This window comes from Tachyglossus aculeatus, chromosome 22, assembly GCF_015852505.1.
Source record: "Tachyglossus aculeatus isolate mTacAcu1 chromosome 22, mTacAcu1.pri, whole genome shotgun sequence".
NCBI lineage: Eukaryota > Metazoa > Chordata > Mammalia > Monotremata > Tachyglossidae > Tachyglossus > Tachyglossus aculeatus.
The window spans coordinates 33,869,612-33,990,528 of NC_052087.1; the positions used below are offsets into that span (position 1 = coordinate 33,869,612).

A 120,917-nucleotide genomic window follows, 5' to 3' on the forward strand; every position below is an offset into this window, starting at 1 on the left:
GCCAGGGGGAGGATGTGGGCCGGGGGTCGACGGTGGGACATGCGAGAACGAGGCACAGTGAGGAGGTTAGTGGCAGAGGGCTGGGCTGGAGAAGGAGAGAAGGGAGGTGAGGTAGGAGGGGGCGAGGGGATGGACAGCCTTGAAGCCCAGGGTGAGGAGTTTTTGCTTGATGTGTAGGTTGACTGGCAGCCACTGGAGATTTTTGAGGAGAGGAGTAACATGCCCAGAGCGTTTCTGCACAGAGATGATCCGGGCAGCAGTGTTAAGTATCGACTGAAGTGAGGAGAGACAGGAGGATGGGAGATCAGAGAGGAGGCCGATGCAGTAATCCAGCTGGGATAGGATGAGAGATTGAACCAGCAGGGTAGCGGTTTGGATGGAGAGGAAAGGGCGGATCTTGGCGATGTTGCGGAGCTGAGGCCGGCAGGTTTTGGTGACGGCTTGGATATGAGGGGCGAATGAGAGAGCGGAGTTGAGGATGACACCAAGGTTGCGGGCTTGTGAGACGGGAATGATGGTAGTGCCGTCAACAGTGATGGGAAAGTCAGGGGGAGGGCAAGGTTTGGGAGGGAAGATAGTATTAAAAGCAGCCGAGAGAATGAGAATGATCAAGATGGAACACGACCTTTGGTGACTGTAGAGAGAGACAGTCTCTTTGGAGCAAGGGGTCCACAGCCTGACTGTAGCGGGAGAGGAAAAGAGGTGATGGGTGGGGAGGAAATGGAGGCAGCCGATGGATAGGAGCCGGGTTTGAAAGGAGAACAGGGAGATGGGGCGATAACTGGAAAGGGCGGTGGGGTCAGAGGAGGGCCTTTTACGTAGTGGGGAGGCTTCGGCGTGTTTGAAGGCAGAGAGAACGAGCCATCAGATTGAAAGGTTGAAAATAATGTGGGGAGAGAGGTGGGTAGGAGCAAACCATTTTAGGTGAGAGGGAAGAGGACTTCACTTCTCTAACACCTAACTCATCTATCTCGTCAAGGTTTCCCTTGCCCACGTGGCTCAGTGGAAAGAGCCCGGGCTTTGGAGTCAGAGGTCATGGGTTCAAATCCTGGCTCCGTCAACTGTCAGCTGTGTGACTTTGGGCAAGTCACTTAACTTCTCTGTGCCTCAGTTTCCTCATCTGTAAAATGAAGATTAAGACTGTGAGCCCCCCATGGGACAACCTGATCACTTTGTAACCTCCCCAGCACTTAGAACAGTGCTTTGCACATAGCAAGCGCTTAATAAATGCCATTATTATTATTATTATTATTATTATTAAAATTCTGGAGAGCAAGATCCTCCAACACCCTCATGGGACCCCCTCAAGGGCCAAACAATCTAGTGGAGAAGACAGGCATTAAAATAAATTACAGATAGGGAAAGCAGTAGAATCTCACAGAGAGCGCTCTTTTAAACGGTTAACATGGGAAACTAAGGGGCAAACACCCTCAATACAGGAGTGAAAGTAAAAAAAAGTCCTTTTTTTTCCAGAATGGCAAGCAGGCCATTTGCCAGGAGGGAAGAAAGAGGGAGGGCAATAAGGGGTGAAGAACAGGCATTTCTGGGGAGTTGGGAAGTGGCGGCCATTGAGAGATAGGTGGGATTGGGAGTGGGGCCGGGTGTTGTCTGAAACTTAGTTAGACCATAGCTGTATGTCCATCGGTTTCTCAGGTGCCCAGCTCTGCCACTTGTCATCTGTGTGACTTTTGGCACGCCATTTAGCGACTCTGGGCCTCAGGTACCTCATCTGTAAAATGGGGATTAAGACTGTGAGCCCCACAGGGGACAACCTGATCACCTTGTATTCCCCCCATTGCTTAGAACAGTGTTTTGCATATAGTAAATGCTTAAGAAATGCCATCATTATTATTAGCATTGTTTGGGGGACATTTTAATACAGGCATTATTTGTGGGGCAATTTCTCTGGATGCCAGGTGGAAGAGGTATAGGAACTGGAAATGAAAGGTGGCTGTTGGAGTGAAATTTTTCCAATTTCTTAGAGATTGAGTCCTTTCTAAAAGGCAAGGGACCCAAACTGCTTTTAATATTCAGGTCTGGGTGGACTGTGGTTTCTTCTAGAGGTAAAATTCTTTTGGCTTTTTTGTCTTTTAGGTAGTCTTGCTTCTGGACTAAAGTTGAAGGCAACAGGTGCTACCCAGAATCTCTTTGCCTGTGCGTTCCACCCGGAGAAGGTGTTCTTGCACTAAACTCTCTGAAATCGGCCTTTTATCAAGCTGACAATCCACCCCGAAACCATCACGAGCCCCAGGAAATGATGACGACGATGGTGAAGGAGACGGAATCCAAGGAAATATCTCACCAAGAAACGAAGACACCAAAAGTGGAAGAATTCTGTCAGGTATGTGAATTCTTGTGGCTTATGAAGTTCTGCCGTGGAAGTTGACTTGTTTTAGTCCTTTTTGCATTATGTACAGATGGGGATTCGTGCCTTGCCTTACTGTTCCGTTTGGTTATCAGATGAAAGACAAGACCATATTGCCCATATCAGCTGTTTTCTGGGGAGGAAGACCAAATTACAATTCCTTGCAGTTGGTACTTAGAAGCCCTTTGCCGACTTTCTCAATCTAAATCTGTGATTTGTAAGCTCCTTGAGGTCAAGGATTGTGCTTTCTAACTCTGTTGAGCACTTCCAAACGCTAAGTACAGTGCTTTGCACACATATAGAGTAATTGAAAAGTCAAGAGTCTCCAATAACTTTCCTAATGACAATGAACTAATTACCAAGCCCTCTCATATAACGCCCCTGCCACCTCGCTATTTTGGAAGATCTTTATTGTCACTGGCTTTTTGTTTATTGAGCATCCAACCTCAAAAGTCTCTTTGGTCTGCCAAAGAGACGCACCAACTGGAATCCCACCACAAGCTCTGTTGTGAGATGGGTATAATGCTGGCCTATTCTGATCTATTATCATTATTATTATTATTATTATTATTATCATTACATTTGTTAAGTGCTTACTATATGCCAAGCACTGTTTTAAGCACTGAGATAGATACAAGTTCATTTATTCATTCAATCGTATTTACTGAGTGCTTACTGTGTGCAGAGCACTGTACTAAGCGCTTGGGAAGTACAAGTTGGCAACATATAGAGACGGTCCCTACCCAACAACGGGCTCACAGTCTAGCAGGGGGAGACAGACAACAAAACAAAACATGTGGACAGGTGTCAAGTCATCAGAATAAATAGAAGTAAAGCTAGATGCACATCATTAACAAAATAAATGGAATAGTAAGTATGTACAAGTAAAATAGAGTAATAAAATTGTACAAACATATATACAGGTGCTGTGGGGAGGGGAAGCAGGTAGGGTGGGGGGATGGGGAGGGGGAGGGGAAAGGGGGGGCTCAGTCTGGGAAGGCCTCCTGGAGGAGGTGAGCTCTTCGTAGGGATTTGAAGGGAGGAAGAGAGCTATCCAACCTGAAGTTAATCAGGTTGGATACAGTTCCTGTCCCCCATGAGGCTCACAGTCTCAGTAGGAAGCATATGAATCCCTATTATTATTATTATGGTATTTGTTAAGCACTTTTTGTCATTAGGATGTTACCAAGATATATTTGTTAATGCACAAGATCAGTTTTTCCCAGAGAAAAAAATGCCTCTTACTAGTATGTTCAAACAGGGGCTCTGAAAATGCTATTTGCCAGGTCTTCTTTAAAGGCAACTCAAAGGTGTATGTACCCCCAAGGAACTAGAGAGACGCCACCCTATTACTCATCCCTGCTGATATTACGAGATGGAATTGGGGAGGGGGACCCAATCTGAACTCATTTTTCAAGCTTTGGCTGAGACAAAAAAGAAAAAAGTAGACCTTCTGTCCTCTGCAGCCTTAAGCATTCCTTGAGACTATGAGATGCATTTTACTTTACGCATTTCTGTGCTCCAGAGGTCTCTGAGATGGGGGAACAGGATCCGTTTTGACAAAATAATCTCACCAACCTTGTGAATTTCACTGTAGTGGGATTTCACCCTAAATTTTCTCATCCTATTGATGATTTTCTTCAGCGTTTGTCTCGTCCTCACAGTAAAGCTAGCGCATGTCAGTTAACCAGAAAATATGTCTGAATTAAATCATGAGCTGGGGACTCAAATGCTCCGGATTCTTTTTTGGTTGCTTCCATTTGATTTAGGTGATTTGTTTCTCAGTTTCTTTATCCGTAAATTGAGGATATACGCTTGCATTATTAGCTGAGTGTTCCCTAATAAAAGTTCTTAAAGTTCTTGGAGAACTGCAAGCATTTGATCATACATCATCCTGGCCTCATGTCCTTACGATCAGTCCTTGAAATCCCGATACATTTGGAAAACCATGTCTTATGCCAAAACGTTATAAGTCGGAACCAATTTTCTCAGTGGAAAAATGTTATAGACATGGGATTGTTTCCTCTAACAAGCTCAGATATCCCTTTCTCACCAAAGTTTCCCAGATTTGTGTGCTGAATTATCAATCAATTAATCATGCTTAGTAGTAAGTGTGCAGAGCACTGTACTAAGCAATTGGTACAGCTCAGTAGTAAGCAGTATAACAATGTAACAGACACATTCCCTGCCTGTAATGAGCTTATAGTCTAGAGGGGGAGACAGACATTCATATAATTAAATTATGGATATGTACATTAGTGCTGTGCGGACTGAGGGGCTTGGGGGTGAATAAATAATAATAATAATAATGGTATTTCTTAAGCGCTTACTATGTGCCAGGCACTGTTCTAAGTACCAAGGTAATCAAGTTGTCCCACGTGGGGCTCACAGTCTTAATCCCCATTTTACAGATGAGGTAACTGAGGCACAGAGAAGTTAAATGACTTACCCAAAGACAAGTGGTGGAGACAGGATTAGAACCCACGACTTCTGACTCCCAAACCCGTGCTCTTTCCACTAAGCCACGCTGCTTCCATGCTGAAAGGGAGCAAACCAGGGTGCAGAAGAAGGGAGTGGGAGTAAAAGAAATGAGGGCTTAGGGAACAATAATAATAATGATAATTTTGGTATTTGTTAAGCACTTACTGTATGCCAATCAATCGTATTTATTGAGCGCTTACTGTGTGCAGAGCACTGTACTAAGCACTTGGGAAGTACAAGTTGGCAAGCACTGTTCTAAGCACTGGGGGAGATACAAGGTAATCAGGTTGTCCCACATGGGGCTCACAGTCTTAATCCCCATTTTCCAGATGAGATAATGAAGCACAGAGAAGTTAAGTGACTTGCCCAAAGTCACACAGCTGATAAGGGGTGGAGCCGGGATTAGAACCCGTGACCTCTGACTGCCAAGCCCACGCTCGCTCTTTCTTCTGAGCCACACTGCTTTTCTCTAAGAGGGAAGGCCTCTTGGAGGAGGTGTGTATCCTGTATATATGTATATATATATATATATATATATATATATATATGTACATATGTTTGTACATATTTATTACTCTATTTATTTTACTTGTACATATTTATTCTATTTATTTTATTTTGTTAGTATGTTTGGTTTTGTTCTCTGTCTCCCCCTTTTAGACTGTGAGCCCACTGTTGGGTAGGGACTGTCTCTGTATGTTGCCAATTTGTACTTCCCAAGCGCTGAGTACAGTGCTCTGCACATAGTAAGCGCTCAATAAATACGATTGATGATGATGATGATGTGCCTTCAGTAAGGCATTAAAGATGGGGAGAGTAATTGTCTTTTGGAAATGGAGAGGGCATTTCAGGCCAGAGGCAGGAAACGGGCCAGAGGTTTCAGGGGGGTCGCATAACTAATTACAGATGAGCTACTTTGAGTCCGCTGACTGAGTCAATGGGACAGCTGACGCCTTTGATTTATTCAGAAGTAAAACAAGAGAGGGCAACCCTCCTTGGTGACCCTCCCGAAATATGGGGGGGGGAGGGCGGGGAGGGCAGGGACGACCCCTGTCCTGGTTAGTCAGGCCTGGCCCAGTGCGGGCAGAGAGAGGAGACTACGGCCGGGGAGCTAACACAGCTGTCCAACAAGTGTGTGCTGGGCTTTTTCTTTCAAAATTCAAAAAGCAGCACCATCATCATCATCATCATCAATCGTATTTATTGAGCGCTTCCTGTGTGCAGAGCACTGTACTAAGCGCTTGGGAAGTACAAGTTGGCAACGTATAGAGACAGTCCCTACCCAACAGTGGGCTCACAGTCTAGAAGGGGGAGACAGAGAACAAAACCAAACATACTAACAAAATAAAATAGACTAGATATGTACAAGTAAAATAAATAAATAGAGTAATAAATATGTACTAACATATATACATACATACACGTGCCTCCCACCTCTCCCACCATTATAATGATTATAATGGTGGGAGGGGTGGGTATTATCATTACCATTATTACTAACTATAATAAGAACTACAAATTTGCACTAAACTTTATAGGATGATGAATACAATCTGATCTGAGATCACCTTCATCACACCAGAGAAACTGTGGATAATGTTCCATTTGTGAATGCGTTTCAAAGGAATCTAGGGCTAAATTAATGATATAATTCCTGGTTTCCCCACAATATCAGGGCCTCTTCTTTTGGAATCTTTTTATATTAAAAATGAGTGCACTACAAAACAAACAAGTCTTTCACCGCTCAGTCAATTTTGTGAAGGACACCATTTTCACTTAATGTTATGGGTATTTCAATAGCAATGGCTTTTGTGTGATGAAGGTGATCTCAGATCAGATTGTATTCATCGTCCTATAACGTTTAGTGCGAATTTGTAGTTATTATTATAGTTAGTAATAATGGTAATGATAATAAGAAGAAGAATCATGTATTTGTTGAGCGCTTTCTATGTGCCAAACAATATACTAAGTGCTGGGGTAGATATGAGGTCAGACACAGTCCATGCTCACAGTTTAAGGGGGAAGGGGAGGTATTTCATCCCCATTTTACTGAGAAAGAAACTGGAGACTGAGTGGAGTGAACTTCTCAAGGTCATTCATTCACTCAGTCGTATTTATTGAGCGCTTCTTGTGTGCAGAGCACTGTACTAAGCGTTTGGAAAGTACAATTCAGCAACAAATAGGTCACACTCCTTCTCTAAGCCGGTTCTCTACCTTCACACGAGACAAAAAGGTGATGTTCCATTAGTAATGTTCTTGTTCTTTATGCCATTAAAATTTGTAGGTGATTGCCAAGAAGGAGAGCAATGCCAACAGTCAATGCCAAATTTTTCATGAGCTGGGCAACCCCGAGATCCAGGAAGCCTGTACATCTGAAAAAAATCTCCAAGAGCAAAGTGTCGCCAGGAAGCGAAGATTTACCGTTAGCTTGAAACTCAGTTCTAAGAAGTCGAGCCTGAGGATGCATGAAGTGGAAGGTGACATGGAGGAGACCATCTATTCTGTCCTAAAGGGCCTCAAGGCAGCCAAGGTGGAGATAGAGAAGCGGTCGGGCAGGGATATCCTTGTGCGTGGGGTGACTGGGATCAAAGGCTATGTTAATTTGGGCATGCCCCTCAAATGCCTGCCTAAAAAGTCTCACTTGGAAGTGACATTTCTCCAATGGAAAGGGAGTCAGGAAGAGGATGGCCAGAGCTACCGCCTATATGATACCCCAGCCACCGAATGTATCCTATTTCATATTCACACCATTGGGCGGAAGCAGCGGAAGATTGTTTACCGACAAGAACTTCACCAAGAAGGGGGCCAACTGTGCGTTTATGCCTTGAAAGGAGAGAGCATCAGAGATGCCCTGTGCAAAGACGGCCGATTTCATTCCCATCTGAAGGAGAGACAATGGAAGTTAGTAGAGAACGGCGAGTTAGTTGTGGAAAACACGCTTAGTGTCGACCAATTAAAGGACAGGCATTTTGAGGTTGAGCTGGAAAGGGCCAGAGGTGTCAGGGCATCAAATCCTCCAGAAAACCGCGAGGGAAGAAGGCTGCACAGGTTGGAAAAGGCCGTCTTGGAACTCTATCCCAATCTAGAGAATGAAAGTAAGGAAATCGATGCGCACTTTGAGCAGGAGCTGAAGGAAGAAGGAAGGAAGGCCAAAGAGCAGTTTAATTTGCATAAGAAGAACTTCGACAAAGTGATCCAGGACTCCACCGAAGTCAGAGTTCATAAGCTTCTTGCTAAGTTTAGTTCTTCCGTGGGGTACATCTCCTGGAATAACAATGGAGTCAGGGGCTCTGGCACCTGCTTCGTCTTAAGGGACAGGTTCATCCTCACCTGTCGGCATGTTGTCGATAGTATCGTGGGCCCCGGGGTCGAGAAGGATCAGTGGGCAGAGATAATCAGCGAGTGCACAGAGGTGACCTTCACTTTCGAAGGGTCCCGCATGAACAAAGAGGATCTGCTCGGGGTTGAACCTTGGTTTGAAGTCTCCAGCGTAGACCTTGATTATGCCGTCCTGCAACTGAAGGACAGTGAGAGGACCTTTCCTCCCGGCCTGCTTGACCAGATTTCTGCCCTACCATTTAATGGTTTGATTTATATCATCGGTCACCCAGAAGGGAATATCAAGTCAACTGACAGGTGTACCATCGTCCCTAAGAATCAGCGGGAGAGGGAGATACACAAACGGGTCAGCGCCAACGTAGGCCACAACTTCGAGAACTGCTCTGATGTCATTGGCCAAGCCAATTGCCTCCACACCTTCAGCCCGAGAAGTTTTAACGAGGATGTGGTTCACAATTCTGACCAATGCACCTACGACACGACCTTCTTCGGGGGTTCTTCGGGCTCACCGGTGTTCGATGCCAAAGGAAATCTGGTTGCCATGCACGCGGCCGGCTACCTGTACACCTTCCGCAGGCAGGTCCACAGCATCATCGAGATTGGCTATTCTATGAACTCCATCATCTTGGATATCAAGGAGAAGCACCACAGCTGGTTTTACTCTGAAGTTTTAAGATCTCAGGATGTAGAAATGCCGAGCGACAATGAATCGGAATAAGATACCGGCGTCTGGCCAACCTCTTAAGAGATTTGGGAAGCTTTGAATTGTTCCTCTTCAATGCTTCAATGCCAACTAGGAGACTCATCCGAGGATCATATCTCCCCCTCGTTCAGAGGTTCGATCGATCTGATTCTCTCCGGATGCTGTTTTTGATTTTCTCCGGATGCTGTTAACTGTGGATTCTGTGTTATAGAGACACACTCTCTCTCTCTCTGTCTCTCTGTCTCTCTGTCTCTCTCTCTCTCTCCCCCTCTCGTTTTCTTTTGATCCTGGTTAAAGCACCAGGCTAAGCATTGGAATAGCAATAAGATGACCAGATGGGACACAGTCCCAGACCCCTGCTGGGCTTACAGTCTAAGACGAGGGGAGAGCCGGTGTCCTGTCCCCATTTTACAGATGGGAAAACTGAGGCCCAGCAAGGTTATTAATAATAATAATAATAATAATAATGGTATTTGTTAAGCGCTTACTATGTGCAAAGCACTGTTCTAAGCGCTGGGGGGATACAAGGTGATCAGGTTGTCCCACGTGGGGCTCACAATCAATCCCCATTTTACAGATGAGGGAACTGAGGCACAGAGAAGTTAAGTGATTTGCCCAAAGTCACACAGCTATGTGCCAGGCACTGAACTAAGTGCTGGGGTAGATACAAGATCATCCGGTTGGACACAGTCCGTGTCCCATGTGGGGCTCACAGTCTTAATCCCCATTTTACAGGGGAGGTAACAAGTGAAGTGAAGCAACTTGCCAGCAGATAAGTGGAGGAGCTGGGATTAGAAGGTGTGGATCAATTGGATTGACTGGAAGTCGTTTGAATAGAAGGGAATGTTTCCCGAGTCCAAGGGATAGGAAGCGACAATTAAGAACCCTGTTGCTTGGTGAACTTCCACACCCCTGTAGCTCCCGGGGCCTGGGGAGGATGGGGGGAGCCTGGTGGCCAGCGCCTCCCTTCCCACTTCTCACCAAGCCCTTCGAGAAGGGGGAAGAGAGGGCCAGAGGGCTGAGCCATGAGACTACGTAGCCCGGCCACTCTGCAAGCTTCTGCTTATTCCCGTGGGTGGAGGAAACTTCGAAGCCAAGATGCCCGATTGCCTGTTGTAATGTGAGCCTTCCGCACGAACTATCCAGGGGGTCTGAAGGCCAGGATTCGGCCCAGGTGAGCAGGGTTTCAAAGCCAGTGTAAGAATTTTCTGCACTTTTATAAATGAGTATTAGATTGTAAGCTCCTGGGGGGCATGGATTGTAACCCATATTTCCAGCTGTTCCCAAAACGAAGGATGCTACGGACAGAGGCAGCGCCCCATAAATTCTGTTGATGACAAGAATGAGCAACAAGCAAGCAGACTGGGCCTCTCTTTCCTATCATCATCATCATCAATCGTATTTATTGAGCGCTTACTGTGTGCAGAGCACTGTACTAAGCGCTTGGGAAGTACAAATTGGCAACATATAGAGACAGTCCCTGCCCAACAGTGGGCTCACCAGTCCTCTAGACTGGAAGTCTCATGTGGGCAGGGAACATATGGATCGTGAATTGTCTTCTGCCAAGTGCTTAGTACAATGCTTTGCACATAGTAGGCGCTCCTTAAATACCCTTGATGGATTGATTTCCTGAGCCCCCTGAGCCTTTTAAACACTTCAGATTTGTTACAGAGGTTGAGTCCGCTCCATTTTGATTTTTTTTTTCATCCTTGTGCCTCAGGGACTCTAATACCTTTTGAAATGATAATCCAAGTGTTAGATTTTTTAGAAACTCGGGCAAAAGAGAAAAAATCATTTTGTAAGCGTTTGGACCTTTTATGCCTTCGTGATTCAAGCCTTAAAATATTTTTGTGCTTGCTGCTGAGGATCAGAAGTCATTTCTGCACTTTTATCACGCTCCCTGAAATACTGCTTGGCTCTTCGATGATGATAATATTGGCACTTATTTAGCGCTTACAGTGTGCCAAGCTCTTGGGCAGCTATCGAATTGGACACAGTCCCTGTTCTACATGGGGCTCACAATCTCTCTTTTCCCCATTTTTCAGATGTGGAAACTGAGGCCCAGAGAGATTAAGTGACTTTTGTCCAAAGTCAGCCAGCAGGTCAGTGGCAGAGCTGATGGTAGAACCGGGTCTTCTAACTCCCAAAGTTCTCTGCTTTGTCCTCTAGGCCACACTGCCTTACATGTATTCAAGTTTTTGCTTTAATAATAATGATGGCATTTATTAAGCACTTAATATGTGCAAAGCACTATGCTAAGCACTGGAGAGGTTACAAGGTGATCAAGGGGGTCCTTTGCTTTTCCCAAAGAGCTTCGGAAATGAGCCGCACCATTTTGGACTGTGAGTTAGGTGGATTATCTAAATCCCTGGCTTCTGTGTTTTTCAGTGATTCCCCACTCTCCTTGTTTCACATTACTATGAGTAATTAAGAGTTGGCAGTCGATGAATAGGGTGCCAAGTGTTTGATTGATCGTTTGTGGCTTTTGCTTTCATTTTTTAAACTTAGATTCCCCACGTCTCGTGCCCACTGGTTGTGTCTCGAAGCCCCCGCTGTAGCATACGCCTTTAAGATAAACTCAGGGATTTAGAGGGTGATCCCCTCCAGACTGTGAGCTCATTGTGGGCAGGGAATGTCACTTTTTTATCGCATTGCACTTTCCCAAGCGCTTAATACAATGCTCTAAGAAATAAGTGCCTAATAAATACAACTGAATGAGTGATCCTGGAAGACTTTGGAAAATTTTGGCCAAGAGCCTCTCGCTCCGCTGTGAAAGCATCTGTGGTTTGACTTCAGTCCTAGGAAGACTTGTCAAACTATCAAACGATATCTCGTCTGTCTTATCTTTTCAACACGAACGTGCCAGGTCAAGCAGTCGGTGGTTAATCCTGAGCAGGTACCGTAGGCAACACTACCATCCTCCCTGTCTCATAAGCCTATAACTTTGGCATCGTCCTCGACTCACCTCTCTCCTCCAACCCACCAATTCACTCTGTCACCGAAACCTTCACAACGACTCCAGAGTCTGGCCTTCCTTCTCCTTCCAAACCGCTGCCACGCTGATCTGAGCGCTTATCAATCAGTCGTATTTATTGAGCGCTTACTGTGTGCAGAGCACTGTACTAAGCGCTTGGGAAGTACAAGTTGGCAACATATAGAGACGGTCCCTACCCGACAGTGGGCTTATCTTATCCTGCCTCGACTACTGTATCAGGCTCCTCACCGACCTCCTTGCCTCCTGTCTCTCCCTTCCCCAGTTTCCTGGATCATTTTTCTAAAAAAAAAAAATATTTAGTCCGCATCTCCCTACTCCTCAGAAACCTCCAATTGTTGCTCATACATTTCCACATCAAACCAAAATTTACCACTGGCTTTAAGGTGCTCTATCAGCTCTATCCCTCCAAATTTACTTTGCTACTCTCCTACTTTGTCCCAGCCAACACTTCTCTCCTCTATTGCCAGACTACTCGCTGTACCTTCATCTGTACCCCTACATGTCAAAAAATCCACCAGTCTCCCCATCTACAAAGCCCTCTGAAAATCCCATCTCCTTCAAGAGGACTTTTCTGACCAGCCCTCCCTTCTGTGTCACGCTTGCACCCCGAAAGCAGTTTAATACTTCCTAGCACTTATTTTTCTATCCTTTTTCTCTGCCATTTCCCATTACCCGTAACTCATTTTAATGTCTGTCTGCCCCTCTAGACTGTAAGCTCTTTGCAAGCCGGGATTATGTCTACCGATCCTTTTATGTATCCTTTTATACCAAGCACTTAGTACAGTCCTCTAGACTGCAAGCTCTGTTGTGCTCTCCCAAGCACTTGGTACGGTGTTCTGCACATAGTAAGTGCTCGGTAAATACCATCAGTGGATTGATTTTCTACAGTGATAGGAAAATCAGGGAGAAGACAGGGTTTTGGTGGAAAGATGAGGAGTTCTGTTAAGGACATTTTAAGATAGAGGGGTCATCCAAGAAGAGATGTCATGCGGAGGAGAGAAGTCAGGGCTGGAGAGGTAGATTTGGGATTCAGGGATGGTAGTTGAAGCCACGGGAGCCGTAAGTAGACGGATCGATTGAGATCTGGAGTGAGATCCGGCCCATCAGGAACAGAAAATAAAGCAGCATTTTCCAGCATTGGATTACTAAACGTATTAGACCTGCTTTCTTATTTCACTAGGCTTTGTTATGCATTCATCAATCTAACAGTTTAAAAATTGTAACCTTTACTAGTTTCATTTACTCAGTTTTGTATAAATAAAGCATATGCAAATCCTTTCATTGTCAGACTTTTTTGTTCTACATTGAAAAAAATCTCTGTAACCTCTAGAGGTTATTGGGGCGGGGCTTCAGAACTTGATTTGGCACAAATAATAATTATTATTATGGCTTTGTTAAATGCTTACTATGTGGCAAGCACCGTTCTAAGCGCTGGGGGAGATACAAGGTAATCAGGTTGTCCCACGTCGGGGGGTCACAGTCTTAATCCCCGTTTTCCAGATGAGGTAACTGAGGCTCAGAGAAGTTAAGGGGTTTGCACAGCAAACACGTGGCGGAGCGGAATTAGAACCCACAACCTCTGACTCCCAAGCCCGGGGTCTTGCCGCTAAGTGACGTTGCTTCTTCAAAGTTTGCACCGTGCCACTTGTTGGCTTTCTACACGGGAACTTTCATGGAGGGAGCTCTGGTATACTCTGGGAATCTAGGAATTGCTGTTTTGGATTTTTCTACGGATATCTAGGAGCTCTCTCAAATGGGCGGTCATGGAATTTTTGCCTACATTTTTGCTGGGATATTTACTATGTGCCAAGCACTGTGCTAAGCCCTGGGAGAGATGAACGATCAGATTTGGATTAGAGAAGCAGCATGGTTTAAGTGGAAAGAGCAAGGGCTTGGGAGTCAGAGGACTTGGGTTCTAATCCCGGCTCTGCCACTTGTCTGCTGTGTGACCCTGGGCAAGCCACTTAATTTCTCTGTGCCTCAGTTACCTCATCTGGAAAAAGAGGATTAAGACTGTGAGCCCCATATGAGACAACCTGATTACCTTGGATCTACCCCAGCGCTTAGAACAGTGCTTGGCACATGGTAAGCACTTAACAAATGCCGTAATTATTATTATTATTATTATTATTCTCTGTGCCTCAGTTACCTCATCTGTAAAATGGGGATTAAGACTGTGAGCCCCATATGGGACAACCTGATTACCTTCGATCTACCCCAGCACTTAGAACAGTACTTGGCACATAGTAAGCGCTTAACAAATGCTGTAATTATTATTATTCTCTGTGCCTCAGTTACCTCATCTGTAAAATGAGGACTAAGACTGTGAGCCCCATATGGGACAATCTGATTACCTTGGATCTACCCCAGTGCTTAGAACAGTGCTTGGCACATAGTAAGCACTTAACAAATCCTATTATTATTATTATTATTATTATTATTATTATTATTATTATTATTATTATTATTATTCTCTGTGCCTCAGTTGCCTCATCAGTAAAATGGGAATTAACACTGTGAGCCCCACATGGGACAACCTGGTTACCTTGTATCTACCCCAGCGCTTAGAACAGTGCTTGGCACATAGTAAGCACTTAACAAATGCCATAATTATTATTATTATTATTCTCTGTGCCTCAGTTACCTCATCTGTAAAATGGGGATTAAGACTGTGAGCCCCACATGGGACAACCTGATTACCTTGTATCTACCCCAGTGCTTAGAACAGTGCTTGGCACATAGTAAGCACTTAACAAATACTATTATCATACAGTCCCTGTCCCACATAGGGTTTACAATTTAAAGGGGAAGTAGAGAAGCAGCGTGGCTCTGGAAAGACGTTGGAGTCAGAGGTCATGGGTTCAAGTCCCGGCTCCGCCAACTGTCAGCTGTGTGACTTTGGGTAAGTCACTTAACTTCTCTGTGCCTCAGTTACCTCATCTTTAAAATGGGGATGAAGACTGTGAGCCTCCCATGGGACAACCTGATCACCTTGTATCCTCCCCAGCACTTAGAACAGTGCTTTGCACAGAGTAAGCGCTTAATAAATGCCATTATTATTATTATTATGTATTTCATCCCCATTTTACAGATAAGGAAACTGAGGCACAAAAAAATTCAGTGACTTGCCCTGGAGTCAGCAGGTGGGTCAATGTGGGTTCAGGGGATCAAGCTAACTTCCAGACGATGTCGTATAGGAGCAGCATGGCCCAAAGGATAGAGCGCGGGCCTAGGACTCAGAAGGACCTGGGCTCGAATCCCAGCCCACCCTATGTCTGCTGTGTGACCTTTGGCAAGTCATCATCATCATCATCAATCGTATTTATTGAGCGCTTACTATGTGCAGAGCACTGTACTAAGCGCTTGGGAAGTACAAATTGGCAACATATAGAGAGAGTCCCTACCCAACAGTGGGCTCACAGTCTAAAAGGGGGAGACAGAGAACAAAACCAAACATACTAACAGTTACCTCATTTGTAAAAATGAGAAGCAGAAGCAGCATGGCTCAGTGGAAAGAGCACAGGGCTTGAGAGTCAGGGGTCATGGGTTCCAATCCCGGCTCCGCCACTTGTGAGCTGTGTGACTTTGGACAAGTCACTTCACTTCTCTGGGCCTCAGCAACCGCATCTGTAAAATGGGGATGAAGACCGTGAGCCCCATGTGGGACAACCTGATTACTTTGTATCCCCCCCCAACTCTTAGAACAGTGCTTGGCACATCAATCAATCAATCAATCGTATTTATTGAGCGCTTACTGTGTGCAGAGCACTGGACTAAGCGCTTGGGAAGTACAAGTTGGCAACATATAGAGACAGTCCCTACATAAGTGCTTAAGAGAATAATAATAATGATGGCATTTATTAAGCGCTTACTATGTGCAAAGCACTGTTCTAAGCGCTGGGGAGGTTACAAGGTGATCAGGTTGTCCCACGGGTTGTCAATCCGTCTACTTATGCTCCCATGGCTCAACTACCATCCCTGAATCCCAAATCTACCTCTCCAGCCCTGACTTCTCTCCTCTGCCCGACATCTCTTCTTGGATGACCCCTCTGTATTAAAATGCCTTTAACAGAACTCCTCATCTTTCCACCAAAACCCGTCTTAATCCCCATTTTACAGATGAGGGAACTGAGGCCCAGAGAAGTGAAGTGACTTGCCCAAAGTCACCCAGCTGACAATTGGCGGAGTGGAGATTTGAACCCATGACCTCTGACTCCAAAGCCCGGGCTCTTTCCACTGAGCCACGCTGCTTCCCCGTGCTCGGTGGAAAGAGCCCGGGCTTGGGAGTCAGAGGTCATGGGTTCTAATCCCGGCTCCCCCACATGTCTGCTGTGTGACCTTGGCCAAGTCACCTAACTTCTCTGAGCCTCAGTTACCTCGTCTGTAAAATGGGGATGAAGACTGTGAGCCCCACGGGGAGCAACGTGATCACCTTGTGAGCCCACTGTTGGGTAGGGACTGTCTCTAGATGTTGCCAACTTGTACTTCCCAAGCGCTTAGTACAGTGCTCTGCACACAGTAAGCACTCAATAAATACGATTGATTGTATCCCCCCCAGCGCTTAGAACAGTGCTTTGCGCATAATAAGTGCTTAACAATTGCCATCATTATTATTAACAAATATCATTATTATAATTAAAAAGGTCATTAAGACAGTGAGCCCCATGTGGGGTCATGGACTGGGTCTAACCCGATTATCTTTCATCCACCCCAGCACTAAGTACAGGACAGGGCACATAGTAAGCATTTAACTCATTCATTCATTCATTCATTCATTCAATCGTATTTGTTGAGCGCTTGCTGTGTGCAGAGCGCTGTGCTGGGCGCTTGGGAAGTTCAAGTTGGCGGCATGTAGGGACGGTCCCTGCCCAACAGCGGGCTCACAGTCTAGACGCCCCTGGCCCTACTACTACTGGGGAAGTAGTAGTAGTGGCTTCACTACTATGAGAAGCAGCATGGCTCAGTGGAAAGAGCCCCCTGCTTCCTCTCCCACTCCTCCCCATCCCCTCCGCCTTACCTCCTTCCCCTCCCCACAGCACCTGTATATATGTATGTATGTTTATACGGATTTATTATTCTATTTATTTTATTTGTACATATTTTCCCCCTCCTCCCCCTCTCCATCCTCCCGCCTTACCTCCTTCCCCTCCCCACAGCACCTGTATATATGTATATGTTTGTACATATTTATTGTTCTATTTATTTATTTTACTTGTACATATTTATTCTATTTATTTCATTTTGTTAATACGTTTTGTTTTGTTGTCTGTTTTCCCCTTCTAGACTGTGAGCCCGCTGTTGGGTAGGGGCCGTCTCTAGATGTTGCCAACTTGGACTTCCCAAGCGCTTAGTACAGCGCTCTGCACACAGTAAGCGCTCAATAAATACGATTGATTGATTGACAACATGATCACCTTGTATCCCCCCAGTGCTTAGAACAGTGCTTTGCACATCATAAGTGCTTAACAATTGCCATCATTATTATTAACAAATATCATTATTATTATTAAAAAGGTCATTAAGGCAGTGAGCCCCATGTGGGGTCATGGACTGGGTCTAACCCGATTAGCTTGCATCCACCCCAGCACTTAGTACTGAGAAGCAGTGGGGTTTCAGTGGAAAGAGCATGGACTTTGGAGCCAGAGGTCATGGGTTCGAATCCTAGCTCTGCCACTTGTCAGCTGTGTGACTTTGGGGCAGTCACTTCACTTCTCTGGGCCCCAGTTACCTCATCTATAAAATGGGGATGAAGATTGTGAGCCCCACGTGGGACAACCTGATCACCTTGTATCCCCCCAGCGCTTAGAACAGTGCCTTGCACATAGTAAGCTTTTAGACTGTGAGCCCACTGTTGGGTAGGGACTGTCTGTATATGTTGCCAATTTGTACTTCCCAAGCGCTTAGTACAGTGCTCTGCACATACTAAGCGCTCAATAAATACGATTGACGATGATGATGATGATGAGTAAGCGCTTAATAAATGCCATTATTATCATCATCATCAATCCTATTTATTGAGCGCTTACTGTGTGCAAAGCACTGTACTAAGCGCTTGGGAAGTACAAGTTGGCAACATATACAGACAGTCCCTAACCAACAGTGGGCTCACAGTCTAAAAGAGACATTATTATTATTACAGGATCTGGCACATAGTAAGCATTTAACAAATACCATTAAACACACACACGCACACACAACCACCACTCCCCCCTTCCCCATACTGCCTGTGCAACACCATGAAACATAATTAATGACATTGTATGGAAAGGGAGAGGCTGGTATTTTTCTCCCTGCCTCAGGGCAGCCAAATACCTAAAGCCGGCCTCGCCCACACCAAACTTGTAGTTCCCCCAGAGGTTCAGGGTCCCTGGGCTGGATCTGGGCTTGGGGCCCAGTTATTATCCATGTCCCGCCCCTAATTTCCAGTTCCACTAGAATTTCCTGGGCAGGTATTCCCATATTTTTGAAGTAGGGCAAAACTTACTCCGACGGCTGACGCCAGGCTGGGAGCCCAGCTTGTAATTCCGTGTGCTCGGAGATGACCGACTCCTCGTGCGCAGTGTCCATCAGGATTTGAATGCCTTCTCGGTAAACTTGCCCCAAGCGCTCAGTTCAGAGCTCCGCGTATAGCAGGCAGCCGATACATGCCGTCGATTGTTCATTCGTTTATTCATTCAATCGTATTTATCGAGCTCTGTGTGCAGAGCACTGTACTCAGCGCTTGGGATGTACTATAGAGGCGGTCCCTACCCAACAACGGGCTCACGGGCTTTGCACATAGCGCTCGATAAATACGATTGATTGATCGATTGGCTAGTTGCAGAGCACCGCGTTAATGTCATGTCTGTAGCCATTTTAGACTGTGAGCCCACTGTTGGGTAGGGACTGTCTCTATATGTTGCCAATTTGTACTTCCCAAGTGCTTAGTACAGTGCTCTACACATAGTAAGCGCTCAATAAATACAGTTGATGATGATTTCCTCATAGCTTTTAAATCCTAAAATCCTCTGCAAATCTGCCCAAGAAACCCCTCCTCCGCGCACCATTTTTTCCAGCCCTGCCCCATCTCAGATCATCCTTACTAGCTGATCTGTAACTACTCAGAGTTTGTTTTGGAGTAATCTCCTTTTCTCCCCCATCCTCTTGCTCTGCTTCTCCCTCCACTCCCAAGCTCTGCCCCACCCAACCATAACCCTAAACTCAGCCAAAGTTCTCTCTCACCTGACCATCCAGGGACTTGTCTGTACATGAATAATAATGATTGTGGTATTTGTTTGACGCTTACTATGCGCCAGACACTGCACATGAGCTATTCTGGAGCTGTTGCACATTTCAAACCCAAGCAAATTTCACTTACTGAGGTAGGAAAGACTGTCGATTTGGGTTTGGATATGTTGGGAGGACAAGACTCCTCTCCTTTCTTTGATCCTGGGTTTTGCCTTGTTCTTTTCTTCTTCTTTCCCATCAGATCCCAACTCTTATTCCTTCTCTTCCCTTTTCTTTTTCTTATCTTTCTTCTCCCTTCCTCCCACTCCCCCATCATCCTTCTCTTCTTCTGCCTCTTCCTTATTCTCTTTTCTGGTGCTTCTCTTCCTCTTGCTCGATAAATCCCGGTTGGTTGATTGATTTATTGATTGAGTGACACCTCCCTCCCCTTCTTACTCTTCTCTTTCTCCCTCCCTTTATCTCTTTATTTTGGATTCCTTTCTCCTTCCCTGCCTTCTTCCCTTCTACATCTCCACTTTTCTCCTCCTTCTAAACTGAGGGCCAGAGAGGGAAGTAGCCAAATCAAGATGAGGGAGTGTTTGGAAGCTGCCACTAACTACCTCCTGGAAAGAACACAGAACTGGGAGTCAGGGGATTTGGGTTCCAATCCTGGCTCTACTGCTTGTCTGCTGGATGACCTTGGGCAAGTCACTTCACTTCTCTGTGCCTCAGTTCCCTCATCTGTAGAATGGGGATTACGACTGTGAGCCCCACGTGGGGCAGGGACTGTCCAACCCGATTAGCTTGTCTCTAACCGTGTTTAGTACAGTGCCCGGTGCATAGTAAGCACTTAAATACTATAAAAAGAAACTAAAAAAAACTTAAATATTCTAGACCTCAGTTTCCTCATCTATAAAAATGGGGCTAAAATACCTATTCAATCTCCCCCTTAGCCTGTGAGTCCCATGTGGGACGGGGAGATTATGTCTGATCTGCTTGAACTGTATCTACCCCAGTGCTTAGTACAGCACATAGTAAGTGCTTAACAAATAATAATAGTAATTCCCCCAACTTGTACTTCCCAAGAGCTTAGTACAGTGCTCTGCACACAGTAAGCGCTCAATAAATACGATTGATTGATTGAATAGTAATTGTGGTATTTAGCAAGCACTTACCATGTGCCAAGCACTGTGCTAAGTGCTGGAGTTGATACAAGATAACCAGGTCCCCCATGGGGCTCACGGTCTAAATAGGAGAGACGGCAGGCAATGAATCCCCATTTTGCGGATGAAAGAACTGAGACACAGAGAAGTTAAGTGGCTTGCCCAAGGTCACACAGCTGGTAAGTATTGGAGACGGAATTAGAACACGGATCCTTGGACTCCCAAGCCCTTGCTCTTTCCACTGGGCCATGCTGCTTCAAAATATCATCATCACCACTTATCCCTGGAGCCTCTAATCAAATCTATGCGATAACTATGGCCTTCCCAGGCAAAGATGATGCTCCTGGGGGTGATTGCTATCTGTGTATACTAGTGTGGTTGAAGAGAACCACGTGCAACCAATAGTACCGTCTACACTGAACGGATTTTGCTGCCGAAACGTCTACTACCAGTCCTTGGTGCCGTTTTCAACCGCCCCTTAGGCGCTAGGTCTTTCAGAAGTCTTAAATATAGCATCCTGGGATGTTGGCAGCCCCCTTCACTGCGCTGCCACTTCGCCTAGATGGACTTTCTCCAGGGCCCCTGTAGGCATCAGTAGGGTGGGAGGACTGGGCTCTAGACTGGAAGCTCCTTGTGGGCAAGGAACCTGTCTACCAACTCTGCCTACTCCCAAGCGCTCAATTAATACCATTAATAATAATAATAATGATACACTGCGCTGCCACTTTGCCTAGACTGACTTTCTCCAGGGCCCCTCAAGGCATCAGTAGGGTGGGAGGACTGGGCTCTAGACTGGAAGCTCCTTGTGGGTAAGGAACCTGTCTACCAACTCTGCCTACTCCCAAGCACTCAATTAATACCATTAATAATAATAATAATAATAATGATACACTGCGCTGCCACTTTGCCTAGACTGACTTTCTCCAGGGCTCCTGAAGGCATCAGTAGGGTGGGAGGACTGGGCTCTAGACTGGAAGCTCCTTGTGGGCAAGGAACCTGTCTACCAACTCTGCCTACTCCCAAGCGCTCAATTAATACCATTAATAATAATAATAATTATAGCATTTATTAAGCACTTACTATGTGCAAAGCACTGTTCTAAGCGCTGGGGAGGTTACAAGGCGATCAGGTTGTCCCACGAGGGGCTTACAGTCTTCATCCCCATTTTCCAGATGAGGGAACTGAGGCCCAGAGAAGTGAAGTGACTTGCCCAAAGTCACCCAGCTGACAATTGGAGGAGCCATGATTTGAACCCATGACCTCTGACTCCGAAGCCCGGGCTCTTTCCACTGAGCCACGCTGCGGAGCCCCCTCCTTCCAAACTGAGCCCCCTCCTTCCTCTCCCCCTCCCCATCCCCCCGCCTTACCTCCTTCCCCTCCCCACAGCACCTGTATATATATATATATAAATATATGTTTGTAAGGATTTATTACTTTATTTTACTTGTACATACTTATTCTATTCATTTTATTTTGTTAATATGTTTTGTTTTGTTATCTGTCTCCCCCTTCTAGACTGTGAGCCCGCTGTTGGGTAGGGACCGTCTCTAGATGTTGCCAGCTTGGACTTTCCAAGCGCTTAGTACAGTGCTCTGCACACAGTAAGCGCTCAATAAATACGATTGAATGAATGAACTATGATTATTACTTCCCTGGATCTCTGTGACCTCATCTGTAAAATAGGGATTGAGACTGTGAGCCCCACGTGGGACGGGGGACTGCGTCCAACCCAATTTGCTTGCATCCACCCCAGTGCTTAGCACAGTGCCCGGCACCAGGTAAGCACTTAACAAATGTCACAATTATTATGATTACCGCGAGGCTTAGTGGATAGAGCCCGGGCTTGGGAGTCAGAGGTCATGGGTTCTAATCCCGGCTCTGCCACTTCTCAGCTGGATGATTTTGGGCAAGTCACTTCTCTGGGCCTCAGTTCCCTCATCTGTAAAATGGGGATAAAAAGTATGAGCCCCACGTGGAACAACCTGATGACCTTGTATCTCCCCCAGCGCTTAGAACAGTGCTTGGCACATAGTGAGCACTTAACAAATACCATCATCATCATTATTATTAAAAGGGGAAGGCGGATGAAGACTGTGAGCCCCAAGTGGGACAACCTGATGACCTCGGATCTCCCCCAGCGCTTAGTACAGTGCTTGGCACATAGTAAGCGCTTAACAAATACCATCATCATCATTATTATTATTAAAAGGGGGAGGGGGATGAAGACTGTGAGCCCCACGTGGGACAACCTGATGACCTCAGATCTCCCCCAGCATTAGCACAGTGCTTGGCACACAGTAAGAGCTTAACAAATACCATCATTATTATTATTATTACTCTATTTCTTTTACTTGTACATATCTATTCTGTTTATTTTATTTTGTTAATATGTTTTGTTTTCTGTCTCCCCCTTCTAGACTGTGAGCCCGCTGTTGGGTAGGGACCGTCTCTATGTGTTGCCAACTTGTACTTCCCAAGCGCTTAGTCCAGTGCTCTGCACAAAGTAAGCGCTCAATAAATACGATTGATTGATTGATTATTATTATTATTATTAAAAGGGGGAGGGGGATGAAGACTGTGAGCCCCATGTGGGACAACCCGATGAACTTGTATCTCCCCCAGTGCTTAGAACAGTGCTTGGCACATAGTAAGCACTTAACATATACCATTATTATTATTATTTTTTTATTAAAAGGGGGAGGGGGATGAAGACTCTGAGCCCCCACGTGGGACATCCTGATGACCTTGCATCTCCCCCAGCGCTTACAAAAGTGCTTGGCACATAGTAAGCACTTCACAAATGCCATCATCATTATTATTATTAATAAAAGAGAGAAGGGGATCATCATCATCATCACCAATCGTATTTATTGAGCGCTTACTATGTGCAGAGCACTGTACTAAGCGCTTGGGAAGTTCAAATTGGCAACATATAGAGACAGTCCCTACCCAACAGTGGGCTCACAGTCTAAAAGGGGGAGACAGAGAACAAAACCAAACATACTAACAAAATAAAATAAATAGAATAGATATGTACAAATAAAATAAATAAATAAATAAATAGAGTAATAAATATGTACAAACATCTATACATATATACAGGTGCTGTGGGGAAGGGAAGGAGGTAAGATGGGGGGGATGGAGAGGGGGACGAGGGGGAGAGGAAGGAAGGGGCTCAGTCTGGGAAGGCCTCCTGGAGGAGGTGAGCTCTCAGCAGGGCCTTGAGAAGAATGGATGGATGAAGAGGGATGAGGGATGAGGGAAGAGGGATGAAGACTGTGAGCCCCATGTGGGACATCCTGATGACCTCGTATCTATCCCAGCGCTTAGAACAGTGCCTGGCACATAGTAAGCGCTTAACAAGCACCGTCATTCTTCTTCTTATTATTACTATTACTGTTATGATTACTCCCCCTTCTAGACTGTGAGCCCGTTGTGGGGTAGGGACCGTCTCTCTATGTTGCCGACTTGTACTTCCCAAGCGCTTAGTTCAGTGCTCTGCACACAGTAAGCGCTCAATAAGTACGATTCAATGAATGGTACTTCCCAAGCACTTTGTGCAGAGCACTGGAGCACACAGTAAGCTTTCAATAAGTACGACTGACTGACTGAATGAATGAATGGTACTTCCCAAGCGCTTAGTCCAGTGCTCTGCACATGGTAATTGCTCAATAAATATGAATAAATGACTTAATTACTATTATGACTAATATTATTACTATCAGTGTGGCTCAGTGGAAAGGGCACAGGCTTGGGAGTCAGAGGTCAAGGGTTCTAATCCCAGCTCCGCCACATGTCTGCTTTGTGACCTTGGGCAAGTCACTTAACTTCTCTGAGCCTCAGTTACCTCATCTGTAGAATGGGGATGAAGACTGTTAGCCCCTCATGGGACAAATTGATCACCTTGTATCTCCCCAGCGCTTAGAACAGTGCATCACACATAGTAAGTGCTTAACAAATACCATCATTATTATTATTACGATTGAATGAATGAATGAATGGTATGTTGCAAGCGCTGAGTCCAGTGCTCTGAACACAGTAAGCGCTCAATAAGTACAGTTGAATGAATGAATGAATGGTAATAATAATAATAATAATGACATTCATTAAGCGCTTACCATGTGCAAAGCACTGTTCTAAGCACTGGGGAGGTTACAAGGTGATCAGGTTGTTCCACAGGGGGCTCACAGTCTTAATCCCCATTTTCCATATGAGGGAACCGAGGCCCTGAGAAGTGAAGTGACTTGCCCAAAGTCACACAGCTGACAATTGGCGGAGCTGGGATTTGAACCCATGACCTCTGACTCCAGAGCCCGGGCTCTTTCCACTGAGCCACGCTGTTTCTAAGCGCTTAGTCCAGTGCTCTGCACACTGAATGAATGAATGGTACTTTCCAAGTGCTTAGTCCAGTGCTCTGCACTCAGTAAGCACGATTGAATGAATGAATGAATGGTACTTCCCAAGCGCTTAGTCCAGTGCTCTGCACACAGTAAGCGCTCAGTAAGTACGATTGAATGAATGATGGTACTTTCCAATCGCTTCGTCCAGTGCTGTGCACACTGAATGAATGAATGGTACGGTACTTTCCAAGCACTTAGTCCAGTGCTCTGCACTCAGTAAGCACGATTGAACGAATGAATGAATGAATGGTACTTCCCAAGCGCTTAGTCCAGTGCTCTGCACACAGTAAGCGCTCAATAAGTACGACTGATCGAATGAATGAATGAATGGCACTTTCCAAGCGCTTAGTCCAGTGCTCTGCACTCAGTAAGCACGATTGAACGAATGAATGAATGAATGGTACTTCCCATGCGTTTAGTCCAGTGCTCTGCACACAGTAAGCGCTCAATAAGTACGATTGAATGAATGAATGAATGGTACTTTCCAAGCGCTTAGTCCAGTGCTCTGCACACAGTAATTGCTCGATAAGTATCACTGATTGAATGAATGAATGGTACGGTACTTTCCAAGCGCTTAGTCCAGTGTTCTGCACACTGAATGAGTGAATGAATGCATGGTACGTCCCAAGCGCTTAGTGCAGTGCTCTATACAGAGTAAGCACTCAATAAATATGATTGAATGAATGAGTGAATGACTCTTATGACTCCTATTATGACAATTATTACTAATGCAGGAAGCAGCGTGGCTCAGTGGAAAGAGCCTGGGGTTTGGAGTCAGAGGTCATGCGTTCGAATCCCGGCTTCACCACATGTCTGCTGTGTGACTTTGGGCAAGTCACTTCGCTTCTCTGAGCCCCAGTTCCCTCATCTGTAAAATGGGGGTGAAGACTGTGAGCCCCCCGGATCACCTTGTAACCTCCCCAGTGCTTAGAACTGTGCTTCGCACATAGTAAGCGCTTAACAAATGCCATCATTAGTAGCGAAGCAGTGTGGCTCAGTGGAAAGACCATGGGCTTTGGAGTCAGAGGTCATGGGTTCAAATCCTGGCTCCTCCACTTGTCAGCTGTGTGACTTTGGGCAAGTCACTTCACCTCTCTGAGCCTCAGTTCCCTCATCTGTAAAATGAGGGTGAAGACTGTGAGCCCCCCGGATCACCTTGTAACCTCCCCAGCGCTTAGAACAGTGCTTGGCACATAGTAAGTGCTTAACAAATGCCATCATTATTAGAGAAGCAGCGTGGCTCAGTGGAAAGAGCATGGGCTTTGGAGTCAGAGGTCATGGGTTCTAATCCTGGCTCTGCCACTTGTCAGCTGTGTGACCTTGGGCAAGTCACTTCACCTCTCTGAACCTCAGTTCCCTTATCTGTAAAATGAGGGTGAAGACTGTGAGCCCCCCGTGGGACAACCGGATCACCTTGTAACCCTCCCAGCGCTTAGAACAGTGCTTGGCACATAGTAAGCGCTTAACAACTTCTAGACTGTGAGCCCACTGTTGGGTAGGGACCGTCTCCATATGTTGACAATTTGTACTTTCCAAGCGCTTAGTACAGTGCTCTGCACACAGTAAGCGCTCAATAAATACGATTGACTGATTGATTGATTAACAAATGGCATCATCATCATTATTATTAGTAATAATAATGATGTCCCATCCCAAGAAGCAGCGTGGCTCAGTGGAAAGAGCCCGGGCTTTGGAGTCAGAGGTCATGGGTTCGAATCCCGGCTCCGCCACATGTCTGCTGTGTGACCTTGGTTAAGTCACTTAACTTCTCTGAGCCTCAGTTACCTCATCTGTAAAATGGGGATTAAGACTGTGAGCCCCAGGTGGGACAACCTGATCACTTTGTACCCCCCCAAGCGCTTAGAACAGTGCTTTAGAGAAGCAGCATGGCTCCGTGGAAAGAGCCCGGGCTTTGGAGTCAGAGGTCATGGGTTCAAATCCCAGCTCTGCTACTTGTCAGCTGTGTGACTTTGGGCAAGTCACTTCACCTCTCTGAGCCTCAGTTCCCTCATCTGTCAAATGGGGGTGAAGACTGTGAGTCCCCCGTGGGACAACCGGATCACCTTGTAACCTCCCCAGCGCTTAGAACAGTGCTTGGCACATAGTAAGCGCTTAACTTAACTTCTAGACTGTGAGCCCACTATTCGGTGGGGACCGTCTCCATATGTTGCCAACTTGTACTTCCCAAGCGCTTAGTACAGTGTTCTGCACAATACGATTGATTGATTGATTGATTATCATTCTTAATGCGGTTGCGGCCTGAGGCGTGGCGCTGTGGCCAGCAGGGGGCGCCGGAGGGGCCCGGCGGAGCATGACGTCATACACGAGCCGGACCCGGGGGGCGGGGCGCCTTGTATGCTCTGCCCGGCCGTGCGTGTGCATGCAAGTGCTTGCATGTGCTTGCGTGTGCATGCATGTGCATGCGTGTGCATGAGCGCGTGCACATGTGCAGGGCCGTGTGAGCTCCCCGGCGGCATTAGAGGGAGGAGGCCGGGCTCCCCTCCCTGGGGCCCGGACCCCCGACGGCAGCCCAGAGGACCATGAGGCCCCCTCAACCTCCAGCCTGCTGCAACACGGCCGGGGAGCACGGCTGATCCTCCTCCTGCAGGTCCTGAACCTGCAACCGCTCCTGCCGCAGGCCCTGGAGCTGCAACCCACCCTACTGCGGGTCCTGGAGCTGCAACCCGCCCTGCTGCAGGTCCAGGAGCTGCAACCCGCCCTGCTGCAGGTCCTGGAGCTGCAACCCGCCCTGCTGCAGGTCCTGGAGCTGCAACCCGCCCTGCTGCAGGTCCTGGAGCTGCAACCCGCCCTGCTGCCGCTCCTGGAGCTGCAACCCGCCCTGCTGCTGCTGTTGCTACAGGTCCTGCTGCTGGTCCTGGAGTTGCAATCGCTTCTGCTGCTGCAGCCCGTCCTGCTGCTCCGGCTGCAGGTCCTGGAGCTGCAACCGGTTCTGCTGCAGCCGGTCCTGAAGCTGCAACCGGTCCTGCCGCGCCTGTTGCAGGTACCGGAGCTGCCACCGGTTCTTCTGCTTCTGGAGCTGCAGCCGGGCCTGCTGCTGAGGCTGCTACAGGTCCCGGGGCTGCAGCCGGTTCTGCTGTTGCTGCTGCAACCGATCCTCCTGCTCCCGTTGCGGGTCCTGGAGCTGCAGTGGGGCCTGCTGCTGCTGCTGCTGCAGGTCCGGGAGCTGCAACCGGTGCTGCAGCCGGTCCTGCCGCTGCATCGGGAGCCCGTCGAGGCCACGGTCCCAAATCGGAGCATGCCACTGCAAGCCGGACTGAGGGGGAAGACGCCCCTCGCACCCTCCAGCACCACTCAGCCAGTCACTGGTATTTATTCAGCGCTTACTGTGTGCAGAGCACTGTGCTAAGCGCTTAGCACCAGGGCCAGGAGGAGCGGCAACTGGTGTACTGGCCCTCCAGGCCGCCCCGTGCCCCCTTGGTGGCGGATGATGATGATGAAGGTATTTTTTAATAATAATAATAATAATTAGGGTATTAGTTAAGCACTTACTATGTGCCAAGCACTGTTCTAAGCGCTGGGGGGAGTACAAGATGATGATGGTATTTTTTAATAATAATAACAATTATGGTATTTGTTAAGCGCTTACTATGTGCCAAGCACTGTTCTAAGCGCTGGGGGAAATACAAGATGATGATGGTATTTTTTAATAATAATAACAATTATGGTATTAGTTAAGCGCTTGCTATGTGCCAAGCACTGTTCTAAGCGCTGGGGGGAATACAAGATGATGATGGTATTTTTTAATAATAATAACAATTATGGTACTAGTTAAGCGTTTACTATGTGCCAAGCCCTGTTCTAAGCGCTGGGGGAATACAAGATGATGATGGTATTTTTTAATAATAATAACAATTATGGTATTAGTTAAGCGTTTACTATGTGCCAAACACTGTTCTAAGCGTTGGGGGGAATGCAAGGTGATGATGGTATTTTTTAATAATAATAACAATTATGGTATTTGTTAAGCGCTTACTATGTGCCAAGCACTGTTCTAAGCGCTGGGGGGAATACAAGGTGATGATGGTATTTTTTAATAATAATAATAACAATTACGGTATTAGTTAAGCGCTTACTATGTGAAAGCACTGTTCTAAGTGCTGGGGGGGATACAAGGTGATCAGGTTGTCCCACGTGGGGCTCCCAGTCTTCATCCCCATTTGACAGTTGAGGTCACTGAGGCCCAGAGAAGTGAAGTGACTTGCCCAAAGTCACACGGCTGACAAGGGGCGGAGCCGGGATTAAAACCTACCACCTCTGACTCCCAAGCCCGGCCTGTTTCCACTGAGCCACGCTGTTAAGCGCTTACTACGTGTGAAGCACTGCTCTAGGGGATACAAGGTGATCAGGTTGTCCCACGTGGGGCTCACAGTCTTCACCCCCTTTTTCCAGGTGAGGGAACTGAGGCCCAGAGAAGCAAAGTGACTTGCCCAAAGCCACCCAACTGACAAGCGGCGGAGCCGGGATTTGAACCCACGACCTCTGACTCCCAAGCCCGGGCCCTGTCCGCTGAGCCACGATGAGCGAGGGTCGGGGGCGGAGAACCCAGGAGTCCGGCGTGGCCATGGTGCTGGGCTGTGCGGCGGTGGTGTGGGAGTGGCTGAACGAGCACGGACGTTGGAGGCCCTACAGCCCCGCTGTTAGCCATCGCATCGAGGCCGCCCTCCGTGCCGGGCCCCGGGCCGGGGGCTCTGTCGTCCTGGGACATGTGGACAGCAGACTCGCCCCCTACATCGTCGACCTCCACTCCATGCACCAGTTTCGCCAGGACACAGGTGAGCCATGACGAGCCGACAACTGGCTGCCACGCATCCGCCCATTCACCCCATCCTACTTGTCATCCTCTCCTTCTCATCGTCTTCTCATTTTCTCCTTCTCTCATCCTCTCATCCTCTCCTTCTCATCCTCTCCTTCTCATCGTCATCTTCTCGTTTTCTCCTTCTCATCCTCTCATCCTCTCCTTCTCATCCTCTCCTTCTCATCCTCTACTTTTCATCGTCTCCTTCTCATCGTCATCTTCTCGTTTTCTCCTTCTCATCCTCTCATCCTCTCCTTCTCATCCTCTCCTCATCTTCCTCTCATCCTCTCCTTCTCATCATCTTTCTCTCATCCTCTCCTTCTCATCACCTTCCTCTCATCCTCTCCTCATCCTCTCCTTCTCATCATCTTCCTCTCATCCTCTCTTCATCCTCTCCTTCTCATCATCTTCTTCTCATCCTCTCTTCATCCTCTCCTTCTCATCCTCTCCTTCTCATCCTCTTCTTCTCATCCTCTCCTTCTCATCCTCTCCTTCTCATCCTCCTCTTCTCATCCTCTCCTTCTCATCCTCTCCTTCTCATCCTCTTCTTCTCATCCTCTCCTTCTCATCCTCTCCTTCTCATCCTCTTCTTCTCATCCTCTCCTTCTCATCCTCTTCTTCTCATCTTCTCATCCACTCCTCATCCTCTCCTCATTCTCTCCTAATCCTCTCCTTCTCATCTTATCCTCTCCCTCTTATCCTCTCCTTCTCACTCATTTATTCCATCATATTTATTGAGCGCTTACTGTGTGCAGAACACTGTACTAGGAATAATGATGGCATTTGTTAAGCACTTACTATGTACCAAGCACTGTGCCAAGCGCTGGGGGGGATACATAGTCATCAGGTTGTCCCATGTGGGCCTCACAGTCTTAACCCCCATTTTCCAGATGAGGGAACTGAGGCACAGAGAAGCAAAGTGACTGGCCCAAATCACACAGCAGACAAATGGTGGAGCCGGGATTAGAACCCATGACCACCGACTGCCAAGCCTGGGCTTTTGACACTGAGCCACGCTGCTTCTCTGCTAAGCACTTGGGAAGTCACCTAGCCCACCAGTGACCCGTGACCCACGTCCTACCTCTGCCCTCCTCAAATCCACCAAACAAGCACACTCCCCCCCTTCAAAGCCCTACTGAAACTCACCTCCTCCAGGAGGCCTTCCCATCCTAAACCCCCCTTTTCCTCTGCTCCCCCTCCCCTCCCCATCTCCCCCACTCCCTCCCTCTGCCCTACCCCCTTCCCCTTCCCACAGCACTTGTGTATATTTGTACATACTTACTATTCTGTTTATTTTATTAATGATGTGTATATATCTATAATTCTATTTATCTACTGATGCTGTTGATGCCCATGTACTTGTTTTGTTGGCCCTCTCCCCCCTCTAGATTGTGAGCCCCTTGTTGGGTAAGGATTATCTCGATCTGTTGCCGAATTGTACTTTCCAAGCACTTAGTACAGTGCTCTGCACACAGTGCTCAATAAATACGATTGAATGAATGAATATTGTGGGTGGAGCACTGTGCTAAGCGCTTGGAAATTACAGTACAGCAATAATGAGAGACAATCCTGGCCCATAACAGGCTTACAGTCTAGAGCGGTGGAGACAGACATCAAAACAAGTAAACAGGCATCAATATAATTATAGATTTATTTATATAAACAAGAGTCCTGTCCCTGGCTCCACCATGCTCAGTTTCAACCCACCTCTTACCCTCTGGGCACCCAAAGCCTCTTGCCCTGCCCCTCTTTCCACCCTGGACTCCCTCCTTCCCTCCCCCACCCCGGTGACCTTGTCCCAACACCCCCCCACCCCTTTCCTCATTTTCCTCATCTGTAAAGTGGGTATGAATATCTGCCTTTCATTCATTCAGTCATATTTATCGAGCTTTTAGTATGTGCAGAATACTGTACTAAGCGCTTGGGAAAGCAGTGTGGCTCAATGGAAAGAGCATGGGCTTTGGAGTCAGAGGTCATGGGTTCAGATCCCAGCTCCACCACTTGTCAGCTGTGTGACTTTGGGCAAGGCACTTCACTTCTCGGTGCCCCAGTTACCTCATCTGTAAAATGGGGAATAATCAATCAATCAATCAATCATATTTATTGAGTGCTTACTGTGTGCAGAGCACTGTACTAAGCGCTGGGGAAGTACAAGTTGGCAACAAGTAAGGCTGTGAGCCCCCCGTGGGACAACCTGATCACCTTGTATCCTCCCCAGTGCTTAGAACAGTGCTTTGCACATAGGAAGCGCTTAATAAGTGCTATCATCATTATTATTATTATTAAAGCTGCCTTCCCACCCCCTTTCCTCATTTTCCTCATCTGTAAAGTGGGTATGAATACCTGCCTTTCATTCAGTCGTATTTATCTAGTGCTTACTGTGTGCAGAGTACACACGGTTTTCTCCTTCTCATCCTCTCCTTCTCATCCTCTCCTTCTCATCCTCTCCTTCTCATCGTCTTCTTCTCGTTTTCTCCTTCTCATCATCTCATCCTCTCCTTCTCATCCTCTCCTTCTCATCGTCTTCTTCTCGTTTTCTCCTTCTCATCCTCTCATCCTCCTTCTCATCCTCTCCTTCTCATCCTCTCATACGAAGCGCTTGGCTTCTCGCCCCGCGTGAGTTGGGTCCCACCCGCTCATCTCGTATCTACTCCAGCGCTTAGCATACTGCTTGGTACTAATCAGCACCCGGCTAGTAGTACAGGTTTTGTTCTTATTAAGGCTCTACAGGCCGGGCAGGTTGCGGTCGCTGGAGGTGGGGAGGGGGCGAAAGCCAGGAGAGGAGAAGGAGGGCTTCCCCACAGCCGTCTCCTGCTCTGCGGGAAGGACCAGGCATCCATCCGGAGGGTGTGGGGGAGTTTGCTAAATTAGACAGGATGACGGGCAGATGAAATACTATGTCTGCTGTGGGATTCCCTGCCTGGGCAGAGCCAGGGAGAGAGAGCGCTGAAGCAACAGGCCGCACCAGATGGAAGGAGAGAGAAAGGGAGGGAGCGAGGGGTGAGTGGGGCCGGGAGAAATGCTGAGGAATGGCAGACCAGGGAAGCACCTTCAGACTGCCTGTGGCCCTGGCATGACAGGACCTAAGGGGTGGCAGATCCCTCAGGAGGAAAGCATCGGCGCTTAGAATGGTGCTTCGCACATAGTAAGCACTTAACAAATGCCATTTTTATTATTATTATTATCACAAAGCAGCCTTCTTCCCCAGCGACCCCCTCTCCCCTTCCTCCACAAGCCCCCAAGTGGAGAGCCTTATGGCCTTTGACCTCGAGAGAGCACGACTCCCATCTTAGCGTGAAAATGGGATTTTTCGCCAAGCATAAGGTCCTGCTTATTTCCAGCCCTCGTCAGTCCTCCCCCTCCAGACAGTAAGCTCCTCGTGGGTGGGGAAGGTGTCTACCAACTCTGCTGCCGAGCGCTCGGTACAGTGGTCTGCCCACAAGAAGCGCTCAATAAGTACCACGGATTGATTGATTCGGGACCGGGCTAAAGGTTTAGAGGGCAGAAGATGGGCTTGGCAGAGTTGAGGAGGGATGAAGGACTCCTGGGGAATCATGCTGGGGCGGAAGAAAAGATGGGGAGTCCATCGTTGGGACTGTGGGTGGCTGTCAGCTTGATCCTGGGGTTCCAGCGCTGGTCAGGGCCTTTCAAAAGCCGGACACTCAGAGGTTTGAAATGGATCGCTGGGCTGAGGGAGCCGTCCCACGACTCCCGAGCGGTCTTTTCTATGGGGGAATTTGGGCTGAGGCTTTGGCCCGAGTAGAAGTGGGCATACCAGCTGTGGTGGGGGCTGGGGGAAAGGAGGAGGAGGAGGCAAGAGTCCTGGTGAGAGAGAAAAAACAGCTGTTGGCTGACAGCATAAGAGCCGCTCACATTGAAAGCCCCTAGATCCTTTTTTTGCTAATTAGAACTGTCTGGAAAGGGGGATTTAGTCCAACAGCCCCATGTTACCCTAAGTGCCTTGCAGACATGGAAACAGTGTTTCACTGTTTTTGACTGGGGTTTCTGGGTCCAGGATCCAAGAATACTAAGGATTCATATGGCCCTCAGGAGGGGACAGACAATAGGGGAAGGAGGGAGAGGGACTGGAAGAGGGAGGGAATCTCTAGAAGGAATGTGGAGGGTGAGGGGAAAGGGTGAAATCTGGCTGAGAGGGAGAGAAAGGAAGGAATTTTGCAATTTGGAGAGAAGCTGGAATAGGGAGATGAAAGAGAGAGAATTTCTGTGTGTATGCACGCACACAGATTGGGGAAAGAATCCAAGAGGAGGAGCTGACGCCAAGGAGACCTGCAGACATGGAAACCGTCTGACAGGGAATTCCAGTCTTGCTCCAAATAACTAGGAGGATTTGTATATCAAAATAAACGATCAGTCTCCTAAACAGACACATGACATGAAAAGCTCCCCCTGCCCCCTCCTCTCTCCTCCCCTCACTCTGATTTGAGGTAAAGAATGCCTGGTCTGGTTTCATTTCCCAGAGATGGGATTTGGCTTCAAAAAAGAAGGAACCTCACAGAAGAAAACTGGAATTGGAGAAGAGTCTCCCTTCCCCACTATAGGGGCCACTCATTTAGCACTTAACCACCCCACCCTGGACTCTGGAAGTCGAAGACCAAGTAATAGCCCGGTTTTATCGTTTCATTTCCCACTCTCCCCACTACCCCAACCCAAGCAGGGACTGGAGGCCCACAACAAAAAGTCTTGGAGCTGTAGTTTGTTCTCCCCTCTCCCTTTTCTCTCCCACCCTTTTGTTCTTCATCAATACAGGGACATTTATCGGCAGGGGGGAGCTTTGTCAGCTTAGAAGATCCCCCCTCACCACCCCCTCGCCCCCGGCATCCTGCCTTGGTCTTCCCACTGCACACCATCACCACGGTGATGGCCGTGATGTCACAGACACTGTCTGCCTCTCTTTGCCCCTCTTGTTGTGAGACCGCCTCAGGTCTGAGCTCATTTCAGATTCTAAACTTGTCCTTCTTTGGCATTTTGGGCAAGAGAATTACAAAGGAGGGAAGGGAACAGTAAAGAGGGAGGATGACAGCTGGCCTTTGTTTTTGTTTTTTTAAAAATTTTTCCAATATCCTCTGCCAGCTCCTTTTTCGCCACCTTTGCCGTCAAATGATCTGGACTGCTTTCACCTATGGCTGAGGTTGAGAAATAAGGGAGGGTACAGGTGTCTGGAGGAAAGGTAGGGGTCATCTTAATCAGTGAATTGTATTTGTTGAGCTCTTACTGTGTGCAGAGCACTGTATTAAGCACTTGGGAGAGTACAATATAATAATGATGGCATTTGTTAAGCGCTTACTATGTGCCAAGCTTAATGTGTGCAAAGCACTGTAGTAAGCGCTTGGGTGAGTACAGTATAACAATAAACAGACATATTCTCTGTCCACCCTGAGCTTACTTTGTATTTCCCCTTCTGTTCCTCGGTTTGTGGCTCTTGGCCTCATGGGGCCCAGTTCCTGGGGTCTCTGAAATCCATTCATTGAATCGTGCGTGGGGCTGGAGGTCACCCAGATGACACCCACAAAGGAGGGTCTTCATCTTTCCCAGGGAACACTCCCCAGCCTTTCTGGAAGTTCGGAAGTTCTCCTAACGTCCAATTTCAGTCCTTCCTATGTGCACATCTGTGTGTGCATACAAACACACACACACACAGGTGCACCTGTGTCCCCATAAAACATTGTCTCCCAGCCCTGGCCAGACACAATAGACCCCGAATGGAGGAAGGGGACACCCTCTGGTCTTTCCTGCCAGGGATTGGCTTACTCCGGACTCTTTTTAGAAGGAAGGTGGCAAGGAATAGTTCCTGGCCTACTTCTTCTGCCTCTTCCATCCCCCCTGCGAGGAACCGGCTGATGAATGGGGGATTGTTCTGCTTTTTGCCCAGTGGCTCCGAATGTTGTTGTTTTGGGTCATTAAGGGACTCTGAGATGGAGGGGGTTATGACCCTGTCAGGGTCCTGAATAGCCATTGTTTCTTTTCTTCCTCTCTTGAATGGGAGGCTGGGGGTGGGACTTGGGGGGTGGGGGTGGGGGGTGCCTGTTTTGGTGTCTCCTCTCTGGGAAAAGTGGGAGGAGGGGTGGAGGTCGGAGGGAGAGGGGAGGCCTTCTTTTCCAGATTGATGGATAGAGCCAGAGTGGACAGGTGCTGAAATTCCAGCAGCCTTGAGGCCCAGGATCCAGAGATCATAGAGCATCGATCATAGAGAAGCAGCGTGGCTCAGTGGAAAGAGCCCGGGCTTTGGAGTCAGAGGTCATGGGTTCGAATTCTGGCTCTGCCAATTGTCAGCTGTGTGACTTTGAGCAAGTCACTTAACTTCTCTGTGCCTCAGTTCCCTCATCTGTCAAATGGGGGTGAAGACTGTGAGCCCCCTGTGGGACAACCTGATCACCTTGTAACCTCCCCAGCGCTTAGAACAGTGCTTTGCACACAGTAAACGCTTATGATTATTATAGAGCTGTCACCTTGATTCCGAACCACCTCCTTATCCAGCCCCCAACCCTTCCCCTCCCGATTGAATGATCTCAGACCGGGAGAGAGTGGGTTTGGATTGGGGGAAAGTGGAGGTCAAAGTCCTTTAAAGGTTCAGCTCCTCGTGGTCATGGAATGTGTCACCTGCTTGTTTGAACTTATCTATTTATATTCATGTCTGTCTCTCCCTCTAGACCGTAAGCTCGCTGTGGGTGGGGAATATGTCCGTTTATTGTTCTGTTGTAATAATAATAAATAATGATGGTATTTGTTAGGCGTTTACCATGTGCTAAGCACTGTTCTAAGCGCTGGAGTAGATTCAGGGTCTTCAGTCCCCATTTTACAGACGAGGTAACTGAGACACAGAGAAGTTAAGTGATTTGCCCAAAGTCACACACAGCTGATAAGTGGAGGAGCTGGAATTAGAACTCATGACCTCTGACTCCCAAGCCAGGGCTCTTTCCACTAAACCACGCTGCTTCTCTACTCTCCCAAGTGCTTAGTACCGTGCTTTGCACACAGTAAGTGCTCAGTAAATACAATTGACTGATTTCTCAAGCCCTTAGTACGTTGTCACCAGTGGGCCATGCCACTTGCCTTTGTGCAGGTCCTACTCTATCCCTGAGTTTACCTCTTTGAAAAATAATGATAATAATCTACCCCTCTCTACTCCCTCCCAGCGGGGCTGGGAACATGAAGGAGATTGGATCCGCGATGGGCTTTGAGGTCCTCGGTATAAAGACACCAAGGTAAATCTAAATTACGGTTATCGTGGTTAGTAATGACACGGTGAGTGGCTTATTTGAGGGGGTATGGTATAATACGAGCGTCTCTGGAACGGTCTCCAAACCCAGGTCTCTGCCCCGATCCCTCCGAACCTCTGTTCTCTGCCCAGATGATAATGATAATAATAATAATGATGGTGTTTGTTAAACGCTTACTCTATGCCAGGCACTGTACTAAACAAGTCGCTGTCTCAGTCCCCATTTTACAGAGGAAGGAACTGAGGCCCAGTGAAGTGACACAGCAGACACGTGGCGGAGCCGCGATTAGAACCCATGACCTTCTGACCCTCAGGCCCGTGCTCTGTCCACTGTGCCATGCTGCTTCTCGGGCAGACGTGCGGGCAGAAGGGGTTCTGGATGTTTCGGTCCCGGGGTGACCCCCGACGCTCTTCCCTTTTGCCCCCACAGGCACTCTCCGCCCGGTCCGCCGCAGCTACTACGATCCGGCTTCGGCCCCAGGGAAGGGGGTGGTGTGGGAGTGGGAGAATGATAGCGGCTCGTGGACCCCCTACGACATGGAGGTGGGCATCACCATCCAGCACGCCTACGAGAAGCAGCACCCCTGGATCGACCTCACCTCCATCGGCTTCTGCTACGTCATCGATTTCGGCACCATGGGCCAGATCAACCGGCAGACCCAGCGCAAACGCCGGATCCGCCGCCGCCTGGACCTCGTCTACCCGCTGGTCGCCGGCACCTTACCCAAGTCCCAGTCCTGGCCAGCCAGCCCCGGGTTGGCCAGCCCTCCTCCCCCGCCTCCTTGCTCCTGTCCGCAGTGCGTGCTGGTCATGAGCGTCAAGGCCGCAGCGGTGGCCGGGCCGGCCGGGGGGCCGGGGCTGTCCCTTCAGGCTCGGAAGACCGTTCCCCCCTCCGGCGGCACCAAGCCACCCCCTCTGCCCAGCGGCGGGGCCAAGGTGTCTGACGGGGTGGGCAACGTGCGGGCGCCCGCCAAGTCGTTGACGTCGCAGGTGAGCCGGAGGCAAGCGGCCAGCACGCCGGCCCTGACGTCCTCGGCCTCTCCAGCCAGCCCCACGGGGGCCAACGGCAAGACCGGGAGGGTGGCCCTGGGCACCCTAAACCGCGCCAACCTGCAGCGCCTCGCGATTGCCCAGTCCAGGGTCCTGATTGCCTCTGGGTAGGTGCCGTGGGGCCCTTGCCGTGGCAGGCGGGGCCCTCTCTTTGGTGGGGTCAGCTGAGACTTTCAGGTCGGGGGGGACGGGGCATCATTAAGGGAGAAACACCCCATCTCCCCCCATCGTCAGTGGGCACCTCACCACTGAGGCTAAGCGGAGGAAAGAAGTACGGTGGCCACTGTCACCAAGTCGCGTCCCTGGGAGTGGGAAGAAGGGGAAGTTCCAGCCCTGCAGCTAACCCCCACCCAGATGGTCAGTAGCCCAGCCACACCGAATTACCCGGAAGAGTAACTAGAGATTGGATCTTCTCCTTTGAGAGCCACATTAGATGATGTTTTAATAATAATAATGATAGCATTTTTAAGCGCACACTGTGTGCAAAGCAGTAAGCGCTGGGGAGGACACAGGGTGATCAGGTTGTCCCATGTGGGGCTCACAGTCTTAATCCCCAGTTTACAGATGACGTAACCAAGGCACAGAGAAGTTGTGACTTGCCCAAAGTCACATAGCTGACAAGCGGTGGAGCTGGGATTTGAACCCATGACCTCTGACTGCCAAGCCCGTGCTCTTTCCACTGAGCCATGTTGCTTCTCAGATTCACCTTGGCCTCTGTTCCCTAGGTCCTTTAATAATAGATTTGCAAAGGGCTTTGATTTTTACCAAGTGCCTTAACGTTACCTATCTTGTTTAGTTCTCCCAGCATCCCTCTGTGGAGGGGAGAAGAGGGTAGTGTACCCATTTTACAGGAGAGGAAATTGAGGCCCAGAGAGATCGTAACTTGCCCAAAGGCACAGAGTGGTCTGGTGACCAATCTGGGACTAGAACTCGGGCCTCCTGACACCATGTCCATCCCCTCAGTCACAGATGCCTCTCTCCACGTATACTTGTTCCCTGCCAGCCCTTGCCCTGAGAAATCGTGAATGTGCCTGTTGTTTGATGGTATTTGTTAAGCATTTACTATGTGCCAAGCACTGTTCTAAGCACTGGGGTGGATACAAGGTCATCAGGTTGTCCCACATGGGGCTCACAGTCTTAATCCCCATTTTACAGATAAGGTAACCAGGGCATAAAGAAGTGAAGTGACTTGCTCAAGGTCACAGAGCTGATAAGTGGCAGAGCTGGGATTAGAACCCGCGACCCCTGACTCCCAAGCCCGTGATCTTTCCACCAAGCCATGCTGCTTCTGAGGGACCCTGGATGCCCCACGATTCAGGATAGTTTTAGGATAAGATCAGGCACCCCTTCAAATGCCAGGTGCCCGGGGACAGCCGTGCCTCTAGAGTAATTGAAGATTTGGTTTGGGCTGGGGCAGAAAAACCGGTAATAATAGTTATGGTATTTGCTAAGTGCTTACTATGTGCCAAGCGCTGTTCTAATCACTGGAGGTCCCAAGGGCGGGAGGCCCCAAGCCTGGGCAGTGGGCTAGTCAGTCCCCTGCTCCCCACCCCATTTCTACCACACCACTTTTTCTACCACACCACTCTCCCGACGTCTGTCCGTGCAAACTTCTTTTAAAGTCCAAAGCCAATTCATGCTGCGGCTCCCCACTTCTCCTCTGCTTCCCCCGCCTGCCTCCAGCAAATGCCAGGGGACTCTTACCCTAAACTGGGGGAAGGGCACTGCAAAGCCCCTTTGAATTTCAATGAGGCTTTATCTCTGCCCCTCCTCTTTAGACACCAATAGAAATGGGGACGGGGTAAATCAAAAGGGCTATTGAAGGTGGATTTTTTTTTCCTTCATACTGTGGCCCTGACAGGCGAGGCCCCTCCCTACTTCTCTCTATCTCCTAGGCCTTTCCCTTTTCACCCCTTTCCCCCCACCCTCACGGTCTTCTCCCCGGCTCTTTCTTGGCCATTTAATTAGCGTGTTTTTCCCCCTTTGTCTGGATTTGCCATCGGCCTTCTGTCGCTGTTGAGGCCCTCCTCTCCCCCCAACCGCCCATGACCTCTCCAGGCAACTTTCCCATGGAAACCAGGGGACTAGGGTGGGAGGGAGCAGTGGGATGAAGGGAAGGTTTTGGGGGGAACAAAAGACCCTGTGAATAATTCAGACACACAAGTGGGGGGGCTTCTGAAGGGGGAGGGACTGTTAGGGGGTACAGGAATCCACCCCCATGTCTGTCCCTTATGGAGCGGCAGCATCTCTGTCTCCAGCCAGGCCTCGGTTACCCTAGTGACGGACCATTGTCCAACTCTGAGGATTCCTGAGTTGGTGTGGGGATCTCCGTGAAATGCTCCCCTTCTTCTTCCCCCACAACCTCTTGCTGTGCTTTCTACTGAGGGGATTTTGTCCCCTCCCAGTCCTCTCCTTTCCTCCACCCTGTGAATCTAGCGTTGGATCTGCTAGAGCGAGATCAAACTTCATTCTCCCCCTGGAGTGGGGAATGGTCAAATGGGAAATGGGGCATTCTGCTTGGCCTACAAGGTAATAGGCCTGAAAGTGTGGCTTGGTAAGAAATGGCGCATCATTGGTTGTCTTGCTGCCACACCACGGTAATCCCTGCAGAGGCCCCTAATAATAATAATAGTAGTATTTGTTAAGTGCTTACCATGTGTCAAGCACTGTTCTAAGCACCGGGTGGACTCTGAACTCTAGATGGGGCCTTAGGTGGCAATCCCAACCTTCAGCCTTTTTTTTTTTTTGATGGTATCTGTTCAGCGCTTATTATGTTCCAGGTACTTTGCTAAGCTCCGGGGTAGATACAGGGTGATCAGGTTGGATACAGTCCTTGTCCCTCATGGAGCTCATAGTCTTGATCCACCATTTTATAGATGAGATAACTGAGGCACAGAAGAAGTGAAGTGACTTGCCCAAGGTCACGCAGCACACGTGTGGCAGAGCCGGGATTAGAACCCACGACCTCTGACTCCGAGGCCTGTGCTTCTTCCACTAGGTCATTCCCCTGGTACATTCCACCTTCACTGAAGGGAAGAAACAACAAGGCCTAATGGAAAGAGCACAGGCCTGGGAATCAGAAGACCTGGGGTCTATTCCTGGCTGTGCTGCTTGCCTGCTGTGTGACCTTGGGCAAGTCACTGAACTTCTCTGGGCCTCACTTGCCTCATCTGTAACATGGGAAATAAGACTGGGAACCCCACAGGGGCCACGGGCTGTATCCAACCTGATTATAGTGTATCGTGTATATATAGGTCAAGGGTTCAAATCCCAGTTCCGCCACTTAGGTGTTTGATTTTGGGCAAGTCACTTCACTTCTCTGGGCCTCAGTTTCCTCATCTGTAAAAAGGGGATTAAGACTGGGAGCCCCCCGTGGGACAGCCTGATCACCCTGTAACCTCCCCAGGGCTTAGAACGGTGTTTTGCACTTAGTAAGCGCTTTGTAAATGCCATCATTATTATTATCTACCCCAGTGCTTAGTACAGTACCTGGAACATAGTAAGAACTTAACAGATACCATAAAAAAAAAGAGGCTGAAGGTTGGAATTGCCACCTAAGGCCCCATCTCGAGTTCAGAGTCCACCTCGAGGCGACTTCCGACTTGTGGTTCCTTAACCTGGTGAGTTAGGAGTTGGGTTCCCGGGTGAGAAGAGGGTTGAAAAGTGTGTGTAGGTTTGGGTAGGGTTAACAACCGGAACCACTTGGAAGGAAATTCTCCCATATGGGCTTTCAAAACGAAGTGAAAATGGCAGTTCTCTCTAGTCCTATTGGCCACCAGAGCCAGCAGCCGGTCACCTGTTGGCCTCGTGTCCCCACTGGCCTAGTACACATAGCCTTGTTTCCAGTCACGCGTGCACACCCCACGCGCCCAAGGGAGCTTTTACTAATTCGCACCTTCTCTCCCGCTCCTCCCACGCTGGGTAGCCTGGCCAGCCCTGCCGAGTGATCTTCCTGATCCTACCCGGTGTTTCCTGTCCAGCCAGGAGGGTGTGGAAACCCGCCAGTCCAGTTTGTAGGAACAAAGGTGGCTTTTGTCATCACCCTGGGTGGAGGGGAGGGCAGGGGGCAGGGATAGGCCCTGAGGAGGTGACAGGCGCAGTGCTCCTTAGGGCTCCCTGTCATCTGGTGGACCGCCAAAGAAGTAATTGTGGAGGTCATTTAAGGAACTAAGATAATACACCTGGTTTTTCTAGTTTGTCCCTCTGCCCATGTAAGGGATAATGAGAGACCAGCCCCGTTCAACTAAGCCATCGCCTGCTGTGCATTATTTCTCTTTAGTCCTGGCTCCCGACCTCTTTCCCTTTGCGTCTCAGGAACCCAAGCTGATCTCCAACACCAGATTCCATCCCTGCCCCTGTCCTCAGGAACGCGGTTGAACCCTCTGCTCCCTTTGGCCTGAAGTTGCAGATATTTGCCAGTCCCGGGTGGATTTTCTTTTCCCCTACGTGACTCACCCCGAGGACAGTTTTCTGGCTGAGTCTGCAGATTTCTCTGCGACTTCAGACGTCTTCCCACCCGCTTCTCCGGTTTGGCTTCTAAGAACAAAAGTGGATTCTGATGCGGCCGGCATTCATAGGGCCTTGGTGTCTGGCAAAGGCAGACAGAGAGTACAGAGTTGGTAGGCATGTTTGGAAATGCCTAAGGAAAGGAGGGGAACAGAGGGACTTTCGAGAATTGTTGGGATGAAAGAACTTGGAGGGCCTTTCCTTTTCGCTTCCCACATAGCCTTATGTACACATCTGTAATTAATTTATTTATTTTAAAGTATATTCCCTTCTAGTGCCCTGGAAGAGGGTCTGTCAGTAGAAAGGCACCAGTCTTAAGCTTTTGACGCCTTCGGAGCCAAGGGAGAAAATGAGGGATAGAGACACGCTCCCACTATGCTTTTTCTGTTTCTTTTCTGTTGTCTGGTTCATCCAGCTCTTAGTACAGTGCCTGGCACTAGTAAGCACTTAACAAATACCATCATCATCATCATCTGTCACGAAAGAGAACTATTTAGAAGAACTGTAGCTACTAAATCAGGGTGGCTATAGCGACATAAAACCTGTGGCGTTACTGTTTCATCGAATGGTGGTATCAATGGGCAGTAAGAGAGGAGAAGATGGGAAGGGGAACGATAATTTTATTGGGAATCCTTCCAACTCGGTGTCTCACAATTCCAAAGACGTGTGTTCCTTGTTTCCCTTCCAGGGTCCCAACAGTCCCAGTGAAGAATCTCAATGGGTCTAGTCCTGTTAATCCCGCATTAGCAGGTAAGGGAAGATCTGGAGAATATGCTTTTTTCTTAGAGGAACTGAAGCATAAAGATAGTCATTTAGTCAGTCGTATTTACTGAGCGCTTACTGTGTGCAGAGCCCCGTACTAAGCGCTCGAGAAAATACAGTATAGTAGACACATCCCCTGCCCACAATGAGCTTACAGGCTAGACGGGGAGACAGACATTAATATAAATAAATAAAATTAGACATGTACATAAGTGCTGTGGTGATGGGGCGGAGGGGGATAAATAAAAGGAGCAAGTCACGTGATGCAGAAGGGAGTAGGAGATGAGCATTGGAGGGCTTAGGGAAGGCTTCGTGGAGGAGATGTGTTTTCAGTGAGGCTTTGAACGGGGGGAGAGTAATTGTCTGTCATATGTGAAGAGGGAGGGCATTCCTGGCCAGAGGCGGGATGTGGGAGAGTTGGCAGTGAGATAGAAGAGTTTGAGGTACATTGAGAAAGTTGGCATTAGAGTAGCTATTGTAACAGGGTGTGATGGACGAAAGGAAGGGCAGAGATCTGTTCAGACCATCAATCCATCAATTCACAGTATTCAGTCAGTCATATTTATTGAGCACTTACTGGATGCTGAGCACTGTCCCAAAGACTTGGGAGAATAGAGTTGGTAGGCATGTTTGGAAATGCTAAGGGAAAGGAGGAGAACAGAGGGACTTTCAAGAATTGTTGGGATGAAAGAATGTGGAGGGTCTTTCCTTTTCGCTTCCCCTACAGCCTTATGTACACATCTGTAATTTATTTATTTATTTTAAAGTGTATCCCCTCTAGACTGTAAGCTCATCATGGGCTGAGAATGTGCCTAACAGCAACAAAAATTACGGTATTTGTTAAGTGCTTACTATGTGCCAGGCACTGTACTAAGCACTGGGGTGGATACAAGCGCTGGGGTGGATATCAACTCTGTTACATTGTACTTTCCCAAGTGCTTAGTACAGTGCTCTGCACACAGTAAATTATCAGTAAATACGATCGATTGATACAAGAGAAGCGGTCATGGACCTCAAAGAGCTGACCACCTGCCTATTCAGTCCGTTGTATTTATTGAACACTTACTGTGTGCAGAGTGTTGTACTAAGTGCTTGGGAGCATATAATGTAGCAATAAACAGTCACATTCCCTTCCCACAACGAGTTTAGAGAGCAGGCCTGGCGAGAAGATTGATTGGGATTTGGGCATTCTTTTGTGAAGGAGGGGGTCTGAACATCCAGGCTCATTTTTTTTTCCTGTTCCCCTTCTCCATTCGCCTTCCCAGGAATTACAGGAATCCTCATGAGTGCAGCGGGGCTACCAGTGTGTCTCACCCGTCCTCCAAAGCTGGTCCTCCACCCTCCTCCCGTCAGCAAGAGTGAGATAAAATCCATTCCTGGGGTCTCCAATACAAGCCGCAAGACCACCAAGAAGCAGGCCAAGAAAGGTGACTCGCTCCCTAATTCATCTCCTGACTTCTCCAGAGTACATCTTGCCCCCTCCCCACTGCCCTTCCCGGCCTTTGGAGTCTGTTGGATTCCGCTACCTTATATCTCTTTCCCCCTTTCCCCATAGCTCTTTCCTCACTTCTGGTCAATTCACATTCCCCAATCATCCGATCCAGTTCACCCAACCACCCCAGCCCTTCCCTTACCCCATTAGAGAACCAAGATGTACATCATCTCTTCTCTCGAGGTCCCCCGTAAACCACCACCGCTGCCACCCGTTCTCACTCCGTCTAAACTTCCAGGAACTATAAGGCAGGAGGCATCCTAAAGATCATGTAGCCTAGGGGTTCCCAATGGGTGTCACCCATCCCTGGGTGACTTTGTAACCTTTGGAGCTGCACATTGAGAATTTCAGGGCACCATTTTGTTTATTCACTCAATTGCTCCGAGTGGTATTTGAGCTCCCACTGAATACAAAGTCCTTGGAGACTAGAAAAGAAGCAAAAATGCATATTTCTCATCCGCAAGGAGCTAACAATCCAAGAGATTGAACAGTCCAAGAGCCAGACAGACAAAAGTCAGTTGCAAAGAGTGAGAGCCCAAAGAAGAATCAATCAATGATTGGTATTTATTCACTGCTTACCGTATGCAGAGCACTGTCCTAAGTGCTTGGGAGATGCAGCGAATCATCATCATCAATCGTATTTATTGAGCGCTTACTATGTGCAGAGCACTGTACTAAGCGCTTGGGAAATACAAATTGGCAACATATAGAGACAGTCCCTACCCAACAGTGGGCTCACAGTCAAAAAGGGTGAGACAGAGAACAAAACCAAACGTACTAACAAAATAAAATAAATAGACTAGAATAAAATAAATAGAATAGAATAAAATAAATAGAATAGAATAAAATAAATAGAATAGAATGAAATAAATAAAATAAATAAAATAGAATGTATCTGTTATATTGTGTCATACTCTTCCAAGCGCTTAGTACAGTGCTCTGCACACAGTAAGCGCTCAAATAAATGCGATTGACTGACTGACAGACTATGCAACAGAGTTGGTAGACATATTCCCTGCCCGCAATGAGCTTACAGGCTAGAGGGGAAGAACTAGAATAGAAGGGGTAGCAAGGAGCGTGAAAATGCCAGGAAGAAAGAATTGAATCGATTTGTATTCTTAGTAAGTCCTTGAATGTGTTGAGAGCTTTTATTTCTCCAGAGCTTGGGAGCAGAGATGGAGGTCAGCTCCGTGAGGGACTTACTGCTGTCAGTGCAGGATTGGGGATAATAATAATAATAATAATAATAACAATAATAATAATATTAATAATGATAAAGAATTAAAGTAGCAGGGACAAGCCGATGCTGGATTGGATGGCAGTGAGGAACGGGAGCATGAAGAACAGTAGGAGTAGCATTTATTGAATGCCCACTTAGCGCAGCATATTGTACTAGACTCTTGGGAAAGATAGAAGGAAGAAGCCCAGACCTAATGCGTTATAAAAAGCTTTCCGAACACACAATTTCAATCCTGTTAGCGTGTAAGCTCCTCATGCCCAGGGACTGCTTCTGTTACATCTCCTGGGAGCTTAATAGAGGGCACTACCCTGCCTAGGCGCTCAACAAATACCATTACTACGACGGGGCTTAGGAGGCCTATAAAGCTGGTCTGGCTTCTTCTCCCTGTAAAAGTTTCTTTGAGTGTCTCATAACTTTCTGCCAGAGAGTTAATCCTAGTGACTCACATGAGTCTCTCCTCCTGACCTCTGACTCCAGTCTCTCATTTAGCTCGTTTCCATCTGCATCCTATAGTACGGGAAGACTATTTTTATCCTTGATCTCTCTGCGCTCCAAAATGAAGATTAATAATGGTTATTTCCAGCTTTCGCCCCACCCAGAAGCCTCCTCGGCTCTTCTTCTACCAGCCCGGGCGTTTTCGCCACGCTTGCCGGGAGGTGTGGTCAAGCCCAGAAAAAATTTTATGCTCCGCTCTTCAAATCAGAGCTAGTCAACCAGTGTGAGCACCCCCGCGATGTTCAGACTTGCACCATCCCGGGCGGCCCTGAGGCCTGTTTGAAGGCCGGTTTTGTTCCGGACCGCCCCGGGTGGCACGGCACACGTTGGCACGGTGGCCGACTGACTCGGGCTGCTGTCTCGGCTTTCCTCCCTGGTTCTGGTGATTCCCGGCCACCGTTAGCGTCTATCGGAAAGAGGTCTTGTCTAGGGGACGGGCAGCCCGCTAAGCTCCCCTCTCCTGCCACGGATTGGAGACTCAACCCCCAGAACAAGAACATTTCCAGCTCAGTCAGTCAGCCAGTCATATTCTTTGAGCACTTACTATGTGCAGAGTGCTGTACTAAGCACCTGGGAGAGTACGATGCAACAATAAACAGACACATTCCCTGCCCACAATGCTCCGTGAGGGTGGGGATTGTATCCACCAACTCTGTTGTACTGTACAGTCTCAAGCCCTTAGTACAGTGCTCTGCACACAGTAAGGGCGTAAAGGGAAGCAGCATGGTTTCGCAGAAAGAACACGGGCCTGGGATGCAGAGGGCCTGGGTTCTAATCCTGGCTCCCCCATTTACCTGCTCTGTGACCCCGGGCAAGTCACTTAATTTTTCTATGCTTCTGTTCCTTCATCTGCAAAATGGGGATTCAATTCCTGTTCCCCCTCCTACTTTGACTGTGAGCCCCATGTAGGACCTGATGATCTTGTATCTACCTCAGAGCTGATTACAATGCTATACACACAGTGCTTAATAAAAAACACAATAATAATAATTATTATTATGATAAATACCTTCAGGTGCGGGGGCAGGTTGGAGGAAGGAAGGGAGTGTGGTCCGAACTCAGTTGGACTGACTCCAGCTTGTGGGCAAGCCACCTAACTGCTCTGTGCCTCAGTTTCCTCATCTGAAAAATGGAGATCCAATTCCTGTTGTCTCTCCCTCTTAGGCTGGGAGCCCCATCTGGGACATGCACCGTGTCCAATCTAATTGCATTTTATCAACCTCAGTGCTTAGCATAAACTAAGGGCCTGATAAATGGAACCTTTATTAGTATTTTCGACTACAATCCCCCACCGTGCCACAGTCTTCTCCAGCCAGAAGCTTCTCCCTTCCTCTCTGTTGGGCCCCATCCCACCATCACCTCCTACCTGCTTCTCTGCCATTGTCAGCACTCGCCCATCGGTTTTCCCTCCTTCCCTCCCTTGCCCTGGCTTGCCTGGCTGTGAGGCTCTGGGGTGGTGATCTCTAGCCTAGCCTCTCTAATTGCAGGTAAAACGCCGGAGGAGGTGCTGAAGAAATACCTGCAGAAAGTGCGGCACCCCCCAGATGAGGTGAGAAGACAATTCTGGGTGGAGGGGTTTTAAAAGGGGAGAGGATTGGGGTCACACATCATCACTGGAAGCATTTCTTAAGCACCTGTCCGCACCACGTGCCGAAACAAGCCCCGGGACTAGAGGCGTAGCCATCTTCCTGGCTTCTACACTCTGGAAAGGGAAGCAGTGTGGCCTAGTGGATAATCCCAGCTCCATCACTTGTCTGCTGTGTGGCCTTGGGCAAGTCACATCACTTCTCCGGGCCTCAGTTACCTCATCTGTAAAATGGGGATGAAGGCTGGGAGTCCATTGTAGACCATGGATGGTGTCCAACCTGATTAGCTTGTATCTACCCCAGCATTTAGTACAGTGCCTGGCACATAGTAAAGGCTTAAAAAATATCATGGAAAAAAAAAGGAAGCAGCTCTGTCGCTTGTCTGCTGTGTGACCTTGGGCAAGTCACATCATTCATTCATTCATTCAGTCGTATTTATTGAGTGCTTACTGTATGCAGTGCACTGTACCTTAGTATAGTGCTTGGGAAGTACAAATTGGAGTACATCACTTCTCTGGGCCTCAGTTACCTCATCTGTAAAGTGGGGATTAAGACTGGGAGTCCAGTGTGGGACATCTGATTGGCTTGTATCTGCCCCAGCATTTAGTAGAGAAGCAGCATGGCTCAGTGGAAAGAGCACGGGCTTGGGAGTCTGAGGTCATGGGTTCTAATCCCGGCTCCTCCACATGTCTGCTGTGTGACCTTGGGCAAGTTACGTAACTTCTCTGAGTCTCAGTTACTTCATCTGTAAAATGGGGATTAAGACTATGAGCCCCACGTCGGACAACCTGATCACCATGTATTCCCCCCCAGCACTTAGAACAGTGCTTCTCACATAGTAAGCACTTAACAAATGCCATCATTTATTGTTATTATTACAGTGCCTGGCACATATTAAGGGCTTAATAAATATCATGAAAAAAAGGAAGCAGCTCTGTCACTTGACTGCTGTGTGACGTTGGGCAAGTTGCCTCACTTCTCTGGACTTCAGTTACCTCATCTGTAAAATCAATCAATCAATCGCATTTATTGAGCACTTACTGTGTGCAGAGCACTGTACTAAGCGCTTGGGAAGTACGAGTTGGCAACATATAGAGACAGTCCCTACCCAACAGTGGGCCCACAGTCTAAAAATGGGGATTAAGACTGGGAGTCCAATGTGGGACATGGGCAGTGTGCAACCTGCTTGGCTTGTGTCTACCCCAGCATTTAGTACAGTGCCTGGCACTTAGTAAGGGCATAACAGATATCATGAAAAAAAGGCATTTGGAATATTAAACTCCCTTACTTCCGAGCTCTGCTAAAGGGGCTGCTTTACCTGAGAAGCAGCATGGCTCAGTGGAAAGGGCACGGGCTTTTGAGTCAGAGGTCATGGGTTCAAATCCTGGCTCTGCCAATTGTCAGCTGTGTGACTTTGGGCAAGTCACTTCCCTGTGCCTCAGTTACCTCATCTGTAAAGTGGGTATTAAGACTGTGAGCCCCCCATGGGACAACCTGATCACCTTGTAGTTCCCCAGCGCTTAGAACAGTGCTTTGCACATAGTAAGCACTTAATAAATTCCATTATTATTATTATTACCTGCCGGTCTATAAGAGCCTTTTAAAAATGGAAGGAAAACAGTGCAGCTAGTAGATTCTTGACAAAATTATTCCTTTCCTAATGTGGGTGTGTTTTATGGGACAGTGCAGTCATAGATTGATTAATGCAGTATTTCCTAAGGACATACTTAACCTGGTTCGTCCTCTCTTGAATCCAGCCTTTTTTTTTTCTTTAAGTGGGCCTAGGGAGAAAATTAGAGGTTGTATCTTCAGAGGTTGAGGATTAGGAATCGTGAGACCTGAACTCATTCATTCATTCGTATTTATTGAGCACTTACTGTGTGCAGAGCACTGTACTCCATTCCTAGTTTTACCTTTAAAGCTGGGAGGTGATAGACAATCTACTTAACCTACTTGAATATCTGGGCATTTGTAGATTGCCTTTCTGCTCCCTTACTGCCTCAAAGGAAGAAGAGAGGAAGAGGAAATAGTGTGGCTTAGTTGAAAAAGTGTGAGTGAGGGAGTCAGAAGACCTAGGTTCTAATCCCAGCTATGGCACTTACCTGCTGTGTGATGTTGGGCAGTCACTTAACTTCTCTGTGGCTCAGTTCCCTCATCTGCAGAATGGGGATTTAATCCTGTTTTCCCTCCCGTGAGCCCCATGTGGGACCTCATTATGTTGTATATACCCCAGTGTTAAATATAGTGCTTGGCTCATAGTAAGTGCCTAACAGATACCATAATTGTTACTATTCTACCTAGTTTTTCCTAGTTTTGTCATTAGGTCTCGGAGATCTTGGGCAACTTACCATACCTGAACCTTAGTTTAGATATTGGTAGCCTGCCTCCCGGCTTCCTCACTACCTTGAGGGAGGGAGGAAGAGGGAGGAAAAGAGAGGAGGGAGGGAGGAAGAGGGAGGGAAAGAAAGGAGGGAGGGAGGAAGAGGGAGGAAAAGAGAGGAGGGAGGGAGGAAGAGGGAGGAAAAGAGAGGGTAGAATGGAGGAGGGAGGGAAGGGGAAGGTGGAATGGGAGAGGGGAGGGAGGAAAAGGGAGGGTGGAATGGGAGAGAAGGGAGGGAGGAAAAGGGAGGGTGGAATGGGAGAGAAGGGAGGGAGGATAAGGTGGGTTATGAAGCAAGTGGAGGGAGGGAAGAGTTAGAGCATTGGAGAATACAATATAACAAGAAACAGACCCATTATCTGCCACAAGGAGCTTACAGTCTAGAGGGGAAGAGGGAGGAAGGGAAGAAGAGGGATAACAAGAAATAGACACATTATCTGCCCACAAGGAGCTTACAGTCTAGAGGGGAAGAGGGAGGGAGGAGAAAGAGGGAAGAAGGAAGGGAAGAAGGGAGGAGGGAGGAAGAAGAGAGAGGAAGGAGGGAGGAGGAAGGAAAGAGGGAGGAGGAAGAGGGAGGGAGGGAGGAAGAAGAAGGAGGAAGAAAAGGAGGAGGAAGAGGGAGGGAGGGAGGAAGAAGCTCTTAGGAAAAATTCCATGTGATTAAAAGATGCTGTTCTTGTTATACGTGTGACCTGGTTGACGAGTTCTGTTCCTCTGGTCCCCTTCAGGACTGTACCATCTGTATGGAGCGTTTGGCAGCTCCCTCGGGCTACAAGGGACCCCAGCCGAACGTGAAGCCTGACCTCGTGGGGAAGCTGTCCAAATGTGGCCACATCTACCACCTCCACTGCCTGGTCGCCATGTACAACAACGGCAACAAGGTCTGTCCCAGGCAGGCGGCCCCACCTCTCCGCTGTCATTTGTGGTATTTGTTAAGCGCTTACTGTGTGCCGGGCGCTGTACTGAGCGCTGGGGTGGATTCAAGGTTGGACACAGTCCGTATCCCGCAGTTTTAATTCCCTTTTGAGAGGTGTGTGGACTGAGGCACAGAGAAGTGAAGTGACTTGCCCAGGGTCACACAGCAGACATGGCGGAGCACGGATTAGAACCCAGGTCCTTCTGACTCCTAGGCAATATCCACTAGGCAATGCTGCTTCTCTCTTATCAGTAGTTGGAAGATTGGCAGGGCACTAGGTGGTTGAAGAGTTTGGCTTATCTGGGGCCGGGAAGGTGGAATATTTCTAAAGGCAGAGGAGGTGCGCTTTACTTGGAAAGAGCCAGGGCCAACCTGGGCTGCTCTTTTTTTTTAAAAAAAAATAGTATTTGTTAAGCACTTACCTGCAGAAAGTTCTAAGCCTGCGGTGGATGCAAGGTAATCAGGTTGTACAAAATCTATGTCCCCAGTGGGGCTCACAGTCTTAATCCCCATTTTATAGATGAGGTAACTGAGGCACGAAGAAGTGATGTGGGTTCCAGTCTCAGCTCCCCCTACATGCCTGCTGTGTGACCTTGGTTAAGTCACTTCTCTGTGCCTTAGTTTCCTCATCTGGAAAATGGGGATTCAATGCCTGTTCTCCATCCCTTAAAATGGCCAGACCCGTGTCGAAAAGGGACTGAGCCCGCTGTTGGGTAGGGACCGTCTTTATATGTTGCCAACTTGTACTTCCCAAGCGCTTAGTACAGTGCTGTGCACACAGTAAGTGCTCAATAAATACGATTGAATGAATGAATGACAAGGGACAGTGTCTGTTCTGATTGTGTTGTATGTACCTCAGCCCTTACTATATGTGCCAAGTACTGTGCTAAATGCTTAACAATACCGCAGTTATTATTGTGGTTATAGTGATTATTATTACATCTGGAAAATGGGGATTAAGACTGTGAGCCCCACATGGGACAACCTGATCACCTTGTATCCCCCCAGTGCTTAGAACAGTGCTTTGCACATAGTAAGCGCTTAACAAATACCAACATTATTATTATTATTATTATTATTATTATTATTATTATTAGGGACAAGAGTAGGATCAAAATATATTGGACCAGAACAACGGTAGATCTGTAAATCAGTGAATCTGTCCATTACTGCATGAATCGTAGGGTTGAGGGTTGGCCAGTGGAATGACTTCATAATAAGTATAATTGTGGTATTTAAGCACTTACTTTGTGTCAAAGCTAGGGTAGATACAAGGTAATCAGGTGGGAGGGACTGTTCCTGTCTCTTTTGGGGCTCTCATTCTGAGCAGGAGGGAGGACAGGTATTTGATCCCCATTTTACAGATGAGGAAGCTGGAACACGGAGAAATGAAGTGATTTGCCCAAATTCACCCAGCGGCAAGTGGCAGAGTCAGGTTTAGAACTCAGGTCCTCTGACCCGTGCTCTTTCCGCTAGGCCATGGAAGTCAGGAAGTGCTTCCTGGAAGAGGAGGTGGCTTCTTAAGAGGCCTTTGAAGGACTGAGTTCTGTGGTGACAATGGTCAGTGGCATTTGTTGAGTGCTTACTGTGAAGAGAGCACTGCATTACTATAATTAGTAGTAGTAATAGTAGCAGTAGTATTATAGTGGTACTTGTTAAGCACTTACTATGTGCCAAGCACTGTTCTAAATGTTTAATCAGGTTGGACACAATCCCTGTGTCATATGGAACTCAAAGTCTAAGTAGGAGGGAGTAGGATTGAATCCCCATTGTACAGATGAGATAACTGAGGCACCGAGAAGGGAAGTGACTTGCCCAAGGTCACACAGCAGACATATGGCAGAGCTGGGATTAGAACCCAGGCCCGTGCTCTTTCCACGAGGCCACGCTGCTTCTTTAAGCAGCTTGGGGAGAGTACAGTACAAAGCGTGGCTCAGTGGAAGGAGCCCGGGCTTTGGAGTCAGAGGTCATGGGTTCAAATCCCGGCTCAGCCACTTGTCAGCAAGTGCAAGTCACTTCACTTCTCTGTGCCTCATCTGTAAAATGGGGATTAAGACTGTGAGCCCCCCGTGGGACAACCTGATCACCTTGTAACCTCCCCAGCGCTTAGAACAGTGCTTTGCACATAGTAAGCGCTTAATAAATGTCATTATTATTATTATTATTAACAGGGTTGGTAGACACGTTCCTTGCCCAGATTTTTGAAGCGTCAGGTGACCCCCAATCCAGGAAGCTGGCTCTAGAAACTGTCTTTTCTAGCCTTTTCCCTTCCAGTCTGAGATCTGAGACCTTCAAAAGATCCTCATAAATCAATCAGTCGACCAGTGATCTACAGCAGAGTTGGTAGACATGTTCCTTGCCCATAACGATCTTATATCAATTGATCAATCTATCTGTGTTTATTGAACAATCCTTGCCCATAACAATCTTCTATCAATTGATCAGTAAGTCAGTGGTTATTGAGCATTTACTTTCGGCAAAGCACTGTACCAAGTGCTTGGGTGCTTAGCTGTAGTGCTTAGCCTTCTTAAAAGCACATTCAAGAGGGCTTCCCCGACTAAGCACTCATTTCTTCTTCTCGCAGTTCCTTCTGTGTTGCCTTTTCACTTGAATTGCACCTTTTATTCACCCCTCCCTCAGCCCCACAGCACTTAGGTACATATCCGTAATTGATTTATTTGTATTAATGTCTATCTCCCCCTCTAGGCTCATTGTGGACAGGGAGCGTGTCTTCCACTATTATATTATACTCTCCCAAGCACTTAATACAACACTCTGCACACAGTAAGCGCTCAATAAATACAATTTATGGATAAATAATAATAATAATGGCATTTGTTAAGCGCTTACTATGTGCCAAGCACTGGATCGATTGGGTGGGTACAAAAGAATAAAGTTGGTGGACATGATCTCTATCTATTAAGAGTTTACAGACTAGAGGATAGACATTAAAGTGACAGATTGGTGTGTACATAAATGCTGTGGGGCTCGAGGGGTGAATAGTGAAGGATAAACCTGTTTTCAGTGCCACACTGATGTATTTACCAGCTGGGGCATGGTTTGATGAGCTTCCCAAGATTTTGAATTCTACAGGTTTAGCAGGTCACTTTTCCTCCTGTTAGAGAATCAATTCCTCGTGTTTCTGTTGAACTTTCTCAAGTGCTTAGCACAGTGCCTTGCATCCAGTGGGAGCTCTGTCGATACTATTACCCCTTCTCTAGTAGTCTTATCCTAGGGATGATGATGATGGTATTTGTTAAGCGCTTACTTAGTACAGGCACTGTACTAAGCACTGGGGAGGATACAAGCAAATTGAGTTGGAAACAGTAATCAATCAGTCTCAATTTCCATTTTACAGACGAGGTTAACCGAGGCACAGAGAAGTGAAGTGACTTGACCAAGGTCACTGAGCAGAAAAGTGGCAGAGCCAGGATTAGAACCCTTGACCTTCTAACTCCCGGGCCCGTGCTGTATCCACTAGACAATTCTGCTTCTCCAAAAGCCTGGGATAAAAACCAGGTGCCTTGGAGTCACTTCATATGGTGAATCTAGACCATAAGCTCCCTGTGGGCAGGGATGTGTCTGTCAACTCTGTTTCATTCCATGCGCTTAGTACAGTGCTCTGCACACAGCACTCGATGGATTGATTGAGATGATGATGCAGCCAAGAAAATCACATTTTTTCGCATTTTGGTCAACCCCTTGTACGTGGAAAAAGCCAACTAGCCCCATAGGCCAGACCCTTCATTGTTAAGAAGAAACCTCTGATCCTTTGACTTAATTCATTCAATCATATTTACTGAGCGCTTACTGTGTGCAGAGCACTGTACATAATGTAGTTTTTTAACACGACAAACAGTTTGAATGGAAATGGCCCCAAATTTCTCTGTCTATCCTGTGGGGATACAACTGTTGCGAACTGTTCAGTCTTCTCTCCTTGTCCATTTGTAAAATGTCCTTTCTTGGACTTGCCTGCTCAACTCAGTTGTCTTATGCCGTCTTGTCGTTTCCGACCCATAGCGACACCACGGACACATCTCTCTCTGTTGCCAACTTGTACTTCCCAAGCGCTTAGTACAGTGCTCTGCACACAGTAGACGCTTAATAAATACAATTGAATGAATGAATGAATCTCTCTCAGAACGCCCCGCTCTCCTTCTGCAATCGTTCTGGTAGCGTATCCGTGGAGTTTTCTTGGTAAAAATATGGAAGTGGTTTACCATGCCGCCTTCCGCGCAGTAAACTCGAGTCTCTGCCCTTGACTCTCCCATGCCGCTGCTGCCCAGCACGGGTGAGTTTTGACTTGTAGCAGATTGCCTTCCACTCGCTAGCCACTGCCCAACCTAGGTATGGAATGGGTTGGCCTCTGCTTGACCCTCCCTCCCGTAGCCGAGACTGGTAGAGGACTGGACACTCTCCAGGTGTGACCCTGAGTGGGGCTCACCTCAGTTACTCCTCTTCAGATACTCCTAGGTCTTTTCTGCTGGAGTATTTGAGAGTGGATTAAGCAATGAAGCGCTCATCGGTAGATCGAAGCTTTGATAGGGTCCATTCTGGCAGAATTTCCTTCCATTGTGTCTGAATTTTTCATCGCCACCTCCCAATGTGTCCTTTTATTTTCCGGGCCTTGTTTTCAGGATGGGAGCTTGCAGTGTCCGACCTGCAAAACCATTTACGGGGTGAAGACGGGGACCCAGCCTCCCGGGAAGATGGAGTACCACCTCATCCCCCACTCCTTGCCTGGCCATCCTGACTGTAAAACCATACGGATTATCTACAACATCCCCCCGGGAATCCAGGTGAGAGGGCTCCCCCTGTCCCAGTGAACTCCTTATCCCTTGACAAGAGAAAACAGCAAATTTTCAAGACTAGACTAGCAAATATCGAGACTGTAAACTCGTCATGGACAGAGAATGTGTCTACCAACTCTGTTATATTGTTATAGCTTTCTCTCCTAAACACTTAGTACAGTGTTCTGCAAATAGTAAGCACTTAATAAATTGGATTGATTGATTGATATCAAGGAACCGGACAAGTCTACTCTTTCTTTTTTCTTCTCTACACTGTAAGCTTGTTTGTGGGCAGGGAGTGTGTCTTTTTATTGTTATATTGTACTCTCCCAAGTGCTTAGTACAGTCGTCTGCACAGAGCAGAGTGAATGAATGAATGAATCAATCAATCAATCAATCGTATTTATTGAGCATTTACTGTGTGCAGAGCACTGTACTAAGCACTTGGGAAGTACAAGTTGGCAACATATAGAGACAGTCCCTACCCAACAGTGGGCTCACAGTCTAAAGGGGAGACAGAGAACAAAACCAAACATACTAACAAAATAAAATAAATAGAGTAGATATGTACAAGTAAAATAAATAAATAAATAGAGTAATAAATATGTACAAACATATCTACATATATGCAGGTGCTGTGGGGAAGGGAAGGAGGTAAGATGAGGGGGATGGAGAGGGGGACGAGGGGGAGAGGAAGGAAGGGGCTCAGTCTGGGAAGGCCTTCACTCTCTTGCTGTCCGTATCCCTCTCTGTTCAGCATTTGCGCTGCCGTTACTCCATCTTTTTTTTTATGGCATTTGTTAAATGCTTACTATGTGCCAGGCACCCTACTAAGCTCTGGGGAAGATTACGAGCTAATCAGGTTGGACTCAGTACACATCACACAGTGGGCTCAGAATCTTATCTTCATTTTACAGGTGAGGTAACTGAGGCCCAGAGAAGTTAAGTGACTTACCCAAGGTCACACAGCAAACAGGCGGTGGAGCTAGGATTAGAACCCAGGTTCTTCAGACTCCCAGGCCCATCTGTGCTCTACCCTCTAGACCCTGCTGCTTCTCTAATCCCAATCTATTCCCAGTCTTCTGGAACTTGGTCCTATGGAGAGTAGATCCGACTTAGAGATCTGGAACTTTTTTTGGCTTCCTTGGGAAGCAGCATGGCCCAGTAGAAAGAGCGGGGATCAAGGAGGCCCAGGGTTCGAATGCAGACTTTGCCCCTTATGTGCTGAGTCACTCAACCTCTCTGTGCCTCAGTTCTCTCAGCTGCAGAAATGGGGATTCAGTACATACGCTCCCTCCGACTTACTGTGTGATCCCCCTCTGGGACCTGATTATCCGCTATCTACCCCAGCACTTAATACAGAACTTGGCATATAGCTATGTTGCCAACTTCCCAAGCGCTTACTATCATCATCATCATCAGTCGTATTTATTGAGCGCTTACTATGTGCAGAGCACTGTACTAAGCGCTTGGGAAGTACAAATTGGCAACATATAGAGACAGTCCCTACCCAACAGTGGGCTCACAGTCTAAAAGGGGGAGACAGACAACAAAACAAAACATGTGGACAGGTGTTAAGTCGTCAGAACAAATAGAATTAAAGCTAAGTGCACATCAATAACAAAATAAATAGAATAGTAAATATGTTACAAGTCAAATAGAGTAATAAATCTGTACAAACTGATGTACAAATCTGTATTTCTGATCTTCCACCTATCTCCTAGGGGCCGTGGACTTTTATCAGTCGATCAATGGTATTTATTGAGCACTTATTGTGTGCAGAGCACTGTACTAAGCGCTTGGGAAAGTGCAAACACAGCAGTATGCCAGACACATTCCTTGCCCACAACGAGCGTACAGTCTAGATAATTAATTTAGGTGAGTTGACCCTTGAGGTCAGGTGAAATCAGTCAGTGGTATTTTTTTGAGCACTTACCATGTGCAGAGCCCTCTACTAAGTGCTTGGGAGAGTACAAAACAACCAAGTTGGTAGACACATTCCCCATCTGCAACAACCTAACAGTCTAGAACAGAGCTTGGTACTAAGCTCTTAGGAGAGTACGATACATGTTCCCTGCCCACAATGAACTTACAGTCTAGAGGATACAAAATCTAGAAATGATCTAGAATGATCTAGAAATGATAAAAGTGCCACAAAGAAAGGCAACCGTAAAGGACAACAGATCAGACTGTCTCTGGGAGGTGCCTGAGGAGTTTCCCTCTACCCCTTGCCTGCCGTGTGGCTTTTGGTAAGTCTGAGTTTCCCAATCTGTAAAATGGAGAATCTGTACAATTCAGTACCTGTTTTGAGGGTCCTGCAGTCTCGTCATGGTCCCCGGAATCTTGTTATCTTGACATGACTAAAACTGAAGTCTAAGTGCCTTCTCAGCATCATAAACATTAACAAGAGAATCTTTCTCTCTCTCTCCCTTTTTTTTTTTTCCTTTCTTTTTTGTCCTCAGGGACCAGAACATCCAAACCCTGGGAAAAGCTTTACAGCTCGAGGATTTCCGCGCCACTGTTACCTCCCGGACAGTGAGAAGGGGAGGAAGGTGAGAAGTGCGTCCGTCAGGATAGAAGGAATTCATAGCCGACTTGGGTCCGCGGGCACAGCTTCTTACCAAGACTGCATCCAGTCCAGTCAATCTGCTACCGTCTCTTGGAGACTGGGTGGGAGTCAAGGCTGAGCCATTTGCTTGGATTTGGGGAGAAAGGGAATGGGATAAGCTGCATTTTGGGGTGGGTGGAGTTTTCTCTCCCAACACCTCTCAGATAAGGGTTGTTGGCCGTGGAGTTCCCTGCACCAGAAGCTTTACCTGGAAGTCCCACAGTAGAGGTAATAAATCCATCAATCAGTGGTATTTATTGAGTGCTTAGTATGTAAAGAGCTCTGTACTAAGCATTTTTTTAATGGTATTTGTTAAATGCTTACTATGTGCCAGGCACTGTAATAAGCGCTGGGATAGATTTATTTTTATTTTTATAATGGCATTTGTTAAGCGCTTACTATGTGCCAAGCACTGTTCTAAGCACTGGGGGGTGGATACAAGGTGATCAGGTTGTCCCACGTGGGGCTCACAGTCTTAATCCTCGTTTTACAGACGAGACAACTGAGGCACAGAGAAGTTAAGTGACTTGCCCAAGGTCACCCAGCAGACATGTGGCGGAGCCGGGATTAGAACCCATGACCTCTGACTCCCAAGCCCGTGCTCTTAGACACAGTCCTTGTCCCACATAAGGCCCCCGGTCTTAATCCCCATTTTACAGATGTGGTAGCTGTGGTCCAGAGAAGTGAAGTGACTTGCCCAAGGTCACACAGCAGACAAATGGCAGAGCTGGGATTAGAACCCAGGTCCTCTGACTCCCAGCCCCAGGGTCTTTTCAGTAAACCACACTGCTTCTCCTACACTTGGGAGAGTACCATACAACACAGTTGGTAGACGCATTCCCTGCCCGCGAGGAGCTTATAGTCTTGAGGGGGAGATGGATGTTAAAATAAATAATCTCAGAGTAGTGGTTGCTGTAGCAGCATTTTCTGATTGCCCACTTGGTGCCATGCACTGTACTAGGTATTAGAGAAGCAGCGTGGCTCAGTGGAAAGAGCATGGGCTTGGGAGCCAGAGGTCATGGGTTCTAATCCCAGCGTCGCCACATGTCTGCTGTGTGATCTTGGGCAAGCCACTTAACTTCTCTGAGCCTCAGTTACCTCATCTGTAAAATGGAGATGAAGACTGTGAGCCCCACGTGGGACAACCTGATCACCTTGTATCCTCCCCAGCGCTTAAAACAGTGCTTTGCACATAGTAAGTGCTTAATAAATGTCATCATTATCATTATTATTATTATTTAGGAAGTGCAGAGTAATGAAGGGATCCGGTCCCTGCCCAGAAGGACTTTATACCCCACTGGAGGAGGTAAATGTAAAAATAATTACGACTGGAGAGGTCAAAATAAATAATTGAGAACACGCCACTCCCATTTTGGGTGCTTTTTATTAAAAACTGATGAAGAGAACTAGAAGATGTAAAGCTCAGTGAAAACAGTAGAAAGCCCCTGACACAGATTGGGATGTACTACTTAGGCGAGCCTTTCTGCCCCTTGGGGTAGTAAGAAATGGAGTTGGCTGAGCTGTGCAACAGGATTTCCCTAAGTGATCAAATTCTCCGTGGTCTCTGCAACGGCCTTGTGGATCAGATTTATCTGGGCTGGGAGAGGACACGATTATCCTCATCATCAACAGCATTTGTAGAGTGTCTATTATGTGCAGAGCGCTGTACATAATAGGAGGAATACAGGATGAGGAGTAGTGTGGCCTAGTGGATAGAGTGTAGACTTGGGAGTCAGAGGACCTGGGTTCTAATTCTGGCTCTGCCACTCGTCTGTTCAGTGACCTTAGACAAGCCACTTATCTTCCCCGGATCTCAGCTCCCTTATCTGCAGAATGGGGATTCAATACCTGTTCTCCCTCTTGCTTAGACTGTGAGCCCCATCATCATCATCAATCGTATTTATTGAGCGCTTACTATGTGCAGAGCACTGTACTAAGCGCTTGGGAAGTACAAATTGGCAACATGTAGAGACAGTCCCTACCCAACAGTGGGCTCACAGTCTAAAAGGGGGAGACAGAGAACAAAACCAAACATACTAACAAAATAAAATAAATAGAATAGATATGTACAAGTAAAATAAATAAATAAATAAATAGAGTAATAAATATGTACAAACATATATACATATATACAGGTGCTGTGGGGAAGGGAAGGAGGTAAGATGGAGGGGATGCAGAGGGGGACGAGGGGGAGAGGAAGGAAGGGGCTCAGTCTGGGAAGGCCTCCTGGAGGAGGTGAGCTCTCAGTAGGGCCTTGAAGGGAGGAAGAGAGCCCCATGTGTGACCTGATTATCTTGTCTCTACCCCAGCACTTGGCACATAGTAAGCGCTTAACAAATGCTACAGTTTTAAGGAAGAGGCACCATCCTTATCGTCCAGTGATTTACAGTCCAGCGGTTCAGTGAAGAATCAGTTTGATAGTCTTCAGAAGGTTTTGAGGAGTAAAGGGGAAAGGAGTAGCAACTTTGACTCTTGGTGCAAATAAAGAAATGCTGGCTCTGAAATTTGAAGGAGGGCTGGCAGGGATTTCATTCATTCATTCATTCAGTCATATTTATTGAGTGCTTACTGTGTGCAGAGCACTGTATTAAGTGCTTGGGAAGTACACGTTGGCAACATATAGAGACGGTCCCTACTCAACAGCGGGCTCACAGCCTAGAAGGGGGAGACAGACAACCAAACAAAACATGTGGACAGGTGTCGAGTCATCAGAACAAATAGAATTATAGCTAGATGCATATCATTAACAAAATAAATAGAATAGTTAATATGTACAAGTAAAATAGAGTAATAAATGTGTACAAACATATATACAGGTGCTGTGGGGAGGGGACGGAGGAAGTGTCGGGGGGATGGGGAGGAGGAGAGGAGAAAGGGGGCTCAGTTTGGTCAACATTGAGGTCTGGGACAGATGATAGAAAAGCAGCATGGCCTAGTAGAAAGAGCCCGGGGCTAGGAGTCAGAGGGCCTGGATTTTAATCCCATCTCTGCCACTTGTCTGCTGTGTGACCTTGGGTAAGTCACTTCACTTCTCCAGGCCTCAGTTTCATCTGCAAAATGCGGATTCAATCCCTTTTCTCTCTCCTACTTAGACTGTGATCCCCATGTGGGACCTCATAATAATAATAATAGGCATTAAGCACTTACTATGTACCAAGCATTGTTCTAAGCACTAGGGTAGATAGAAGGTAATCAGGTTGTCCCACGTGGGGCTCACACTCTTAATCCCCATTTTACAGATGAGGTTATTGAGGTCCAGAGAAGTTAAGTGACTGGCCCAAAGTCACACAGCTGACAAGTGGCGGATCCGGAATTAGAACCCACGACCTCTGACTCCCAAGCCCGGGCTCTTTCCACTGAACCACGCTGATTTCTAATGATCTTGTATCTAACCCAGTGCCTAGCACAAAATAAACACTAAACACCACAATTATTATTATTATCATTACAATGATGATTGGCTGCTCAGAGGGATTCTCGACCAAAATTGATATCTACTCCAGCACTTAGTATAGTGCTTAGCACATAGTAAGTGCTTAACAAATACCAAAAGTTATGATGATGATAATGATTATAAGGGAAGCAGCGTGGCTCAGCGGAAAGAGACCGGGCTTTGAAGTCAGAGGTCATCGGTCAAATCCCGGCTCTGCCACTTGTCAGCTGTGTGACTTTGGACAAGTCACTTCACTTCTCTGGGCCTCAGTTACCTCCTCTGTAAAATGGGGATTAAGACTGTGAGCCCCACGTGGGACAACCTGATCACCCTGTAAATTCCCCAGCGCTTAGAACAGTGCTTTGCACATAGTAAGCGCTTAGTAAATGCCATCATTATTATTATTATTATTATTATTATGATTTGCTGCCCAGAGGGACTTTCGGCAGAAATTGATATCTACTCCAGTACTAAGTTTAGTGGCGTAGTGGGTAGACCACAGGCCTGTGAGTCAGAAGGTCATGAGTTCTAATGCTGGCTCTGCCATTTGTGTGCCATGTGACCTTGGGCAAGTCACTTCACTTCTCTGTGCCTCAGTTCCCTCACCTTTAAAATGGGGATTGAGACTGTGAGCCTCACAGGGACTGTTGTCCATCTCAATTTGCTTGCATCCACCCCAAGCCTTAGTGCTTGTTGCTGAATTGTACTTTCCAAGCGCTTAGTACAGTACTCTCACACAGTAAGCGCTCAGTAAATTCATTCATTCATTCAATTGTATTTATTGAGCGCTTACTGTGTGCAGAACACTGTACTAAGCGCTTGGAAAGTACAAGTTGGCAACATATAGAGATGGTCCGTACCCAACAGCGGGCTCACAGTCTAGAAAGGGGAGACAGGCAACAAAACAAAACATGTGGACAGGTGTCAAGTCGTCAGAACAAGTAGAATTAAAGCTAAATGCACATCATTAACAAAATAAATAGAATAGTAGATATGTACAAGTAAAATAAATATGATTGAATGAATGAATACAGTGCCTGGCACATAGTAAGCACTTAACGGCAGCGTGGCTCAGTGGAAAGAGCCCGGGCTTTGGAGTCAGAGGTCAGGGGTTCAAATCCCGGCTCCACCAATTGTCAGCGGTGTGACTTTGGGCAAGTCACTTAACTTCTCTGTGCCTCAATTCCCTCATCTGTACAATGGGGATTAAGACTGTGAGCCCCCCGTGGGACAACCTGATCAACTTGTATCCCCCCAGCGCTTAGAACAGTGCTTTGCACATAGCGCTTAATAAACGCCATCATTATTATTAACAAATACCGTCATTATTATAGCGCTTAGCGTATAGTAAGCTCTTAACAAATACCGCACTTATTATTATGATGGTGATGACGTTTGGCTGCCCAGAGGGGTTCTCGGCCGAAATCGAGGGGAAGCCCCTCCTGGGTCTCAGCGTTCGGCTCTGTGTCCTCCTTCCAGGTGCTGAAACTGCTGCTGGTGGCCTGGGACCGCCGTCTGATCTTCGCAGTGGGCACCTCCAGCACCACGGGCGAGTCCGACACAGTTATCTGGAACGAGGTCCACCATAAGACGGAGTTCGGCTCCAACCTCACAGGCCACGGCTACCCGGACACCAATTACCTGGACAATGTGCTGGCCGAGCTGGCGGCCCAGGGCATCGCTGAGGACAGCGTTGCTCAGGAGAAAGACTGAGGCTGGAGGAGGAGTTTAGAGGTGGGAGGAAGGAGAAAGAGGGGTAAGGACCCCACCCGGGGCCAGCTGGGTCCTTCTACTCCGCCCACCGTGTCCTCTCCAGCCCTTGTCGTGCTGCAAGCGGCGGCTCCGTTGTTCTTAAACTTCCTCAGACGAGGAGAGTGTCGAATGGTGCCGTTGTGTCTTGGCCCTGGGTGGCCGTCAAGGCTGGGTTGGGCATTTGGCGGCGTACCTGAGGTGAGGGAAGAGCATCATCAGGCTGGGCGATGGCCTTGGGAAGCCTGAGGCCTCTTTCGCCTAAGCGCCTCCTCCTAGAGTTCATTCTGCTTTGAGTGCAGAGTTTCAGCTTCACGTCCCTCGAAAGGGAGGGGTACGGGCTCTCACTGTGTGGGGTCGGGGGTGGGGGTCAACCGCTAAACTACTGTGAAATATAAACTGCAGGCCCTAAGGCCCTGGCGGAGCGGAAGCCCCCCTCTTTTGTGGAGGTGTTTCTCCACAGTGGGTGCACTGAGGGGTACGGCTTTCTGTCCTGTAATTCTCATCCCCAAGCCCTCCATCCAGTGGGGTGATCGGTTCCGCCTTGATATTTGACTCCCGGTTCCATTTACTGGCTTCGGGAAAAGCCTCGGGAACTAGATTTCCATCCAAAAGGTGCTGTCCCCAGGTCTGCTCAGTCCCTGACCCGCAGCCCCCCACCCTTTTCCGAATCAGTGGGTCCGTGCCCAGAGAATGGGGCCAACAACCCGCTTCCTTATTCATTCCTCCCCAGGGAGAGAACCTAGTTCACCCTAGTCTATGTATTCAGTATGAGTTGAGTCCCACTGGCCCCTGGAGTTTTTGTTTCTGAAAATGAACTTCACCAGTGGGCAAGGGGCACAGTATCCTTTGGACCTCAGCTCCATTCGGATCTGACCCTCAGCATCAAATCCAGATTCCACTGCCTGCTTAGCCTCGCCCAAGCGGGATTAGAAAGAAGCGAGCAACATTCCCTGTCCCACTCCTGAGCCCTTTCACTGTCCTTGTTGAAAGCGGAAAGTGTTTGGTGTCTACTGGTCCCTGGAAGGATGTTTCAGACCGAAAGAACCAAGCCCCAGGTTTCCCCAGTCCAAGCTTGGGCCTTAATTTGCCCCGTTCTACAGCAAAATTGTTCTGGGGGAAATCCCCAATTCCTTGATCCACTTGGGATCCCTCCTGGTCTCACTACCTATTCCTAAGTGATTCCGGTCTGGTCCAGTTTGCATCTGAATGACGTCCTGCGGAATTCCCTCCCGCCAAACCTCCTCTCCTGCCATCTGCCCCTTCTGGGAGAGGAGTTAGGGTCTAGAGGGAAGTAAAAGGGAAAGAAAGCGTGTTCCTCCCTGAAGGTGGGTTGTATGAACTATGTGTATGGGGGAAGTTTCCCTAAATTTGGATTTGAATTTATATACCTCACGTTTTGGGGGTTTGACGTATATATGTACATATATTTCATATTGTTTGGAAGGTTTTCAAGGCTAGAAAAATTCGCAACCACAAAAACGGTGCTTAAGTTAGGACCGGAGGTCGAGAGATTACACGACCCCAGCCCCCGAGGGCTGTTTACCGGGGACGAGGCAGCCACTTTGGCATTGCCCTTTCAGCAGCTCTAGCAAACATCCTGAATTTCAAAATTTCAAAGAATTTCAAAACGGTGGCCTAGTAGAGGTACTAGAGTGGCCCTTCTGCTTGAGGCGCTGCTGGGGAGACCCCGTGCCAATTTCAGCTCTAGGAAAATCCTCCCATGTCACACTGGCCACAGTTAAGCGCTCAGTAAATACCAATGTGGAGCCTGCTGACTCCACATTCCCCCTGCTCCAAACCACTTTTTTCCTCCTCCTTTTTCCCTAATTAATGCTAAAGGAAAGTCAGGACCCCTGATTGTCCAGACAAGGCCATGTCACTGTGGTGTTGCTATTATATTCCTCTCCCCTTAAAAACGTCTTCTGTAGTTGAGGTGGGAAATTCCTAGACCTTGGGCTTTGGGCCCTTTCCTCTAGGAGGAGGGCACAGGCTAGCCCATGGTCTCCTCGTGAAACCTCTGGGCTTCTCCTCGGCCGAGGTTGGAAAACAGCCACGGTGGCTAGGTGGCTGGGAGGGGGGGTTAGGCGGGAGGAGGTGAGAGGGGAAACCTGAGGAAGATTGAGCAGTGAGGGGTGGGAGGTGTAAAAGAGTGTAAGCGAGGGCTTCATTCGACTGAGGCTGAGGGGGAGGTCTCTGTGGATGGGGAAGCTAAGGGTGTCAGAAAAAAGGGAGCGAAGAGAGAAGCCCAGAGAATTCACGGGGTCGATCGATATGCTAGGATCGGTACCACTTCGGGAATTAGCCTTTGAGCCCAACTACTGTCTTGTCTCGTCTGTCTATCCTTCTGTTTCCTTACCAGTCTCTTGGTGGGAGGACTTAATCAGGGCTTATTGGCTGTTCCCCACAGAACACTGAAACCCTCCCCTCTCCCCACCACCCTCTGAGGGGACATTTCTTCCAGGTTCTGCTAGAAATGATACAGAATCCAAGTTCGGGAGACCTGTCCCATCGGAGACTGGCTTGTGTTACCATAGCAACTGTTCTGCCTTAGCCACCCAACTGCATCCTCACTTGCTGCACCTCAAGGACCCCTCCTTTCAGCCCCTGGGCACCAGGCCCACGTGAGGGCTCGGCCTCCAGGATAGAAATTTTAGGTTGCCTACAAACCTCATCTGAAGTTCATCTCCTAAGGGGGTTGATTTTGTGTGCGTGTGAGGGTGTGTGAGTGTGCGTGCGGGCGTATGCACAGTTGTCTGTGTGGTGTCCTTTTTTTTTTTTTCCTTTTCTATAATTTGGAGTTGTCTGTGGTTTTATACTTGGCAATAAAGAACGCTGTCCTGAGATCACACCGACCTGAGCGTGAGGCAACTGGGAGGCTGTCATACGTGGCGATGGGATGGGGCTGGAGAGGAGAGGATACTTTCCCCCTCACATTTTGCCTGTTGTGGTTGCATTGGATTTGGGGTGGGGAAGGGATTGGCAGTGTCCTGCTGTTTATATTGTCTTGTTCGTAAAACGGTGGATTTTGCAGTCTCTGGTTTGTTGCTCTGGGAGAGGACGATGCCAACTGGTGCTCAGGGGATGGCTGTGCAGAAGAATAAATGGAGAACAAACATCCTCCCTGTCCGGAGGCCAGCGGGTCGTCTGTGTGTCCGTCAGCACCTCTCTGTCTGTCCCTCCATTTGGGTGGGACCGCCCAAGCCCTAGGGAGCGGAGGAAGTCCCTGGACTCTACTCTCCTTTTCCCCACCCCCTCCTCAGACAAATGACCCATATCACTCATTCATTCATTCATTCATTCATGCGTTCAGTTATATTTATTGAGCGCTTACTGTGTGCAAAGCACCGTACTAAGCGCTTGGGAGAGTACTATAGAACAATAAACACATTCCCTGCCCACAACGAGCTTATACTTGTCCCCAATGGCAGAGGAACTCACTGGGGCGGCAGAAAAGAGGATAATAATAATAATAATAATAAAAGTACTTGTTAAGCGCTTACTATGTGCCAAGCACTGTTCTAAGAGCTGGGACAGATACAAGTAATCAGGTCGGACCCGGCCCCTGCCCCACATGGGGCTCACACTCTTATCCCCATTTTGTGGATGAGGTAACTGAGGCCCAAAGAAGTGAAGTGACTTACCCAAAGTCACACAGCAGACGTGGAAGAGCCAGGATTAGAACCCAGCTCCTTCTGACTCCTAGGCATGTGTTCTTATCCACTAGTCCACAAGAAGGGTGACCTCAGGATGGTGTCCAACTGTGCAATAGCTGGGCTACTCACATACACAATCTGTCAGTGGTATTGATTGCATGCCTACTGGGGGGCGAGCACTGTAGTGAACGTTTGGGAGTGTATGAGAGAGTTAGCAGTCAAGATCCCTGTCTTCAAGGAGCTTTCGATCCCAAAGCTCTTCCCCCTGCTTCCCTCTTCCTCTCCTACCCTGAAGGGGCCCTTACTGGAAACTTAACCACTAATTCCCCACTCCTCAATAGAGACCAGAAACAAATGTACTGAACATTTGGGAGCGTATGAGAGAGTTAGCAGTCAAGATCCCTGTCTTCAAGGGGCTTTCGATCCCCAAACTCTTCCCCCTGCTTCCCTCTTCCTCTCCTACCCTGAAGGGGCCCTTATTGGAAACTTAACTACTAATTCCCCTCTCCTCAATAGAGACCAGAAACAAATAAACGCATTCCAAACTATTCTCTCCCAGAGCTTAGTATGGGGCTCTGCACACAGTAAGCACTTAATAAATACTCCTAATACTATGCAACAAGGGTCAGGAAAGCAAGTGGACGTTAGCCAAGGCTTTAGAAAAAAATGAACTGTTCTCTAGTGGAATTCACTTCAAACAGCCCTCAGGGAATGGCGGCCTACTGTCATCTGCGAAAGCATTCCATGCCTCTATTCACACTCGAAAGGAGCCTGCCCTGTCTTCCTCACTCCAACCGCTCGACTCCCAAGAAGACCTTCGATTGAATGTGTAGCCTTTGAGTTCCCCGGGTTGGTATTTCCACAGCCGCAGGACTGGGCTGAGAAGAGATGAAAGGCATCTTTTTTTTAATGGTATTTGTTAAGCGCTTCAATGCGCCAGACACTGTACTAATCAGGTTGGCCAAAGTCCATGTCCCACATGGGCTGCAGTTTTAACCCGTGTGAGGCCTTCCCAAAGCCCCCCTTTCCTCTTCTCCCACTCCCTTCTGCCTCACCCTGACTAGCTCCCTTTATCCATCCCCCCTCCCAGCCCTACAGCACCGTGGTTCAGTGGAAAGAGCACGGGCTTTGGAGTCAGAGGTCATGGGTTCAAATGCTGGCTCCGCCAATTGTCAGCTGTGTGGCTTTGGATAAGTCATTTAACTTCTCTGTGCCTCAGTGACCTCATCTGTAAAATGGGGATTAAGACTGTGAGCCCCCCGTGGGACAACCTGATCACCTTGTAACCTCCCCAGCGCTTAGAACACTGCTTTGCACATAGTAAGCACTTAATAAATGCCATTATTATTATTATTATATGTACATATCTGTAGTTTATTTACATTGGTGGCTGTCTCCCCCTCTACACTGAGAGCTTATTATGGGCAGGGAATCTGTATGTTTATTGTTATATTGTACTATCCCAAGCACTTAGTACAGTGTTCTGCACACAGTAAAAGCTCAATAAATACAACTGAATGAATGAATGATCCCCCATTTGAAAGATGAGGGAACTGAGGCACAGAAAAGTGAGTTGACTTACCCAAGGTCACATAGCAGACAAGTGGCAGAGCAGGGATTTGAACCCAGGGGCTGTGACTCACTCCCAGGCCCATGCTCTATCCACTAGACCACATTTTTTCTCTTTGGCGGGAATCAGGAGAAGACTTGGAAGCAGCGTGGCTTAATGGAAAGAGCATGGGCTTGGGATTCAGAGACTCTGCTACTTGTCAGCTGTGTGATTTTGGGCAAGTCGCTTAACTTCTCTGTGCCTCAGTTACCTCATCTGTAAAATGGGGATCAAGACCTTGAGCCCCAAGAATCAACAACTGATAACCTTGTCTCTTATCCCAGCACCTAGAACAGTGGTTGTACTTCCCAAGCGCTTAGTACAGTGCTCTGCACACAGTAAGCGCCCAGTAAATACAATTGATTGATTGATTGATTGGTTGGCACGTAGTAAGCACTTAACAAATACCATCATTATTATTATTACTTTACCCTGTGCTGAACGAATGAAGGACTTCTGCTACCTCGAGGTTCATGACTGTGCAACAGTGGTTGGCGCGTGTGTCTTGTGGGATCTTCTGTTTACTCACATTCACGCTGGTAACAAACAGGCTGATGCACTCTTTATATTTCTATTTTAATGCATTTTAATTTTAATACATTTAATACATTTTCGTGTGCAATTTTGTTAGCAGACCTAAAAACCTGAGAGTGAATAAAAACCTTTACATTTCACAGAGCAGTTAGTGGCACTGGAGTAAGTCAAAAGGAGTTGGATTCTTTTTGGGTGGCTTGGTACTCTCTCAAGGCACAGAAGCAAGGGCTGGGCTTAGCTGGAGAACTTAGTGTAACCGAGAAGGGCCCACAAGGCTCCTGGGAGCAAGAGAATAAAGCTCTTGGATTTTTCCTTGAGTTCTCAAGAGATCCAGTTGACCTCAGAAATTATTTAGACAACAAATTAAGTTAGGGGACAGACTGTAAATTCGTTGTGGACAGGGAATGTTGCTGTTATATTGTGTTATTCTCTTCCAAATGCTTAGTAGAGTGCTCTGCACACAGTAAGTGCTCAATAAATACAATTGATGGATTGATTAATTGAGCGAGGGGGTATCCATTCTAGCACTCACGTGGCCGCATCCTGGGAGGTGAGATTGGGGTTTCAGTTCCACCCCCTGGCTGCGAGACCTTGGGCAAGTTGCTTAATCGCCTTCTCCCACCTCCCCTAGCCTTACAGTCATTCACTCGTATTTATTAAGCTCTTATTGGGTGCAAAGCACTGTACTAAGTGCTTGGGACAGTATCATATAACAATAAACAATGAGACGTTTCAGGAACAAAGAGGTAGGAAGCATAAAACGTTTTGAGCTCCTCAGAAGAAATCCAAGCCATTTTGTGATGGTCTTCACGCCCCTCCCCTATTATTTTTGCTGATCTTTTGCTGATTTACACAGCCTTTCTGTCCCCACCTGGAAATAGAATTGATGTTCCACTCCGCCGTAGTCCATCCCTATCAGGGTGGTCTCCTCCGGTGGGGGACAGCTGCTCGCAAAGCCTTCTGCCATCCCTTACCTCCCATCCCGTGTTTCACTAGTGGGCAGATTTCTTGTGTGCGGGGCGGGTTGTGTATGAGAGAGTGGGTGGCCGGAGAGGAGGGCGGGAAGCAGAACACGGACGGCACATTGAAACAAAACACCGTTTTTGGTTTTTCTGTTCATAATTAACCCAGAGACAGGGCCCAGCTGTGGGAAAGCTGAATTCAAGTTTCCCTTGGGACAATGACGTGTAAGTGACTGTCTCCCTCCGACCCCTTCTTGATACCACCGGAGCAGAAATGCCACGGGCTTCTCTGGTGAAATACCCCGAGGTTCTCGTCAACCAGCTGGCCGAGCCTGAATAGTCTTTGGGTGGGCTGGGCGGTTATTTCAGTAAGTGGTTTTTATTTTTTTCTTCAGTAGCGGAGAGATCTCACTGCCCAGATGGGAGACCCCCTTTATAGGTGTTGGTGAGTTAATGAGATCCTCCCCAAGCACCCCAAACCAAGGACTAAGAGATTGAACTATTGCTTTTCTGAACCCCATTCTGAGTACCCTTTGCCCAGAATTCTTTTGGAAGGGCCACCTAAGCTTCCAACCTCCTTTTGGATCAGGATAAGCATGGAGAATGAAATCTGACCACATTTCCGAAACTGGAGCAGTAAGAGGAAGACAGTGCCTATGCAGGCCCCTGGGACTTGGAAAATGGAGCCACTGGAATAGTAATAATAGTGATATGGTAATCCAAATCATAATAATCGTGGTATTCGTTAAGTCCTTACAATGGGTCAAGCACTCTACTAGGTTCTGGGGTAAATCAAGTCAGAAACAAGTGCTTAGTGCCAAACACTGTCCCAAACCCTGGGGTAGATACAGTAAAGGCAAATCGGACATAGTCTCTCCCACACGAGGCTCACAGCCTAAGGGGGGAGGGAGAATGGGCATCAACCCCATTTTTATAGTTTGGAAAGCTGAGGCACAGAGAAGCTCAGTGCCTTGTCCAAGGTCACACAGCAGGCAGTGGCAGAACTGGGATCAGAACTCATGTCTCCTTGTTCCCAGGTCCATACTCTTTCCTCTAGATCAGAACTTGGAAAAGCAGTATATCGCCCTCCAGGTCTGCTGGTTTATTCTTTTTTCATTTGTCCCAGTTACTCCCATCCAGTGTAGGCTGAGGGCTCTCTAACCCTCCTCCCAACCTCCACCCCGCCAACCTCCCCCAACTCACATTCTGAGCACAGTTCCAAACGCCTCCGTCGGTCAGCTGGACGATGGAGATGGAGATTCGAAGAAGCATCGAAACCACATACTTGCCATCGGCCTCTTCTCCGGTTAGGGCAAGAAAAGAATTCGAGGAGAATGAAAGACAAGCTTACGTCGTTAGCCGAGAAAGAAGTAAAGCAAAATTCCACGGGAGAAGTTTAGACGGCCGGGTTCTCTTGCTCCGGGCCAGACGTTTCGTTCGGGTGGGTTGGGACGGAGGTGTAGTTAGCGAAGCCCAAAATCAACTTCTGTTCCTCCTCCTCCTCCTTCTCCCCTTCCATCTGTAGATAGTCCCTCTTCTTGTACCTTCTTGAGCCATAGATGGCCAGGGCAATCAGGGCAGCCAGGAGGGTGGTGATTCCAACCGTGATGCCCGCGGCCGCTCCGGCCGACATGCCCCTCTCGCTCCCTTGGACGAGCTTTATGGTCCGGCGCACTTCAGAAGGCTCTCCCAGCTTCCACAGGTGGGTGAAGGAGTCCCGGACCCAGGACTTCTCCGCCTCACTGTTGGTCACCAGGACTGTGTTGGTTGAGGCCTGGCTCATGAGAGGGGGGCGGGAGAATGGCGGGAGTCTGACTGGAGGCAGGGACCAGCTGGTGAAGAGCCCTGCTTTGACACAGTATGACACCTGGCAGCCATCGCTGATGAGCGCTTGGTGCTGACTGAAGCCCCCGGGGCATTTTTTCGGGTAAGGGGCATCCGGATGCCCCGTGAGCTGACCAGACCTCGCCAGGGGGTTCCCCGCGGAACAGCTGAAAAACCCACCGAAGGGCACGGAGAACTTGTACCCCAGCTCGTAGTCCTGGCTGACGCACACCTGGAGGCTGTCGAAGAGCCTCAGGGGGAAGTAGCCCGAGGGACAGGACTGGGCATCAGTCATGGGGTTGGTGCTCTTGCCACTGAAAAGCCCCCCAAAAAGGAAGCCCGAGTGGCTGGAGACCTGCCCGGTGGCAGCACACCAGGAAGCTCGGAACTCGGCCCTCACCACCCGGAACACATCCTCGCATATTTTCTTGCAGAAGAAAAGCAGGGTGCACGATTTATGGCATTCCAGGTGGCTGTACCCTTCCTCCACGGTCTGGGAGCCCAGCAGGACTGGAGAGAAGCCTTCCGGGCAGGAAAACTCCCCCGTGAGCGGATTCTTCTGCTCTAAGTTCTGGCACAGCGAGACAACTTCCTGGCCAGACAGTTGCTGACACTCCTGGTAGACTCCCCCGAAGGTGAAGTTCGTCATCTTCCCCTCGCAAGACCCGTCGTCCGCGTTGGCGTGGAAGTTGAAGTTGGGCGACTCACTGTCCGTGCAGCCGGGATAGATGTTGAGAGTGAAATACCTGCGGACCGCGACTTCCACCGTCTTGGCCAGCTTCTTGACCAGAGGGATGGGCAGGTCGGACATCGTCTCGGGGTTGATGAAGAAATACAAGGGCAGACCAGAACGGTCGATAGCCACCAAGTGGTTGGTTATGCCTTCCTGCCAGGCCTTCAGGGTGATGCCAGGGTAGAAAGCCAGTCCACCGATACTTTGGACCCTGGAGTTGGTTCTGTTGGAGATATAGTTCTGGGAAAAGTTGCTCTGCAAATGAACCGCATCACCAAACTTGGCATCGATCAAGCTGTGGAAGGTGACCGCGGCCGAAGTAGTGATGGAGCTCCGGACGGCCCAGTTGTTCTGGACAAAGGTGGACTTGAGGTGGTCCTCCTGCAGGAGGCTGGCCCCAGCGTCCACGCTGGTGACCACGTGGGTGCCGTAGTTGAGGACCAGCAGCTCGGCCAGGAAGTTGGCCATCCGGGTCTGATTGTTCTCTAGGCGGTCGGAGATGTCCATCAGCTGCTTGGCAAATTCTCGGTCCAACGCCGTGGTGGGGTTGACCTTGGCCGTGTAAACCACGTTCCTCACCTGGACCCTGGTGGTCACGGAACGGTCCTTCACCTGGTACGTCTTCACGTGCTGGAACTCGGCCGAGAACTTGCCGTTGGCGACGGAGAAGAGGGAGAGCTCCGTGTTGATGGAGAAGGCGATGGTGCTCCGGTAATCCCTCCAGGAGTCGATGATTTCCGAGTTCATCTCCATGTTGCTCCGCTTTAGGGGGATGGTGAAGACTTGGTCTGGGATGATGTAACGTCCATCCTCGGTGGTCCTGCAAGTGCTGTAGCCTAAGTCCAGGACCCTCCCCATGTCCACGTTCCTTAGGTTATCCCAGCCGCCCCCGGGCAACACTTCTAGGGCCGGGAGGTTCAGCGCTTTCTTGCAGTCCTGCAGCCCAGTTGTAGTAGGTTTCTGCTCAGAGGCTCCATCCACAACCACTGCTGCCCAGAGAAAGACGACCGCAAAGCCGTTCATGGCTCGAGTCACCCGAAGCACAAGCACAACTGCGCCGAGTGACACGAGGGGACCGAACTGAGGCGACACAGTCAGCAGCCTGCTGAGGCGGTTGAGGCTATGGTTCCCCTTTTTTAGGTTCACTGACTGGGAAAAGGAGAAATGAAAATGGGCCCATGGGTCAGGCCCGTGAAGGCTCTTGAAGTCGGAAGGCGGCACGGAGTCTCTCGTTGACAACAGCAGACGAGCTGTAGTCCCGACAGCTGGCATGAAGGAATGACTCCAGTGTTCATAGTTTGCACCAGGCCACTGGCACTCTTTCTCCCTGCTGGGCACGGAGAGCGACAACTGAGCGAGAGAGCCGAGGCGCGGCACGTTGCGAAGTGCATACGCGTATCTTGCATGGGCGTTTCCGACAACTCGGGGCAGAGGAGCAGCAAGGCGTAGTGGATAGGGCACCGCCCTGGGAGTCAGAAGGTCATGGGTTCTCATCCCCTTGTCTACCGCGTGACCTTGGGCAAGTCACTTCACTTCTCTGGTCCTCAGTTGCCTCAACTGTAAAATAGGGATTGAGACTGTGAGCCCCACGTGGGATAGAGATAGTGTCCAACCTGACTTGCCAGTATTCACTCCAGCGCTTGATACAGTGCCTGGCACATAGTAAGCACTTAACAAATACCTCAATTATTATTATTATTCTGCCATAGTAATAATAATAATGATGGCATTTATTCATTCATTCCCCTCCCCACATTCATTCATTCATTTATTCAATCTCATTTATTGAGCGCTTGCTGTGTGCAGAGCACTGTACTAAGCTCTTGGGAAGTACAAGTTGGCAACGTATAGAGACGGTCCCTACCCAACAGCGGGCTCACATTCTAGAAGGGGGAGACAGACAATAAAACAAAACATATAAACCAAATAAAATAAATAGAATAAATATGTACAAGTAAAATAAATAAATAGAGTAATACATATGTACAAACATATATACATATATACAGGTGCTGTGGGGAGGGGAAGGAGGTAGGGTGGAGGGGATGAGGAGGGGGCTTTAAGCACTTACTATGTGCATAGCACTGTTCTAAGCACTGGGGAGGTTTCAAAGTGATCAGGTTGTCCCATGGGGGTTTCACCGTCTTCATCCCCATTTTCCAGATGAGGTAACTGAGGCACAGAGAAGTTAAGTGACTCACCCAGAGTCACACAGCCAACAATTGGCGGAACCGGGATTTGAACCCATGACCTCTGACTCTAAAGCCCGGGCTCTTTCCACTGAGCCACGCTGCTTCTCACCCATAACCCAACAGACAGTTACTGCTTGTGGTCTTCACCACGTTGGTTAGCCTGCTATTTTTGTTCCTCAGGATCCCTGTTGGACCTGTCCACCTTCAGTCATAAACCTTCACCACTGATGGCGTAGCCCCAGTAGTCACTGCCCTACTTGCAGAAATGGGATTAGAGTACAAGTCTTTGTGCTCTCATTGAGCGTCCTGTGATTCCGAAGATCTGGGTTCTAATCCTAGCTCGGGATGCGGTACCTGTTCTCCCTCCTTCTTGAACTGTGAGTCCCGTGTGGGACAAAGACTGTGTCCACTCTGATTATCTGGTATTTACCCCAGTGCTTAGTGCAGTGCTTAATAATAATCATAATTATGATATTTGTTAAGCTTTTACTATGTGCTAAGCATTGTACTAACTGCTGGGGTGATATAATAAGGTCCCACATGGGGCTCACAGTCTAAGAAGGTGGGAGAACAGGTATAGAAGCCCCATTTTTTACATATGAGGGAACTGAGGCACAGAGAAGTTAAGAAGTTAAGTCATACAGCAGGTATGCAGAGGAGCCAGGATTGGATCCTTGGTCCTCTCATTCCCAGGCCTTTAGTAGCACATAATAAGCACTTAACAAATGCCATCATTATTATTGTCATTATTAATAGCCAAGATCTTTTCACTGGACCAACAGCAGGGCTTAAATTAATCAGTTAAGAGCACTTCCTATGTGCAGAGTACTGTTCTAGGTGCTTGGGACAGTATCATATACAGAGTTAGCAGACGTTTCCTGCCCACAATGAGCTTAGTAGTAAAGTAAAACTGTACTAAAACTAAAACTAAAACATCGCTGTAGTAAAACATTGCATTTCCTCGCAATAAATCCCTTGGGACTTTACAACCAGGCACTCACTAACTCTCTTCAAAGTTTTCTCCGGGACAAAAATATTTGTCTTCCCTCTTCACCGGTGAAGCAACTTCCATAGTAGACATCACAAGGTGGTGAGGAATGTCTGACCTATCAGCGTCCATCCTTTCTAAAGACACCAGTTAAAGGACTGGATTTATAATGGAAGTGTCTCAGTCAATCAGTTCATCAGTGGTATTTACTGAGTGCTTACTGTGTGCCAAGCACTGCACTAAGCGCTTGGAAGAGTACAACAGAGTTGGTAGGCGTGTTCCCTGCCCAAAAGGACCTTATCATCTGTAATCCCAAGCCATGACTCTCCCCACTCCCTTTCCTATAAATGGGGCCATGGAGGTGTTGGAAGCAGAGTGTGATGGTGTCTGGCCTCTGGGAACGCGTTTAGAGGAGTTGGAAAGATCCAGGCATTTGGGTGGGTTTCCTGAGCGGGTTGTAAATCATCCAGTGAATTGGGGGTTGCCCCGTGGTCAACTTCTGAAGCTGGAAGGCAAGAGGGGATTGGGGCCGAAGCAGTCATCTGGCAGAACGGTTAACTGGCTAGACGGTTGCTGTGGATAAGAAGGATCTCACCGTGGCTCCTGTCTCTTTGAACCAACATAGCAAAAGCAGTGTGGCCTAGTGGATAGAGCCTGGGCTTGGGAGTCAGAAGGACCCGGGTTCTAATCCAAGCTCTGCCACTTGTCTGCTGTGTGACCTTGGGCACTTTGCTACTCTGGGCCTCAATTGCCTCATCTTTAAAATGGGGATTGGGACTGTGAACCCCATGTGGGACAGGGACTGTGTTCAACTCAGTTTGCTTGTATCCACCCCAGTGCTTAGCACAGTGCCTGGCAAATAGTAAGTGCTTAAAAATTACTATTCTTCTTCTGCTTCTGCTTCTTCTTATTATTATAATATGCAGAACTGGCTCCAGCACCAGGCAAAAAACCCCTGACAAAACGGGACTTTTTGGAAATTGTCATTAGCATAGGCCTCCTGCTCTCGAGGAGTTAATATGCCAAAGTCTCACGATTATGTTTAACAGAGCAGCAAATGTGGGGTTTGGGGTTTGGCTTTTTTTAGTTCCACCGTGATTGGCACGTGACAGCGTGTTCCTGTAAGTGAGGAGCCCAAGCTGGGACTAGAAACAAGGAACTTTCATCCTGATGTGATGCGAGTTTTTTTCACATGCTGCTACGCTGCAAAAGCCCCTCAGCTTCCCCTACTTTGGCTGCCTGCAGCTGCTGACACAAATCTACCAATTCCCCAACCCTGACCTCAGCCGACAACCTGAAGTTCTGAAATCAGTCTGTAACCACAGAAGAAGGATGAGGACCACAGATTAAGGGTCTGTTTTCCTTCCTCATCATGGGACTAAGGAACAATTTCACTTCATCAAATGAGAGGTGCAGCCCCGAGGATGTAAGTGGAGTTGTTCTCCTTTTTGAGTCGACAGCACTTTCCCGTTCTTGCAAAAACACGTTCCCACCATTGCCTCAAGTCTGGGCTTGGGGATCTGGCGGCTTTGGAAGTGTAGCCTGTGGTCTGTCAGCTCTGCATTTCAATTTCAATTATTCATTCAATAGTATTTATTGAGAGTGTACTGTGTGCATAGAATGGTACTAAGTGCTTGGGAGAGTAACATACAACAATAAACAGACAAATTCCCTGCCCTCAATGAGCTTACAGTCTAGAGAAGCAGCATGGTGAAGTGGATAGAGGGTGGGCCTCGGAGTCAGAAGGACCTGGGTTCTAATCCCAGCTCTACCACTTATCTACTGGGTGACCTTGAGCGAGTCATTTCACTTCTCTGTGCCTCAATTATCTCCTCTGTAAAATGGGGATTGAGACTGTGAACCCCACATGGGACAGGAACGGCGTTCAACCCGACTTGCTTTTATCCACCCAGCTCTTAGTACAGTGTCTGACATAGCGTGGCTCAGTGGAAAGAGCACAGGTTTGGAAGTCAGAGGTCATGGGTTCAAATCCCGGCTCTGCCAATTCTCAGCTGTGTGACTTTGGGCAAGTCACTTAATTTCTCTGTACCTCAGTTACCTCGTCTGTAAAATGGGGATTAAGACTGTAAGCCCCACGTGGGACAACCTGATCACCTTGTAACCTCCCCAGCACTTAGAACAGTGCTTTGCACATAGTAAGTGCTTAATGAACACCATTATTATTATTATTGTAAGTGCTTAATAAATATCATTTGAAAATGCTGTATAAAGGGAGGGTGAAATCCCAGCAGCTCTGGTTCTTTGGCTCATTCCTATTTCTCGTTTCTGTTCAAAGGCACAGAGATCTCGGGGACAAGGGCTGAGTTAAGCAGGTACCCCTCTGCTCCCCATTTCGATTTCCCCCCAAGACGTCAGACAACCCTTGCCGCAGAACCGTTTCACTTCATCATCCCCCACACATCTGGACCCTCTGGCAGCTGCCCCGAGGACCATCTGGAGCCTGGCTCCCTTTCCTCTTTGTTTTAACGTTTGAGGCCTCCTAAAGCCCCGATGGAGGCAGGAGCCTCTGAGCAGTTCCCCGCCGTCCCTGTGACCGCTGGCAGTTTGGTAAGACTGTGCAAACATTTCCCAGCATTCGGTCACGTTCCCTTCTCCCATTTGGGCGAGGTTGGAGGGTTCAGCTGCTGCTCTCCCAAGCAGAGAAGCTGCTTCTCCCATGGCGATATGGGGTACCCGCTTCCCACGGTCAACAACCCAGTTTAGGGCAGGGTGTTGAGATTTGGGGTCTCCATGTGGTCCACGTCCTTGCCCTCCCTCTCCACCTCCACCACAGGTAGGAATCAGAGCAGAGGAGAAGGGAGGGCCCGGAAGGACCCACCCACTCTTCGATGGTTTCAGAATGATCTGTAGAGTCTTGTTTGGAGGAGATCTGCAGTTCTTCTTCGAGTGGGGAGGAGATGATCATTTTCCTGCCCTGAGGGCAAAAGATCCTAATTCATTCATTCATTTTTATTGTGAGCCCATTGCTGGGTAGGGATTGTCTCTGTTGGTTGCTGAATTGTACTTTCTAAGTGCTTAGTATAGTGCTCTGCACACAGTAAGCACTCAATATGATTGAATGAAATGAATGGAGTGCTCACTGTGTGCAGAGCACTGTAATAATAATAATAATAATAATGATGGTATTCGTTAAGTGCTTACAATGTGCGAAGCACTGTTCTATGTGCTGGGTGATGATGATGATGGCATTTATTAAGTGCTTACTATGTGTAAAGCACTGTTCTAAGCGCTGGGGAGGTTACAAGGAGATCAGGTTGTCCCACGGGGGGCTCACAGTCTTAATCCCCATTTTACAGATGAGGGAACTGAGGCACAGAGAAGTGAAGTGACTTGCCCAAAGTCACACAGCTGACAATTGGCAGAGCTGGGATTCAAACCCATGACCCCTGATTCCAAAGCCCGGGCTCTTTCCACTGAGCCATGCTCCTTCTCTACAAGGTGGATACAAGGTGATCAGGTTGTCCCACGTGGGGCTGACAGTCATAATCCCCATTTTACAGATGAGGTAACAGGCACAGAGAAGTTAACTTGCCTAAGCTCACACAGCTGACAAGTGGAGGAACCAGGATTTGAACCCATGACCTCTGACTCCAAAGCCCATGCTCTTTCCACTAAACCTGGCTGGCTCACTTGGAAGAGTACAATATAAGAATAAACAGACACATTCCCTGCCCACAGCGAGCTTACAGTTTAGAGGGGGAGACAGACATTAATATAAATAAATAAATTACAGATATGTACATAAGTGCTGTGGGGCTGGCTGGGGGATGAATAAAGGGAGCAAGTCAGGGAGACACAGAAGAGAGTGGAAGAAAAGGAAAAGAGGGCTTAGTCAGGGAAGGCCTCCTGGAGGAGATGTGCCTTCAGTAAGGCTTTGAAGGAAGGGAGATGAACTGTCTGGGGGATATGAGGAGGGAGGGTATTCCAGGCCAGAGGCAGGATGTGGGCAAGAGGCTCGAGTTCCACTGAGAAGGTTAGCTATAGAGAAGCGAAGTGTACGGGCTGGGTTGTACTGGGAGAGTAGTGAGGTAAGGTACAAGAGGGCAAGGAGCAGCGTGGCTCAGTGGAAAGAGCCTGGGTTTTGGAGTCAGAGGTCATGGGTTCAAATCCCCGCTCTGCCAATTGTCAGCTGTGTGACTTTGGGCAAGTCACTTCACTTCTCCAGGCCTCAGTTCCCTCATCTGTAAAATGGAGATTAAGACTGTGAGCCCCCCGTGGGACAACCTGATCACCTTGTAATCTCCCCAGTGCTTAGAACAGTACTTTGCACATAGTAAGCGCTTAATAAATGCCATTATTATTATTAAGGAGATTGACGGCTCCCTTGCTTTGAAAAGAGAGCCCCAGGCCACATGACTCCAGCCTTAGCTTCTGCCTGCCCTTTGAATTGGGGGTTTTCCATTGCAGCCCCACACCCCAGAGTTTGCTGTCCTAGGCTGGGGCTACTGGCTTACTGGAAAATCAATCAAGCATATTAATTGAGTGCTTACTGTGTACAGAGCACTGTACTAAGCCCTTGGGAGATTATGATGAAGCAGTGTTGTGAGACACGTTTCCTGTCCGCAATGAGTTTATAGTCTAGAGGGGGAGACAGACATTTGTGTAAGTAAATATATTGCAGACATGTACGTAAGTGTTGTAGGGCTGAGGGAGGAGTGTATAAAAGATGCAAATCCAAGTGCAAGGGAGAAATCCACTGACCCCACCTCTGCTTTCCTGTTCTACACTGGGATATTGATATCTTGCTGGTTTTTACAGCTGTTTCGAATCGGTAATTCCAAGCTCCTTGAGGGCAGAGATTGTCTTTGGCTCACAGAGCAGGCAGAAACAAGCTCTAGAAACAATCTCTTCCCCCTTATCAGCCTATTCCTTTCTTATGTCTGAACTACAGTACCTCGTCCTCTTGTAACATAGGAAAGGGTTAAAATAGGGCTAGATTGAAAATAAGATAGAAACCCCTTTAAGTGATATTTAATTTTTCAAGTTCAGCCACTTCCTTTATCTTGGGACTTCACTTCCTTTTTTGAAGGGGATTTTGACCAAGAGAGTGAGTAATCAGGTTTTCAGAGGGTTTGTTGGTAGACGCAGGATTCCGTCTATCCAACTGATTAACTACCTAGCGTGAGATGGCCATGTCTTCCATTAGACAGGACCGCGTTCTGATATGGGGGGACTCCAGTGGTCTCGATGGGAGGAATGAAGTAATATTCAGGAGGCATCTTGCAGTGTAAAGAACAGAAAGTTGGGCAAGGCTACTGCGTCTCCAGGACTCAGGGCTGGGAGCAATAATGACTCATTTTCACCTCAAGCCCACTGTTGGGTAGGGACTGTCTCTATATATTGCCAACTTGTACTTCCCAAGCGCTTAGTACAGTGCTCTGCACACAGTAAGTACTCAATAAATACGATTGATTGATTGATTGATTGAGGACCCGTTCCCACCTGCTTCTCTCCACCCACCCCTCAGTGGCCTCTCTCTCCTTCTGCCAGAGTTCTCTGGGCTCATTCAGAAGCGGGAGAGAATCAATCCATCAGCAGAGCTTTAGCTGATCAGTTAATCAGTGGCATTGATTAAGTGTTTGCTATGTGCAGGGCACTGTACTAAGTGCTTGGAAGCATACAATCTGAGTTGGCAGACCTGTTCCCTGCCCTCAAAGGAGAGAAGATAATAATAATAATAATAATGGCATTTATTAAGTGTTTACTATGTGCAAAGCACTGTTCCAAGCGCTGGGGTGGTTACACGGTGATCAGGCTGTCCCACGGGGGGCTCACAGTCTTAATCCCCATTTTACAGGTGAGGTAACTGAGGCACAGAGAAGTTAAGTGACTTGCCCAAAGTCACACAGCTGACAGTTGGCGGAGTCGGGATTTGAACCCATAACCTCTGACTCCAAAGCCCGAGCTCTTTCCACTGAGTCACGCCGAGTAGGTTGGCATTAGAGAAGTTAAGTGTGCAGACTAGGTTATAGTAGGAAAGCAGGAAGGTAAGGTCGGAGGGGACAAGGTGATCAAGTGTTTTAAAGCCGCTAGTAAGGAGTTTCTGTTTGATGTGGAGATGCCACTGTACTTACTAAGGGCTGGGGTAATCCCAAGCGCTTAGTACAGTGCTCTGCACACACTAAACACTCAATAAATATGATTGAATGAAATACAGCCTAATCAGGTTGGTCACAGTCCATATCCCACATGAGGTTCACATCTTACAGATGAGGTAACCGAGGAACAGAGAAGTTAAGTGACTTGTCCAAGGTCATACAGCAGACAAGTTCTCCGACTCCCGGGCTTAGTTGAAAGAACACAGGCCTGGAAGTCAGAAAACCGGGGTAATAATTCTGGCTTTGCCAGTTGCCAGCAGTGTGACCTTGGGCAAATCACTTAACTTCTCTATTCCTCAGTTACTGCCTACGTAAAAGGGAAATTTAATGCCAGTTCTCCCTCCCTCTTAGACTAGGAGTCCTATGTGGGATGGGAACTGTCTGACCTTTTTATGGTATTTGTTAAGCGCTTACTATGTGCAAGGCACTATACTTAACACTGGGTAGATACAAGCTAATCAGGTGGGGCACATCCATGTCCCACATGGGGCTCACAATCTTAATCCCCCTTTCACAGTTGAAGTAATTGAGGCACTCAGAAGTTTAGTAACTTGCCCAAGATCCTACAGCAAACTAATAACAGAGTCAGGATTAGAATCCAGATCCCTCTGTCTTCCAGGCCCAAGCTCTATTCACTAGGCTGTGCTGCTTCTCACATACCTCTCAGGTCTTCTCCAGACATGATCAATCAACCTGATGATCTTCTATCTACTCCAGTGCTTGGCACGAAGTAAATGTTTAACATATACCACAATTTCCACTTCTATTACGTCCGCCTGAATCTAAAACATTTCACTAAGGGGATACATTTTCCCTCCAACCTCTCCCCAGTCCAGAGCATTTTTCCTCCCAGGTCCCTCTGTCTATTACTATATTGTACTCTCCCAAATCCCCTCTCAGGACCTCACTTGGAGAGTTTCCTGTACTCTACCAGTCTCAGCTATGGGAGGGAGAGTCAAGCGGAGGCATTCCCGTTCCAGTCCAAGCTTGGGCAGTGGTTAGCAAGTGGAAGGCAATCTGCTACAAGTCAAAAGAAGGCAATCTGCTACAAGTCAAAACTCCCCTGTGCTGGGCAGCAGTGGCGTGGGAGAGAGTCGAGGGCAGAGACTCGAGTTTACTGCGTGGAAGGAGGCAATGGTAAACCACTTCCGTATTTTTACCAGGAAAATTATATGGATCGATTGCAGGTGGAGGTGGGCTGTTCTGGGAGAGATGTGTCCATGGAGTCGCTATGGATCAAAGACGACTCGACAGCATAAGACAAGACTCTCCCATGTGCTTAGTTCAGTGCATTGCACACAGTAAGCACTCAGTATAGTTAAATGAATCTCACCACAGCTGCTGTTTCTGACTTGGGTTGAGGGAGGCTGGCATTTGCAAATTTTCACCCATTACTGTCATTCCGCAGCCTCCCTGCACCGCCTCTTCTGACTTCACGCCCTAAGGTGGCCACCTCACTTAATGATAGTAATGATGACATTTGTTAAGTGCTTACCATGTGCCAAGCACTGTTCTAAGCACTGAAAACAAACTGATTCTTCCGCAGGACCAACTTGCTAGATTCCACTTGCTTCCTGCCTGAAGCTGGCCCTGTGTTCAGTGGGTTCAGGATGAAGTCTGAGCTAGAAATAGCTGGGGTTATCACCCCATCTCCTCTACCCACCCCCATTGCATAGTGAGCACCTGCTTTCCCCTACAAGAGGGTGTCTACCTGCTCCCCCGATATCCTGTGATGGGGTAGGGGTGTGGTGGGGGAAACCAATTTACTTTCCATTTCTTCAAATAGACCCAACAGCTGCCAGCTGCTTTCTACCGCTGGGAGACCCAGAGCTCTTTCCCGTATGCAGAAAGGTGACAACCTGTGGCTCCGGAAGCCATATGATAAAAATGGCTCTGTGGGGCTGGTGACTTTTGCACCTAAAAAGTGCAAAAAAATGCAAGTAGAGTGCAAATTTTATTTACACTTACCGAGGTTTTTAAATATTATTTTTTAGTTCACTGAAGCCAAGTTCTTCTTCTAAAACACTAGCCAGAGCACAAATGAGCTTAGTTGGACTGTTTGCTCTTACAGCAAAAATCCAGAGGGTTGATAATAATAATAATGATGACATTTGTTAAGTGCTTACTATGTGCAAAGCACTGTTCTAAGCGCTGGGGAGGATACAAGGTGATCAGATTGTCCCATGGGGGCTCACAGTCTTAATCTCCATTTTACAGATGAGGTAACTAAGGCATAGAGAAGTGAAGTGACTTGCCCAAAGTCACACAGCTGACAACTGGCAGAGCAGGATTTGAACCTATGACCTCTGACTCCGAATCCCGTGCTTTTTCCTCTGAGCCACGCTGATGAAAGTCTAAGGTGTTTGGTCTGTCTCCTATTTCTCTTTTTCTTTACCCTCTATCACTGGGGTTGCCCCACCTGAGTTTCTTTCTATTTTCTTTGATGTCTGATTGTTTCTAGGCTGTGGGGTCACTTCAGATACCATGGTTTCATCTTTAAATTATTTTCTTCTCTTCTTTTTGAATCTTTTTCCCTCCTTGTGCCTCTTGCCCCTCTCCTCTTTCATTTCCTTCTCTACAGGAGACCTAGTGAGGGGTGAAGAATGTGAGGACGGAAAAGAAACATTCTGGGTAGGGAAAGAGGTAAGGGTGCCACATGGGGAGAAGAAGGATTAAAAATCATCCTAAAAATAGGTTTGGTCCCCATCAGACCATGGGGAATGCTCTCTGTTTCTCCACCTTGTCTTATTACTCCTATCTTCTGGTATGGTCTATGTCCCACATGGGGCTCACAGTCTTAATCCCCATTTTACAGATGAGGTGACTGAAGCACAGAGAAGTAAAGTGACTTGCCCAAGTACACAAGACAGACACATGGTTGAGTCAGGATTAGAACCCAGGTCGTCTGACTCACAGGCTGTGCTCTTTCCATTAGGACATACTACTTCTCTAACTTGAAAAGTTATCACTGGCAGCTTTTCAGGATAGTATTGTATTCATTAATAATGAATAGAATTCTAATAGAATTTCATTCCTCCACCTCCTTGCTTGCTAGATGGATGAGCAATACTGAGAGACAGAGAGAGAATGAGAATATATTTGAGGCCCCCAAACCAGTACAGTTGGATAGCACTCAACTTGTGTGGAAGTGGGAACTTAATTTCATTTAAGAAACCCTACCTTTAAGCAAAGAAAAGGAAGTGGCATGTTTCACTGCAGAAGTTGGTGTAACACAGAAAAGTCATAATGGTTTTCAAAAGCTCACACGAATTCGTATATAAAGGGTATTTGGTCAAACCTTCCATGTTTAAAAATGACGGATGTTGATCAGTGGGGATGGGAGGGATGACTGACCATTCCTTTCCCATCATGAACGTTGAAAAATTGTTCTTGCAGCATCCTAGCACTTTTTTACACACAGAGCTCGGGTGTGCTTTTTGCAGTTACCCTATTTCTAATTACGTCCTGCAAAAATCGTTTGCTCTCTGTTGCATTCTTCCAACTGTTTACTGCTATGATGAATCATTGAAGGTTTTGTGTCCTTGAGTTTTTAAATGTTTCTTCTTGATGTGAAAGCCTCTCCCATAGAGGATGTCATCCACCTCTTTCCTATTACCTCAGGGAAAATAGATTTCAACCGCAGCATGAGGGAGTTAGGTCAGATTTAGGTCAAAGGAAGAATTTCCTGACAATAAGGGCTATTAGACAAGGAAACAGGTGACTTGGGTGAAATTTTATTTTCTGGAGACATATAATATACTCTCAAGTACTGTACAAAGTGCTAGGGTGGATACAAGATAATCGGGTTCCATATGGGGCTCACAGTCTAAGTAGAATTGACATTTAAAAATAGGATAGATTCTCAATTAGGCTGGTTTAAAATTAGTCCTTCTTGAAGGAGTTGGACTGAAGATCTCAAAGATTTTAGGATTCCAAGATGCATACAAGTTTCCCCAGATGGCAGGGATGATAAATACTTGGCCCAAGCAAAGCAACACATATTAAATATTAGCAGGAAAACTGGCCAGGGATAATTTACACATATTAAATCTCAGTGGGATCAGCTAGTTTCAACTAAGTAACATTTTAAATGTGTCTCACCCAAATATTGGTGTCAGAGTCCTTCTTATCCTGCCCATTCCCTTTTCACTTGAGACAGTTGTGCATGCTAAGGTTTTCCACTGAAAAATTTGGATCCCCCCCGACCCCAAAATGTGTCCAGGGCTCTCTGCTGCATAAGCAGATGAGGCATGTGTTTAAGGTATTTCAGTCAATCCATCAGTGGCATTGAACGTTTACTAAGTGCTGAGCACTGCACTAAGTGCTTGGGATAGTTCATTATAACAGAATTGGCAGAAAAGTTCCCTGTCCACAATGAGCTTATAGACTAGAGAAGGAGACTTCTAGACAGGGACACCTCTTTCTCTTCTTGACTTCTGTTTCTTGCCCCAAATTCACCTGCCTTCTCTGTCCCCTCTTTTTTTTTTTTGCCTGGAGAATCACCCTGACTTGAGCCAGCCCTGGCTGGACCAGTTAAGGAAAGCAAAGTTTGAATCTACACCAGAGCAGACATTTAGTGAAGGAAGTACCCCGTGCAAATAGGTGAGAGCTTTTTACCTTCTTAAGATGGGATCTGTTCAGGCCAATATTTCATCCAAACTCCTGCTTTGAACCAGAGGATTCTCCTGTTTTGACAGGAGGGGCTTCTGTCAAATGATTCCCATTTCTCTAATGTTGGGTCATCCACTCTCCCGTCCTGAACATTCCCTCAAGCTGGGGTAGGTGAGCTATTTGAAGCTAAACGATGCAGTCAGCCTTGGAAAAGTTAACCTGGCATGGACATGGCCCTTTTATTTTGTTCAATCCTATCTTTGGCATAGGGTTCTCAGACCATCATATCGATCTTCACAGTGAATTTGGACTCCATTCCAATTTGCATCCATACATTTTGCATGTACATCACATACACTTTGCACACTCCCTTGGTGTAGACTTCGAATTAAGTGAGTGTTTGAAGATCCGAGTCAAGCCAGAGCTCCTTCAAACTAGCACCTGCAGGCAGGGAGGGATTGAGAGTGGTGAATAGTTTTATGTTTCAGATGCTGGGACAAGTCAGTGTGAGGCAGCAACTTCCAAACCCCTCACAGAGGGCTCAAAGGAATTAATGACATGTAGGAAACACATTCCTACCCTCAATTCTGTTGTACCGGACTCTCCCAAACACTTAGAACAGTCCTCTGAACATAGTGAGCATTCAATAAATACCACTGATCGATAGCCTCCTTCAGCTTCATCAGGGCCTCTTTGATCTCCTTGTTTCTCAGGCTATAAGCGATAGGGTTCAACGTGGGGATCATGGCTCCATAGAACACGGATGCCACTTTGCCTTGGTTCGTGGAATGACTGCCACTGGGATGGAGGTATGCAAAGAGGCCAGTGCCATAGAAGAGGGTGACGACCATCAGGTGAGAGGCACAGGTGCTGAATGCCTTTGATCTCCCTTTGACAGGACGGATCTTCACCATGGTGGTAATGATATATAAATAGGAGATGAGAACAATGAGCCCCGATATCCCCCCAGTAATGAAAACCATCAGCCAGTTCACCACTTTACTGATAAAGGAATTGGAACAGGACAAGTCCAGGAGGGGAGGCAGGTCACAGAAGAAGTGATGGATAACGTTTGGTCCACAGAAACGGAGCTGGAATATGGAGCTCGTTTCGACCAAGCTCGTGAGGAATCCCCCCAGATGGGCAGAGACTACCATCTGAGCACAGAAGGTCGGAGTCATGGTGGCCTGGTACCACAGTGGGTCACAAATGGCGACATAGCGGTCGTATGCCATAGCAGCCAGGAGGCAGCACTCTGTGCCTGCCATGTCAACAAAGACAAAACACTGAACGGTACAACCCACAAGAGAGATGGTTTTCTGCTCCTTGAAGAAGTCGGAGAGCATTTTTGGGACCACGGAGGAAGAGTAGCAGATGTCTACAAAGGACAGGTGACTGAGGAAGAAGTACATGGGGGTGTGGAGATGGGAGGTGGTCCTGATTAGGGTGATGAGGCCAAGGTTCCAGCTTAAGGTCATGAGGTAAATCGCCAAGAACACCCCAAAGAGGAGCCCCTGCAGCTGTGGATGCTCAGAGAATCCCAGCAGGATGAAATTGGTCACGTTTGTAGAATTCCTTCTCCCAACCATTTGTGAATGACCACTTGTGTCTGCAAGAAAAGAGTGATTTCTAGGGCAGTGAGGATCCAAATGAACATACCTTGTGAATAGAACCTTTCATGGAGTCTTAGTTTATTGGTCCATTTCAATTCAGTTCAGTTCAGTTGTAATTACTGAGTGCTTACTGAGTGCAAAGCCCACAGAAACGCTCTAGGCATGTCACCCCCCTCCTCAAAAATCTCCAGTGGTTGCCTATCAACCTTCGCATGATGCAAAACTTCTCACTTTTGGCTTCAAAGCTCTCTATCACCTTGTCCCCTCCTACCTCACTTCCCTTCTCTCCTTCTACAGCCCAGCCCACACACTCCGTTCTTCTGCCGCCAATGTCCTCACTGTGCCTCGTTCTCACCTGTCCCGCCGTCAACCACTGGTCCACATCCTAGCTTTGGCCTGGAATGCCTTCCCTACTCACATCTGCCAAACTAGCTCTGTTCCCTCTTCAAAGCCCTACCGAGAGCTCACCTCCTCCAGGAGGCCTTCCAAGACTGAACCCCCTCCTCCCCTCGCCCCTCCTCCCTCCCTCTGCTCTACCCCCTTCCCTGCCCCACAGCACTTTTGTATATTTGTACATATTTATTACTCTATTAATTTTATTAATGTGTATAAATCTATAATTCTATTTATCTGTTTTTTATGCTATTGATGCCTGTCTACTTGTTCTGTTTTGCTGTCTGTCTCCCCCTTCTAGACTGTGAGCCCATAGTTGGGTAGGGATTGCCTCTATCTCTTGCCGAATTGTACTTTCCAAGCGCTTAGTACAGTGCTCTGCACACAGTAAGCACTCAGTAAACATGACTGAATGATTGAATGAAAGCACTGTACTAAGCACCTGGGAGAGTACAATAAAACAATAAGCAGACACATTTCCTGCCCCATGATGAGCTTATAGTCTAGAGAGGGAGACAGGCATTAATATAAACAAGTAAATACATTACAGATATGTACATAAGTGCTGTGTGGCTGGGAGCAGGGATGAATAAATGGAGCAAATCAGTGCAACCTAGAAGGTAGTGGGAGAAGAGGAAAGCAGGGCTTAGTCAGGGAAGGCCTCTTGGAGGAGATATGCCTTCAGTAAGACTTTGAAGTGGGGGAGAGTAATTGTCTGTTGGATAGGAGGAGAGAGAGTGTTCCAGGACAGACGCAGGATGTGGGCAAGACTTCCATGGCGAAATAGATGAGATCGAGGTTCATTGAGAAGGTTAGAGTTAGAGGAGGGAAGTGTGCGGGCAATATTGTAGTAGGAGAGTAGTGAGGTGAGATAGGAAGTATTTTGTTCTCAATGAAGCCAACCTCAAAGTTGTGGGGTGGTCTTCTTTGAGAAGCAGAGAGTCCCAGTGGAAAGAGCACAGGCCTTGGAGTCAGAGAACTTGGGTTGTAATCCCAGCTCCACCACACTTGTCTTCTGTGTGACCTTGGGCAAGATACTTAACATCTCTATGTCTCAGTTACTCTATCTGCAAAAAAATGGGGATTAAAGCTGTGAGCCCCATGTGGGACATGGACTGTGTCCAACCCGATTAGCTTGTATCTACCCCAGTATGTACAATACCTGGCACATAGTAAACACTTAACAAATAGCAGAAAAGTCATTTTAGTAGATCCAAGAGGTCACCAGCATAACTGTTTTTAGTAATGATGGCCAAAGTGAGAGGTGACTTGGAGCTGCTAATGTTCAGGGGCTCCAAGTTTGGGCCAAACCATCTGAGGAGGGTCAGCCTGAAACCAGTTGTCACTGGACTCAGTCTAGGAGTGATGGGACTTAGGCCTTTGCAAGGACTTCGGCTTCTTAACCAAATCCCTTTCCTCTTTCCTTTCTCCCCCACCCTCCTGGGGAAAAGTGGCCCAAGAGTGAGTCTGGAAGTGACTTGGCTCTGCCTGGAGTCATCTGCTGGAAGCAATCTGCTTGGAGCCATCGTGGCTTAGTGGACAAAGCCCAGGCCTGTGATCCAGAAGGTCAAGGGTTCTAATCCTGGCTCTTCCACATGTCTGCTGTGTAACCTTGGGTAAGTCACTAAACTTCTCTGGGCCTCAGTTCTCTCATCTGTAAAATGGAGATTGAGTGTGAGCCCCATATGGTACAGGGACTGTGTCCGATCTGATTAACTTGTATCTATCCTAGTGCTTAGAACAATGCTTGGCACATAGTAAGTGGTTAACAAGTACCCTAATCATTATTATTATTATATAAGTTGGACTCACTTTGACCCCTGATCAAGAACAGTATATGGGAGGTGAGACAAGGGTCATCTCCCCATCTGTTCTCAGGTGGCCAAATTGCTTGTAACATTGAGAGCTCAGAAGGGAAATCAGCTTGACCGAATAAGTAGAGACACACATACACGCACGCATGCAAACCCCCCCCACCCAGATACAGAAATAACATTCATTTTTTTAAGAACTATGGTTTATAAACACATAAGCAGGGAGTCTGACTTGAAGCTAATGTAAACCAGATTGTGCAGAACTAAATACTTCGGTGGTTTTGTAGCTAGCAGTCAAGTTTTCTATTTATTGTTACAAGTAAAACCTCACATACAGAGACACAACTGAGTCAAAATCTGGTTTACATATCTCTAGTCCACCCCGAGAAATATGGCATTTCACCTCCAATAAAATGTGGGTTTGTAAAGCTAAATTTCAACTTGGCTTAGTTTGGGAGAAGGCAAAAGGGAAAGAACTAGAGAACCAGCCATCTTTTCTGCAAATGAAGCAGCGTGGCTCAGTGGAAAGAGCTCGGGCTTTGGAGTAAGAGGTCATGGGTTCAAATCTCGGCTCCGCCAATTGTCAGCTGTGTGACTTTGGGCAAGTCACTTCACTTCTCTGGGCCTCAGTTACCTCATCTGTAAAATGGGGATGAAGACTGTGAACCCCCTGTGGGACAACCTGATCACCTTGTAACCTCCCCAGTGCTTAAAACGGTGCTTTGCACATAGTAAGTGCTTAATAAATGCAATTATTATTATTATTATTAAATGCTTTAATGCTTCCAATGTAGAATAACGTTGCAATAATCAACTGACCTGGCTCAAGTGATAAGAAAACAATTCGTTCATTCATTCAGTCATATTTATGGAGTGCTTACTGTGTGCAGAGCCCTGTACTAAGCCCTTGGGAGAATACAATATAACTTGTCTTATGCTGTCGAGTCATCTCCGACCCTTAGCAACTCCATGGACACATCTTTCCCAGGACAGTCCACCTCCATCTGTAATCATTCTGGTAATGTATCCATAGAGATTTTTTGGTAAAAATACAGAAGCCCTGTACTAAGCACTTGGGAGAATACAATATAACTTGTCTTATGCTGTCGAGTCCTCTCCAACCCTTAGCAACTCCATGGACACATCTTTCCCAGGACATCCCACCTCCATCTGTAAACATTCTGGTAGTGTATCCATTAGAGTTTTTTTGGTAAAAATACAGAATTGATTTAGCATTGCCTCTTTCTGTGCAATAAACTTGTCTTCACCCTCGATTCTCTCCCATGTTGCTGCTGCCCAGCACAGGTGAGTTTTGACTTTTAGCAGATTGCTTTCCACTCGCTAGCCACTGCCCAAGCTAGGAATGGAATGGGTATGCTTCTGCTTGACTCTCCCTCCCGTAGTCGAGACTGGTAGAGAACTGGAAACTCTCCGGGTGCAACACTAAGAGGGGACAATATAACTATAAACAATGAAACCAGAAAAAATGTTGAGCAAGGAAGGATGCTAAGGTCAATGTTATTGTTATAATTTTCCCAGAGGGTGGCTGGATTCCTGGACTATGACTCCTTCCCCAACCTGGTCTAGATTCCCACTGTTGAGACAATACCTCAAGTTCTAGGAAATTGGGAGGAGGGGAGACTCTATCTTCCACCCCTTTAGCCTCACAGTCCCTCTAAACTATAAGCTACTAGTGGTCAGAGAAAGTGTCTACCAACTCTATCGGGCTGTATTCTCCCAAGTGCTTAGTACAGTGCTCGGCACACAGTAAGCGCTCGATGAACACGATTGACTGAGTGAGTGATTGATGGATAGATTAAATGCTCAATAAATGGGAAGCAGCATGGTCTAGAGGAAAGATCACAGACCTGGAAATCAGAGGACCTGTGTTCTCATTCCGGTTCTGCCACTTGAATGATCTTGGGCAAGTCACTTTACTTCTTTGCCTCAGTTCCCTCATCTGCAAAATGGGAATTCAATACCTGTTCTCCCTCCTGTGAGCCCCATGTGGGACATGATTTTCTTGTATCTACCCCAGCACTTAATACACATAGTAAGTGCTTAACAAATACCATTATTGTCATAAATAATTAATAACTATTATTATACTTAGTAACAATAAATGCCATTTATTGATTTAGGTGGAGGGCTGGGCCATCCGACAGGAGCATTTCCCCAGGCAACTCAAGGTTAGATCTCCCCAGAAGCAACATTCCCAGGAGGTATTGAATAATAATAATGGCATTTATTAAGCACTTACTATGTGCAAAGCACTGTTCTAAGTGCTGGGGAGATTACAAGGTGATCAGGTTGTCCCACAGGGGGCTCACAGTCTTAATCCCCATTTTACAGATGAGGTAACTGAGGCCCAGAGAAATGAAGTGACTTGCCCAAAGTCACACAGCTGACAATTGGCAGAGCTGGGATTTGAACCCCTGACCTCTGACTCCAAAGCCTGGGCTCTTTCCACTGAGCCACGCTGCCTCTGCAGGGCTGGGAAGGGTTAAGGCTAGGAAGTGAAAGGATTAGAAATGGCTGGGCTGGGAAGTCAGTCAGTCAATTATATTTATCATTCATTCATTCAATCGTATTTATTGAGCACTTACTGTGTGCAGAGCACTGTACTAAGCGCTTGGGAAGTCTAAGTTGGCAACATATAGAGATGGTCCCTACCCAACAGTGGGCTCACAGTCTAGAAGGGGGAGACAGAAAACAAAACAAAACATATTAACAAAATAAAATAATTAGAATAAACATGTACAAATAAAATAAATAGAGTAATAAATATGTACAAACATATATACATATATAAGGTGCTGTGGGGAGGGGAAGGAGGTAAGGCGGGGGAGGAGGGTGAGAGGAAGGAGCGGGCTCATTCTGGGAAGGCCTCCTGGAGGAGGTGAGCTCTCAGTAGGGCCTTGAAGGGAGGAAGAGAGCTAGCTTGGCAGATGTGCAGAGGGAGGGCATTCCAGGCCAGGGGGAGGACGTGGGCCGGGGGTCGACGGCAGGACAGGCAAGAACGAGGCACGGTGAGGAGATTAGCCCCTACTGTACTAAAGCTTGAGAGTGTACAATATAGCAATAAAACAGATGCATTCTCTGCCCACAGTGAGCTTACAGTCTACAGCAGGAGGCAGACATTAATACAAATAACTAAATTACAGATATATACATTAGTGCTCCCTTCTCAGGATCACACCTGGAGAGTACTCTGCCAGTACTATACCAGTCTCGGCTACGGGAGGGAGAGTCAAGCAGAGGCCTACCCACTCCATTCCTAGCTTGGGCAGTGGCTAGCGAGTGGAAGGCAATCTGCTACAAGTCAAATCTCACCTGTGCTGAGCAACAGTGGCATGGGAGAGAGTCCAGAGTGGAGACTCAATTTTATTGCCCGCAAGAAGGCAATGGTAGAGACAACTTCCATCTTTTTACCAAGAAAACTCTATGGATCCACTACCAGAACGATTGCAGATGGAGAGCGCGGCGTTCTGGGAGAGATATGTCCGTGGTGTCGCTATGGGTCGGAGGCGACTCCACAGCATGAGACAAGACAAGACTTCAGTGCTGTGGAGCTGGAATTGGGGATGAATAAAGCAGTGTGGCTCAGTGGAAAAGAACCCGGACTTTGGAGTCAAAGGTCATGGGTTCAAATCTAGGCTCTGCCAATTAGCTGTGTGACTTTGGGCAAGTCACTTCACTTCTCTGTGTCTCAGTTCTCTCATCTGTAAAATGGGGATGAAGACTGTGAGGCCCCCAGTGGGGCAACCTGATCACCTTGTAACCTCCCCAGCGCTTAGAACAGTGCTTTACACACAGCACTTAATAAATGCCATTATTATTATTATTATTATTATAAAGGGCAACACCGAAAGGAGTTGAAGAAGTGGTGTGGCTCAGAGCTGATGAGGCTAGGAAGTGACAAGGGTGGGAAGTGATGAAGCTGGGAAATGGTGGGATTGGGAAGTGGCAGGGCTGGGAAGTGGTAGGCTGCAGGACCTGACCCCTCAGCATCACCTCAAACACTTTCCTGGAATGTCTCCATGCAGGAAATGCCGGGAACACCCCACCCCACCAGGGTCACCACCGGGTCTTGGTGGGATAACTAGGTTTAGTAATCCTTGTTCTAAACATCAGTAAACGAAAGAGCATCACCCCTCACTAAGAAGTCTGGTCCCAATATAGAGCAACAGTGTCCTAGACATAACTTTCTCAGCCCTCTACATTGTAAGCTCCCTTTTTTATGGTATTTATTAAGTGCCTACTATGTGTTAGGCACTGTTCTAAATGCTGGGTTAGATACAAGTTAATCAGGCCAGATACAGTCCCTGTCCCATATGGGACTCACAGTCTAAATAGGAGAGAGAACAGATATTGAATCCCAATTTTGCAGTTGAAGATACTGAGGCACAGAGAAGTTAAGTGACTTGTCCAAGGTCACACAGCAGGCAAGCAGAAAAGCCGGGATTAGAACCATGTCCTTTGGTTCTGGGTCCATGTTTTATCCACTAGGCTATGCTGTTTCTCTTGTAAGCAGGAAATATGTCTGATAACTCTGGTCTATAGTAGTCTCCCAAACACTTAGTAAAGTGCTCTGCATAAAATAAGTGCTCAATACATACCATTGATTGATTGATTGATTCTCAAACATGGAATATGGCAATTTGAATTCAGAGCAGCAAATACAGTTCACAGAGGCCAGCACTTGGAATTCTGGGTGCAAAGGCATTTTCTAACAAGCTAGGATTCCTGTAAATTTTCCACCGATGAAATCAGGAAACTGGGATGGAATGTCCTTGCTTGCAGACACGATTGAGACAAAGCATGTTCAAATTCAGCAGAATGAGTCTACCTATCCACTGCACTGTGCTCCCTTAACTCAGGTAGCCAGGAAAACTCTTCTTGTTGCCACTTCCCCGATCAAGGTAAATACTCTGGGTTTAGATCTTCCTAGGACAACAGGGGGATTAACAAATATTTTTTTCAAAGGATGAGTGGGTAAAGAAATTCTAGCTGATTTTTGTCTTGTCGTCATATGCTGTTGTCGTCTCCGACCCTTAGCGATGCCATGAACACATCTCTCCCTGAACGCCCTTCATCTGTAATTGTTCTGAGAGTGTATACAGAGTTTTCTTGGTAAAAATATGGAAGTGGTCGACCATTGCCTCCTTCTGCACAGTAAACTTGAGTCTCCGCCCTCGACTCTCTCCCATCCCGCTGCTGCCCAGCACAGGTGAGTTTTGAGTTGTAGCAGATTGCCTTTCACTCACTAGCCACTGGCCCAGCTAGGAATGGAAAGAATAGGCCTCTGCTTGACTATCCCTCCTGTAGTCGAGACAGATAGAGTACTGGTAACTCTCCCGTGTGACCCTGAGAGGGGTAGCTGATTTTTAGGGAAGTTAAAAAGATATCCAGCGCTTAGTACAATGTCCGGCACATAGTAAGCACTTAACAAATACCATAATTATTATTATATCAAAACCCACACTCACAGCATCCTCCAGTTTCCCCTTAGGAGAGTCCAGTGAACCAGGCAAATGGGGTGGAGTTTCAGACCCTTTCTGTAACCATAAAGACACACTGGCATGTTCTGAGAAGGTTGGTTTGTGGAAAAAGGAAAAAATGAAAATCTGGTGGGGCAGGCATGGGATATATGAGAGGGAAAGAGACAGGGCATAATTTGGCCAGTAAGTCAACAAACATTTAACTTGTTGCTATGCATGACATTGTCAAATAAGTCAACAGTTGAAACTGTTTGAAGCATAATTTATAGAGCCACCCAATTCCTGGAAACAAAATTTTCTGAAAACTTCTCCAGAGAAATCACTAGTGAGCATAATAAAAATAACAAAGAAAACCTTAGAAATCCCTTGAAAAGAAGAGAAAGGGCAAACCGCACCACTTACTCAAATATTCCCCGCAAGAGCAATTTGGATTTTCTGTCAGAAAAGAGACTTCAGTAGATTTGGAGTGAGTTAGTTCTCTTCTGGCTCCTCAACCACTGCCCCCAGAATCCTGGAGGGAACTGAAAACTCAAAAGGCAGATAAATCAGTCTCTTCCCAAGGTTAATAGAGGGACAAGGTTTATATACTTTCTCATTTGATCTAAAATTCTGCAGTTTGGGTCTGGGGGGAAGAGGGTTTAAAAATGGCTGCCATCTCCTCAGAGATGTCCCCTCATCCTCCGGGATCCTGGGTAGAGAGAGGCCCTCTTACCATTCAAGTTTCCCTGAGAAGTAGGTGAATTGGGCTTATTCCTTCTTAGCCCCAGTCCATCATTTGCTTTTTACCTTTGCAGCACTGCTGAGGAATGGAGTCGGTACTGAAGGCTGAGAAACAGATATCTGGGTGGTTTAGATCAGGGAAAAGGAACTGTCCAGGGGAAAGAAACAACTGAACGGATGGTTTTCCCCAGGGCTTTTCTTCTCCTATTCTGCAGCTCAGGTCATTAGAATACCTTATCGGAGGCTAACAGAGACTTATTCTACAATGAAAGAGCAAATTTCCATTGAAATCTGTATAAATGGAGACAGTCTTCTGACCCTAGTCCTCATCACAAATGCCAAGGGCTGAAAATGAAGTCGTCTAGTGGACCTTGGGTTCTAATCCCGGTTCTGCCATTTTGTCTGTTGTGTGACCCTGGGCGAGTCACTTCACTTCTCTGTGCCCCCTTTTTTATTATCAAGTGCCATTCAGTCGTTTCCGACTCATAGCAACTCTACGGATATATTTTCTCCAGAACATCCTGTCTTCTGCTGTAATCCGTTACCTTGCTAACGGTTCTTCAGTTGTCGTTGTTATGGTTTCTATCCATCTAGCTGCTGGTCTGCCTCTTCCACGTTTTCCCTGGACTTTTCCTAGCATTCATGTCTCCTCCAGAGAATGTGTCCTCCTGATTATGTGTCCAAAATACGCTAATCAAAGTAGAGTCATTTGTATTTCCAAAGACCACTTTGGCTTAATTTGCTCCAAAATTCATTTTGCTTGTTTTTCTGGCAGGCCATGGTATTCACAATAACCTTCTCCAACACATTTCAAAATAATCAATGTTGTCTTTTCACTGTACCTTGTTACATCACAGACTTGACAGTTTGTATTTTTGTGGCAATTTTTACAATAGCATGTTTCATGACTTTTTCCAGGCTCTTCATAGCAAATCTTCCTAACCTCAATCTTGGGCATATTTGTTGACTACTAGTTCCTTTTATTATTGATTATTGATCCCAGGAGAGAAAAATTACCAACTATTTCAATCTTCTCTCCATCCACTACAAATGTGTTAAAACTTCCAGCTTTCATGATTGTTTTCTTGACATTCTTCCTCATCCATCTTAGTGTCAAGAGCCCGGGCTTGGGAGTCAGAGGACATGGGTTCTAGTCCCAGCTCTGCCACTTGTCTGCTGTGTGACTTTGGGCAAGCCACTTAACGTCTCTGTGCCTCAGTTACCTCATCTGTAAAATGGGGATGAAGACTGTGAGCCCTATGTGGGGCAACCTGATTGCCTTGTATCTACCCCAGCGCTTAGAATAATAATAATAATGATGATGGCATTTGTTAAGTGCTTACTATGTGCAAAGCACTGTTCTAAGTGCTGGGGAGGATACAAGATAATCAGGTTGTCCCACGTGGGGCTCACAGTCTTAATCCCCATTTTACAGATGAGGTCACTGAGGCACAGAGAAGTTGTGCTTTGTCCAAAGTCTCACAGCTGACAAGTGGCGGAGCCGGGATTAGAACCCATGACCGCTGACTCCCAAGCCTGGGCTCTTTCCACTGAGCCACGCTGCTTCTCTAAGAGGGCTTGGTACATAGTAAGCGCTTAACAAATACCATAATTATTATTATTATTATCTGTACAATGGGGATTAAGACTGTGAGCCCCATGAGGGGCTGTGTCCAACCTGATTATCTTGTATCTACCATAGCGCTTAGTACAGTGTGTGGCTCAGAGTAAGTGCTTAACTACCACCACAAAAAAAAAAACAAAAAACAGGGTATCTGAGGGGGATAGTCCTGCCTGAGGACTTGGGCAAAAATCTCCAGGCCTTCATCATCCAAGCCACCCCTCATCTGACCTTCGCTTGGGCTGCAGCATCCGAAGACACTGGGAGTCCCAGCTTGACTGGGTAGGGACTGTCTCCATATGTTTATTTTTATTATTTATTTTATGTATTTTATTTTATTTTATTTTATCTATTTATTTTATTTTGTTAGTATGTTTGGTTTTGTTCTCTGTCTCTCCCTTTTAGACTGTGAGCCCAATGTTGGGTAGGGACTGTCTCTATATGTTACAAATTTGTACTTCCCAAGCACTTAGTACAGTGCTCTGCACATAGTAAGCGCTCAATAAATACAATTGATGATGATGATGATGATATGTTGCCAACTTGTACTTCCCAAGTGTTTAGTACAGTGCTCTGCACACAGTAAGCGCTCAATAAATACGACTGAATGAATAAATGGAAGTGAACCTAGACAGTCCCCCTGAGGCCATTGGCTCTGGCACTGCATCCTTGCCCCTGGAGAAGGTGGCAGCTGGCCCAGAATCTGGGAAAAAGTCAGCGATGGCCAAAATCTGGTGGGAAAAATGTATACAACCAAGGAGCAGCCTGCCAGCAAGACTCATGGATGCTAGAAGAGGGAGTGTGGGAGAGAACCCCAGAAGGAAGAACCCAGGCCCCCATTCTCCCAGAGTCTGGTCTGAAGTGGGCAAACCATTTTTGAGCACCAAAGCCAAGCAGGAGGGAGAAGGCAGTAGTTGGGAACAAATGTTGAACTTGTTTTGTTGGCAGGACTCCAGCTTCTGCTTCATTCCTGGCTCTTAAATAATAATAATAGTAATGATATCTTCCCTTCAAAGCCCTATTGAGAGCTCACCTCCTCCAGGAGTCCTTCCCAGACTGAGCCCCTTCCTTCCCCTCCCCATCCCCCCGGCCCTACCTCCTTCCCCTCCTCACAGCACCTGTATATATGTTTTTACGTATTTATTACTCTATTTTATTTGTACATATTGATTCTATTTATTTTATTTTGTTAATATGCTTTGTTTTGTTGTCTGTCTCCCCCTTCTAGACTGTGAGCCCACTGTTGGGTAGGGACCGTCTCTATATGTTGCCAACTTGTACTTCCCAAGCGCTTCGTACAGTGCTCTGCACACAGTAAGTGCTCAATAAATACCATTGAATGAATGAATGAATGATATCTGTTAAGTGCTTACTATGTGTCAAGCACTGTTCTAATCCCTGGGGTAGATACAAAGTAGGTTGTCCCACATGGGTCTCACAGCCTTAATCCCCATTTTACAGATGAGATAACTGAGGCATGGAGAAGTTAGATGACTTGCCCAAGATCACACAGCAGACAAGCGGCAGAGCGGGGATTAGAACCACGTCTTTCCAAGGCCCTACTGAGAGCTCACCTCCTCTAGGAGGCCTTCCCAGACTGAGCCCCTTCCTTCCTCTCCCCCTCGTCCCCCTCTCCATCCCCCTCATCTTACCTCCTTCCCTTTCCCACAGCACCTGTATATATGTATATATGTTTGTACATTTTTATTACTCTATTTATTTTACTTGTACATATCTATTCTATTTATTTTATTTTGTTAGTATATTTGGTTTTGTTCTCTGTCTCCCCCTTTTAGACTGTGAGCCCACTGTTGGGTAGGGACTGTCTCTATATGTTGCCAACTTGTACTTCCCAAGCACTTAGTACAGTGCTCTGCACACAGTAAGCGCTCAATAAATATGATTGATTGATTGATCTTTCACATCCCCAGCTCCAGTATCAGCTTATTTCCAGAAATTCAAAGATGGGGTTCTAAGAGGTTGCTGATACTATCTCCCTCTCCCGAGCAGGGCTAAATCCCTGTGCTGTGTGCCTCCACTTCCCCATGTAATTCTTGACCTCCCTTTCCCTCCTCGGCTGTGCATACCATGAACAAATCCCTCCAGCTGCAACCTTCTGGGCCTTGGTTTTGAGAGCCAACTGGTCACTCCAGCTGTATGCAGGGAATCAGTAAAGAGGTGGAATGTGGAGTGAGGGGTGAGGAGTTTATGTGGGATGGAGAGCGCCAATAGCCACCGGATACTAAGGACCAACCAGCTCTGCTGCTTGCCTGCTGTGTGACCTTGGGCAAATTAACTTCACTTCTCTGTGCCTCTGTTTTCTCAGGGATTGGTTACCTCTTCTCCCTCCTATTGAGACTGAAACAGAGGTGGGACAAGAACTGTGAATCATTCAATCAATTGTATTTACTGAGTGCTTACTGTGCGCTAAGTGCTTGGGAGAGTACAATGTAACAATATATATGAGCTGCCAGTCGGGGGTGGGGGAGCAGACATTTATATAAATAAGTAAATTATGGATACGTATGTAAGGGTTGTGGGGTTGCTGGGGTGAACAAAGGGAGACTATCAGGTGATTGACCAATTTTTTTATCTACCCTAGAGCTTAGTTCAATGCCTGGCCCATAGTCAGCTCTTAACAGATACCATAGTTATTATAATTATTATTGTTACTGTTATTCTTACCGTTATTATTTATTAGGATTAAGTCCTCTTAGTCTTGTTAGGTCAAAATGACCTAGGGTTTTGAAACTTTAAGGAGGCACACCTGAACGGGAACTAATAGTAGATTGGAATCCCTCAAGGGCACAGTTACACGTGGGTCATTAATTAATTAATTAATTCATTCATTCCTTCAACCAACTGTATTTATTGAGTGCTTACTGGGTGCAGGGCACTGTGCTAAGCGCTTGAGAGAGCACAATATAATAATAAACAGACACATCTCTGCTCACAACAAGCTTATAACCTGCAACTAATAATAATAATAATAATAATGATGATATTTTTAAGCACTTACTATGTGCCATGCACTGCTCTAAGAGCTTGGGAGATACAAGCTAGTCAGGTTATCCCATGTGGAGCTCACAGACCTAATCCCCATTTTACAGATGAGGTAACTGAGGCACAGAGAAGTTAAGCGGCTTGCCGAAAATCACACAGCAGACAAGCGGCAGAGTAGGGATTAGAGCCCACGTCCTCTGACTCCCAACCCCAGGCTCTTTCCACTAAGCCACGTTGCTTTGTGCCCTGGTGACCTGAAGATTTATTTTTATGGTATTTGTTAAACACTTACTATGTGTCAAACACTGTTCTAAGTGCTGGGGGTAGATACAAGTTAATTAGGTTGGACACGGTCTCTGTATCCAAGAATTTATTGTGACCAGATGGGCAGTTTTTGTTTCAGCTCCATCATAAAATGGTTTACAGGGGTCTTAAAACTGTTACAGTGAGAAACAGCATGGCCTAGTGGAAAGTGTACGGGGCTGGGAGTCAAAGGACCTGGGTTCTAATCCCAGTTGTGCCACTTGTCTGCTGTGTGACCTTGGGAAAGTCACTTAACTTTTATTTTTTAATGTTATCTGTTAAACACTTACTATGTGCCATGAACTGTTCTAAGTTCTGGGGTAAATACAAGGTTGGACATGGTCCATAGCTCACATGAGGCTAACAATCTTAATCCCCAGCTTAAAGATGAAGTAACTGAGGCATAAAGACGCAATTTTGTCAGATGAGAGTAGGATACCAGAATGGTCACCGCTTCAACAGCGCTGACCATGAGGTATCTCGCTCCTTGGGTAACAAAGACATCAGAGCAAGAAATCACCACCTCCAGATGGAGGTAGCAGAAAAATGGGTAGGGTATTAGGGTCATAGAAATGGAGACAGAATATAATAACTGTTTCCAATGAGGCCCTGAGGAAGCCATTTAGGAGATTTTTGAGGAAGTCACTGGAGATGAATAAAGCACTATGTCAACCTTTTGTTCCTGATCTATCCCAAGGGTTGGGATCCCCATTGTTTCTGAATAAATGCATCAACACTAATGCTGCACTGATCTCCATGACTGGCCTAATTTAATAGCAAAAAAATCAACTACCATCCCCACATACAGTGTCCGGGCCATAACTGTCACATAGAAAGAGCTTAAATACCATGAAAAATGTGAATAATTGAATAAATAAATGAATAAATCCTCTAGACCGCAAGCTCTTCTAGTCTGTAAGGTTGTTGTGGGCAGGTAAAATATCTCTCAATACTGTTGTTATTGTACTCTCCCAAGTGTTTAGTACAGTGCCCTGCACACAGCAAGTGTTCAATAAATATGATTAATTGAGATTCATTCATTCAATCGTATTTATTGAGAACTTACTATGTGCATAGCACTGTACTAAGCGCTTGGGAAGTACAAGTTGGCAACATATAGAGACTGTCCCTACCTGACAACGGGCTCACAGTCTAGAAGGGGGAGACAGACAACAAAACAAAACATATTAACAAAATAAAATAGAGTAAATATGTACAAGTAAAATAGAGTAATAAATATGTACAAAGATATATACATATGTACAGGTGCTGTGGGGAGGAGAAGGAGGTAAGGTGGGGGATGGGGAAGGGTAGGAGGGGGAGAGGAAGGAGGGGGCTCAGTGTGGGAAGGCCTCCTGGAGGAGGTGAGCTCTCAGTAGGGCTTTGAAGGGAGGAAGAGAGCTAGCTTGGCGGATGTGCAGAGGGAGGGCATTCCGGGCCAGGGAGAGGACATGGGCCAGGGATCGACGGCGGGACAGGAGAGAACGAGGCACAGTGAGGAGGTTAGCGGCAGAGGAGTGGAGGGTGCGGGGTGGGCTGGTGAAGGAAAGAAGGGAGGTGAGGTAGGAGGGGGCGAGGTGATGGACAGACTTGAAGCCGAGAGTGAGGAGGTTTTGCCTGATGCGTAGGTTGATTGGTAGCCACTGGAGATTTTTGAGGAAGCCACTGGAGATGAATAAAGCACTTTGTCATCCATTTGTTCCTGATCTATCCCAAGGGTTGGGATCCCCATTGTTTCTGAATAAACGCATCAACACTAATGCTGCACTGATCTCCATGACTGGCCTAATTTAATAGCAAAAAAATCTATGTTTTGAGTAACATCCCCATCAGCAGATATCTCTCCTACCTTCCCTTCTGTTTTAGGGAGCAGTTCCATGGATGGCAATAGGAATGTCACTAAAGTGACCACATTCATCCTTTTGGGGAGTCCCAGAGCTTCAGGGTCTCATCTTTGGGGTGTTCTTGTTGATGTGCTGGACCCTTGGCCTTATCAGCCTGATTAGGACCGACTCCCATTTCCACAACCCCAAGTACTTCTTCCTCAGTCACTTGTCCTTCATAGACATCTGCTGCTCTTCTTTGGTGGTCCCGAAGACCCTCTCTGCCTTCTTCTAGAAGCCAAAGACTATTTCCTTCAAGGACTGTGCCGCTCAGTTCCTTTCCTTTGCTGGCATGGGCAGCACGCTCTTTCCACTTGGCCCCTCTGCTTCTCTATACTATTCCATTCTTCTCCATTCATTCTATCATCCCTTCTTTCATTCACACATTCATCATTTCAAGAGTCTGAGGGTTCCTAGGGTGTGTTTAGCACTCTACTGGGAGCAATAGGGTGGGATGTGACACAGAGAAGATACAGCCTCTGACTTCAGGAGGCTTGCAATCTGATACAGGCAAAGAGAAAATCAAGCAAAGAGAAAATCAACAGCTAAGATCTCCAAGGATAAGTAGTGAAATAAACAATTGCCCGTGAAAATGAGGACTTTTGCATTGCACAGTTTTGTGAGATTTCTCCTCTTAGGAAGGATCCTTATTGACGTCTTTACAAAATGTTCACATTTAACCCTGGCAAATTGCAAATGACAGGACTTAAAATTGTATACTATTTCTTAATAAAGAGCACTTCATCTTTTGGTGTGGCTTGGCCCTTATGCATGAAGAATCCTAAAAGAGAGAGTGGGAGTTCATAAAATAGCTGCACTTAGGAAGAAGCAGAGACAGGAGACTCTAGAGAGCTAGTATTATGTAGCTCAAAAGGCAATCTGGTTTCTTTCAAAGGTTTGGTAACAATCATAAACTGTTTACTTTGGCCATTCTTCAATAGAATTAAACCCAGATCAGCAAAATCTGAGTGATTCATTTAAACTCTACACCACGTCATTTTTCTGTTTCTCTGTTCTGACTCTACACACCGATTGATCCACATCTGACATACCCATATTTCATTATTCATTTTTATGGTATTTGTAAGTGTTTATAGTATGCCAAGCACTGTACTAAGCACTGGGATAAATACCGATAATCAGGTCAGACACAGTCCCTGTCCCACATGCGGCTCACAGTCTTAATCCCCATTTTACAAATGAGGTAACAGAGACACAGAGAAGTTAAGTAACTTGTTCAAGGTCACACAGCAGACAAGTGGCAAAGCAGGGATTAGAAGTACGGTCCTTCTAACTACCAGGGCCTCTAACCACTAGACCATGCTACTTCTCTTATTGATACATTTATTAATCAATGAATTCATAGTATACATTGATTTAATTTTAACAGTGATTGTTCAGCCGTGTAGATGTATCATCCCTTTTTATGAATAATAATAATACTGGTATTTGTTAGGTGCTTACCAGGTGCCAGGCACTATACTAAGCACTGGGGTAGACACACAAGATGGAAGGGAGAACAGGTATTGAATCCCCGTTTTACGTAGGAGGAAACTGAGACAAAAGAATTTAAGTGATTTGCCCAAAGTCACACAGTGGTCAAGGGTCAAAGCTGAGATTAGGATCCAGGTCTCTTGACTCTCAGGCCTGTGGTCTTTCCATTAGGCCACACTGCTTCACTCATTCTTTTTTCCATCAGTCTGAGAAATCGATAATAATAATAATAATAATAATAATGATTGTGGTATTTCTTAAGCGCTTACTATGTGCAAAGCACTGTTCTAAACGCTGGGGAGGTTACAAGGTGATCAGGTTGTCCCACGGTGGGCTCACAGTCTTAACCCCCATTTTACAGATGAAGCAACTGAGGCACAGAGAAGTTACGTGACTTGCCCAAAGTCACACAGCTGACAATTGGCGGAGCTGGGATTTGAACCCATGACCTCTGACTCCCAAGCCCGGGCTCTTTCCACTGAGCCACGCTGCTTCTCCAAAAATTTTATCTCAGCACTCCTAGATGATTTATTCTAAACCCTCCAGTGTATTTACAATTTTTTTAACTCTCATACCAGAGAGGGGATTAGAACACAGGCCTCCAGCCTTCCAAGGCTGTTACCTTTCCTCTAGGCCACCACAGATGTCCCAGGATATTGAATCCATCTCTTATTTTGTGAAAAGAACCTCGAGACAAGTTTTTTAAGAGAGAGGAGGGAGACAGACATGCGTTCCAGTATTATAATATTTCTTTTTGCTAGAATCAATATAGACTGTAAAACATGGAGATAAAATGGTTGACATAAGCTAATGGCACTCAAAAAACACCAATCAATCAATCGTATTTATTGAGTGCTTACTGTGTGCAGAGCACCAGAAACTGTAATGTTCAGATTGACAAATTTAAACCTGTAACAAAATGTAAAATGTGTGGACTCTTCTCCCCTTCTGTCTTCTAGTACTCTCTCTATCAATTGGTAGTATATATGTATATATGTTTGTACATATTTATTACTCTATTTATTTACTTATTTATTTTACCTGTACATATCTATTCTATTTATTTTATTTTGTTAGTATGTTTGGTTTTGTTCTCTGTCTCCCCCTTTTAGACTGTGAGCCCACTGTTGGGTAGGGACTGTCTCTATATGTTGCCAATTTGTACTTCCCAAGCGCTTAGTACAGTGCTCTGCACATAGTAAGCGCTCAATAAATACGATTGATGATGATAGTATTTATTGAGCATTTACCCTGTGCAGAGCACTGTCCTAAGGACTTGGGAGAGTACAGTAGAGTTTTAGATATTACCCGTGCCCTGACAGAGCTTATAGTCTGGTGGGAGAGGGGAGATATAGGTGCTAAAATGAATTATGGGTAGGGGAAGAAGCAGCTTAAAGATATGCACATGTGTGCTGAGGCAGGGAGAAAGTGAGCACTTAAATGATTGAGGAGTAAGGACTCAAGTACATAGGTGATAGGGGGTGAGGGGAGTAAGGTGGGCCTCCTAGAAGAGGTGATTTTAGGAGGATTCGGAGATGGGGAGAGTAGTGGCCTGACAGATAATGAAAGAAAAGGGGGTTCTGGGCTGTGAGCAATAGGTCAGAGGTGAGAGAGACAAGATCGAAGCACATCCAGAATAGTTTGACTTGAGCGAACTGGGGTGTAACGAGAGAAGAGCAAGAATAAGTAGAGGGAGAGAGCCGATTGACTGCCTTAAAGCCAGTTTCTGGAGTTTCTGCTGGAAAAGCCCCTGAGTCATCCAGCTCCTAATGGGAAGGCTGATTGCTATGGCAATGCCCTCTGACAGAGAGAGACCTCATCCCATTCCTGGAATGGAGAGGCTAAAGGAAATTGACACATTGATGAAATAGGGAAAACATTTTAAGTCCCATATTCTAAACAAGAATCTTTTTAGCCTCTATGGAAACATATGGAAACCTTAAAGATTTCCCTTTAAAATGACCTAGAAATGACACTCAACCTATTTCACTGGAAAAATGACAGCATAGCCTCCCCCTGAACCACAGGTTTTGATTTGTCCATGCCGTTTCAAGGGAAAAGACCCAGGGGCCTTGTCACATACACAGGTTGGATAAGCATCAGCCAAAGCAGGGAACAGAAAAGAACAGAATGTGGGGAAATACAAAGACTAAGGACAATCATGTTGGATGTTGAGAAGCAACTTGGCCTAGTGGAGAGAGCACAGGCCTGGGAGTTCGAAGGACCTGGGTTCTAGTCCTGGCTCTTCCACTTGTCTGCTGTGTGACCTTGGATAAGACACTTAAACTTCTCTATACCTCAGATATCTCATTTGTAAAAGGGGGATTAAGACTGTGACTGTATCCAACCTGATTATCTTTTATCTAACCCAACACTTAGAACAGCGCCCGGAACATAGTAAGGCCTTAAAAAATACCATTCAAAAAATGTTAGAAAAAAGAATAAGTAGCAGCGTGGCTTAGTTGAAAGAACATGGGTTTGGGAGTCAGAGGTCGTGGGTTCTAATGCTGGCTCCACCACTTACTAGCTGTGTGACTTTGGGCAAGTCACTTAACTTGCCTGTGCTTCAGTTATTCATCTGTAAAATGGGGATTGAGACTGTGAGCCCCATGTGGGACAACTTGATTACCTTGTATCTACCCCAGCACTTAGAACAGTGCTTGGCACATAGTAAGTGCTTAACAAACACCATCATTCTTATTATTACTATTATTATTATTATAAGTAGAGGTACTTAGACTTAGATGGGCCAATAAACTTGATAAACCTGATACACTTGTATGTACCCAAATGCTTGGAACAGTTCTTGACACATAGGAAGTGTTTAAAAAATACCATAAAATAAAACAAACCAGGTATGATCAGGATTTAAATGATCACCAAGGATACTAACTCCGCCTTGTAGCTCCCAGGGGATGACAAAATAAGGGAATTTTTAAAATAACAAAAAGGAGACCCGTTTATGGCCTCTTGGTGAACCCTTTGTCAGCTCCTCTAGACTGTAAGCTTGTCATGGGCGGGAAATGTGTCTGTTATACTGCATTCTGCCGAGTGCTTAGTAAAATGCTCTAAACACAGTAAAGCACTCAATAAATACAATTGACTGGCAAACTGACTGACTCAATGGAGAATTCTCTTTCGGGGACAGTTAACAGGAATTCAGAGTCTGTCAGAAAGGGGAAAGCGATTTCTTTGTGCAAAATTCAAGGCGCAGCTGAAGTTTCACATACTGTGGTCAAAATGATTGAATATAAACATGAATGTGAGTCAGAATATGAAGCATTTTCAGCCGGCACGATGATGTACTTCACGGATGAATAGTCATAGAGAAGCACGGCCTAAGTCACAGGGCCACTATGGCCATGTTCCCGGTGACCTATACAGCAAGCAGCTGGCAGATCTTTGGCCAAGAGGTAGTTTTTCCAGGATATTTGCCAATGGAGGTTCTAATGCTCTGCTTATAATTCTTTTAAAAGGAATCGGGTTTCGTCAGAGCACAGATACTTTATTGGGAAAGTCCCTCACCTCTCCCCATGCTCAGATCAACAGCCACATTTGAGATCTGGAAGATGTTTGAAAAATGATTTGGCTCCTAAATATCATTCCATAAACTATGTACGAGCAAGAAAGATGCATTTCCATTTAAGGCAGCAACTCTAAAAATTAAAATTATAGAAATATGGGAAGTTAGCCCAGACTTCTGGACAAATGGGATGGGATTTTCAATCCACATTCAAAATCAGCAGTCACAGTTGTTTTGGGTGGTGGCTCCCTAAGTACCACTCAGTGTAATACCCAAGGATGGAAGCCATTCACCTATTTGCTGGTCTGCATTTTGTTTTTATTTATCTTGGTATTGTGTTAAAAGAGCTTCTGGTATTTCAAATGCAGTATTGCCTAATGGACAGAGCATAGGACTGGGAATCGGAAAACCTGGATTCCAATCCCGATCTGCCTCTTGCCTGCTGGTAGTCTTGGACGAGTCATTTCTCTTTGTCTCAGTTTCCTCTTCTGTAAAATGGGGAATCAATACCCATTCTCCTTTACTTGTAGACTGTGAACCCCACACAGGCAGGGACTGTGTCTGACCTGATTAACCTGTATCTGTCTCCGTCCTGAGTACAATGCTCAGCATATAAGAAACACATAATAAATCCCACAGTGTTTTTTATTATCAAATGGGTCTTTTGAAGAAAGTACCAGTTTGACTAAAGATCAGTGGAGGTGAATTTACAAGAAAAGCCCTTGATAACGACTGTTGTCATGAGCCCTAAACATCTGGCAAATCTCTTGCTTTTAGGATTAGATTGGAGAGAGAGGATTGGGCTGTATTATCAGAACGTATTTCCTGATTAGCTTAATGGGTCCGAAAGTAAGAGATTGTTAAAAAGAAATGAGGGGTAGTCTGATTCAGATTCCTTCCTGGGTCCCTGGAAAGAGGATTTTGGAGAATGAGCTGGGAGGAGCATTCCACCACAAGGACCTCTCAGGATCTGGATCTGAGAGGGCCTGGATCCTCTCAGGAGACTAAAGCGGGTAATAATAATACTAATAAGAATAATGGCATTTATTAAGCACTTACTATGTGCAGAGCACTGTTCTAAGCACTGGGGAATTTACAAGGTGATCAGGTTGCCCCACGTGGGGCTCACACTCTTCATCCCCATTTTACAGATGAGGTAACTGAGGCCCAGAGAAGTTAAGTGACTTGCCCAAAGTCACACAGCTGACGAGTGGTGGAGCCGGGATTTGAACCCATGACCTCTGACTCCAAAGCCCGGGCTCTTTCCACTGAGCCACGCTGCTTCTCTGGGTAGCCTTGGAAATGTGGTTGCGAGGGGACTGCTTCTTGCTGGCAGTGAAGAGGAGTGTCAAGCAGCATGGCTTAGTCAGTAAAGCACAGGACTGGGAGTTAGAAGGACCTGGGTTCTAATCCCAGCTCCACCATGTGTCTGCTGTGTGAACTTGGGCAAGTCACTTCACTCTTCTAGACTGTGAGCCCACTGTTGGGTAGGGACTGTCTCTATATGTTGCCAACTTGTACTTCCCAAGCGCTTAGTACAGTGCTCTGCACACAGTAAGCGCTCAATAAATACAATTGATTGATTGATTGATTCTCTGGGCCTCAAGTTACCTCATCTGTAAAATGGGGATTAAAAGTGTGAGACCCAGGGGGACAAAGACTGTGCTTAGAACAGGGGTAAGCGCTTAAAAACTACCATAACTATTATTATTTCATTCATTCATTCAATCGTATTTATTGAGCACTTATTGTGTGCAGAGCACTGTACTAAGCGCTTGGGAAGTACAAATTGTATTTATCCAACGCCTCCTAGAAATGACAAAGAGAAACAAGGGAGTAGAATCACCCAGTTTTTCCTGAGTGAGGTTATCTGGAGTCAGCTTTCTGGCTTTTTCCATTCCAGAGGTTTGGACCTACTGGAGGAATTTCTTGGCTCCTGTCTCCCCACCCATCCTCCCCATTATGGGTCATGCTGTGGATGGTGACGGTTGACTGATTCATTCAATCTCACTCAGAAATGGAGGTTGAGGCAGTCGGGGAATGGGTCTACCAACTCTCAGTGGAAAGAGCATGGGCAATGGAGTCAGAGGTCATGGGTTCAAATCCCGGCTCCGCCAATTGTCAGCTGTGTGACTTTGGGCAAGTCACTTAACTTCTGTAAAATGGGGATTAAGATTGTGAGCCCCACATGGGACAACCTGATCGCCTTTTATCCCCCCAGCGCTTAGAACAGTGCTTTGCACATAGTAAGCACTTAACAAATACCATCATTTTTATTATTACTCTCCCAAGTGCTTAGTACAGTACTCTGCACACAGTAAACACTCAATAAATATCATTGATTTATTAACTGATTATTCCCTCACCCAAAAGTCTTTTCTTCAGATTCGAAATCCTTCTGACTAGGACACTAGGGAAGAGCTGTTGAAAAGGTGTAGGTGGTACCTTGGGTATGCCCACAGGAAGCGGCATGGCTTAGTGACTAGAGCACGGGCCTGGGAATCAGAAGGTCATGGGTTCTAATCCCAGCTCAGCCCTTATCTGCTGTTTCACCTTAGGCAAGTTACTTCACTTCTCTGTGCCTCAATCACCTCATCAGTAAAATTGGGATTAAGACTGTAAGCCCCATGTGGGACACGGACTGCATCCAACCCGATTTGCTTGTATCCGCCACAGTGCTTAGTACAGTGCCTGGCACATAGTAAGCACTTAACAAAATACTGTAATTATTAGTGGTATTAGTATTAGCAAGATCAGGTCATTAAAGTTGTCTGACTGCTAGTTAATGGTTCACTAGGAAGGTACTGCTTAATGATTATACTCTTGTTGGTCTCATTTTTCATACGTTTTCAAGGCACTCAGTAAGATCTCTCTGACCTACCTTACCTGGCTGATCTCTGACTACAATCCAGATGGCAAACTTCACTCCTCTAGTGCCAACCTACTCACCAAACCTCAGTCTTGTCAATCTCACCGCCGACCCCTCGCCCTCATCCTCCCTCGGGTCTGAAACTCCCTCCCCCTTTATATCCGACAGCCCACCACTGTCCCCACCTCCAAAGCCCTCCTAAAATCACAACTCCAAGGGGTCTTCTGTACTCTTGTATTTGTACCTTTTAAGCATTTGATGTCCATTTCAAGCTCATTGTGGGCAGGAATTGTATCTATTGTATTCATTCATTCAATCGTATTTATTGAGCGCTTACTGTGTGCAGAGCACTGTACTAAGCACTTGGGAAGTATAAGTTGGCAACATATAGAGACAGTCCCTACTCAGCAGCAGGCTCACAGTCTAAAAGAGCGGGCTCACGGTCTAGAAATACTATATAGTGTATTATATTGTTATACTATACTTCCCCAAGTGCTTAGTACAGTGCTCTGCACACAGTAAGTGCTGAATAAATGCCATTGACTGGCCGATTCCACTCTCAGACCCACAGCACTTATGTACATGTCCTTATTTCCTGCCATTTTCCCTAGTTGTAATTTATATTAATGTCTGTCTATCCCTCTAGATTTTAAACTCCTTGTGGGCTCACAGTCTTGGCTCAGTGGAAAGAGCACAGGCTTTGGAGTCAGAGGTCATGGGTTCAAATTCCGACTCCACCATGTCTGCTGTGTGACTTTGGGCAAGTCACTTCACTTCTCTAAGCCTCAGTTACCTCATCTATAAAATGGGGATTAAGACTGTGAACCCCATGTGGGACAACTTGATCACCTTGTAACCCACCCCCCAGTGCTTAGAACAGTGCTTTGCACATAGTAAGCACTTAACAAATGCCATCATCATTACTATTATTACTATTATTAATCTCCATTTTACAGATGAGGTAACTGAGGCACAGAGAAGTGAGGTAACTTGCTTAAGGTCACACAGCAGAGAAGTGATGGAGCCAGGATTAGAACCCATGACCTTCTGATTCCCAGGCCCATGCTCTAGCCACTAAGCCATGCCACTTCCTGTGGGCATACCCAAGGCACCACCCACAACTAGTGAACCATTAACTAGCAAATACCAACTATAATATATTGTACTCATCGAAGCTCTTAGTACAATACTCTGCACACAGTAAATGCTCAATAAGTACCATTGACTGATTGATTGATTGATTGATTGATACTATTTATCTGGCTCTCTGGATTCAGTGAGCTGTTTGTTCCAAAAGTAGAATTTCCTTGCATGTCAGAGGTTGATGTTCATATCTAGCATCTCTTGGCAGCAGCAGGTTGAAGAGAAAGATGAGACCTTTTCCCAGTGTTGCCTTGACTTGTTCTAGACTTGCTGCAAAATTTTAGATTCTAGAATTCCCCAAACACAAAGGCCAAATGCCCTTCAGAAGCAGCGTGACTCACTGGAAAAAGCACCGGCTTTGGAGTCAGAGGTCATGGGTTCAAATCCCAGCTCCGCCAATTCATTCATTCATTCATTCAATCATATTTATTGAGCACTTACTATGTGCAGAGCACATAGTAAGTAGAAGTAGAAGTACAAGTTGGCAACATATAGAGACGGTCCCTACCCAACATCGGTTTCAATTGTCAGCTGTGTGACTTTGGGCAAGTCACTGATGACTTGACACCTGTCCACATGTTTTGTTTTGTTGTCTGTCTCCCCCTTCTAGACTGTGAGCCCGTTGTTGGGTAGGGACCATCTCTATTTGTTGCCAATTTGTACTTCCCAAGCGCTTAGTACAGTGCGCTGCCCACAGTAAGCGCTCAGTAAATACAATTGAATGAATGAATGAACTTCTCTGGGCCTCAGTTACCTCATCTATAAAATGGGGATTAAGACTGTGAGCCCCCTGTGGGACAACCTGATCACCTTGTAACCTCCCCAGCGCTTAGAACAGTGCTTTGCACGTAGTAAGTGCTTAATAAATGCCATTATTATTATTATTATATGATAATGGGATAATAATTCAGTGAGATGAGGGAAGCCACACAGAAATTGATTGTCCACTTGGGGATTTATCTTAGTTCTGCTGACCTCTCATCCATGTCCTGCCTCTGGCCTGGAACGTCCATCCTCTTCATAGCCAACAGACAATTACTCTTCATCACTTCAAAGTCTTACTGAAGGCACATCTCCTCCAAGAGGCCTTCCCTGACTAAGCATTCTTTCCCTTTTTTTCGATTCCCTTCTGTATCTCCCTGACTTGCTCCCTTTATTCATCCTCCATCCCAGCCCCATAGTTCCTATGTACCTGTGCCTCTAGACTGTGACCTCATTGTGTGTCTGTGTGTTGTCATATTGTACTACCCCAAGTGCTTAGTATAGTGTTTTGTACACAGTAAGTGCTCATTAAATACAATTGAATGAATGAATGTTCATAATTTATTTATACTAATGTCTGTTTCCCCCTTTAGACCGTCAGCTCACTGTGGGCAGGGAATGTGTCTGTTATATTCTTATATTGTACTCTCCCAAGTGCTTAGTATAGTGCTCTGCATACAGTAAGTGTTCAATAAATACAATTAATTGATTGATTGACTTCAGGGCATTATCTTGAAGATGCGGGAGAGCAATACATGGATTTTGAGAAATAACCGGTAGCCACGGTGAATATGAAACACTTGGTCAAATCCTTGTGAATACAAAAATGTCACATACGTAGGACATCATAATGATAAACTCATTTAAATGGCAAAAGTCAGCATAATCAATCAATGCTATTTATTGAGTGCTTACTGTGTGCAAAGCATTGTCCTAAGCACCTAAGTATGCTACAACAGAGTTGGTAGGAGCTTTCCTGCCCACAACTAAGCCAAAGGAAGCAGAGCAAGAGGCTTCCTTGTCCATATTTTAATCAATCAGTAAGAATTATTGAGCACCTACTGCATGCAGAGTACAGCACTAGGCGCTCAGAAGAGATCAATAAAGTTAGATCACTGCCCTATTTATTTTATTTTGTTAGTATGTTTGGTTTTGTTCTCTGTCTCCCCCTTTTAGACTGTGAGCCCACTGTTGGGTAGGGACTGTCTCTATATGTTGCCAATTTGTACTTCCCAAGCACTTAGTACAGTGCTCTGCACATAGTAAGCGCTCAATAAATACAATTGATGATGATGATGATGATGCCCTTGATGAGCGTACAATCTACCATTTACAGTCCGAGCTTTCAGAGACCAAGAAACTTCCCAATGTCATTGGTAGGTTCCAGAATCTATTTACCATTGCCTTAGTTCAGCTTCATCTTTGATGAAAGGCTAGTTGAGGCCAAGATGGACTGGAGAGAGAAAAGGAAGGGTATCTCTTCCCTTTTAGACTCTGAGCCCACTGTTGGGTAGGGACTGTCTCTATATGTTGCCAACTTGTACTTCCCAAGAGCTTAGTACGGTGCTCTGCACACAGTAAGTGATCAATAAATACGATTGATTGATTGATTGATCTCTTGAATAGTACTGGAACTAGTCGAGGTGTATCGACCCTACAATCCCCTCGAGGAGACCGCCAGATGGTTTACTAGCATCTAGATTTTAATGGTCCCTCTCAGGGTCGCACCTGAAGAGTTTCCAGTACTCTACCAGTCTCGACTATGGGAAGGAGAGTCAAGCAGAGGCCTATCCATTCCATTCAATTCCTAAGTTGGGCAGTGGCTAGTGAGTGGAAGGCAACTTACTATAAGTCAAAACCATCCGTACTGGGCAGCAGCGGCACAGGTGAGAATCAAGGGTGGAGACTCAAGTTTACAGTGTGGAAGGAGGCAATGGTAAGCACTTCCATATTTTTACTAAGAAAGCTCTACAGATACGCTACCAGAATGATTGCTGATGGAAGTGGGGCGTCGCTATGAGTCGGAGACTACTCGACGGCATAAGACAAGATTGTAGTGATGTCAGCATGTGTGGTGATGAAATGATTCATTTAATAGTAATAATAATAATGATGATGGCATTTATTAAGCACTTACTATGTGCAAAGCACTGTTCTGTTCTAAGCGCTGTTTTCAGAAAAAGATTGGAAACAGAAATGGGGCCAAACTATTTGTCCTAAGTCATCTAAGAATAAGGGGCCAGGCTTGATCTAAATCTCAGCTCTTCCAACTCAAATCATGTGGAATCCTTGTGGGCAGAGCTGTCTGAGGGGAGTTGTCTGCCGTGTGACCTTGGGCAAGCCACTTAACTTCTCTGGGCCTCAGTTACCTCATCTGTAAAATGTGGATTAAGACTGGAAGCCTTATTTGGGGCAGGGACTGTGTCCAACACGATTATCCTGTACCTCCCCCAGTGCTTAGTACAGTGCCTGACATACAGTTAGTGCTTAACAAATACTATTAAAAAAACAAAAGACTTGTGGAGTGAGTTGGATGTTGTAAATGGATAACCAGAGGACTTGATCTTCAGGGGTCTGAGTACTGCGCTTCCACAGGGGACTTGATTGGACTTTCAAATTAACAAATTAACTTTGTGCTTCAGATGCCTCATCTGTAAAATGGGGGATGGGCTGTGAGTCCCATGTGGGAATGGATTGTGTAGATACCCCAGCACTTAGTACACATAGCATTTAACAAATACCATTAAAAAAAAAACTGAGAGGGAAGATAGGGAGAGAGTTGGAGGAGAAAGGAGGCAGGGATAAGAAAGAGGGAGAATAGGGGAACAGAAGAAAGGGAGAGAGGAGAAGCCAAGAGGATGAAAATGTCAAGGAATGGAGAGAAAGGGAAAAGGAAGGAGACAATCAGAAAGGGAAAGTACAAAGTGCTTTGAAGTTTTCCCAGGTCTCAGTTTGTAGCCTAAAAAAATGAAAGACGTTTTAAATAGAGCATGTTTGAACTTCTCGTACGTGCAGTAAGCATGCAAGCTCTCCATCCTGGAACAGAAGCTGCTTTAGCTATTCCATGTATCGAACAACATCAGAACTGCAAATCCAGGGCTAAGAAGTCTTTTCCATCCAGCAATGGAAATCTTTATGGATTAGGAACTTCAATGCCAGTGAACGTTAATTGGGCTGCGATTGTTCAAATCTTGCTGAGTAGACTCTGCTTCAGACCTGAGAGATTGACCAGGGCCAAATCGATGGGGACTTTAATGATACTTTCATTCAGATTTTGCCTTTTAGAAGCTGTTGTTGTCTTGCCAAAAGTAAAATGAAGCCATAAACAGCTGTCCCTAACCATGACTCTCACTAGTAACCAAATAGGATATTGAAAAAAAATATTCTTAAATATTTCTGTTTTCTTCAGAGAATATGAAAATTTCTTTGAAGTCATCATTAGGGAAAGGCTTTGTCTGAAGTTAAACCATGATGCCTTAATTCACTGAAGGCAGCAATCACCAATTTTTATAGTATTTCCTGATTTAGAATGATATCACAACTCAGCTACCAAAATACTAGGCTGAGGGTATATAATGAGGGCCTGGAGAAGTTATTGAGAAGTACGGGAACTCTCAGGCAGAGAAGCTAACAAGAATGCTTAGAACAGTGCTTTGCACATAGTAAGCACTTAACAAATACCATCATTATTATTATTATTATTAATGCTTTATTTTCATTCATTCATTCATTCAATCATATTTATTGAGTGCTTACTGTGTGCAGAGCACTGTACTAAGCGCTTGGGAAGTACAAGTCAGCAACATATAGAGACAGTCTCTACCCAAAAATGGGCTCACAGTCTAGAAGGGGGAGACAGACAACAAAACAAAATATGTAGACAGGTGTCAAGCCCATCGGAGTAAATAGAATTATAGCTATATTCATTCAATCATATTTATTGAGCACTTACTGTGTGCAGAGCACTGTACTAGGCAGTTGCGAAGTACAAGTTGGCAACATATAGAGATGGTCCCTACCCAACAGTGGGCTCACAGTCTAGAAATGTACATCATTAACAAAATTAATAGGATAGTAAATATATACAAGTAAAATAAATAGTGTAATAAATCTGTACAAATATATACAAGTGCTGTGGAGCGGGGAAGCGGGTGGAGGGAGGATGGGAAGGAGAAGAGGAAAAAGGGGGTTCAGTCTGGGAAGGCCCCCTGGAGGAGGTAAGCTCTCGGTAGGGCTTTGAAGGGAGGAAGAGAGCTAGTTTGGCGGATGTGTGGAGGGAGGGCATTCCAGGCCGGGGGGAGGACGTGGGCCGGGGGTTGATGGTGGGACAGGTGAGAATGAGGCCCAGTGAGGAGGTTAGTGGCAGCAGAAGAGCGGAGGGTGCGGGCTGGGCTGGAGAAGGAGAGAAGGGAGGTGAGGTAGGAGGGGGCAAGGTGATGGACAGCCTTGAAGCCGAAAGTGAGGAGTCTTTGCTTGATTCGTAGGTTGACAGGCAACCGCTGGAGATTTTCGAGAAGGGGAGTGACATGCCCAGGGCGTTTCTGTACAGAGATAATCCGGGCAACAGAGTGAAGTATAGACTGAAGCGGGGAGAGACAGGAGGATGGGACATCAGAGAGGAGGCTTATGCAGTAATCCATTAGGGATAGGATGAGAGATTGAACCAGAAAGGTAGTGGTTTGGATGGAGAGGAAAGGGTGGATCTTGTCAATGTTATTTGAGATAATCACCAGCTGTCCTCAAAATTCCCATATAAGCTTGGCATCTTCCTCCCCAAATCTAAACCCAGAAAAATAAAGCTGCACATAAATGATGCTCTCTCTTCTGATCTTTTCACTCACACCTCAGATTGCTCAAAGCCTTCGAGCCCTTCCTGACTTCTCCATTTACCATTACTTAAGATGATAAGCGGCATTCTAGACTGTGAGCCCGCTGTTGGGTAGGGACCGTCTCTATATGTTGCCAACTTGTACTTTCCAAGCACTTAGTACAGTGCTCTGCACACAGTAAGTGCTCAATAAATACGATTGAATGAATCTCAAAAACAGTTCTCAGGGAGAGGACCTGTAGTTCCCAAGTACCTGGCTAGTATTATGACTTGCTCCATTTCCCGTGTGGCCTCTCCTGAGGAAGAGAAAGAAGAGATTTTTTTTTTAAAAAAAGGAAGGGAGTACTCAATACCCTGACCCCACCACTTAGAGAGAGGAATTGAGCACTGAGTTGTAGAAAAGAGAAACTCCAAGGATACCTAGGGGGAACCACACATCCTTAAAATTAATTAATATATAATTAATATATATCAATTGTATATCTAGACTGTAAGCTCATTTTTTGATGGCATTTGTTAAGCATTTACTATGTGCCGGGCACTGTTCTAAGTACTGATATCTATGTCTATCAGACTATAAGTCCATTGTGGGCAGGGATAGTCTCTTTTTATTGCTCAATTATACTTTCCAAGTGCTTAGTACAGGGCTCTGCAAGCAGTAAGTGCTCAATAAATATGACTGAATAAATGAGTGAATGAATACTGAGGTAGAAATGAGGTAATCAGGCTGGATACAGTCCATGTCCCACATGGGGTTCACAGTCTTACTGTTATACAGATGAGGTAACGAAGGCACAGAGAAGTTAAGCGACTTGCCCAAAGTCACACACCTGACAAGTGGCAGAGACAGGACTAGAACCCAGGACCTTCTGACTCCTAAGGCCGTGCTCTATCCACTAGGCAACGCTGCTTCTCATTGTGGGCAGGGGATGTGTCTACCAACTCCGTTGTTCTGTAGTCTCCCAAGCGCTTAGTAAAGTGTTCTGCACATGGTAAGTGTTTAATAAATACCACTGATTGATAAGGAATTGAAAACTAACAAATTATTGACCATTAGAAGTCTGATGGACAAGAAAGGCCAGGAAGATTTTGGGAATGAAATGAAAGAAAAATCATGAGTCACTTGTAAGGGGAAAAAAAGAAGAAGAAATATAGTTTAGTGGAAAGAACATTGGCCTGGGAGTCAGAAGGGCCTGAATTCTAATCTCAGTTCTGCCACTTGTCTGCTGTGTGACATGGGGCAAATTATAAGCCCTCAACCTTGGTGTCATCCTCGACTCCGCTCTCTCATTCACTCCGCACATCGTCACCAAAACCTGCCTGTCTCACCTCCACAACATCACCAAGATCCGCCCTTTCCTCTCCATCCAAACCGCTACCTTGCTGGTTCAATCTCTCAATCTATCCTGAATGGATTACTGCATCAGCCTCCTCTCTGATCTCCCATCCTCCTGTCTCTCCCCGCTTCAGTCTATACTTCACTATGTTGCCCGGATTATCTCTGTACAGAAACGCTCTGGGCATGTCACTCCCCTCCTCGAAAATCTCCAGTGGTTGCCTGTCAACCTACGAATCAAGCAAAGACTCCTCACTTTCGGCTTCAAGGCTCCCCATCACCTCACCACCTCCTATCTCACCTCCCTTCTCTCCTTCTCCAGCCCAGCCCGCTCCCTCCGCTCCTCTGCTGCCGCTAACCTCCTCACTGGGCCTCGTTCTCACCTATCCCACCGTTGACCCCTGGCCCATGTCCTTCCCCTAGCCTGGAATGCCCTCCCTCCACATATCCACCAAGCTAGCTCTCTTCCTCCCTTCAAAGCCCTACCAAGAGCTCACCTCCTCCAGGAGGCCTTCCCAGACTGAACCCCCTTTTTCCTCTCCTCCTCCCCATCCCCCCACACTACCCCCTTCCCCTCCCCACAGCACTTGTATATATTTGTACAGATTTATTACTCTATTTATTTTACTTGTATATATTTACTATTCTATTTATTTTGTTAATGATGTGCATATAGCTATAATTCTATTTATCCTGATGATTTTAACACCTGTCTGCATATTTTGTTTTGTTGTCTGTCTCCCCCTTCTAGACTGTGAGCCCGTTGTTGGGTAGGGACCGTCTCTATATGTTGCCGATTTGTACTTCCCAAGCGCTTAATACAGTGCTCTGCACACAGTAAGTGCTCAATAAATATGATTGATTGAATGAATGAATGAACTTCTCTGTTCCTTAGTTCCTTCATTCAATCATATTTGTTGAGCACTTACTGTGTGCAGAGCACTGTACTAAGCACTTGGGGAGTACAAGTCGGTAACATATAGAGACAGTCCCTACCCAACAATGGGCTCACAGTCTAGAAGTTAACTCTGTAAAAAATGGAGATAAAATGGGACACGGACTGTGTCCAACCTGATTAAGTTGTATCTATCTCAGTGCTTAGAATGGTGCTTGGTACATAGTAAGCACTTAACGAGTACCATAATTACAATTATTATTATCATCATTATCA

General features: G+C 46.7%; 5 protein-coding genes and 2 non-coding genes across 7 annotated transcripts; 4 read left to right on the forward strand and 3 right to left on the reverse strand.

The window, feature by feature from the left end:
- The first annotated feature begins 2,102 nt into the window (after positions 1-2,102).
- On the forward strand, positions 2,103-9,285 carry FAM111A (FAM111 trypsin like peptidase A). The gene is made up of 2 exons (XM_038764657.1): positions 2,103-2,341; positions 7,131-9,285. Exons 1-2 carry the CDS (start codon positions 2,255-2,257, stop codon positions 8,901-8,903), a joined length of 1,860 nt encoding a protein of 619 aa, XP_038620585.1. The 5' UTR covers positions 2,103-2,254; the 3' UTR covers positions 8,904-9,285.
- Positions 9,286-9,986: 701 nt separating this feature from the next.
- On the forward strand, positions 9,987-29,096 carry LOC119944099. Its single transcript, XM_038765319.1, has 4 exons — positions 9,987-10,003; positions 11,685-11,784; positions 27,105-28,112; positions 29,063-29,096. Exons 1-3 carry the CDS (start codon positions 9,987-9,989, stop codon positions 28,017-28,019), a joined length of 1,032 nt encoding a protein of 343 aa, XP_038621247.1. The 3' UTR covers positions 28,020-28,112; positions 29,063-29,096.
- An 18-nt stretch (positions 29,097-29,114) lies between these two features.
- Positions 29,115-64,128, forward strand: DTX4 (deltex E3 ubiquitin ligase 4). Its single transcript, XM_038764816.1, has 9 exons — positions 29,115-29,445; positions 37,136-37,862; positions 42,950-43,011; positions 44,289-44,450; positions 47,738-47,799; positions 50,945-51,097; positions 55,770-55,931; positions 58,385-58,474; positions 63,443-64,128. Exons 1-9 carry the CDS (start codon positions 29,190-29,192, stop codon positions 63,674-63,676), a joined length of 1,908 nt encoding a protein of 635 aa, XP_038620744.1. The 5' UTR covers positions 29,115-29,189; the 3' UTR covers positions 63,677-64,128.
- A 5,411-nt stretch (positions 64,129-69,539) lies between these two features.
- On the reverse strand, positions 69,540-81,450 carry MPEG1 (macrophage expressed 1). The gene is made up of 3 exons (XM_038765320.1): positions 81,348-81,450; positions 75,354-75,407; positions 69,540-74,451 (listed from the first exon to the last, which is right to left on the reverse strand). The coding sequence occupies exons 1-3, from the start codon at positions 81,448-81,450 to the stop codon at positions 71,870-71,872; spliced, it is 2,739 nt and encodes a 912-aa protein (XP_038621248.1). The 3' UTR covers positions 69,540-71,869.
- A 5,924-nt stretch (positions 81,451-87,374) lies between these two features.
- Positions 87,375-88,529, reverse strand: LOC119944101 (olfactory receptor 5A1-like). Its single transcript, XM_038765321.1, has 2 exons — positions 87,595-88,529; positions 87,375-87,381 (listed from the first exon to the last, which is right to left on the reverse strand). Exons 1-2 carry the CDS (start codon positions 88,527-88,529, stop codon positions 87,375-87,377), a joined length of 942 nt encoding a protein of 313 aa, XP_038621249.1.
- A 3,546-nt stretch (positions 88,530-92,075) lies between these two features.
- LOC119944319 lies at positions 92,076-92,213 on the reverse strand. The gene has a single exon (XR_005455810.1). It is a non-coding gene; the product is annotated as a small nucleolar RNA SNORA7 (small nucleolar RNA).
- Positions 92,214-93,941: 1,728 nt separating this feature from the next.
- On the forward strand, positions 93,942-94,083 carry LOC119944379. The gene has a single exon (XR_005455863.1). It is a non-coding gene; the product is annotated as a small nucleolar RNA SNORA7 (small nucleolar RNA).
- The last annotated feature ends 26,834 nt before the right edge of the window (positions 94,084-120,917 follow it).

What these genes read in the sequence shown, in the direction of transcription:
- LOC119944099 (XM_038765319.1), top strand. An exon ending in CGGTGGTTAATCCTGAGCAG is followed by an intron (nt 11,785 to 27,104) that starts GTACCGTAGGCA and finishes GCACATGTGCAG; the next exon opens with GGCCGTGTGAGCTCCCCGGC.
- DTX4 (XM_038764816.1), top strand. Translation starts at nt 29,190, where the DNA reads ATGAGCGAGGGTCGGGGGCGGAGAACCCAGGAGTCCGGCGTGGCCATG. An exon ending in TGTTAATCCCGCATTAGCAG is followed by an intron (nt 43,012 to 44,288) that starts GTAAGGGAAGAT and finishes TCGCCTTCCCAG; the next exon opens with GAATTACAGGAATCCTCATG. An exon ending in CAAGAAGCAGGCCAAGAAAG is followed by an intron (nt 44,451 to 47,737) that starts GTGACTCGCTCC and finishes CTCTAATTGCAG; the next exon opens with GTAAAACGCCGGAGGAGGTG.
- MPEG1 (XM_038765320.1), bottom strand. Translation starts at nt 81,450, where the DNA reads ATGCCTCCTGAATATTACTTCATTCCTCCCATCGAGACCACTGGAGTC. An exon ending in ACATGGCCATCTCACGCTAG is followed by an intron (nt 75,408 to 81,347) that starts GTAGTTAATCAG and finishes CAGGTCCAACAG; the next exon opens with GGATCCTGAGGAACAAAAAT. An exon ending in CGTGGTGAAGACCACAAGCA is followed by an intron (nt 74,452 to 75,353) that starts GTAACTGTCTGT and finishes CTCTGCCCCGAG; the next exon opens with TTGTCGGAAACGCCCATGCA.
- FAM111A (XM_038764657.1), top strand. Translation starts at nt 2,255, where the DNA reads ATGATGACGACGATGGTGAAGGAGACGGAATCCAAGGAAATATCTCAC. An exon ending in AAGTGGAAGAATTCTGTCAG is followed by an intron (nt 2,342 to 7,130) that starts GTATGTGAATTC and finishes TAAAATTTGTAG; the next exon opens with GTGATTGCCAAGAAGGAGAG.
- LOC119944101 (XM_038765321.1), bottom strand. Translation starts at nt 88,529, where the DNA reads ATGGTTGGGAGAAGGAATTCTACAAACGTGACCAATTTCATCCTGCTG.